At 45.1% G+C, this 144,179-nt stretch overlaps 2 protein-coding genes and 2 long non-coding RNA genes across 4 annotated transcripts; 3 read left to right on the plus strand and 1 right to left on the minus strand.

Moving 5' to 3' along the window:
• Positions 1–34,162: 34,162 nt before the first annotated feature.
• Positions 34,163–64,558, minus strand: Glrx3 (glutaredoxin 3). The gene is made up of 11 exons (XM_005064265.4): positions 64,407–64,558; positions 56,617–56,725; positions 48,728–48,802; positions 47,933–48,134; positions 43,533–43,705; positions 43,293–43,354; positions 41,373–41,430; positions 39,466–39,518; positions 38,324–38,363; positions 38,142–38,234; positions 34,163–34,420 (listed from the first exon to the last, which is right to left on the minus strand). The coding sequence occupies exons 1-11, from the start codon at positions 64,502–64,504 to the stop codon at positions 34,370–34,372; spliced, it is 1,014 nt and encodes a 337-aa protein (XP_005064322.1). The 5' UTR covers positions 64,505–64,558; the 3' UTR covers positions 34,163–34,369.
• LOC110341188 lies at positions 63,793–70,530 on the plus strand. Its single transcript, XR_002383051.2, has 3 exons — positions 63,793–63,898; positions 65,477–65,556; positions 70,290–70,530. It is a non-coding gene; the product is annotated as an uncharacterized LOC110341188 (long non-coding RNA).
• Positions 70,531–71,610: 1,080 nt separating this feature from the next.
• Positions 71,611–78,067, plus strand: LOC110341775. The gene is made up of 3 exons (XR_002383770.2): positions 71,611–71,719; positions 72,031–72,143; positions 76,133–78,067. It is a non-coding gene; the product is annotated as an uncharacterized LOC110341775 (long non-coding RNA).
• Positions 78,068–84,597: 6,530 nt separating this feature from the next.
• Positions 84,598–111,365, plus strand: CUNH10orf143 (chromosome unknown C10orf143 homolog). The gene is made up of 4 exons (XM_040752411.1): positions 84,598–84,871; positions 104,123–104,284; positions 104,394–104,456; positions 110,802–111,365. The coding sequence occupies exons 1-4, from the start codon at positions 84,803–84,805 to the stop codon at positions 110,829–110,831; spliced, it is 324 nt and encodes a 107-aa protein (XP_040608345.1). The 5' UTR covers positions 84,598–84,802; the 3' UTR covers positions 110,832–111,365.
• The last annotated feature ends 32,814 nt before the right edge of the window (positions 111,366–144,179 follow it).

The raw sequence follows: 144,179 nt of genomic DNA on the forward strand, positions 1-144,179 counted from the left end.
GATGGTCTTGCAGCTGCCCCCTGGTTTGCATTATTAATGAGTGTCAGAAGCCTGCAGAGCTCTGAGCATCTCTTCAGCTATAGGATGCAGGACTAGAAGCCTGGCAGGACCCAGAAGGCAACTGTCTCCTGCAGCAGTGATCACTTCAAGGCCTGAGTCAGTGCCAGGCAGCAGAAGGACTGAAAGCACTTGGTACTATGCTGCCCACACTAGAAAGGTGACCTGTGGTCCTTGTATGTGCCCCAGAAAGTAGGTTTGTACAAGAGGAAAACACAGGGTAGTCCTGCAATGTACATGAGTGTCACCTCCTGATATCAGTTTTCTGACCTCACATTTCATGGGGTCCCATCACAGGACCTCTGGGGGCCAAGAGTTTCTGTCTCTGACAGTCCTAAAATGAACTAAATAGCCTGAGCTGGGGTCCATGTCCTGACTGCTGTCATTCCTACAGTGGGAATGCTCAACTGTCACTTAATGTATTTTTAATCTAGCTGGATAAAGCAGGGCAAAAGTCTTTAAAACTGTGGAGGTCAAATAATACCAAGATTGTTAACTTGTACATATTCCAGACCTTTCTCACCACTCTTAAAACACGGGGGGGGGTGACAGAGTTTAGAAATGAACATTAAAAACTCTTCAAGCTGAGCAGTGGTACTGCATGCCTTCAATTCCAGCACTTGGGAGGCAGAGACAGGCAGATCTCTAAGTTCAAAGCTAGCCTGGTCTATATGTAGAGGGAATTCCAGAAAAAACAGGTCAGTGACACACACACACACACACACACACACACACACACATACACACACACACACACCTCTTTAAGGTGACATGTTGGGAGTGTCTGGAGGAGTGGGATGGGAAAGTTATATTGGTTACATGTATGAAATTATCAAAGAATAAATAAAAGAAAGTCTTTTAAAAAGATAAAATTCTTCAGATGCATAGTGTCATACACTGGCAATGCAGCACAGAGAGTGTAGAGGCAGGAGGATCAAGCCAGTCTTTGTAGGTAGAGATCTCACGCACCTGCAGCAGTGACCACGCACATTTGAGTTTTTCACAGAGAACAAGGAATTTCCTAACAACAATCTTCAAAAACTTCTGAAAGAAAATGGGGCACCACTTCATCGACTCCACCTAATCCGACTTGAAGCACCTGAACTGACAATTACCATCCTGAAACCGGTTTGGGACTACATCGTTCTACACAACTCCAGACTAATTAACTGATATGGTGCACCTCCTACAGTCTGGCCAGAGCCTTAGATAAGAGCTTTGATCAACATTAGAATTTCATTCAAGAACTTCAATCAAGCATCTCCCATCAAACAGAGACTGAGTACAAATGTTGTAGCTAGTCCACTTGAGACTTTGACTACACTAACATTTTCTTCCTACAGGATCCCATAACGGTATCGTCGTTCCATTTCAGCAGGAAGTAATTTTGAGAATACTACATCCCCTTTCCCTACTGTTGATATTGCAGGATAATTTACACCTGCTAGGGTTAGTTTTCAATTATTTAGGGTTGGGATTGGAAGCAGGTGTACAGACTTGGGCATCTCTTTCAGATAAGTTTAGGGTTTAGATGGAATAGATATGCTTAGGGTAGGATATAGGTAGATTGTAATTTGTTTATCACCTTCTATGTATATATGCTTTATATATGTTTGAGACAATTTAGCTTGTTTCAAATCTAAATCTTTTCTTTAGACTAAAAGGGGAATGGTAGGTAGAGATTTCACGTACTCACAGCACTGACCACACCCGCTTGGGCGTAGTCACAAGTACAAGGGGAGAAGCGGGGTTAAAGGTCAAGGAAGGAGGGGTCAGGCTCTCTCTTGGGGCTGTGATTGAGGTGGGAGACCAGCAGAGTGCTGACCCCAGTTCTCGGCTTCTCATGTAAGTGACTTCTCTCTCTCTAATAAGTATCACATGACATCCCTTCCTAGAATACTTAGTGTTGCTCATTCTCCATCTTCAAGTTTGGCTATATAATGAGTTCAAGACCATATCAGGCTATGTAAGACCATGTTTCAACCAACCAATAATCAATCAATCAACCAGCTGACAAGATGGTTCAGCAGGAAAGGCGCTTGTCATCAAGCATAACAACCTGAGTTTTACCCTCAGTGGCATTGGGTGGAAAAAGAGCACAGACTTCCACATACTCACCATGGCATACATGCACCTGCACACACCACACATGTGCACACACACAAACACACACACCACATACACACACACATACATACCATATACACACTACACACACACACCATGCACACACACCACATAACACACACTACACACACACCACATACACACAAATTAATTAATCTAGTAATTTATGAAAACAAGAAAGCTCTTTTGGAGATGCTGAGACTCATCCAAACAGGGACAGAGGATGTGGCAAGTGGGATTCAAAGGCCTTAGTCCCCAGTGTGTCTCAGTTGTTTCCTGTTGAAGTCTCACCTGCTGCTCACTGCAGCCCAGCACTCACTGGGACCCACCATCAGTCACTGTGTCACTAAACAGCTCTGAGAACAGACCCGTTGTCTCTGAAGCCCCAGTGGGCTGCAGTCAAGTGCCTGTCCTATAGGAGCAGCTCCTTCCACGCCCACTGTCACCTCACTCCTGAAGCTGTGCCAGCCCCGTCTTCCTCAAACCCCTGGAACCAGGCTGCAGAACGTGGGAGACACTGCCAGGGCCTCTCCAGACTGTCCTGAGGGTGCCTCTCTGGATTTGCCTTCCTCACCAACACAGTAAAGCCAAGGGAAGACTCTACCCACAAGAAACCGGGACGTTCTTGAGGTACAGATGTCACTGGAAAGACCAGAAATGAGTTTAATCAACATCGCAGAGCCTGAAAAGGACCTTCCCCATGGGCAAAAGAGAATAAGTCCTGAAAATGCACGGCTGTGACCAGAGCAGACATGGATAAAGAGATCCTCAAGGTTTGGTTTTGCTACTATTAGAACTCACTCTCGTGGGACTCGCTCCCATTGGAGTCGGTTTGCAATGCCCCTGGGAAACAAGGGTTTACAGACAGGAAGACTCAAAAGCCACTGTAAGCTCACCTGGGGCTCTGGGCAGCAGTGCAGACCCCACGGGTACGAGGCTTGCTTATTAAGGTCTGCAGACTGTGGAGGTGACTTCCCCCACATCTCTCCTGCATCCTGCTTGCTAAGGAAGTGTTAGTGAGAGAGACCACCATGATAATGACAGGCCCTACTTAGTTTTCTCATTGTTGTGACAGAACGCCTGACAAACAGCTAAAGAAAAGATTTATTATCTCATGGCTTCAGAGGTTTCTATCCATCATGGTGAGGTGAGGCTACTCCTATCATGTGGACAGGAAGTGGCCACAGAGATCGCCACACTAACTGGCTTTCTTCCTCTCCCCCTTTTTATTCCACACACTCTCCAGTCTGTAGGGTAGTGCCGCCCACATTCAGACTGGGTCTAGCCCGCTTGGCTAATCATCTCTGGGAATGTGCACACCACTGTGGATGGAAAGGAGAGAGGATGCCTGTGGTCGTGTGTGGGCTCTCTTCCCTCACCCTCTGATTCCATCATTCAGGGCAAGTCGTCCAGTGTTTTCTCCTTCCTATAACAAAAACTCCTGACAAAAAGCAGCTTGCAGAAGGATGAGTCTATTCTAGCTCAGCACTTGAGGGGTTAGAGGCTACTGTGGTTCTCTGAGTGTCACTGCTGGTCACCCTGCCTCGGAGCCAGGAAGCAGGGAGAGATGAACGCTGGCGTTTAGCCTGCTTTCTCCTAACGCAGTCTGAGATCCCAGCTCACAGAATGCCGCTGCCCACATTCAGAGTGGGTCTTCCTTCTCCTATTGAGCTCTTCTGGAAACAGTCACATGGACACACCCACATGTTTATTTCCATGGTGATGCTAAGCCAGCAAAGTTGACAGTGAAAATTCCCATCACACACCCTCAGTTCATCATCCCTGGAAGCAACCTCCCAGTACTGATCTAGGTGTTTCTTTGTCCAGTGAAGTTGGTACTCAAGATGAATCATCACAACACGAGTTCACAAGAAAATAACTTGGCTCTCGCTGCTATTTAACAGTCGAAACCCTTGGCAGCCTCCCCTCTGCTGAATTCATTAGGGTGTCATAGAATAGGGTTTTGTCTCCAACATGATCTGCCTGTGACAAGCCAGGTGGTGGATCCTCAGTGAAGTTTCAGCTCCTTCTCTCCTCTTCCCCCCTTTCCAGCCGACCCAAATCTCACAAACTTTCCCACAAGCACTCACCACCCCCCACCCCCCATAGCCTCAAAGTATCTTAGGCCAGGATAAAGATGCCCATGAAGGTGAAGCTTCCTCCCACTTTGTGGGCCACATTCTGACAGAAATAGCTGCACCAGATGTCCCAGCAGGCTCGCTCCTATCAATCTATTACTGAATATTTACTGTAAGTTCTTAAGCGTGAGTCCTTAATTTTACCAATTAAGCTCCCAACTGCTATGCTAATAGGCAGTGTAAAATTCCTCCAGTAATAAAAGTCATCAGATTTAGAGCTGTGGAAGCCCCAGACCAAGAAGCTGAAGCACCAGGGTCAGGAGTCACCAATTTTTCAATGCTTGGGCTGGCAACCTCAATGTCCAGCCTGTGCCAGGCACTGCAGGAGGTGCTGTGTCCCACAGGAACATCTCAGTCACCCTCCACGTGATGAGAAACCTCTGTGTCCTGTTTGTCTTTACCAACACGTACATAAAATATAATTTTTAGTTGTTTTCATGAAGAAAGGCCCAATTTCCTGGGGAACAACCAAAAACAGGAAATGGTGCCCTTAAACAGCACGAACTTCATATCATAGAGATGTTCCTCAGAGGAGGGGTGGCCTCCCTAATAGGGAGTACAGCATGAGAGGACATGAGGCCACCAGGGTCTGAAGGGCTGGAGGAAGGGACAGTGGGGAGCAGCTCTGGAAGGAGGGTGTGTGGCTGATTCTGAGCCTGAGAGGTGGACCCACTCCAGAACTCCACCCTCAGCAGACATTGCAGAAATCCGATGCATCTACGCAAAGCCAGGCTCTGCTGCCACCACGCCTCTCATGGCAGCACCCGTGGACTTTAGGCGGATCCTCCAGACCCCATATTGGCTCAGAAGCCATGGGGGAAAGGCGGCTTTCTCCACGAGCCAACATCCCTGCAGAGAAAGCCTTACCCAACCCAGCTCAGCCTCCACAAGTCAGAGGCTGAAGTAAACAGAATAGAAACACTCCCACGGGGACCTTTGAGGGGGTCACCTAAAGTCAAATTGGCCCCACTATGGGGAAAGGTCCTATGGGAGAAGTCTCCCAGTCCTATCAGGGACCCCACCCTGTCAGTAATGCCAGCCACCTTCTTTCACACTGCAGGAATTGCATGCCTTGAGCCCTAGGCTTCCTTCAGCCTGTCGAGTTATGTGGTCAAATCTGACTAACGGGGAAGGGTGCAGATGTGTCACAGCCTCAGGAGCATGGGCCTCTGATTCCACCTCCAATGCCCCTTCCGTTGCTCTCACTCTACAAAGCATCCTCCTCCTGTCTGGCTGTAGCTTTTGCTTGCTCAGCCACAGTGATCTTCCGCCTAAGTAAAGCTGTCCTCCTTTAACCATTAATAGCCACGGTTCCCAACTAGGAATATTCTCCAGCACCTACAATGTTACAGGCATCTTGCTGGATGCTAGCAATTCCCTGCCAAGGCACCAGGGAAAGAAGGAAGTGTGGGTAGGAGAAGAGAGTTCAAGAAGTTGAGGTCTCTGTGGGGAAGATTCCCAGCCTCCCATTAATAAAGTTCACCTGCTCCTGTAAACAAACCCTCACCCGTGCCCCTATATTTATGAAATATATATGAAAAAGAAAGAAAAGAAACAAAAAACTAATTAAACTCACTAGGATTTTAAAAAATACCAATCCATGAATGGTAACACACGCCTTTAATCACAACACTTGGGAGTCAGAGGCAGGTAGATCTCTGTAAGTCTGAGGCCAGTCTAGTCTGAAAGTGAGTTCCAGAATAGCCAGGGCTGCTACACAGAGAAACCTTGTCTCAAAAGCAGAGAGAAAGAGAGAGAGAGACAGACAGACAGACACACAGACACACAGACAGACAGACACACAGACACACAGGCAGGCAGAGACAGAGAGACACAGACACACAGACAGACAGACAGACAGACACAGAGAGAGAGGGGATAGGGGAAGAGAAAGAGAGGGGAAGAGAGAGGGAGAGAAAAGTGGAAGGGAATTCTTTGGGAAGAGGAAGGGAAATAGCACGAGTGGGCTGGCGACAGGAAAGGGTAATGGGCAAGGGTGAATATGAGCAAACTACATTATGTACTCGTATGAAAATGTCATAATGAGACACATTATTATGTATAGCTGATGCATAATAATAAAAAGCATTTTACAAATTCTGTCATCTCCTTCTGCAGCCCAACACTGGGCCTTCAGAATTGCTTGTCCCAATAAGGACTTTCATATCATTGTGACGGTGTTCTTATTACACAAGAAGACCCGCAGCACAAGAAGCAAGTTAAAACACACTGACCTGGGGATCGAGTGGGGGGAAAGGAGGAAGAAAGTGCTGAGAGAAAGGACTGGAATGCGGGGGGGGGGGGCATTTCAAGGATGGAGTAGAAATCCAGTGCAATGGAAACTCCATGAAATCTATGTGAGTAACCCCAGAAAAGACTCCTAGTAATGGGGAACACAGAGTTTGAACTGGCCATTTTCTCTAACCAGTGGAGGCATTGAGACACCAACCAAGCCACAAAACCCTTGACCTACAGTTTGTCCTGCCTGCAGAGTGGTCTGTGGCTGGAGCCTAGTAGAATTGTCATCAAAGAGGCCGGAGAGACTTCATCCAGTAACTGATGGGAGTAGATGCAGAGTCCCACGATCAAACGTTAGACAGAGCTCAAGGAGTCCTGTGAGAAGAAGGAAGGATCTGAGGAACCTGAGGGGACAGGGACACTAAGAGAATACAACCCACAGAATCAACTACCTGGAACTTGTGAGACCCTGCAGAGATCAGGTAGTCTGTAGGGGTCTGATCTCGGCCCTCTGCATATGTGTTATGGCTGAAGAGCTTGGTGTTCTTGTGGATTCCTAACAGTGGACGCCGGGGCTTTGCAGGGACCCTTTTCCTCCTCCTGGGTCACCTCATCCATCCATGATATGATGGTATGTGCCTGATACTATTGTAGTATATTATGCCGTGTTTGGTTGATGTCCCTTGGAGGCCTGATCTTTTCTGAAGGGGTAGGGTGGGGGTAGATCTGGGGGAAGGGGGAGGTGGAGGGAAAGACTGGGAGAGGGAAGGTAAGGGGAGGGGAGGAGAAATTGTGGTTGGGATGTAATATATGTGAGAAGAATAAAATAATTTTTAAGGCCATGCTGGTCTGGTCTCAGATTCCAGAAAAAGAGCCTGGATTCAGTATTTGCCAGCTCCAACTGTGTCTGAGAGCTGCTCTTGGGTGGCCTCTAAGGCCTACAGGTACACACAGCCAGCCCTCTGTGGGAAATGCACAGGGGAAACCTGTTGGTTTCACACTGTGTTGCTTTTGGGTTCCCCCCTCCCCAGCAACATATTTCTTTTTTCTAGTGTGAATAATTCCCAGCAAAGCAGTGATGAAATATACATGAACAAGGCCATGCGCTTTTAGCTGAAAAAAATATCATCATAGTCAGAAGAGCTGTTTCCGAGGCTGTGTTGCTGGCAGCCATTTGATTAGACTACAATACAAGAGAAACAACATTCACAGAAAACACAAATCCAATAACCACACAGAGCGGGAAACAACATTGTATTAATCAACAGGGCACAAGGCAGCTGGGCCCTCGGCACCTAACAGGGACCACAGCAGTGTCCACACAAGGAGAATCAGCATCACTGTGTGAAAACCATGAGCTCCAAGCCTGGCTGGAGGAGTCAGCTGTTCTGCCCAGGAGCACGTATGTCCCCTGCCTCCCTAGGGATGAAGAAAAGTCAGACGAGCTTGGACCCATCTGGAAAATAGGGGCTGGCCCCTTTAAGAAGGGCTGCTCCTTGATTTCAGGGTTATCTCCAACTCTAACACACACACACACACACACACACACACACACACACACACACACACACACACACACACACCACATACTCTGAGCCAGAAAAGGAATAGCCCCAGGCTGGGGTGGACTTCCACTCCTGGGGCCCTTCCCATAATCCTTCCCAGAATCCAGTTAATTCTTCCTTTGTCCTCTGCATCTGCAGCCCTCTGCCCTCTTCTCAATTTGTCATCTCACATTCCCAGTAGAGGCTGCTCCTGCATCCTGCACCCTCCCATCAGCAGAGGCTGCTCCTGCATCCTCCCATCAGCAGAGGCTGCTCCTGCACCCTCCCATCAGTGATGTACCTCTCTTCTCCTCACTTTAGCTTTTACTTCATGAGTCTTCTTCCCAGTACATGCAATTATTTGTCAGTCCCACAGAATAAACTCCAGCAGTACCCTAGATGATCACCCCCTCATCAAGACCCGTAACAGGGACCACTCTGAACTCCTCACAGGCTCACCCATAATCCTCATTGCAGGTAATATCCATTACCTCCTCCCTGTCCCTAACTACTCTGGCGTCTCATGGGTCATCAGGAAAGATACGGGCTCAGGGATTGACTCAGGTGATGGGGAAAAAGTCCTGAGTATGTGTCAATAAAGCACTGTTGGCCAATAGGGAAGCAAAATAGGTGGGACTAGGAGTCCAGGAGGACTCTGGGTAGGAGAAACACAGGGAGTCCGCCAGAGAAGTAAGATGTCTGTCCGGTAAGAGAAATACTTAGATGGGTTAAATACTTAAGTCAGAGATAGCCAGTAAGAAACAAGCAAGGCCAACAGCTTCATAATTAATACAGCGTCTTGTGTGTTATTTGGGGACTACAATGTGGCAGAACCCAGGCGACTGGTGGGGAAAAACCAAAGCGGCTGACAAGGAAACGGCTTCTCTCTACACTCAGGGTATGTTCCCTATACTCACCCAGGCCTGAGGCCCTGTTCCCATCTCAGGAATCCTGTACCCACCAAGGCTTTTAATAAAGAAGCCCCAAAGTTGAAGTTGCTCCCATACATGGTATCATCTGCCAAGGTGTGCAGTCTCCTGGTGACTTCCCAGGACTCAGATTCTCTTCTGGGGAATTGCTGTTTTTGCTTGAAGCTGTGTGGACATTGTTCTCCCCATCACAGACCTGACTTTGAAATGTCCTCAGCCTGCCCAGGAAGCCTGGGTGATAAGCACTGATCTCCCTGGGTAGCAGACAGGGCTCCAAAGCCAGGCCATCTGGTCCCAACACCTTGCATTCATTGCTTAGTCCCATGGGCTTCACGATACCCTGACCTGAATTTTGCCTCTTGTTTGAACAGGGCTGCTTCTTCTACATTTTAAAGTGACTTCCTCACAGAAGCCAATGTTGAATTCTCCCCCATCCACTTCCCAAGCTTAGAGTTCATCACAAACTTCACCAGGCCATGCTTCAGGTTTCAAAGTCAACCCACATCTGTAGCCAAAGACTGGCTTACTTATACTCATATTTGTATGCTTTATGTAGGGAGATATTAAGAATTCTACTCAGCCCAGATAGAGCATGAATAAAGGACCAAAAAGACCATTCTACCAAAGTCCAATATAATGAGTCAGTGAGTTTATTGAGGCTTCTTACAGGAATATGGGTGAGGGGCTACTTACAAGAGCAGGGACAACTCAAAAATAGTTGCCGCCTCAAAAAGTCCATCCAGCATGGGTGACAGCTCAGGAAAGCTGCAACCCCAGAACTCTCTGAGGGACTTACAGGTAGTTTGACAGGTCAGAGAGTCTGCTTTCTCACTGGCAGTCCTTACTGCTTATATAATCTTGGAGATGGAGGAGCCCTGTGAATCCTCTAAGTTTCAGGGACTTCCTTAGACTTGTGAAATGCCTATATCCTGAGTCTTAAAGAGCTTCTCTAGGATAGACTGTTCAAAGTTAGATATTTCTGAGTCTTTCTTTTTAAGAATTTTATGCTTAAGTGCTATATTTTCATCATTTCCACTCGTTTCCTCTCCTCTTCTAACTCCACTCACTTCAGGTGTCAAATAGAGTCATTGATCTCTTTTAATTAGTATTGTCTTACACACACACATAATCTGCTAAGTCCATTTAGTGTTGCTCATATGTCAGGGCTGACCACTGCGCTTGAGTAACCTGTCAGGTGACTGACTCATCCACAGAGAACACTGATTCTCCCTCTCTCGGTAGCTATTGATTGCCTGCAACACTTCGTCTAGGGTTGGGACCTTGTAAAACTTCCCCATCCATGTTAGCATGCTAATGGGTGCTGTCATCACTTATGTCTTGTCTAGGTAACCTTATTGTCGAGATTTCATGAGTGTTTCTGGGCAAAGGTGGTGTATGCCTTTAGTCACAGCACTCAGGAGGCAGAGGCAGGCAGATCTCTGTGAGTTCAAGGCCAGCCTGGTCTACAGAGTGATTTCCAGGACAGGCTCCAAGCTACAGAGAAACCCTGACTCAAAAAAACAAAAAAGAAAAAGAGAAAGACAGAGAGATTTCATGGATGCAGATTCCCTGTCATAAATGGAAGACAGTCTCACAGCAGACATCCTGGTCTTCTGGCTCTTACAATCTTTCTGTCCCTCCTGATGTTCTCTGAGCCTTAGCTGCAATGGTTATTTTGTAGATATACCTATTGCGATCAAGCACCTCATAGCCTGGCACTTTCTGAATCTTAACAAGTCTTCCTCCAGGGTGGGCACATTCCAGTTCAGAAGATGTTACTACACAACAGCCCATTTGTCTCACCTCTGCCCTCCAAATTCAATGAGGGAAACTTCCAGGCTCCTCCTCATGGAGGCTTCCTTCCTGTGATGACAGATGGCCATGCAGCAGCAGACTGTATATGTTGCTTTCCCTCAAGGTGATTCAAGGACTACCTCAGTCTGGACATCTTCCCCTAAATGCATATCTACCACAATTTATAGTTAATTCTCTTAGTACAGTCTTTATATGAGACTTCTGACTCATTACTGAAATAGTTTGTGCACGCACACACACACAAAAAAAAACTGGACCCTTTCCGCCCAGCCAGGCCCTCTATAATTCTTTAGGGGTGGCCCCCTAGCCTACTGGAATATCCCAGAGATGGAAAACACTGATAACCAGACACCTCTTAGACCCCTAGGCAGATATCAAATGAATTATGTTTTTCCAAACCAGACCCAAATTGACAATGAGTAATCAAGTGTGTCTACTCCATCTTCCTTGCAGCTGAAAAGTAGGGGTAGGAGAGAGGTGTAAGGAAGACATGTAGATATCCATGAATCAGAGAATGGGTGAATAAACCCGGGTACAATATGCTATGGGAATGATAATTGGGGAAAAGCTGACAGTGTACTTCCAATTACATGCCATGTGTATGGGAGGAAGGGGGTTGGCAGCATGAGGAGCAGTGAGCTACCTGAACACTTTTAAAACAAGCTGGAAAAAGAAAGCCTATGCACCTGTCTACCTGAAAACCCACAGATACCTAGAAAAACCTGGAGGCCACCCTGGTTTCCCTCTGAGGAGATGGAGAAAGGCAAGGAAGAGCATGAAGCAAGCTTTTGGTCTAGTTTATACATGATTGTTTCTATATGACTTGGGCAGTGAGTTCATGTGATGTTTTTAAGGACAAAAGCAGCTCTGTATATTAGGCTGAGGGAGATGACCCAGTGACTATCTAACAAGCACAAATTGGTAGGTTCAATCCCCACTACTAGGAAGGGGAAAAAAAGATAAGAAAATACACGCATTGGTTACTTTTCCCACAGCTGTAACTAGATAACTTCTAAGAATCAGCTGAGGGAAAGAACTTATTTTAGCTCATTTACCACAGCCAGGAAGATATGGATGGCATGGGCATAGCTCTTAGCTGTGGTAGCAGCAGGGTGTAAGGCTGCTTGCTCACATCTGGGTGGATCCATCTGGGTGGATCAGGAAGTAGAAAGAGAATAGGAAGCCCACCTTCCTCCAGGCAGAACCCACCTCCTAAAGGTTCCACAGCTTCCCAACCTCCATCTACACATGGGCCCATGGGGACATCCACATTTAAACCAAGGCATCATGCTCTCCTAGCTCTATACAGGCTAATGAGAGTTCTGAGGACCCAGTACCTATGCTGTGTGCACACTGGGCTATCAGCATTTACTGAACCTTCCAGAAGTTTCTGCATTAGGACTGCCACCATACCTCTCCACTCAGGAAGGCAGAAGTTCAGAGAGGCCAAGCAGTTCACCCAAGCCACACACAGGAAAAGGCTGGCATCCAAGAGCTCTGGTAGGGCCCAACCTCTGCTCTACACATCCCAAGAATTCCTGCCTACTGATGACCCCTTCAGCCTGAATTCAGGTAGCTTACCACTGAGAACAAGAGACTATCGGAGATCCAGCCAGCTACCTTGCAATGAGGTCAATTCAGCCATGCTCCCATGTGCGCTCTGACTGTGGAGGAACACTCCATGCGTGTGCCTGCTCACGGAACCCAGCACAGTGCCTGCTGGCAGAGAACTTACAATAGACTCATGTCCCAGGATGTCCCATACTGGAACAACGAGTTCAGTTGGAGTTAGTGATTCCTAGTGCTCTCCAACTAGGACTTATGATTCCTATGTCTTTGATCAAGACTCTAATAACCGTGCTGTGTTTTCTGTTGGACTGTACATGGCTGATTACCCCTCAAAAGACTGTCCTGAAGTCTGACTCCCAGAAGACAGGCTACTGGTCACAAAGAAAGACCCAGAATGCCAGAATCTACATATCTAACCTGAAGGCTTATTGTTATTGTTGCAATGGCACCAAGGGCCAGAGAAAACATTGAGTGGTGACAGGATGCACCGTCATTTAGAGATAGATACAAATCTGTAGGCACTTTCCCAGAGCAGCACCATGGGACACAGTATGTATTGCACTTCTGCACCTAACAAACCAGCAGAACTCCGGGCCAAGAGACATTCCTTCTAGAACCTTCTTCCTGTAATTAAACTTGTTTCCAAATGGACTTCAGCCTGGGTAAAGATGTTCCAGTGGGAAGACAGGGGAACCCTAACCTCATCCTAGTGGAAAGGAGGGCTGAGGGGATGAGAACCCTGACTCTGCTCTGATGGGGAAGTCCTGTGTATGTGTCAATAAAGCACTGTTGGCCAATAGGGAAGCAAGATAGGTGGGACTAGGAGTCCAGGAGGACTCTGGGAAGGAGAAACACAGGGAGTCATCATGTAGCTGCCATAGGGGTAAGAAGTCCGGGCCCTATTCTCCGGTAAGAGAAATACTTAGATTAACAATTATGGAGTAAATACTTAAGTCAGAGCTAGCCAGTAAGAAACAAGCAAGGCCAACAGCTTCATAATTAATACAGCATCTTGTGTGTTATTTGGGGACTACAATGTGGCAGAGCCCAGGCGACTGGTGGGGAAAAACCAAAGCGGCTGGCAAGGAAAAGGCTTCACTCTACACTTGTCCTTCCTCACTGTTCCTCCTACACATCCCAGCCAAGGTAACTTCTTAGGTAGATGGGAGCACCCTGAACAGAACACTCCCACATCTTTATAAATGCCACATCTGCCTTGATGAGTTAATTAACACAATGGAAATGGTTAAAAATAAATAAAATGAGCTAATGCCCCTCACCATAGCAGTGGCAAGAGGAAAATAAAGCCATTCCAAATTCTGAGAAAGACAAGAAAGTGTGAACTCATTTATTGGTGTCTAATTAAATACCCCCATTTCTTCATAAAATAAATTTCCATAATTCTTCCCTCAGTTTGACCAATAAACTGCTGCTTACATGTTTTAATCTTAAAAGTTTTCCTAATTCCTCACTCTCAGTTCTGGAAACCAAATGCTCCCACTGAGCAGTGTGTGGAGGTAGATAGACAGGCCATCAGTACCATCTGCCCATCTGTCTTCCGTCCCTTCCTGTTCTCCCCATCTGTCCTAGCCCTTGTCTCTCCTCCACTGGCACAGGGGTGAGTCTGCCTGCAACTTGAAGTTCTAGGCAGCCTACTCGAAAAAGGCCTGAATGCCAGTCACTGTCCCTCCATTGACCCGCTGGTGTCAAGAGAGACTACAGAATCTGAGTCCCTGTAGTGAAACAGGACAGTGTGCCCTAGGCTTCTGAGATGACCCAGGGAGATATAATGAAAAATATCCCAAGAATATTTTGAAACCCACAAATATGTCTTACAAGCACCCAAATTGTTCTTGGATCAGACACTCCAGAGCTTCTGCCTCCCATCACCACCCGGTGCTGGGATGTCTGAGCTCTAAGGGAAAACAGTTAACGCTTTGGCTCAGATCCCTTTTAAGCACCACACAACCACGCTCAACTCTCAGCACCATCCCTTCCCATCTCCCTCAGTCCAGCTGCAAGGCCAACACGTACATCTATTGCCGGCTTGACACCTGGATCGCTCAAGCCTGAAGCAGCCCTGTGACCACCTCTATACCTTGGAATACACCAGTTTGCATGCTCCAGTCTCACAGAGGGGCAAAGCCAGGAGGCAGACTGGCCTCCTGAAGCCTCCCAACCTCAGCCACCAGCTGAGGAAGACCTAGGAGCCCATATTGATGAGGAGCCTTTAATTGCCAACTTTGATGCATCTTTCCAATATTCTAAAACCCTAATGAAGATGTGTGCAAGATTAACAGAAGCAATTAGGAAGAAAGGCCTTTTGTTTCATTCTGTGCAAACTTTGCTTCTTATTGCGCTTATTTATAATACCTTCACATTCTCAAAGTCAGGGAACACAGAGATGGAACACAGCACACCCAAGCACATCCCAAGTAATTATCTTTGCCAGAAAATGAGGACAAAAGTGCAGGATAAATCTCAGTACCCATGAATGATGGGAAGCCACAGAAAAATGCCTCTGGGCTTGTCTTCTCAGCCACCATCCTTTGTGCTGGCTTCATGAACCCTTTGTGACCCTCAAGAAGAGTTTGTCACCTGACCAGCATTCCTGACATGAAATTTGTTTGTGAACACATACCAGATTCTCAGCATGTTTCCACTGTCTTGCTGTTCAGGTCAGAAGATAGGACAGCACAGAATCTTACCACTGAGTACCTGCATCTACAAGGAGGACGGGTAAGGGTTCTCTGTGATCTCTTCCAGAGATTACATGTAGCCCATAATGGGCTTGGGTGCTGACCAGCCACAGGAGTAACTGCTATGACTCCCCCTAGGCAGACTCTCAGGAATGGTCAACAAACTTTGTCCATTGAAATTGTTCTGCCTTGTGGAAGAGGTTTTTGCCCCATCTGCTGCCCACTGTGGACAGAGCACTGGGGACCTTAAGCATGGGTGAGGCAACAGTCTAAAGACTCACAGGAAGACAAACAACTCCAGACTTCAGGCTCCTGAAAGTTGGTTGGGATTCTGTTAGATAACTACGTTCCTGACAAACATAAGGGTACAGAATTCAGCCTTATCCCTGCCAAGGAGGACATTCCAGTACTAAGGGTCACTGGCTAAACACAGTGCCGACCCTGGCCTATGATGAGCATGGAAGAAGACAACAGGGCACCTACTATCCAATGTACATATCACAGGCCGGAGTTAGTGGTCCTCTGCTATTCAGAACATTTAGAATGAGACAGAAGCATACTGGCAAATGCTGCTATGTTATCAGCCTGCATCCTACAAGGCCTGAGCCACCAGAGAGGGAGAACCTGGATGAACAGAGGAAGGAGAGACAGAAAGAGGAAAGGGGGAACAGAGGGAGAGAAGGAAGGATGGGTTGCAGGAGAGAGAAAACGAGGGGGAGGCAAGAGGTGGGAGAGAGGGAAAAAAAGATCCAGAAACAGAATGAAGGAAGGAAAGAAGGAATGGAAGAAGAGAGAGAGGGAGGGAGGGAGGAAGGGAGGAAGGGAGGAAGGAAGGAAAGAAGGAATGGAAGAAGAGAGAGAGGGAGGGAGGAAGGGAGGGAGGAAGGGAGGGAAGGGAGGGAGGGAGGGAGGGAGGAAGGGAGGGAGGAAGGGAGGGAAGGGAGGGAGGGAGGGAGAAAGGACAGTATGAAGCCGAGGATCTCTGCACAGACTAAAGGGCAGCCCTTAGAAAATCCTGACAGGCTCAGCTGCTCCCCAAGTCTGCCCAGGAAGACAAACCAAAGGGTCTTCCATGTCTCCAAAGAGAGTAGGCTACCCTACCCAGGGGCCCAGGGATCATCCTGGCTAAAAGCTCATTGTAACCTTTGGGGGTGGGTGTTGTCAACCAGAGGCTCATAAAGACCCTGGATTTCTCCCAGACTCTCTCTATTGCAGGACAGTGGCTTCTGGATTCCTGCCCCTCCACCCAGCAACTCTAGTCCTCCAGTTCCTCATTTGGGAAACAGAAAGACAGAAAGACAAGTTGGCCTAAGTTCTGTGACATAGAACAAGACAGCACAGAAAATGCCTGACTAAACAGTCAGGGTGGTGTAAGCCTTGTGCAGTCTTGGAGCTGAAAACAAATGAGCCAACTCTGGAGGCCAAATCTTCCAGAAAAATCTTTCAATAGGATGCCCAGGAAATTCAAAGCAGGATATGCAAATAATCTTTAATAAAGATAAAATCTTTAAATATGAATCTTTGAATCTGAGCTCAGAAGAAATATGCAGGGTCAAAAACAGGAAGCTCCCACATCTGGAACAGGTACTAATTAGTGTCCTTGCTCCAAATCTCTGCGGGAATTAGTGAGCTATTACAAAATCAGTGCACTTAAAGCCACCTCAGCAGAGGAAGTGCAGTTAGAAACCCTACAGGTGAGAAAAGCTTCCAACCTAGGCTTCAGACAAGGAAGTACTTGCCTCCCACCCCCACCCCCCAACCCCCTACCCTGCAAAAACAGAACTCTGGCTCTGTAGCAAGTCTGGGACTTAAACGAACACTCTGTGGAGTCTGGGAAAGCTCACATTAAAAGTTTATTAGAGTTGCCCCCATGTAGAGGCAAGCCTCCCTGCCAGCCCCAGCTTCCAATCTAAAACTCCCAAAAAACAAAGCTGCCAAAATTCACAAGGAAACAAGACATAGTGAACGAAGGTTCAAACTATAGAATCTGTCTCCCAGAAATGAGAACCGTGAAACTATGAACTACAGATGTAAAATCCCTACAGGAAAGATCTTTAAACCAGTAAGAGATGTGTGTTGGAGGAGGGGCTTGGGCATCAGGCCAGCTGGCACTGGGGGGGGATGGGAACGCTGGAGAGCAGATGGTTTATATCCCCTTGTCCCATACTCAGAGGCTCATCCTCATGGGATCAGAATGGGTGTGCTCCTCTGCTCTCCTGCTCTCCTGCTCTACTGGTTATCAGGTCTGGGGACAGCAGTGTAGCCCCCTGCAGACCACACGGAAATAAATTTCAAACCTACTCTTTCGAATCCATTTACCCTGTTTTGAGGGTGTCCAGATAAAGTAACTCTGGAGATTACAGGAAAACAAGGACATTCAAATAGTGGGTATTCAAAGGACTATTTGAAAAGTGGGTATTTTTGTGTAAATCATGTAACAAGAACATTGAACAGAACCTGAGGGAACTCTTTAGACTTTCAAGAATCCCTCTTAAAAGGCTACTGAATGAGAACTTCCTCACAGGAGGTTAACAGTAAGAGCTTCTCATACATTAAAAACCGATTCAGAATTGGGAATGAATGGTGAGTCTTAGTTCTCAATTACAAAGAGGTTAATTGGGGAATTGGGAGAAGGTCAGACTAGTTTTTTGTTACGATCCTTGGCATGTCAAAGGGCACTAGTATGCTGCTAGTCACAAGAAATAGGGATTGCATAGAGCGCTTGAAGGGGCTCACAAGACAAAACAGTATGAACACTATGAACATTATGTAATGCTAAAGTTAGTGAAGACAGTGAATTTCATAATATATGTATTTTATAAAATATTAAATATCTATTTTTAAAATATCCAGGTATCAGCAGTAATCAAAAGGAGCTTCCTAGCTGCTACCTACCAGCATTTTCTCAGATCCAGCCTCCTCTCCTCAGATCAGCTTCTCTCCTCACATTTCTTTCTCCCTCAGATTGGCCTCCTTCCTCAGATTCACCTACCCTCCTCAGATCAACCAACTTCCTCAGATCAACCTCCCTCCTCAGGTCAATTTTCTCTCCTCAAACCCATTCTCTCTCCTCGGATCCCCTCTCTCTCCTCAAATCTACCTTTTCTCCTCAGATCCATCCTCTTCTCCTTAGATAGGTTCCTACTTCAGACCCATTCTCCCTGCTCAGATCTGCCCCTTTCTCCTCAGTTGATTCTCTCCTCCTCAAATCCACCATTCCAGCTTAGATACATCCTCCCTCCCTCAGATACACCATCCCTCCCTCGGGTCCACTCTCCCTCCTTTAGATCTACCCTCCCCTCTCCCTCAGATCTACCCTGACCCCCTCCCTCAGATCTACCCTCCTATTCTCAAATTCACACTCTTCAAATCTGTCCCTACTTCATCGTATTTGCTTCCTTCCCTCACCCATAGTTTGCCATTTGTCCTAGCTTATTCATGACTCTCCTGTTGTAGAATATTCCTTTACACTGTGTGAAGATGTGTCACTGTGATAGGTTTAATAAACAGCTGAATGACAAATAGCTAGGCGGGAGGTATAGCAAGGACCTTCTGGCCAGAGAGACCTATCATGTTAGGTATCTTTTCAAGGACATACAGAGATATATATTTAGATAGGTAGGTGGTCTTCAAACACTTCAGAGACCTATAGAATATGGCATTTAAAATGTTATAATAACATAGGCTTTTCATGACAGTCAGACATGTCTTCTCCTGACAGTACCAACTTCAAAAGAAAATGATGGGCATTGAAGAACCTCCATATGGAGTTTGCTTTCCTTGTAGCAAAAGCTAGTCACTGGGCAAAGAAACTGCTCTTGCCTCGACTGCTGAGAGCATGCTATTCAAATTGGACAGGCAGGACACAAAAGAATGTTACAACATAACTTGGCCAAGAAAAAGTAGAACAGTCCTTCAAAATTCCTGCTTCACAGAAAAGTCTGTTAGATATTCTAGGTCTGTAGGCTGAAGATGGATGCCCCAAGATTGCCCAGGAACCTCGGGGTGACTGTCCAGGAAGCCAGATGTCTCTGTCATGTCTTAGTTTTGGAAGTTATTTACTTTGCACTTCCTGCTTACTCAAGTAATATTATATCCTTCTCGGTTCTTTGGTGGGGTTAAAGACTAGATAATTATAGCTTTACAGCTTTCCTTGTTACCAAATTCAGAAAAGAAACTTATGAAAGAGATGTAAATTTATAAGCTTGAGAGACATAAAAGCTTACATTGTTTATCTAAAAAAATATTTTGAGGTCTAAAAAGATAGGTTTAATATGATAATACTAGTTATGATAGAAAATTATTTAGGTATAAAACTTTGAACTCATCAAGAGAGGATAGATAATGGAATATTTTCTCTAAATTTGTAAAATACAAATGGACTGGGCATTATAGATGTAGTTCTTACTTGATAATTATTCTTACTGTATATAGTTTTACTGTGATAGAGTTAAAATCTTTCTTTTTATTTAGACAAAAAGGGGGAAGTGTTATGGAATATTCCTTTATACTGTGTGAAAATGTGTCACTGTGACTGGTTTAATAAAAAGCTAAATGGCCAAAGCTAGGCAGGTGATATAGCAGGGACTTCTGAACAGAGAGAGCTCTGGAAAGAAGAGAGGCAGAGTCACCAGCCAGATGCAGAGAGAGAGAAACACATACAGGAGGAGAGGTAAAGGCCATGAGTTACATGGCAACACACAGATGAACAGAAATGGGTTAAGTTTTAAGAGCTAGTGGGACATACTTAAGCTATAGGGCAATTTTCATAATTAATAAGTCTCATGTTGTTTTTGTGAGCTGGTGGTCCAAAGAAATATCCATCTACACTCTCCTATTACTAACCCCCCCAGGAACTCCCCTAGTCCCCAGAAAATGACACAAAGTAGGTCCCCTCTTTCAAAAACTGGGCCTCTTTCTTCAAAATAACCCATCATCAGTTCCCAATTCCCATCAAATCCCCTACCATACATCCCCAAGTCCCCAAGGCATTCATTTCCTGATGTAGTCCATATCTTAGTCACTGCCCATGTGTTCAAGTTTGGGTTCTGTGACAGTTAGTTTCAATTGTCAACTTAACAAAACTAGAGTCTCTGTGAGGGGCTGTCTAGATTAGGCTGACCTGCAAGCATTTTTGTGGAGGATCATCTTGATTACATTAATCAAGATAGGAAGATATGCCCACTCTGTGGGGCACCATTTTCTAGGAAAAGGATTCTGAGTTGGGTAAGAATGGAGAAGGCAAACAGAGTGCTAGCACGCCTGCATTAATTATTGCTCTATGTTCTTGACCTTGGATGTATAGTGATTAGCAGCTTCAAGTTTCTCCTGCCTTGGCTTTCTTGAAATAATGGACTATAACCTAGCAATATGGTTCAAAAAACCCTTTCTCCCTTAGGTAGCTTTTATCAAGGTATTTTATCACAGCATTGAAAAGAGCAGGCAAAAGTGCCTTGGCCTGAGGACTGCCATTTTGACATCAGACTTCATTTTACCTGTAGAAATGAAGCTCTGTTTCCAAGTCCTAGGGGATCTGAGAACTTTCCAATGGCTGACCAACCTCCTCCCTAAACCACAGAAATCGTCCTTATGCCCTTAGCTCCCTAAGACATTATGGCTGTTCCTAACAACAGAAAAAACAAATGAATCTGATTGGCTGGACTGAAAGGCTAGCACTGTATGTCGGTTGATAATGATGGAACACACAAGGAAAGTTCCTAATCTTTGAATCCTGATTGGTGAAAATTGTAACTGTAACTTGGCAACAAATGTTTGTGATTTTTGTGCTTATAAACCCTGCTTCTTCCCCTGCTCAGGCTGTCAGGAGAAACAAGGATCTGGGGTCCTTGTTCTGCAGCCCTGATTGATCAGTGATGATTCATTAAAATCCTTGGAATCCATAAGTGTTGTCTTTCTCCTTCCTTGTGGCACAAAATGGGCTGTGTGTAACAGCAACAGAAAATGAAACTAAGGCGTCCTTTGAGTGCAGTAATAATGGCTTTACCCTCTCAAGCCTTGATGCTCCCAGCTAAAAAGAAGGGTAACATGTCCTCCCTTCTCCAAGACTCTGGGTGTGCTCCTCAGTGACAAAGCCAGCTCACGGGGCAGTGGACCTCCCTTAACCTCCATGGAATACTTTGCAAATACACCAGCTCAACAAGGAAGCTCCCCAAGACTGCATCTAAGACCAGGCAGGCCCCTTTTCTACTGTGAGTCCAGTAAGATACAGGCTTGGGGGACATCACTCCCATTTTCCAGCAAACAAAAGCTGATCTTGTTCAAGGACCACTAGGGTGGCCTGAGAGAGAGCAGTATTTGCCTGAGCTGAGAACTCTATACACAGCCACATTTGACAGGAAGAAATGGAGAAGCAGCTTCTAGTCCCAGCCAGTGGACATAAGGCAATTTCTCAGCACACAGCCTGGGGGATCAACACATCACTGCCAAATAGCACCATGGTCTCTGAGACATGGCTGTTTTGAGGTGTCCCTCTCACATGAAGTCAGGTTTGGGGAGGAAAGAGGCCCTTGGCATCAGTCCCACTGCAAGCCTTCCCTACCCTACACAATAGAAGCCCTTATGGCTAGTGCCCAGCAGCTGTGGCCTCCCTCTACCCACAGAAATGGCCTCCCTTTTGGATCCTTCCTTAATCTGTGAGGATCTCACTGGGAAGGAAGTTACTTGGGTTCTTCTCTCCATTCTTCTTCCCCAGTGCCATCTACCCTCCCAAGGGCCCTGACCCTAAAGAGCATGACAGAGTGGCCCTCCTGGACCAAGACATTCCTGGGAAATGGTGAAAGTTAGATACCTGTTGGGCACGTTAAGAGCAACACAGGGAAAGCAGAAACCACAGAACTGATAGTGATATGACAGTATTTTATAACCTGTCATGGCTCTCAGTAGAAGGAGCTAAAAACACAAAGTGTCCCGACTTTGAACTTCACCTCCAGTGGCTCCTGTGAGACCCTCCTACATATGTGTTTCTTATAAAGCTCAGTAGTCTCCCTTCCGAGTGACATCCAGGCTGAGGATGATGCCTCAAACACATGACAGTTGAAGAAATGAAGCCGATGTGAGCTCGCTCCTGGCACAGCCCTGTAGGAGCTAAGGATATCAGCAGACAAAGAAAAAGATAGGTCTTCGTGAGAAAAGTTGCGGCATAAGGAGTCAGGAACAGAAGAGGACAGTGGAGGAAGGGGTGGGTTACACAGAAGCAGGCCAGGGTGCAGGGGCAGAGTGCCAGCACAAGTCAGGAGCCACATCCACCACTAACATCCTCTGGATGGAGACTGGGAGGCGGAGGGAGGGTGGGGTCGCACGTGGCCTGATGAGGTTAGAGGAGAGACTTCGGTGCCAAGGACCAGAGCAGGGAGCCTCGTGGAAGCAGGCTGCTGCGCAATTGACTAAGAAAGCAGGTGCATGAGCTACACGTGGTCCACACATGCAGAACTGAGCATGACGCATGACAAATGATGACACACAGAACTGGCAAGGTTGAGTGAGGTTTGAAAGTCACATCTAAATGGGCGATAAGCCCATTAATTGGAAGGGCTAGGAATAAAATCCAGGCCCTTTGCATTGCTAAGCGAATGCTCTACCACTGAGCTCTACCTTCAGTTTGGCAAGATGCTCCTCTTGGGGGAAACCGGCTGAAAGTCACCATTTCTTTCTGGTCTCTAGGGACCAGCAATCATCTCAGAAAGCCCCTAGGCCGGTAAGAGTGTAACTCAGCGGTAGAGGCTTGTCTAGCACAGAAGGTTTAATTCCCAGCATTGGAGGATTGGGTCAAAAATTTCCAGAGTCCCCTTGGCTAGCACATGGAGTGTACATGCTTTTCTCTTGCTGTGATAAACACCATGACCCGCAGCAGCCTGGGAAGGGAAGGGCTTATTTCATTTCACAGGTTACAGCCTTCATCGTGGAAAACCAGGCAAGGAGCTCAAGGCAGCAAGTGAACCCAGAGGAAGACTGTAAACTTGCTTGCTCACCCTACCTTACTCAGCCTGCTTTCTTACACGGGGCAGGCCCACCTACCCAGAGACAGCATTGACCACAGTGGGCTGGGCACCTCTCTGTCAATTAGCAACCATGAATATACCCCCCAGGCATAATTCACAAGCCAGTCTGGTGGAGGCATTCCTCTGTTGAGATGCCCTATTCCCAGATGTGGGTTTGTGTCAAATTAACAAAAACTAACCTGCACATGCAGAAGACACAAGGCAGCTAAGAGCAGCCATGCTGAGGCTGGACCAGGGTGAACAGGAGGACATGTGCCTTCAGAAGGGGCAAAACAAGCTCAGGAGCTATTGGTGACCTAGGGTGAGAGTGACTTCCTAGAGTAGAGATGAGCTTAGCTTTGGGTGATTCCATGGGGGAAGAGAGGAATGAGGAGAGCTCTCCCCAGGGTTCTTGGTCATGGGCCTCTGCCTCCTGCAGACTCCAGGGTGAATTTCCCCAAATAGTGAGGCTTGTGTAGAAATTAACCAAACTTATAACCTTGACAAGTCGCTTGAGTTTAGGAACAAAGCTAGTTTGCCAAAATGACTCTTTCCTCTTTAATTAAAATCCTTTGTTAACTGCCAAGCTAATGCCTTCCTCCAAGACAGACAAGATTAGCTTGCATCCATCACCCCAGGCAGATCCAAAGAGGCTAGGGTGTGCCCCCCAAGAGATCAGAGCCAGCTCTCAACAAATGATGTTCACTGGCACTGTAGGCACGGCCCCAAGCACCTGGCAGATCAGATGGGAAGGTCTCTAGAGGGCACCCAGCAGCCCCTGTCTGTGTCAGCATGCCTGGGGGCCAGTGAAAGCATCTGAGGAAGTGTCCAGTGGGGAACTCTCTTGAGAAGGCAGAGATCTGGTTAGCTGAACAAGGACACTGGCTGGGGCTGATAGAGGATGCCAACAGGAACCATACCTGCGTCCCAGAAACTTTGATATGACCACAGCCATTAGAACAGACAGAGAGCAGGGCCAGGCCTAGGGACAGATAAAGCCAGAGCAAACATGCCATCCAGGCCCAGCCCTTCCTATCACAGTGGCTGAGCTATGGTGAGTGACCATCCCCAGCTTGTTTTGAACACAGTGTTTATCCTAAGTCAAACTTGGTTTTACTTCATTGCATTTGAAACAGACAAGAACTGGGATACAGACAGACAGAGAGAGAGGGAGAGGGAGGGAGAGAGAGAGAGAGAGAGAGAGAGAGAGAGAGAGAGAGAGAGAGAGAGATGCCCCTGTGCCTACCACCAGCCACCCCTCCCACACTCCTATGACCATGCCCCTCCTTCCCTTGAGCAATGTTGCCAAACTTTTCCCAGGGAGATGTCACATTCCAGACAGGGCACCATCAACAGACCAAAGAAACGATGTCACCAAAGCTCCACTAATTATTAAGTTTAATTGGAGTTTTTACAGGAACACGGGCAATTTACAGGCAGCTAGACCTCTGAAGAAAAGAACCCCGTAACTGTTGGTCAGTTACACCCTGCTCACAAGCACAGCTAGACCTCTGAAGAAAAGTAGCAGTGGCCATGCATGCCCGGAGAACAGAACTCCACAGAGGGTATAAAATACCTATAAGCACACCCTGATGTGAAGAAATGGCTGGAAGAATGGATAAGCTGGGGGGAAAGGCAAATACCCAAAAATTTCTGAACTGAAGCCCAGATACATTTTGTACCTCCCGCTAAAGATGCCCCTCAGGTGTGGGCCATCTCTATGACTTCAAACAGTACAGCGTGGAAAGAAGAGGGTCACGTCACCGCGGAGACATCTGACAAGGCCGTGACGATCATGTGGACCGTAGGCCAGGCCTCATGATGCAGTGAAAGTGTGTCACCTTACTCTATGGTACGTCCTCCGGGAAGTGGAGCCGGGAAGTGGGGGTAGGGTGTTCAATGCACACACCTGAAAGCCTAGGCTAGACTGATGGCTACCTAGAAGGTAGACTTCGCTCCACAGGGCTGATGCTGTCACCTGAGGGGTGCACCGTCAGCAGCGCCATCTAAGGAGGCTTTCAATGGCCAGGGCATGGAGGTCATAGGGTTCAGCTGTAATATTCTAACAGGTAACAGGGCGGGCAACAAGCGATAGACACACAATTCTGTGAACTCTAAAGCCCCAGAAAATCACCCGCAATCTTTCACATGCTTGATCTGTAAAAAGAAAAAGGGTAGAGTTGCAGAACAAGCGGCCTGAACACACGCGTACGGGGGGGGGGTGGAGAATGCCAGTGCTGCGGTCTCCTCAGTCCTAGCACACCTCCTGGTGTCCAAGGGCCGCCCCTGCAGGCGGCACGGCTGATCAACCCGCGGTGTGCAGCGCCCTCGTGTGGACACACACGGTCACCACCTGCAGCCTCTCCAAGTCAGGAGCTGATTTTGATATTCAGAGTCCAGTGGAGGCCAGATACAGAGGACACCAGGCTAGTTCCTGCAAAGTCACAGGCGGCCTCAGCTGGAGGCAGAGAACCTGAATTAACACAGAAACCCCAGCATCGCCCACCATTACCCATCTTGGTGTTGGTGAGTGACCCACACAAGCCATGACTGAACACAAGGACAGGCCGGGGTCCAACCTTATCCTGACACTGACATCTCCAAGCTAGGCTAGAACTGGGACTGTGCAATCCCTGGGCAGCCACAGAGAGCAAGTCTGGGCCATCAAGGTCCCTGCAGTCTGGGGATGACCCTGGCAGAGGGCAGAGGCGTTAAAGGGGCCTGCACTCTTCTCCACAGACCTCCAAAGCTGCAGTCAGTGCTGGTTTCTGCAGGCTGTTTATCCACCTCTGTGTGCACCGCAGCCCTTGAGGAGAAAGGCCAGAACAAAGTGCCGGGGGGGGCGGGGGTGGACAGCACTCAAAGGCTCTGGGCACCCTAACTCACTTGGTAGCTGTTTGTCAGGGTGACTGGACAAAGAACATATGCTTTGTCCCTGTGTTTGGGAACTCTTTAGCCTGTTCCTCTGGAAGCCACAAGTGTGCACTCCACCCTCTGTAATCACCTCATCTCCGGCTTCTTTACTCCAAGGACGAGGACCCAGGCCCTCTCATCCCCTACCTAGCTTTGGCCTGATCCTTGGGGATTGCAACTGCTCTCCCTCCCACACCACACAATTGAACTGTAACTCCACATCCTGTGGGGATAAGAGGACAATTAGAGGAATGACCTAGGGTCAACTCCCAGGTACACCTAATACTATGACCTTGAGCAATTTGCTTAACCTGTTTCCCCCTCTAAAGTGGGATTGAAAAGGCCGTGACTTCTGCTGAATCCAGTGCTCGGGTGGCTGCCTGATGCTGTGTGTATGTTGGCTGTTATATGGCAGCCATAGTGGGTAATGTGCTCTGGTAGTAATGGTTCCTGAACAGGGCTCATGACAAGTGACACTGACAGTCAAGTGCAGACTCCTCCATGAGTCCCTTAACCAACCTTAGGGAGAGGACTGCAGGGACGTCCAGTTAGGAGAGCCCAGCAGGTTGGACCCTCAGGCTGGACACATGACGGAGAACTAGTAGTGCCTCTTTGCCTTTGGCCTGGACAGACAGCCTCAAGCGTGCACTCGGAGGACTCTGCTACCATCATCTCCAACCTCCTGTCTTATCTCTAGACTTAGCAGAGGACTATGACCTCCTATGGTGCAGTGGCAAGCTCGTGAGAACTTCCTTGACAGCAGTGGGCACATGCCCCAAAGCAGAATCCTAGTGGACCATGGTACATAGAAGCTCAAACCCAAAGTAAAACCCAGCAAGGTTACATAGCACATGGTGTCGCTGGGGTTTGACCATGGGTCCGCCGACTCCAGATGCCATTTCCCCACCCCCAGGATGCGAGGAGTCAACCGTCCACTTGTGTGGCTTGCAAGAGGACAGATGGTAGTCAGGGGATGTGAGGGGACAGCATGCCACACCTGGACCAAGTGTCAGCCCAGCAACCACATCCCCCTGTCGAGGCAGAATGATATTGCAGAGCAAGAACCTGAGCTTGGCAGCCCAGGAGTCTAGCACGTAAGTGAGATACGTACCCTGTCTGAACAACCCAACCCTTTCACACAGCACCCGGGTGAAGAAGACAAGCCCCAGGTGAAAAGCCACCATTCCCACAGAGGCTGAGCTAGACCAATGTGAACATACAAGGTAAACATTCTCGTGCTCGTCTTTAACTCACCGTGCACTCCAGAGGGTGAGAAAACACCCATGCTCTCGATTCTAGTCCTTATTCACGACTACAGCAAACCACAATCAAAGCGATGAGGGTGCCAGAAGAAAACTTCATTTCCACACCGCCTTTAGAGACAGTTCCTTCCTGTTTTCTGAACAAGAGGCCCACAGTTCACACGGCAGGAGCTGTGTGCAGCCCCACTGGAGTCAGGGTCCTTCCCAGGGAGTGGACAAGAACAGCTCTGAAGAGGAACTCCCGGGAACTCGCGGGAAGTCCAGGCTCTAGATCTCGACTGCAGGTATCAGGACAAGACCACCATCACTTCCCAGAGCAGCCTCTTCTTCGTGTGCACACTTATGTCCAAGCGCATTTCCTCTGTGCCGTGAAGTGCACACTGGGACAGAGCACTGGTGCAAGGCTGCCCTGGAAACCGTGGCCACCACCTGCACGCTCAGGCTTTTACCCAGGATCAGCCTGGACCCCACAGTCCTTGGCTGCATGGTGTAGAGCATGGGTACCAGGAGCTCTTGATTTGTGGACAAAAAAAAAAAAAAACCCTTCTGACATGACTAGCAGGCATAGTTACAGAGGGTGACATGCCTCAATAAAAGCAGAAAAAGAAAATTTTTAAATGGGGAGGGAGTAGGAGAAAGAGACAGACAGTGGGGTTCTGAGGGTATCCAAATTCCTTCTAGCTTTTCAGCAGGCTATGGCTGTTGCTTTGGGAGACAAACTGGGCCTGATAGCACAAAAACTATCTTAATGCCCACAATTAACAATCCTCACCTCATCTCAGATAAGATCTCCCATGCACAGGTCCAGAGCTAGGGTTTACAGGAAGAATGCTAAGATCTGCCATGGCTCCATGGTCATCAGTCAGGCAAGCTCCCCCTCTAGTGTTCATGTGGGGAAACTGCAACTTCCTCAAAAAAAGTGTGCCGCTTTAAGGAACTATTAAGTGTGCTTAATAATTAACCACTGGAAGACATTTAGATGAAAGTGGGGCAGCATTGAAGAGGACGTTTAGAGTCAGAATACAACAGGTCATAGAGCTGTTAAAAAGCTTCCCTACTCCTAACACAAGGTTACACACACACACACACACACACACACACACACACACACACACACACACACACACCTCAGCAGCATCAGAAACCAGAGGCTTTTACATCTCCACTAAATGGCACAGCTCTCCTATAGCATGCAGAGCTTCAGGCAAGGGCCAGGGCTGGACATCAGGTGTCTGGTTTGAATGGCAGCTCCTACCAGACCTGATGACATACACAGGAGGCAAAGGCAGAAAGAACCACCAGTAAGGCTATCCAGGCCCAGCCTGGGCTCCCTATATTAAACACATAGTAAGGGGGGTGCTGGAGAGGAGGTTCAGCAATTAAAAACACTTGCTCTTGCACCCAAATGATGTTCACAAGCAATCCCTACCTCCAGTTCCAGGGGATCTGACACCCTTTTCTGACCTCCACAGGCACCAAGCACACACTTGGTACCAAGATATATATACATGCAGACAAAACACGTGTGCACATACAATAAATAAAAAAAATCACAGCTGCTCACCCTGGGCCCTTTTTGAAGAACTTACAATATTACTCCTACAGGGAACCAGGCTTGGGACAAGGGCTCCAAGCAGCCCTTTAAAGTCCCTAAAACTAGCTTATCTGAAGCCCTTCAAACCTGAACGTCTGTGACTAAGATTACTCTTAAAGCCACACACTGTGGAAGATGCACCACTCAAGCGGGTCGCTTCAGCTGAGGCCACTGCTGCAACCTAACACTAGCTATGTGCATTAAAGGGGGGGGCTACAAAAAAACTACGTCATTTCCATCCAGAAATGGTCTAACTTGGTAACAAGTCCCAGTTGTCAATTTTCAAGAAAAATGATTTTAAAACTTAATCAGTAATAAAATCTTGTTTCATGTGAAATCTTATTTTGGGGGTGCATTTTTTTAGAATTTTTTCCTGTGTGTGTGCGCGCGCGTGCGCGTTTGTATATAGTTAGGCACAGCTGCCCGTTGGAGGACACAGATGCACCTGACGTGGGTACTGGGAATCACACTAGGGGTTCTGTAAGAGATGTCTGTGCTCTTAAGTCCTATGCCATCCCTCAAGTCGTTGTTTATTGTCCTTTGAGACAAGGATGCATGCATCTAGGGCCTCCATCCACCTGCTAATCCTTCTGCCTACACTGCCGAGTGTCCAGATTGCAAGTGTGTCACGAAGCCCAGCAAATGTGAAGCTTTGAGCTTCAATTGTCAGGATGGATGATGAATGTGCGCCTCTGCAAAAACCACTACTTCCAAGATGAGTTCTCTTGAGAATTACCATTTGACGGTTGACAATATTGTTCTTGTGTACAAGTCACACCCTCATCCACTCCTCCTGACCCTTCTTCCCATCTAGCCCCACCTCCTACCCTCTTGACTGCAGTGTCTTTCAGTTCCTAGAACTTCCGATCCCTCTTCTGGAATGTTCCCTGGGTCTTGAAAGAGGTGGCACGGATGCCCCATTTGGGGCCAAGCACTGAGCAGTCACTTAAATAATTTAGTTATTAAATGACCAACTTAAAAAAATATGCTTGTTATTAAATCAATCTCAACTTCAAATTCCTCAGTAGGATATAACTAAGCACTTTTGTAAAGACTGAAAATACCAGTAAGTCTTACCTCTTGAGAAGTCAAGGCCACGGGACTTGACAATGAAGACAGTGGATGGTGAGGGGCTGTCACCCTGGAGCTCAGGGAGCACTGTACCACACACCTCAGAAACTCCAGGTTGGCACACCTGGTTATTTCAACAGTGGGCCCTAGGGAGTTTATCTTGTCAACTTGACTTAATTTAGAATTACCTAAGAAATACAACTCTGAGTGTATCTGTAAAAGTGTTTCCAGAAGGTTTAACCCTGAATATGGGATATAGCATACTGTGGGCTGAGCTCTCAAACTGGTTAAAAAGAAAACACCAGGCAGTGATGGCACATGCCTTTATTCCCTGGTGGAGCTCTGTGAGTTCAAGGCCAGCCTGGTCTATAAAGTGAGTTCCAGGACAGCCAGGGCTGTTACACAGAGAAACCCTGTATTGAAAAGGGGGGAGGGGAGGGGAGAGGAAGGTAGGAGGGAGACAGGTGAGTACCAGCATGCATGTATCTCTCCCTGACTTCCTGACCGCAGGTGCCTGCCTTCCCCATGATGGAAGTGCTTCTGTCAGGTGCTCACAGCAACCAGGACAGTAGCTGAGGACAGGACAGGTCACAGTCAGAACAGCACAGTAACTGAGTGTGTACAGGGCGGGTCCACACATTCAGTACAGGCAGAACAAGATCAAGCCAACATAACCTTAGGAGGTCACCAGCAGTCCTAAGAGTCACTTGGCTGAGTGGGACAAATGTCTCTAAAGGGACAAGGGCAAGAGCTTTGGAATGGCCACAAGTACCGTAGCACACACCTTTACCAGAGTATGCAAGTTTGTAAGTCACACCTACGTGTAAAGTTGAGTCCTCCCGCATGGCTGCACACCCCAGCAGGTAGTGTCCCCAACTAAAGGAAAGCCTCACTACCCAGGTATGCTTTCACTGTCTTGACCCTTCCTACCCCACAGTTCCACTCCCCACTTATTACAAAATGCCAAGTTTGAGGGGAAAGTCTGTACAGGCTTTTTCTTTTAACCAGCTCCCAAATCATAACACGGAAACTTACTAGATATGAATGCTGGGCCTAGCTGAGGCTCATTTCTAGCTAGCTCTTTTAACTTCAATTAGCCTGTTTCTCTTCATCTATGTTTTGCCTCGAGGCTTTTTACCTTTCTTTCCTTCTGTGTATCTTACTTTCACTGTTTCTCCTATCTGGGTAAGCTGCCTGGATTCTGGCCCCAGATGTGTCCCTCTGTGTCCCTCTCTTTCTCCCTCCTCCTCTCCTCCTCCTCTATTGAGCCTAGATTTCTCCCCCTACTTAATTCCCTCTGCCCTCCTACCCCACCTATCCCTCTCTTCCTAGCTATTGGTCATTCAGCGTATTAGACCAATCAGATGCCTTAGGTAGGAAAGGTGAAACAGTTACACACCTCTTCAAAGTTAAACAAATGCAGCATAAACAAATACATCACACCTTTAACATAAAGTACTATTTCACAGCATAAACAAATGTAACTCATCTTTACATAATTATTTCACAAAAAGTCCATTCCTACAGGGTTATCTCCCAAAGCAGACACAAATTCCTAAGAAACTTCCTCTATCAAGGAAGTTATTTCCAAACATAAGCACATTAACTGGCCAGTAGTTAGTGTGTGGCTGGCCCTGTAATCCCTACTTAGTCAGCACCTTCGAGGAGACTCCTGCTTATGGGAGAACTGGTTTCCCTGGTGACAGCCATAGTGACACGAGTCTCTGTTGAGAGCCACTCCAGGGCTGACTGTCCGCAGTGCCTCCAGACTTCACTCTCAGCCCCATACATGATGAATCCCACCTCACATCCTGGAGGCTGCAGAAGTCAGCTATACCAGATCCACCTAGGACCACTCCCTAGGGACACTGGTGTCCCAAGACATGTCCAAACCTGTTCAGCTCAACACAGTACACACTTGGGAGTCTCCCCCAACAGGCACCCAATAAAACATCCAAACAAAACTGCAGCCTTTCCCCCAGGAAGTGAATGGATGTCGCAGATGCTAGAAACAAAACTGCCTCTAGAATATAAGTGGGCTTCAACTTTGACAAAAGGTTTCTACAAAAGCAGCTGTCTTCAGCCCATTTACAAACTCTCTTCTGTTAGGAAGTCTGACAACAGAAGTTCAACTGGAACCCAAACTCTTTACTTCCAGATTATATCTTAAAAATTGCACTAGGAACAGCCACCAATCAGTCAAGCTCTCTTCATCACCCCAATGCCTCCTCGCCTCATTGTTATCCCCAATTGCCCTGGGGTCAAAAGAACAATTTAAGAGACTAAAAGAACTAGGGTAAAATGGTAAGGGAGGGAGGGAGGGAAAGAATGAGGGGGGAGAAGAGAGAATGAATAAGATGTGAAGAAGGGAGTGGGAAGGATGGCTAGTCCTGGGAGGAGTTGGGGAGAAGAGTAGAGGGCAAACATAATCAAAACCCATTCTATGAAATTTTCAAATAAAAATAAATTTAAACTGGTTTGGTTACTTACATTACCCAAATACATTTTACTTCAATGTAGGGGACACTACGCTACCAATCTATAGTGGCAAAGGTATGTGTCAGGATTTCCCAAGTCAGGTTGGCCTGTGAGCATGTGTGTGAGGACTACCTTTAGCTGAGGTGGGAAGATGTGCCCACCGTGAACTGACCTACTTTGTGAACTGGGCCCTCAACTGTGTAAAAGCCACAAGGAATGCATGCATTTTCACCCTGTTCCTGCTGCTTGCTTTGAGCTCCTGTCCTGACTTTCCTACAATGATGGGCTGTGACCTGGTACTGGAAGCCTAATAAACCATTTACTTTTGTCAGGGTGATCCACCACAGCAACAGAGATGAAATCAGGACTTAGGATAAGGTGAGGATAAACATTGTATTGGAATAGGACGGGGGCATTTGTGCAAAAAAAAAAAAAAATCATAAAAGCCATGTACAAATAAGCTCAGTTTGGGACCCTAAGAAAACCAGTCTTCCTGCAGATGGTGTGAATAAGAAATGCTCCCCACTGTCTCCAACTTCAGCACTTCATCCCCAGTAGATGGTGCTCTTTGGGAGGGTTAGGTGGCCTTGTTTGAGGAAGCATGTCATGGGGGACAGGCTTTGGGAGTTTAAGGGTTGCACCATTTAAGTCTTCTCTCTCTGCTTCATGCTTAAGGTTCAAGGTGTTTTGTTTTCTGCTTCTGCTCCAGACACCATGCCTATGGCTTACTAACCTATCTCCCTGCCCAAACAAATCCTTCTATAAGACGCCTTGGTAACAAGTGTTTAACTAAGCCATAGAAAAGTTACTAAATTTGGCCATACCTCCAAAAGGCACACAGGAAGCCACACCCTAGTAAGAACAACAGATATTTACATTTACCTGCATTAAGTTTTACTTACACAATAATTTTCATTTAAGTGGAAATAAAGAGCCTTGTTTTCCTAACCCTAGGAAGCCAGGCCCATTCACCTTTAGAACTTGTGCTATTTTGGTCCCTCCACCTTACACATCACAAGGCAGAGGTTAGAAGTAGCAGCTTGAGAGCTCTGGGGAAGCTGGGTCTGTACTCCCTCCCTGGCTTTGCTTGTCCCAATTACTGGACACACCCCTTTCCTTCCTACACACAGTGCTCACACAGCCCAGGTCAACAGGCTAAGATCATTTAAGAACATCCCATAGGCAGCAAATGCCCAGATCCCATAGCTGTGAATTCAGAAATCCTAAGTAAGGCTTGTGCCAGCAAAGCATAATGGGACAAGTGTCTCTCATGTATGTAAAGTCAGGGTGGAAAGCAATACATTGAAATTTCTCATGGCTCTTGGAATATGCTCTAGCTATTGGTAGGCACAATTAGTATATTCATTGCAATGATCAAAATAACTAGTAATCCTCTAAGACTGAAGGCTGCTTCCATACTCTAGATCACTATTGCTCCCTCTAATCGACGCTGGGACAGAGGTGTACTGGCTTTCTGAAAGTGGTCTGGATAAACATCACTGTCAGCAGGATAAATAAGCCTTTTGGTTGCATTTTCCAAGGCTGTGAAAAGCTCTCTGGCCAGTGAGGGGAGCCATTGGACTGGCACAGTTCTCTAAGCCCTAGTGCACACTACCTGTGAGAGCCTTCATTTCCTGATGGAAAGTTGCTACAAGGAGCTCATGTTAAGAAAGAGATTTAAAGGAATTAGTGACAGCGACTGTATGTTACAAAGACACATTCTACACATAATTATTTTTAGCTGAATGTGAAGTTTATTGCCTTCTATGTTTCAGGGAAAATGTAACATACGTTTCTTCAGCACAACTGTGTGAAACACACAGCGCATAGCTGGGCGATGCATTTCTACTCCTACTCCACTTCTCAGGACCAAATCAACAACGGTTCCACTGTAATTAAATACTTCTTGTAGTCCTTGGACACCATGCTTAACATGAACTAATTTTCTCCTTTCAATATAGGCAGCAATTCACCGTTGTCTTTCAGTTCCTAAAAATTAAAAAAGCAGGTATGCGTGAGTGTACAGTCATGCCAAAAGAATATATATGATCAACAAACTTTTACCGTATCTGACTAAACCTGCAAGCTTTCAACATGCCAACATTCTTATACCATAAAACAAAATACAAGGGGCAGCAGTAGAGCACTGGCCTAACAAACCAAGGCCCAGGGTTCAAGTCTCCCTCTTGTCTCTCCTCTCCTCTTGCTCTGCACAAATGAAACTGAACATAAACTATATGTGTGGATTTATTTTAAAGCTAAATACAGTCATCTTTTTCGTATTCATGGAGACTGACTAGGGGTTTACTACAGACCAAGGACAATCCTTACAGAAGATTGTGTACAAGATATAACACACACACATGCTGAACTTGTTCTCCAAGTTACAATGTAAGTGTTACTCTGTATTGCTTGGGAAATAACAACAAGGAAAACACTAGTAGACTGTCAAGAGCACAAAGGTCCTTATACCCACAGATCTCCAAGGAAACTAGGAATGTTATGCATGCCGGATTCTCTTTTCCATGTAAGAGATGTAAAATCTGTTCTTCCATCTGGAAAGCTGGGAATCAGAGGTGATTAGCAGCCTAGTGATCGGTGTTATCTGTTGAGCCAGGCCATATCAAGCTCCCACAACCAGGACCAGAGGTTGCTAATAGCCCAAATGACCTCTAAGATAGCTGTATGACCAAGACTAGGCCAGATCCTTCCTTAGGCTCTTAAGCTAGTACAAGGTAGCCTATCTCTAGAACCCATCTTTTTGGAAGAAATGACATGTACTTGAGTTTCAATGTATTTATGCTTTCTTGTGCACTGGGGGTTGTATTTCTTTTTTTTTTTTTTTTTTTTTTTTTTGGTTTTTATGAGACAGGGTTTCTCTGTATTGTTTTGGAGGCTATCGGTCCAGCCCGGCCTCGAACTCACAGAGATCCGCCTGCCTCTGCCTCCCGAGTGCTGGGATTAAAGGCGTGTGCCACCAACGCCCGGCGGGGGTTGTATTTCATAAGGAAATTTTTTCCAAATAATACTGGATTTAAATATGTTGGCAATAAACCACCCAGCATCAGACTCCCTGAAGTATGATCCGGGTTGACAAGTCAATCTGAACGAGTTTTCATTCTCCCTCTTCTCAGTTTGCTTCCTTGCCTGACAAGACACTTGCAAGAACCTCCTCAGTACATATTCACAACAGACTAAAAAATTTTTGAGTGAGTGTGTGTGTGTGTGTATGTGTTATGTTCAGTGGTTAAATCTTCACATCTAAAACCCACAGATGGGAGAACTGGCAAACAATCTCAGGTTACAAAGTTAAAAGGGTGTTCCAAACCAACAGATTAGTAAGCACAAAACCACTGAGCCAAGCTAGTCATAGTTCAGGCATGTAACAGATCAGGTGGCCTTCAGCAGCATCTAGTCTTCGGAGAGTTTCTCTTCCCTACACACAAGCTAACATCCTGCTGCACCACAGTCCATTTTTCTGATCTCCAGGTTTATACCTAAGCTATGGTGAGAAGCAGATGAACTCTACATGGTAAGAATCTTTCCCTCTGAGCCTTCACTGAAGAAATTCTTTCTTCTCTGAAAGCAAACAGTTCAGACATCTTTACTAGGCATTTTTTTTTAATATTTTATTTATTTATTGTGTATACAGTCTTCTGCCTGGATGCCAGCAGAGGGCACCAGATCTCATTCAAGGTGGTTGTGAGCCACCATGTGGTTGCCAGGAATTGAACTCAGGACCTCTGGAAGAACAGTCAATGCTCTTAACCTCTGAGCCATCTCTCCAACCCCCTTTGCTAGGCATTTTAAAATCACTCAACCAAGATTCTTAATGCAAGCACTCCTCAGTTCATCTATTGTCTTGACATAGCAGTCTTTTTCAGGACATCAGACTGAACAAGGCACTGAATTACTGACTCAGTCAACATAAAAGTAACAAAGCTCTAACATAGGCCAATCAGAATTAACACATGGATTGTAGACTAATAAACAGACAAAAAACTACACTCTGTAGGAAACACAAAGTGACAGCTCCACAAACCTTTAAGAAAAAAACAGGAGCACTAACATCAACTTGCAAAGTACATGTTCTGAGCAAAGATCATAAAGTCATACAGTACCCCAAAAGTTTAAAACTATTTTCTGGTCTCCCAAGACCCTATGGCTAAGGCACGGCCTAAAAGCATCTGTGATCTAAAGACAGGTTGTATCTTACTAAGACATCTACCTATGTTTGATGTGTATGCACCTAGATATTAAAGCGACAAATGCACACTTACCTTGTTGCTTCAAAGCTACTCAAAAGCTATAGTGTTTTCCTCCAGGAATGAGACCATTTATTAGGAAAGCTTCATCTCTGCCTTCTTTTCTTTCTTTTTTCCTCCTGCTACCTTATTTTCAAAGTGCCATCAAACTCTGCATTTGGCAGAAAACAAAGCAGCCCTGAACCAGTAAGGCAGAGCAGACCTGCGGCTGCCTGGGATCCTGATTCCACAGACATGTTGCCTGGTACAGATATTGAGTTTCTTCACATTGTGAAAGCCTGTTTTAAAGACTTTATTTTGTAATGTATAAGTATTATAAACAATTATTTTCCACTTGAAATTTAGAGAAACTTTCCCCCAAACAATCAGAAGGCCTAAGGGCAGTCTCCAACCCTTCAGGAGAAGCTGCCACAAACTGGGAGCTGAGTCATCCATATCCCCTCCTTAACACACTAACCAAGGCAGTAGGGGGAGGTGGGGCTACCAAAGCTGCTTCTTTCCTTTACATGTTTAAATTAGCCAACGCCGCTAAAACATACAGTTACTAGATAAGGCCACCTACTAGCACAAGAAATAGGAAGTCCATTTAAAAAACAAGAGAAACAAATTTTTTAACTGTCTAGCAACCTAATACAAACAGAGCATCAGGAAGGATTGAACGAGATACAAGGTCAGCTGTGGTGACTCACACCTATAACCCAAGCACTAGGAAAACAGACAGAAAGACTACCCAAAGCCAGCCTAGTCTAGAGAAGGAGCTCAAAGACAACCTGGATTGGAGAATGAGACCTTACCTCAACAGAAAAATAAGAAGCATGCAACATGCAGTACTTGTTTTAAACAGAATTATACTCCAACAGCTAAAAGAGTCCTGTCAATTGGCAGAGGTGACCTGCAGTCACTATGGCATGGGGGCCAAGAGACTCTTGCCTCCGTCTCCTAGTCCTCATCCTTATCCTTGTACCTGAAGTAGGTTAAGGGAAAAGGAAAAATGGCCCAGAGAAACAATTACAATAACAAAAACTGAAGGAGCATAAGAATTTTGGGACGAGAGATGTTTCTGGCAGAAAGAATGTACACATTTACAAGGAAGATGAACCCTGAAGGATGGAGGAAAAAAAGATTTAAATATGGATGATGCAAGAAAATCTAAAGTTGGAGGAATCGGATAAAGATGGTTGATAGAGAAGGAAGCTGTGCTGCAGTTAGCACAGCAGGGTCCTGAATTCATCTGAACATTTAGCTACACAGTTTAGCTCTCACTGGCAGCTGGCAGCATTCGGTGGATTTGAAGACAACTCAGAGCAGGAGTAAGCAAGAGACACTAAGACATATACACAGAGGATGCTGAATGTGAGGCTGGAGAAAACAGGAGCCAGGCAACACTAAAGTTAGATACTTAAACAAATTTCTCAGTTCTTGGGAAGAGCAATGAAAAGTCTTACCTTAACAATATCCAATCCTCCTACAAGCTCCCCTCTCACATACAGCTGAGGGTAGGTTGGCCAGTTCGAGAATGTTTTTAATCCCTGCCGCACCTAAAAAAACAACAGGAACCCTGAAGTCTTTCCACCAGACCCTGTGACTAAAGCTAAAACATGGATGAAACAGAAAACCCAGAACTTACTTCTTCATCCTCCAGTATATCGAAAGTTTCATATTCAACCCTGAAAGGGAGAAATTTTTTTAACAGGTGTTCATTTTAAACAAAAAACATAAAACCCACCTAGTGTTTTTAATATGGTCAAGAAAAGCATTCCTTGCTAACAAAACTTACTAGAGAAAGCCTACTATAAAGCAATGGGAATGACTTTATCATCGGGCTTGCCATTCTAAGACAAAATTACTAGTCTTTGATGGACAAAACTAGCTTCAGCAAAATTCTCTTATGTACTTATCGGGACAACAAAAGGCCAAGACATTTGTGTGGACATCAGGGGACAACTTGCAGGAGCCAGTTCTCTCCCTCTACTATTTGGGTCCCAGGGTTAAGGCTCAGGTCATCAGGCTTGGGGACAAGCGCCTTTTACCCTCTAAGCCATCTTACTTGCCCCAGTGTTTCTTAAGAAAGCCATTTTGTAAAGGTTATATATATTCATACTGTGCTGCTTAAGTGTCTTTAATCCTGCTGCGGATCTGCAACTTCAGAGAATACTTTCTATTCAAAGTAAGATCAGAATGCATACTACAATTTGAAAAGAAGCAATCACAGAATGGGAAATAGACAAAACATTTGAAAATCCAAAAGAATATGTGCTAAACATGTTCTCCACATAGGTGGGTTGGTTTCAACCACAAAAATCAACTGGGGAATCCCCACCTAGTGCCTTCCCAGCAGCTCACCACAGGAGCAGAGACTTAACAGCTTACCCTATTCCAGGCAAATGAGGCCAGGGGCCTCACCCTACCCACAGGACCTGAGTTGTAGGCAGCTGTGAGATGCCTGGTGTGGGTGCTGAGAACCCAACTCTAATCTTCTGCAAGAGCAGTACACACATAATCACTGAGCCAGCCATCTCTCTAGCCCTGAAAACACAGGCTTCTAAATAACATTTAAAACATATGAGCATCTCCCTGTGTATGGTGAGAACAAGGGCCAAAAAATTTTGGTCTAAGTTTAAGCATAAAAAAAACTATAAAAAATAAACAATATGTCAATAAATAAATACTATCCAAATAGGCTTTGATATTTAAACTGTAAAGTATCAATGGCAAAACTGACAAGCTAGAATTTTTTATATATACCATTTGAAAACAAAATTTACATACCCAGTACTATTCAGTATTTCCAGAATTTGTTTGCTGAATCCACATTTTGCTTCCTAAATTATATATATTAAAAAAAAAGTACACTGTTCATTTTTTTCACAGACCCAGTAAGTGTGGCTGCAGCAAATGCTCCAGTCAGCACCCCAGCCACTGTTTACCCAGCTCCCATGCTTCTTCCACTCCCTCTGAAGTACTCATTCAGGCTGACATCATCCCCAGCAATCACAGACCTCCTAAGATAAGGAACGTGTAGCAGCTCAAAATCCTTATGATCACAAGCTTCCCTAAGTGAAACCCATTCATCTACACAGACTCACCCGACTCTTTCCTTGCTTTATGCAAAGGGACAGGACATAGTCAAACCAGTGGCAATAACTAAAATAACTGTTTTCACATTCCCGCAAACCTTTAGTCACAACTTTTTTTGTTTTTTAATTTTTTTTTCAAGACAGGGTTTCTCTGTAGCTTTGGAGACTATCCTGGAACGAGCTCTTGTAGACCAGGCTGGCCTCGAACTCACAGAGATCCGCCTACCTCTGCCTCCCTAGTGCTGGGATTAAAGGTGTGCGCCACCATCAGCCAACTAGTCAAAGGCCAGCTAGTCACGCCTTTTAAACTTATCTTTGCATTGCAGCATCAGCTCATTTGAAGTGATTGAAATCCTATGCTTTATTTCAGGTCACAGATTCCCCAAGCCCCAGCTATCTTGGGAAAGAAATGTGACAATACATAACATTTTAAAAGCTCTCAGGACATCATTTCCAAGAAATGCAAATTCTTCCAGGACAGCCACAAGAAGTGTAGAGAATCAAAGTCTGCTTTTAAAATAATGGAGCAAAAGAGTGCTGCTTCATCATTACTACAAGTTATTAACATAATGTTCATTTTTAATAAGCACATTGTCCCTGTCAGTGTCTATGTCCTCACACAGTGGTACCAACAGGCTAAAATTATATTGTCTTCCTTATTACTTTTACCACACTAGTTACTTGTTTTAACTAGTTATTTGTTTTAACTAATTAGGCGTCACTCTGTTGATACCACAGCAACCCTTACAGAAACCTGATGCTAAAAACGGTCTAATGGCATCATTAGGTCTGTTCACAAAAAGACAAAGGGATGCAAAGGCCTCTGTGGCATCACTGGCCCAAAGTGGCTTGTCCAGAACTTGGGTAGCTTCCTTGCTCCACCTCACACTCTTCTTTATCCCGAGAAAAGCAAACTGCATAGCTTTGCCTGCCTAGAGCTGAACAGTCGAAACTCAACTGTTAAAACTGTAAAATGCAAGAGAAATGACAGGGCTAGCTTTTTGAAATTACCAACCTAATCCCAATCCAGAAAAGAATCAGTTTTTTCGCCCATTAATGAGTGCAAGGGGACCTATCAAACTAATGAAAATTCAGTATGTACTTTCATCAAAGTACAAGAACCACCCATCATATTACAAATGAGAATTGTAGTAGTTTTACTCACTCATCAACCAGGACCACAGAGCATAAGGGCCACTGTCAGTGTTTATTTCCCACTCCAAGCACCTGAAGACCTAAGACCAAGAATCTCAGGACGACCAGGGAAGTACATTTGCCCATAGTCCACACTCTCAAACAAAGGGTACTGGGACAGCAACTGAGAGAATCAGCTAAGTGCTCGCTCACAGTGTTGACCACTTCAGCTGACAAAGTTTGGCAGCAGAAAGCAATGTACCCTGCTGAGATGCTGATGATAAAGTCAGGCAAAATGGAGATTACTTTGTTTGATCTCCATAAGCACCAATTAAGGCCAGGATAACTTCCTGATACCACTACAGCTTCATTAGCTAAACTAGAAAAAAAAGACTTAACTGTCCCCTTGCTGCAGATGTTAACATCAAAAGAAATTACAAATAAAACCATTTTTGAGTTCCTTACCTGTTTGTTTCCTTTCATAAAGAGCATCACAGAAGCTTTATTGGTCAGCACTTTGAGCCTGAAGAGAGAAAATTGATATAAAATGGCGCAGCTCAATTATTAAACACCACTTCTGCTCTGCTTCCTGAGTAGCAGGCATATTTGAGGGATAGCAGGATGACAGCTCGCAGCTTTGAGTGGTATTAAACAAGCAAAAGCACTGACACTTTCCTTTATTTCATTCTCTCCCTGAGCCACTGTAAAACATAATATGGCTTTTTCAAGGCAACGAATGTTCCTTCCAGTTGCAATTTAAGCCCATCAACTTGTAGTACTAAAAAAATAATAATATCCAATTCAGTAAGGTATTATTCAATGGGGGGGGGGCTATATATTGAGTCATCTACATGTTCCCAAGACGTTATCAGTGAGCATTTTCCCATCATGATGCTGCATAATGCTCCTCACCCCAGAGCAGGGTTGCTGGCTGCAAAGGTAAGAAGGCAAATCTTAGCCCTCCAACCATCATTTTAACTTGATATTTCATATTTTATACGCCTCGCTCTAACTTGCTATCAAGAATGTTAATCACCCAAATTTGAAACAAAGTTTATTCACAAATCTTTAGGAGAAAATCAATACAGGGACAATGGGTCACATCACTTTTTCTTCATTCTTCTCATGTTGTGGAAGCACTATGGGTCTAAATTTCCTTGTAGAATAAAACTGATGCCGGTCTAGTGAACAGATCACACAGGCCACGACACTTACACTTCCAGACCTAGCCCAACCCACTCAGCAAATGATCTAACCACCTACGTTCATGCACCACAGGTCACTCTACTGTCAGAATACATGTCAATTTGCTAGATAGGAGCCCTTTCAAATTACTCCCCTAAATATACCAAACACTGCTTTCTCTACAGCTCCAGCCAGTATCAGTGCACGCCTGAAGCACAGGAGAGCTAGAAGCAGCACTTCAGGAAAGAAGATCTGATGAAGACAAGGCAACAGCAGCAACAACAGGCCAGCGAGGAAAGCACAGTGCCCAGCCAATCCAGGGACAGGAAATGCAGAGCCACTGTGGAAACACCACAGCCTCAGAGGGCAAGGACATGGGCCATGATAAAGACTGAAAAGGTGGACCATGCGGTGTCCGCAAACACCACCACCTTCTCATCACAAGGAAAGGGTATAGACCGCTGGCACTGGGCTAGTATGACATACATGGAATCCTGTTCCTAAGGAGTACTTGAATTAAGTACAGATTTTTTTTTTATTAAATACTTGTTCAAATTTTCAAAATGTGAAATAGCGAGTAAATTACAAACACAAGCTCCAACAAAGAGTTGATGGGCTAATGCATTTAAAGATAATTCCTTTTAATTATTAATATGAAAATGTGAATTAATAATAAACTCATATTCATCGCAACAGTCCCTTTCAAAAGTTCACATCAAAATACAACACTTCCACAAGACTTCTGAAGCAGACTGTGATTCCCTCATGAAAAGAAGGATGGCTTCACAGCTCCAGAGTATGCCTAAGTTTTGTTACTGTGGCTTAAAGAAGCCAACTCAAAACCTGAGTTTTTTCCATTCAACTCTTACCACACTCAAGGATAGAACACAGCACTTCAGCTGCACACAAAAACACAGGGGTGCTATGCTCACGTGAAAAAGCAGGACCCTAATAGGGCCTTGGGCCCACTAAAAGTGATATTTCTGCAACAGCAAGTATACCCACCATAGTCACTAAACTAACTGAGCTAAAACACTTCAGTCCAAATCAGAGCTTTCCAAGTTTCCAAGACTAGGTGCTGAGGAACCAACAAGTTATGACCCCAACAGGCAAACACCAAATGTTTGGTGTCTACTTACAAAGAACAATGCAGTAACAGGACTTATAGACTGTTAAGATACTCAGGTTCCCAGTACTTACCTCTCCTCTAACTTGGGAGCTTTGGGACAAATTGTATCTAGCTCTTCTGATGCTTCCAGCTCCTGAAAGAAGGACATTATTACAACATAAACCGCCTTAACCACCCCCAATGTGGAATACTGACAAATGACTATCAGAAATACTGTGTAAAACCTTAGGTGCAATAATGTATGGTTTCAATTTATTACAACACGTTAGAAATGTATGCTTTAAACAAAATGTCTTCACAAAGAATCTAACCTTAACTATGTCAAGTCCTCCTATGAGCTCTCCAGAAACATAGAGCTGAGGATAGGTGGGCCAATTAGAGTATGTTTTGAGTCCCTGTCGAACTTCCTCATCTGAGAAGATATCAAAACTGCTGAACTGAATATTGTGTTTGTGAAGGATTTCCACCATCTGCTTGCTGAAACCTGCAACAGAACAAGGAAATAAGAGAATTCAGCATCTCTCACATACCACACGGTATCCAGGGGACAGAAATGCCCACCTCGCCCGCAGTGATTGAATCAGCATAACTACATAGTATAAAAGAACAAACGCTAAACCCCTCATTTGACCTAGAGCCTCACACAGCAAGAATTTAACATATATGTTAACACTGAGTAGGGTAAGTATTTATCAAAGCTGCTCTTTAACTAGAGACAGCACTGGTCTAAGAGCAGGCAAGGCCCCACCCTGACAAGGAACAAAGCCCTCTATGGCTGCCTCCCTCTCCATCAAGGGACTAACCAGGACACCTAGGACAGTTATTTTAACCACTGCTTGACCAAAGTGAGACCCAAGTGTAGTCCTTACTACCACTCTGGTACCCATACACACACTTCTGCAGGTGCTTCTCATCTTCACCTCTGAGTAGGATGAATGGGAATCAGAAGTGCTCTCTTTGGGTCTAAGTGAGCACAGTACAGTAAATGCTGAAGTCAACTTCATTGTTACAAATGAACTACCTATAGACTGACACCATTCCTTCTCAGCTTATGCTATAACCTGATAGATGCTTTCCTAAAGTTCCACATTCCCTACAGTGTGTAGCATGATGATTTTTTTTCTATGCTATAGTGACAAATTCATGTTCCAGGAGTTTATTAGACTTTGGTGAAGTGTTCACAATGAAGGGAACATAACCTATTCTCCCAATTAAAAATTCCTTTAGAATCAGCAATTATTTTCAAATAAAACCAAATCATAAAATCCGGCATAAGATTAACTGCAATGGTTTTACCTTGACGTTACCCAAAAGTGAATTTACTATTAAAAACATGGATCTACAGCTGAGCCCCAGACACTTCCTGGCTCTGCCGTTTGTTGAGATGAAGCACGAGGGTGAGCGTGCAGCATATAAGCTGCATTTCCTACAACTCAAGTGTGGTGTTCAAACACAGCCCGAAGTCAAACACTGTTTCTGAATGTTTTCACTCATCTGGGAGTTCATTAGTAAACAGCTAACGGCTGACTGCTGATGGTTATTCTGCTCCCAATATATTAGCTCGTTTCTACTGTAACTGGCTGAGAAAAGGCTTTATTTTGGCTTTAGGCAATTACATGCAGACTAGAAAGATTGATTGGTAGGGTTTCATTTTTAAGGGTTAAAATGGCAGATTGGAAATGTTATGCTTAAGGATAAAGTAGTAATAAGGCTTTATTCTAATAACAAAATATTTATACACTCCTGAAGAAAAATGAATGCATGCAATAGAAACACTTAAAAGTTTAAAAAAAAAATCTCATTTACCACAAAATCACCATTTCTATCTGCAGTCATTTCCACTCATGACATGAGTAATAAGCCTAACTGGCACACTTAATAACTACCTAAAACAGACCCTTAAGAGTATTTCTGCACTTGTGCCTTGTATCTGACTCTCACTATTGAAGCTCCCACAACCAAACACCAACCACTAAAGGACCTCAGTGCTTCACTTCAGGAAACCTCCCCAAAGGCAAGTGAGCTCTCTTCCTATCTCATGAGAAGCCAGAAAAGAGGAAACTCACGTCTGTGGCCTAAGATTCTCTCTATACCACCTTATAAGTCACCATAAACTCTGCAGATGGAGCCTAAGTAAAGCAGAAGGAGGAGCTGTGGCCTTTCCCTCTTTCCTAGATATACAGTGTAAATGCTAATCAAGTTTTTCTGGGTAGCACAAAGCAAGGTCAGGGCCACCAATTCAAATGCAAGTGTAGCTCTCTGTACTCTAGGACAGATGCTGAACCAGGAGCAAAGCAGTGTTAATGGCAGAATGCTCTAAAAAAACAACTCTGCTACCTGAGAGGAACCTCTTGGGCTCACAGAGACTATGTTTTCATGAATGGAATAGCTTACATTCTTCACTGAACTGTCAATATGGAGCACTAACAGTTCTCCACTAAGCAGGCTCAGAAAGCGAGACACAGAAAGAAAGGTGGAGAGAGTGAACAGCACCGGCACAAACACCAGAGGAGGTGGCCGTCCGTCCCCACACAAAGGCTGTCCAGCTGACCTAACAAGAACACTTTATTATGTACCCATCAATAATCTGTTTGCTCTATGTGCTAAGAAAGAGGGCACATAACAATAAACCAAAATATCAAGAAAGAGGAAGCTAGTAGAACTTTTGGAAAAATTACAAAGATGGCATCCAAACAGAAGGAACTGCAGTTAAAGCCTATGCATCTAACAATCTCTTTACCTTTTTTCTTTATCTAAAAGTCCATAAAATCTTGTTTTTGGATTGTTCTAGAATGGTTAAATTTTCCTTTTATTCTATTTGTAGTCTGCATATCACAACATAAAAAACTCAAGAATATGTCAGAAATTCAGTTTAGTGAAATAAAAGACTATTTCTAGATAAGGCAAATTCAGAAAGACAAGTAACACATTTCCTCTTGTGTACGGAAACTAGATTTAAATTTTTATGTGTGCATTTGTGTATTTATACATATGGGGGGGAGAGGGAGAGAGAGGGAAGTGAGAGAGAAACCTGGCTTGAAAAAAAGAAAGAAAGAAAGAAAGAACAGGGTATTGGATTGACTCTGGGTTGTGCGTACAGCCTGCCATACAGGTTTGACTAGACTACATTAAACACCAGAGAGGGCAACAGTTCCAACCTCCACTAAAAATAAGGTAACAAGAGAGCACTCTGAAGGCTGCCTGTTTCATGTCATTGCTTAGCAGGGAAATCTTTCAGGCAAACTGAGAAGAGAAAGGAATCACTTCTTCATCTTTTAACAGAACTTAGCAGGATGCTTCACTGCTAGAAGTAAACTGCCTCCTGACCACAGAGAAAGAGTTTAACTTGAACACACTTAGATGGCAGCATGGCTCTTTCCGATCATGCTGGACCCTCCGTAATCCTATCAACAGCATACCAACTTTACTGTCGCCTATGTTAATAAATCCCCTCCAGTGCAGTTGAAACAAATATCCTTAGAGTCTCAACAGAATCATCAAAAGGCATTAAAAACTCGATTATGCAGCATAATAATGTTGTAGTAGGCACAGTAAAAAGTAAACAACATAAGCTCAATACCAGAGGGGGCAAATAATTACAAAACTTATTTAAGGGTAAAATTACAAGCACCCTCATGTACAGAAAGTACATGTGACTATAAGCCAGGAATCGGTGATCTTTAGTCTACTAACAGCTATCAACCAGAAGTGACAGCAGTGGGTGAAAAATGCCATCATTCAAGCACAAGAGGTCAAAGGCAAGAAGACACAGGGCAGGTCCAGGCCCCAATGAAATTACTACATCTAACCAAAAAGATAGTCTCCTTGGTAGGAGACTACCAAGGAAGAAAAGTATTCAGAGCAAAACTGCACAGGCCAGAGATGCTCAGGAGCTCAGAGCGCTTGCTGCACAGTCATCAGGACTGGAAGTGTGTCCCAGCATGTATATAACAAGCCAAGTGTCCAGTAAACAGTTGTGACTCCAGCTCCCAGAGGATGGAGACAGGACTGTGACTGGGCTTGACAGTCCAGCAGGTTCCAGACACTTTGCCATAAAGGAACAGGTAGAAAGTGACAAAGAATACCAATGCCCTCCTCTAGCATGCACATACATACATTCACACAGACAGAACAACAGACAAATAATTATCTTAAAAGGGCTGGGAGGGGGTGACCCAGAGGTTAAGAGTGTTTGCTGTCCTTTACAGGACCTGAGTTTCATTCTCAGCACCCACCTCTACTTGGAGCTCTAGAGAATCCAACACTTTTGGCCTACACACTCTCACTCTCTCTCTCTCTCTCTCTCTCTCTCTCTCTCTCTCTCTCTCTCTCTCTCTCCCTCCCTCCCTCCCTCCCTCCCTCCCTCCCTCCCTCCCTCTCTCTCTCTCTCTCTCTCTCTCTCTCACACACACACACCTTTTAAAAAAAAACCTTACACAGGCTAAAGACCCATTAACAGAGATAGCAATATGGCATCTGAAACCTAATCCCTCGCAGCTCTGCCACCAGGTGAGCAAGTTACAACAGAGAAAGCCTGAATTTGGTAACTTCCAGAAAAGATCCCCCTCCAGCTCCCATGTCCTCCAAGTATATAGTACACACTGACTTGTATGATGACTCCCAGAAATGTAACCTGCCTAACTCCACATGCATCCACAGCACCCACTCAGATAAGGACCTTCTGTTCCTAACATCAGGATCAGATTCTTACCACAGCGTGGTTCTTGAGGTGTTCCCTTCATAAACAGCATGCAGGGGGCAGCGTGAGTCAACTTTTTCAGGCGAAGGTTGAGATCTTCTTTAACATGCTCATTAGCACTAGGAGTAAAGGATCCACTAGACACGTGTCGCTGGACTTTTTTGGTCAACTCTGGGGCATGTGCACCATCTAACCGGTCGACTCTCTGAGAATTCTGAAGTTTGAAACATCATTTAGAATAAGGTGGCATTCCTTCACCATTATCTATATTTTAGACTACAAGGTTATAGTAAATACATAGCTCGAGCCAGTTTTTAAAGGCATCCCTGTTGTTCCCGAAGTGAAAGCATCTGATTAGCAATTGCTTGTGCTGCTTCTCACCTAGAGACACTCATTTTGGAGCATGAACACAAATGAAGTTTTGGAGAGCTGAGGTACCCTTTGGTGCCCCGAAGCAAAGATTTGCACTTGCTTCCCAAGGAGTCATTAATCAACTAGAACCAACCAGACGTCGCCTCACATCCAAGCACATGCTCTCAATAACCCACTTCAAACCTGCATCAGGGAGTACTAAGCCTGCAGGAGAAGTCTGGATTCTGGTCAGGAGGCTCCAGTTCTAGCTGTGGGCTGCCCATTGCCCATGGCAAGCAAGAAGCACGGTCCTCATCAGTGCAAAAAGAGAGTACCAGAAAAAGGTACAAGGCCAGGAGCAACCAAGAAGATCAGGAAAGGATAGAAGAATCAAAATATACAGTCCCTGGAGCCACTTGGATGGACCATCATCTCTGGTGACTCTTGCATCCTTACCTTGAAGAACAGGAAGGTGGGGACAGAACTAATTTCATATTTTTCAGATACTTCAGGAACGGCTTCAGCTTCCAGCTTTAAAATAAAAGAACCCAAGCTTCATTATTACTGGTCCTTTCTCTACTTTGCTATGTAAATCAGTTTCACATGCACCGTCCCTTTAAGTCCATAGTATTTCAAGACTATAGGACAAAAGTTTATGACACATTTACATTTAAATGAGACTCACTGGGCTGGCATGTCATCCACGGAGTCTGCAGTGTCAAAACAGGTTCAGAGGTTTTTATTTTGTTGCACATTTCAAAAGATGCCTGGAGGCTGTGAATAAAATTTTTGGTGCACTAGTGACCTAGTAAATTTTCAATCATATGCAGCTACTACTATATTGAAATCCATAAATCACTGACCCCAGTTATGTCATGATTACAGTGCTTATTTTCTGCCCACAGCAATTCTTGCTGTTTGCTCTATTGACTAATTTCAAGAGGCAGTACATCATGACTGACAGTTGCAGCTTTCTGCAAATTATGAAGCAAAAAGGAGTATTTCTTCAATAAACTATTGATGTCTGATAAATTTTACTTTTAACCCCTGCATTGCTGCTGGACACTAGCAAACAGCCTGCTTGGTTGCTTGCTCTCCAGTCTATTCAAACAAGTAAACTCATTTTGACTAAGATGACTATATTTGGTCTGATCATTTCCTTGGGGCTCCTCATCAAACAAGGTATGATGTGGTATCTGGCACATGGGTTTCAAAAAGATTTACAAACACAATTTCTAGATAATTAGAACACAATTACTATATGCTATTTACCTAGGTCTTTATAAATATACTTTGAGGAAAAACCAAGATATATTATATTTTTCTCTCATAGGACTGTCAATTTAATATAAACTTTCTGAAACCAATAAAAACGTATATTCACATTATACCTATAGGAAATAAAATTTATTGATAAATTATATTTTTAAATGTGTTTAAAATATATATACTGAATTTTTCCAAGAGTGAAAGATTTCCACTGGGCTTGAAATGTTATTTTTACCTCTGTTGTACCCAGTCAGGCTACCTGTGCTGGAATGATGCCTGGCCTGCAGAGGCCCTATCCAGTCTGCATGGTCACATGTGCCTCACTAACTCACCTTTTCACAGTCTTTATAAGGATACTTTTAGCATCTTCTGTAATAATGTTTTTAATTGTTTCCAGTTTTCAAATGTCATAAGGTTTTAAATCTTCAATTAGCAACAGCTGTCCTCTCAAGTGATAAAAGGGCAAAAAGAGCAGCCTAACACAAACATTTAGAACAGACTGCAATTAGAAACCTGTGTGCTATTGTCTTTCTTAGGCACAGTTCCGTACTCAGACCAATGGTGCCAGTGAAAGCTGGGCTTTCAAAACCAAGCCCACAATGTCATCCAGCAGCTCACTTTTTTACTTTCTGAAGAGCTGAGTGTCACTCAGAAAGAGACCTTACCTCTAGTCCACCTGAGCAACATTAAGAGGACACATGTTTTTGGACCAGAACAGACAGCACCCTAACAGACAACCTACATGTGTTAGTTAACTAGATCCCTGCTGCCATTCCTGCCTGAGGATCACTATAAGTGCCTCCCCTCAGACTGATTTCTAAAAGACTAGCTCTTAAGACTTAGCTCGGGGCTGGAGAGATGGCTCAGAGGTTAAGAGTACTGACTGCTCTGCCAGAGATCCTGAGTTCAATTCCCTGCAACCACATGGTGGCTCACAACCATCTTTAATGAGGCCTGGTGCCTTCTTCTGGCCAGCAGGCATACATGTAGGCAGAACACTGTATACATAATAAACAAACAAAAAATAAATCTTAAAAAAAAAAAGACTTAGCTCTTCCTCACAGAGGTCATGGGAACAGACAAACACAAAAGAGGGGGCAGGATTTCCACTGCAGCCACAACACTTCTCCAAAACATTAGCACCACCTAATAGCCTAACGCCTTTGTAGAGCTGGGGTAAAGGCTTCCAGGATTTGTCTAGCAAGCAGATAGCCCTGGTTTAGTAAAATCCCCAGAAACACAGAATGAAATCTTTGCAGTAATCAAAATTCTTTGAAAATATGGTTCTAATCCAGTATAATGGTCTTAGTAATGAAAATAGAAAATATTTTTAAATGACCTGCATGTCCAAGACCTCAAAGCTACTTTTCATGAACAGCCAGTTCCATACCATGAGCCCTTCCTACAAACTAGATGAATAGACCTGATAACCAGTAAACCATCTTTGTGTGCATGCCTATAAAGGGGTTTCACCTGAGAGACAGGCTGAGTAAGGAAGACTCACCTGCCCTCAAAATGCCAGAGTACCACACAAAGGGGTAAGGCCCCAACAAAACAAAAGCAACAACGGAAAGGTGAGTCCACACTCTCTGCTTAGGCCGGAATACCCATCTCGCCCCCCTAGAATAAGAACCCCATGTTGTTGGGCCTTTGTGCTCCCGCCCTGGAGCTCAAGCTTTATACTCTCAGTTCCTTGGTTCTCATGCCTCTGGCACAGACTGCACAGCACAACCTGCCGGGACCCATAAAAATGGCTTCGATTCATCTTGGCTTAAGGTCACAGGGTTCAAAATGACCCTTACTTTTCCAAGGTTGAAGTCATAAGACCTAAAGGTCTAAGGCGTGGCCACTGTAGGATGTTTGTTCTTGGTCGTGGATGTTTTAGCTAAATAACAAGAGACCTGGTCTGAGGTGTGGTTACTCTTAACCCTCAAAGTCAGATAGTGAGAGATTTAGTCTAAGGCATTGTTTCCAAACGTTTGAAGAATTAAGGAAGAAAGTCTGTTTCTTGTATCATGATATAGAAATCTGTTGCCATTTTGGTTGGGGTATTTAAGAATGTTCAAGAATAAACCTGACACATTCAGTATTCACTCGATTGTCCTCCTGATTCTATCCTGTGTCTGCTCTGTCTTCAGCATCTTTACCTGCCGTTTCTCAATCCACACTCCCCCTCCCAGGTATGAACCAGGCAAGGCGGCTGAATCCGACTGAAGCCCCACTTAGACAGGTTACTACTGACTGGAGCCAAATGTGGGGCTACTACAAATGGAATAATACAACTACCCCTGCTTCTCCAACTTAAAAGGCTTATAAAGCTCTGTAGTGAGGTGAGCAATTCCTATAACAAATCTTCTTACTTATCTATATCTCCAGGTCTCATTGGCTGGTTCTCTGGACAAACCTGGCTAAAACTTATACTCAGATATAGAAATGGTACAGCTCAAAAATAAAGTTGAACTATAAAATCTATGCTTCTATCATTATGCCACATGTAGCTTTCCACTACTACAGTCACAAGAAAGACTGAACTTTAGGGATTGGATTTACCCACGCTCTATCTCCACAATGATGCCTCCGATGGGAATCACTTGTTCCCTACTCCTGAGAAGGAAGAAGGGGTGAGGATTAAAAAGATGGAGGATCCTCATTCTTTCGGGAGGAAGAGTATGAGACAGGGGTTCCTTATGTAGTCTTGGCTGGCCTATAGCTTGTTATGTAGAACAGGATGGACTCAAACTCAGAGGTCCATCCACCTGCCTCTGCTTGAATGCTTGAATTAAAGGTGTGTGCCACCATACCCCGCGGGGTCCTTACTCTTCTACTTTAGTTTAGCAGGAATGGTTCACAGCTGAGTTACTCTAAGCTAGATAATGCCTGGTGTTTTGTGCACTAACTCATTTACTCCTGGCAATAACCAGCACTTTTATCTCAATCATTTTATACAGAGCATTTGTACAGGCATCTGGAAACTAAGCAGAATGAACTCAGTCTTTAAGACACTTGCCTATTTCAGAGCAGGAATAAATCAGCTATTAAGGAACCTGTTGCTTCTTTTAAATTTTTATCATATGTGTATGAGTTATTTTCCTGCATATATATGAGCAACATATGCATGCCTGGTGCCCACAGGTTAGAGAAGGGGGTCACATGCCCTGGAACTAGAATTACAGGCAGTTATGAGACACCACATGGTGCTAGGAACTGAAATCAGGTCCCTGACAAGTGCTCTTAATCCAGTGCTCTTAATTGCTGAGCCACCTCTCCATCCATGAAGGTTCCGACAGCCTCAATGTAACTTAGTAGTATAACACTTGTCTAACATAAATGTGAGGTACTAATTATAGTCCACAGCACTAATAGGGATGGTGCAGGTGCTACAAAACACAGCAATTTAACTTTATAACTCTTCTATACCCTTGACTCTTAAACACAGCAGCCACTATACCAGTGGTTCTAAACCTTCCTAATGCTGGGACTCTATTTTTGTTGCTACTTCATAACTCTAATTTTGCTATGAATCATAATGTAAATATCTGTGTTTTCTAATGGTCTTAGATAACCCCTGTGAAAGGGTCAGGTCGTTCAACCCCCAAAGGGGGTTGCAACCCACAGGTTGAGAACACTATACTATACAATGAAACAATACTGACTACAGCAACATCATAAAATTCTAGCTGACTCTCTCTAATCTTTAAGAGAGTTTATAGTGAAATGGAATGGCTAGTAATGGTCAGTTTTAATTAACTCTCAACTTGACAAAAGTTTGAAACACCTCAAAGACTGGCCTCTGGGTATGACTGTGAGGGAACTGTCCAACTTAACTCAATGTAGGTGGCACCATTCCATAGCAGGGGATCCACTATGTAAGTGGACAGGTGAACCAAGCATGAGCATGAATTCTTCCTGTTCTATTTCTGATTATGAAGCTTCTACAGCTCACTTCCCTGCTATGATGGACCTAGCACTATGACCAAATAAACATTTCTCTCAAGTTGTTTTTGTCGGTGTATTTGGTCACAGCATTAGGAAAGCAACTATGCAAGTAAGAAGCAGAAGAAAGGGAGGACATATTTCCTACAAACTGGATCTGATTCTTCCCAAAGCATTCAATCTATTCATCACTGGCAAAGCCATAGACTCTCCTCCTCCTCCCTACTTTCTCTCCCTTCCAAATATCATATTCTGAAAGATTCTACAAAATATTTGACAGATACGTATTCTTGCTAAAACCCAGGAGGCTGAGGCAGATATCATGAATTCATCTGCCCACCCACCAATCCCCATCATATACACAGACTAATAAAGCATACTTCCAATTTTAGGTAGAAAACTACTATGCATTTTGAAAAGAAAAAGCACTTAATATTTTAATTAGCTATTTCACTCTATGTTGAATAAGCTTTAATTTTTTTGTAAGGCATTTGGCAGTGGAAGTAACTCATGTATTTCCTCAAAGTTCTTAAGAGATGTGAGAGCCTACAGAAGGACCCAAGTTTCAGAATCCAACTGGATATGGCAGCAAGTGAGACAGGAAACACCTTACTCAAGATCACCTCCTAGGCTAGGGGGAGAGGCATGCAGGGAGCCCTGGTTTGACTCCCAGCACCATATAACCAAGGCATTATGGCACCCACTACAATCCCATCACTCAGGAGACAGAAGCAGGAGGACCAAAATCTTAGTCATCCATACCACACAATAAGTTCCAAGCCAGCCTAGAATACATAAGGCCCTGCTTCAAAATAATAATAATAATTCATTTATTTTGTATGCCAACCAAAAAATTGATTTAAAAAAATCACTTATTTAAATGACTTTGTGAATCTGTCACCAACGAATAGAACAATCACTTCATTTCAAAAGTCAAAAATGCCAAACTAATCTCTTTTTTTAAAAAAGCAAATAAAAGGAAAGTAGGTATAGCAGGACATCCTTGCAGTACCAGCTACAAGAGGCTGATGTAGAAGGCTGACTTGAGGACAAGAGTTTGAGACCAGCCTAGGCAACATAGTGAGACTCCCAACTCAAAAAGAAAAGATGGCTGGGCAGTGGTGGCACAACACACCTTTATTCCCAACAGATCTCTGAGTTCAAGGCCAGCCTGGTCTATAGAGTGAGCTCTACAACAGCCAGGGCTACACAGAAAAACCCTGTCTCAAAAAACAAAAACAAACATACACACACACTCAAAGAAAAGATAAAAAAGACACTGATGAGGTAGAACATTATTAGCCTTACTCCAAAATTTTCCAGAAGTCCTAATTAACAAAAATACTGCTGCCATCCCCTTAAACAGCAAGTGCATTCAGGTTCAGGTATCCCTGACAATCCAGCAGTACCACACAGCTCCAACTCTTGGCTTGCTGTGACACTTAAGCACTTGAACAACTTAAAATCTCACTGCCAAGTCTGGTACCAATGTGAGAAGCAATTCTATAGTTACTTTAAATAAATCATTCAGCTGGCAGCTGAGAACAGTGTGTTACCTAAACCAGTAACATGATATGTATGAAAGCAGACATGGAACAATTACCATCGTCCTCACTAATTCTATGATTGAAGTGTTTAATCATTCATTTCACTTGTAGTCATTATCTTTTATCACTGACCAAACATGCAATTTTAATGTTCCCTTCTATTATTTATATTGGACATTTTAGGGTTACCTTCTAAGGTTACATTATGCATTTCATCAGAATTTTAAATAAGTTCTTAAATTTTAAAAAGCTAACTATTACATCCATATTTGCTCTATCTGCATAAAGAAACACTGAGAGATTTCATACAAAATTAACACAGCTGGTTACTTATGAGGAAGGACAAAGGGTTGGCAGGGAAGACATGGAGTGAGCCTTCTCAATGTCCACCTTGCTTTATTTACTGCTTGACATTTTTTTTGTTTTGTTTTGGTTTGGTTTTTGGTTTTTCAAGACAGGGTTTCTTCTCTGTGGCTTTGGAGGCTGTCCTGGAACTAGCTCTTGTAAACCAGGCTGGTCTTGAACTCAGAGATCCTCCTACCTCTGCCTCCCAAGTGCTGGGATTAAAGGCATGGGCCACCACTGCCTGGCACTGCTTGGCATTTTAAGCCATCAAAATACAATACCAATTCAAAGCACACAAGTGTTGTCTATACATATGCTGTCAGAAAATGTAATCACCTACTATAAGTAGGAATTACAGAATTAGATACCAAATTCTGACCTACAGACACCAGCACTTCATATGGTTTCAAATTTCACATATGGGTATATTTACCAACATACATTTTTGAACTCACAATTTATAGTTATAAAAACAAAGTTTTAGGTTTTTGTTTTAAATCCTATGATTCAGCATTGGAGCACAGAGGCACAAGCTGCTGATTCCAGAAGTAGGAGACAAGAAAACTACGATCTTAAGGCACGTCTATGCTATGAGACTCTACCTCAAAGTAAATAAATAAACTCTTAAGAATAAAGACTTGTGAATACAGAGTATACCTCGTTTCCCAATAATCCATTATTCTCAATATATACTTCACATTTTTCTTAAACCTAAACCAGTATTACTCCTGAATGACTAAGAACACATGTGTAAAAGCAAGTCTGCTGACCTCCATCATAGTCATCAACTTGCTAGAGTTCACCTTCTCAAAAGACAACAGGAATGTAGGAACCAAGACTTGAATAAAACAAGGGGCTCAGTATAGAGGGAGGGGCAGAGATAGCAGCAATTTCCTACTGACCGCCCCCAGCCACCTGTTCATACATATACTTCCTAGGACCATTTTCCACATCATAGATATTTTCTCAATAAAGTCTTAATTAACTACTATGAAGCCACAATTATCCAGTAAATTATCTGGTCTGCTTTTGCTGTCAAAGATTTCTATCCTTTGCCCACTCTGTAGGGATCTTTATACTAAGTGAGAAATGCAACATTAAACAATCTGTCAGAATAATAGTGCAAATATAGCAGAATGCAGTACAAAGTTCAAGTATTTGGAATTTCACAACTTCTTCCTTTATACTATAAAATCTAGTCTACCTCATAAATCAAGAATAAAAAAACAAAACACTGGATATATATAGTACCTTCACAAATGAAACATGAGGGTGTTCTTTAGCTAACTCTGCCATGACATCGTTCATCTGTACACACTGCGGAGCCCATGGTGCCCAGAAATGAACCACGAGGAGCGACCTGTAAATCAGTAAAATACATTTTTTAAAATCGTAATGGAAGGAAACACTACTGTATATTAAGTTCTTCATCCTAGGAAACTAAGAATCCAGCTGTATTGCACAGAATCACTGCCAGTTTTCTACTCTTAGATGAATATTCAGGTTAATGGCATTTCTTTTTTTTTTCTTTTTTACTTGATTTTGCACTCCTCTATTTCCATACTGATCTAGTTCAGGACTTCCTGTCTAGGGAATAATGCAACCCACAGTGGACTAGGTAGTCACACAACAGTATTAATTAAGTTAATTAAGACAGACCCTTACAGACATTCATACAGGCCCACTCAATGTGAAAATGGTATTCAATGCAAGCCCAAAAGAAAATGGAAAATTAACCTGCAGCACTGGCTCTATTTAAAAGGCATAGCCTAGGCTCCATGGCATTTCTTGAGTGAAGATTTTAGCCCCAGTAAATGGTTCTAAATGTCCATCCATCTCAACTAACAGACATGTCAATTATGTCTTCAGACTCTTGATGAAAGTGGAAACACAACTTCTGTACAAGAAAGCTACTGCTGAGAAATGGCTGTGGGCACATTATTACTATTAATCTCACATAGTACTGAGACAAAGGGGTACAACTGTAACCACAGAAGAGCAAAAAAGTCCTAACAGTTAGGCAAGCCAAAAGAAAGCAGTGGTCTCAGCCCTGCTTAAAAAAAGTGAGAAGTGGGACCCTACCCACAACAGAGGTGGCATGAGGAAAGCCACAACCAGAAGGGGCAGCAAAGGGTGACAGACCACAATTTAAGGCTGACTACATCTACTGGAGTATTAGTACCAGGGCTCAAGCTCAACCAAGGTTCTCTACAAATCTGGCAATCAAAAAATACAGAGCCAACCATGTCACTGAGGGGGCAGAAGAGACTAGAGGTCAGTGTCTCTTGGTCTCATCAACATCAAGTCAGGCCACATGGAGGAAAAGGAGTTTTAAGGAATTAAGTCCAGATCTTGCAGAAGTCAAGAGAAGAGTGACAAGGAAAAAGCAAAAACCACTAAAGGTAGCACAGTGAATGGTACTAACTGCTAAAAGAAGCAGGATCCTCATGCATCACAGCAAGCTGTCTGGAAGTGGCCACCAGAGAAATCTACCTCAAGAAATCTGGTCTGCACAGAGGGCCCAGCTTGACTTCAGTGAAGAGGGGAAAAAAAAAAAAAAAAAATCAACCCCTAGATGCTTGTATGATATAGGGACAATGCCAGTGCAGAGAGCTGAAAATCTGAGGCTGTAGGTGCAAGGTTTCCAAGGAGTTGGGAGAGGTCAGAGCAAAGAGAACAGTGTCTTCTAGGGCAGAGCCAAGGAATTAAGAATGGATTAAAGGACATGTAAGAAGTAGGGATGGGCCAGGTAGTGGTGGCGCATGCCTTTAATCCCAGCACTCGGGAGGCAGAGGCAGGTGAATCTCTGTGAGTTTGAGACCAACCTGGTCTACAAAAGCTAGTTCCAGGACAGCTTCCCAAGCTACAGAGAAACCCTATCTTGAAACACCAAAAAAAAAAAAAAAAAAAAAGAAAGAAAGAAAGAAAGAAAGAAATGGAAGTCTACTATGTAAGCCCAGCACTGAGGCTGAGGCACACGAATGATCACGGCTAGGCTGGGCCAGTCAAACCACCTCAAAAATGGGCAGGGGATGGAGGAACAACGACACAGGACCACAGCGACTAGTTAGCCTCCTAAGGGGATACAAAGGCAAATAGGATGCTCTACCTAAGGCAAAAAAGGACACACTGTTCATTTCCTAAATCTGAAAGATCTTACAAGAGTGAGTTCTTAGGCCTCAGCTAATAGCAGACTGCTCTATCAAGCAATGTTACCTCTCCCTCCGGCATTCATTTTTTTTTTTTAATTCTCCTTTAAGTTGTCTAGGGACTGGAACTAAATTTTAGCCTACAGAACACTGAAATCCTCCCTCACAAGCCTGTGCAGGCTCTGGCCACACCTCCCAAGCCAGTAGAGCATCTAAGGGAGGTTCCAAGGCCTAACTGTGACAAGAGGAAAAGCAGGTGCACAAGGCCTCATCAAAGAATGCCCAAGCACCATGAAATATAATCTAGTCCAATGTTCACAGATAGAACGAAGCACCCTACACACCAGCAATGAAACACAACTCAACTGTTTAAAAATGGGGGGGGAGGAGGCCTCTCTAGAGATACACACGACCACACAGACAAATCTGGCAAAGTCGAAGATGCTAGACTAAAGGAATATCATAATACCCAAGATAATGGTGAGGGCAGCACAAGAGGAAAAGCTTGGCTATACTCATTTAGTGCTATCATGCAATTTTCATTCTGACATGATTAAATCAAGATAGCCATGTTTTAAAAGGAGGCTTTTATCTTGAGAACATGTCTGAAGCTGAAGGCACTGAACTACCTCACACGTCTGCACTCTTCCTGAGCATGACAAACTACAACAAATACAACCTAATTCATTTGTTTAGAGAATGTGACAGAAACTGGCATGGTCATGACCATCTGAAGAGTGACCTGAGGTAAACTGCCTGAAAAGGATAAGATTCAAAGACTGGCATCACTGCAATCAGACTCAAACAAAGAAAAGCTGCAGCAGGGCCCCCTTGAGGTAAATCCTGACTTGGCTTCTGAGGAACTAAGGTGATCTTGATGGGCAGTGGGAGGAATCACAGCACAGATAAAATCCTCACAAGGAAAGGGGAAGATGTATTAGCAACTAGTCCAGGTGTAGCAGTGGCAGACCACCTGACAACTTAAAGGGCTTATTCTGAGGAAAAAATGGGAGGGAGAGGGGAGGGAGCACTTAGCTGACATGGTAATACACACTTGGGAGGCAGAGCAGATGTAGAGTACCATACACATTCAGAATGGGTTTTGCCACCTCGGGTAATCTAATCTAGAAATGCCCATGGACAAGTCTCCTGGTGACTGTAGCTCCTGCCGTGGTAAAATCAGTACTAGCCACCACAGGAGGAAAAGAGGACCAAGAAAGGAATGGAAGCAGGCTAGAAGTGTGTAAATCTATATACATAAAGTGCAAGCACAAGGCTAGCCGGAGTGACAGATCAGTGGTTGGAGGGGCTCCAGGACTTCAAGACGGCTACAACCACTGCACTGCATTGCTACACAAGAGCAAAACCACACTTTTCAAAGGTGGGATGCACTTTCCATTTAGGAATTCTAAAAAGAAGTGAAAGAAGCCTGTTCTTACCCTACTGGTAGAAAGTAATACCCATAAGGTATTTATTCTAAGAATTAAAAATACAAAGATTTATGAAGGCAGTTATCTTTCTACTACTACAAAAAAATGACGACAACAACAAAAAAAAAACAAAAGCTATGATCTAACAATAGCTTTTAAGTGGCCAAAACACTTTTAAATATTTAAAACCCATTAAAAATCAAATTTGTAAACAATTTTAATGACATATGCAAGTGATAACAATATTGGATTGCTTTTTAAAATTACAGTAGGTGGATAAATATGTAGCTCAGTGGCAGTCTGGTATACTTGAGGCCCAGAACTCAATACAACAAAATGAAAAATAAAACAGGTGTGTAGGAGGAAGTCTGTATGCCGCCATTAAACATGTGACTTACTAGAGGCGCATACAGATGAGGTAATAAAAGGGCGGTTTACCACACCGCTAACCACACCCACTTTAGGCAGGACTAAAGATGTATACGTACGTAGGCGGTGAACTACGTCACTAGCCAGGCCCACTTTTGGGCATGGCTAGGGGGCGTTACGGGGGAAGGTATAAAAGACAGCACACAGGAAGTCTCGGTCTCTTTTCCCGGAGTTCGGCTTCCGGTTCGGCAGCAGGAAAACTGCTTGGCTCATCTGGGTTACTTGTTTGGTATCTTGTGAGTAATTTCTACAATAAATACTTAGTTTTACTTTCAGTAATTGTGTGTCGCTTATCGTTACAGCGTCAATTGGAGCTACACAGGTGACCAGGGTCAGGAGCTCAAAGTCATCCTAAGCCACATCTTGAGTTCCAGGCCAGCCTCCACCACACAAGTCCCTGCTTCAAAAAAGAAGATGGGGGAGAAGGAAGAACAAAGCATGCACACAGAGCCTAGTTTTGCTCCACTGGCATCAGCAAGACTGAATTGTTTGAACTCCGATGCCTATAAACATAACTTACATCCTGGGATGCTAGAAAGATAAAAAAATGTGCTTTCATAACATCATGCATGTGCTTAATGTGAAGTCATTTTTATTGCCCAAGATATTCTTATATACACATGCCTAGCTCTTATTTTCCATTTAGGCATGGCATGCCAAATATAAGCACATATATATAATATATATATGATACAGAGATGATGCCACCCTCTTGCTGTATATATAACCAGTCTCTCCCTCATAATAGGCCATACTGTTTGAGGACATTTATGGAAAGATCAAGTTGAAAATCTCACTAACACGACTCCCTTACCTCCTGCACTAGTGTTCAAACCTACAGCCTTGAATGTGCACCCTGCAATTGAGCTGCACTGCACCCCAAAATATTTGAATATTTTAGCAGACTGAGTCTCAGTTCCCTATCAGTGAAACACTTATAGCTCAGTAACCATGTGTTGTTCTATTATAATATTCCTCTACTCCAACTATTCATCTACTACTACTTACTAAACACTACCATATTCTGGACTCCTAAGTGGTTTATGAATGAACCAAACCTCTAAATTGCTCAAAAATGGTACCAGTACCCACCTCCCACCCCCACTGTATAGACAATGAACTGAGATTTCAGTAACTTAACACATACATCAAATTAGATGACTTTAATATAAAAAGTAAATTTCTGAGTCAGGCAGTGGTGGCACACACCTTTAATCCCAAAACTCATGGCAAAAGCAGTCGAATCCTTGTGAGTTCAAGATCAGCCTGGTCCACAGAGTGAGTTCCAGGACAGCCAATGCTACACAGAGAAACCCTGCTTTAAAAAACAAAAAAGGAAAAAAAAGGAAATTTCTGGGCTGGAAAGATGACTCAGTGATTAATTGCTCTTCAAAAGACCTGGGTTCAATTCCCAGGATCCACACAGGGGTTCACAACAGCCTGCAACTACAGTTCCAAAGGATCCGTTGCCCTCTTCTGGCCTCTGAAGGCACTGCATGATACACAAACATGCAGGCAAAGCGGCCATATACACAAAATAAGAAAAATTAATAAAAGATTTCAGTAGATATGGGTCAGGGGAGTGTCAGCCTACAATCCCACTGCCAGTGAGTCTGGGAAACAGGGAGGTTCCCAAGAGAGATGCATGATATTCCAGAGAAGTGGAATAAGACAAGATCTCCTGAGCCGATCTGGAACATCAGGGGAAGGGAGAGGGAACCAGGAAAAAGAGAGGGGGATAAGAGGAGGGGAGAAGAAGGCATGGGGGAGCAGGAAGGTTGAGTCGAGGTAAGAACAGAGGAGAGCAGGATGAGAAACACCATAATAGAGGGAGTCATTATAGGCTTGAGGAGAGAACTGACATTAGTGAGATCTCCAGAGATCTTACAAGGATAACACCAACTGGCAAACTAAGCAATAGTGGAGAGACTACATTAATAGCCCCTCCTTGATGATAAGGTTGATGACTACCCTATATGCCATCCTAGAACCTTCATCCAGTGACTGATGGAAGCAGAGACAGATACCCACAGCTAAACACTGAACTGAACCCATGGAACCTAGTGACAGAGATGGAGGAGTGATGAGCAAAGGGGTCAAGACCATGATGGTGAAACCCACAAAGACAGCTCTTGAATCCCAGACTGATGGCTGAGAAGCCAACATGAGACTGATCCAGACTCCATAAATGTAGTCTCAGGGAGGAGGCCACAGAAATCACTGGGGCCTTGGGTAGTAGGTCAGTGTTTACCATGGTTTATGAATGATCTTTGGGAGACCATTCCAAATAGAGGGATGCTCTCTCAGCCTGGGCACATGGGGAAGGGCCTAGGTTCTGCCCTGGATGAAATGACAGACTTTGGAGATCCCCAGCAGGAGGGCCTCACCCTCCCTGGGGAATGATGTGGGGATGGGGTGAGGGGCTGGGGAGGCTCGTGGAGGGACAAGGGAAGAGGGGTGGGAGAGGGAGCTGGGATTGACATGTGAAGTATTCATGTTTCTAATTTAAATAAAAACATATACTGAGAAAAAAAAAGTAGATTTCAGCCCACATCAAATTTTAAAACTGAGAAGCACCCCCAAGCACTATTCAGTACTCTTAATGGCTTCCACAGCCACACAAAGCAGCTCCCTCCCAGGTGTCACACAGCACTTCCCATGAGTCCCATTCAGATGAGTCACTGCAGACTGGAACGCTGCCTCTTGAGTCTTCTCAGGCATACGCCAGTGTCAAGAATAAATGATTTGGGCTTTTGTTGCTGTTCTTGCTTGGGTTTTTTTCCCCTCTTGGGAGGAGTGGGTGTTTGTTTCCTGGTTTTTTGAAAACAGGGTCTGCCTGTATACCTCTGGCTACCCTGAAATCCATTATGAAGACCACGCTGACCTTGAACTTGCAGAACAAATGGCATATAAACTTTTACCCACTAAAACCTATTTAAAACATGAAACAAACACAAGATAAGCACGTGAAACACACGCATAATAGAATCTTCTCAAATGATGCAAGTTAGAAGTGTAAAGGGCATGTCGACACAAGCCCTCATCATTCCATGAGGCCACCTCAGCGTCCTCTGAAATACCTCTGCCTGAAGAATGGCAGATAATGTTGGATCAATCAGAACCCAGCTTTTACCAACCAGTAAATGCCATTCTTCTTTTTTCCTTTTCTTTGCAAGAAAAAAAAAAAGATACCGCGTAAACCTGAAACTCGAAAGAACTGGAAGGCTTTTGTTTTCTGAGCTAGAGCTTGAACTAGGGCCTTCTTGTGTATTCCGCACTGGGTGCACCCCAGTCTCTGAATGAGCTATTATAATTCTCCCCCATGCACAAGTCAGCCAGTCACTGTCCCACCTGCCCACTCGGCTGGGAAGATACGGAAGGCCCCACATTAGTGGAGACAAGCTTCCGGTACGCCAACCACTGCAGCACTTTAACAGAACCATCACAACCCTGGGGACACCCGCGCATTCACCCAGGAGGAAGCTGAGGGTGTGGTTAGGAAACCTGTCCCGAGGTAACTGGCTGGTAAGTGGCTGAGGAAAGGTTGGGGGGATCCCAAGCAGTCGTCTGTAACCTCCCCCAACAAACACACTACACTGCAGCCCAAGGCTGGCCAGCATCACTGGGAGGGGGGGAGGCACGTGCACGCCTTCTCCGAGGTACGCGTTTCCTATGCATCCTGGGGACTGGTCTCAGGAAGTCTTGCCCAAAGGCGAGATGCACGTGCACCCGGACGCAGCAGACCCTCCCTAGGCCAGCTGGCGATTCAGGAAAGCCCCAGGCGCTAGCTGGGCCTGTCCTTCAGGAGGCGCCACATGCGGGTCTCCGGGAGACAGGTCCACCGCACACGGGGGCCGCCGCGCTGCGCTGCCCTCGCCTGCCCGGAACGGGTCCCGCCGAGGCCCGGCCAGGGAAGGCCGCCGTTGGGCCGCGAGCTCAGCTCAGGACGTGCCGCACTAGCGGGCCGCCCCCGGGCCCAGAGGCCCCGGACCGCCGCCCGCCGGTCCCCCGGCCCTCTCGCCGCCCCGCGTACTTGGCTTTGAGGCGCAGTAGCTCCTCAAATTGCCGAGCCGAGCCAACCTCCGCCACTGCCGCGGCCGCCTCAGCTGCTTCTACTGCCCCCGCCGCCATGCTGCCGCCGCCAGACGCCAGCAGTCGAGCGCCGGAGACTCGATAGGGCGGGACGGACGCGCGAGGAGGCTGCGCAGGGAAGCCACGCCCCCTGCGGCCAGGGCACACCCCTGATGCTCTATGTCACACCCTCCGGCACTGTTCCGCCCGCCCTCTGGCCGGGAGAACGGGGAAGCCCGGAGGCACTGGCCATGATTGAGTAGGGCTAGTGGGGCCTCCCTGCTTTGTGTTTGTGTGCTAACTATCTCGATGTCTTGGTCCCTGGCTGGTTTTGATCAGAACCTTCCCTGGAGCTCATAAATCTACGATAGCAAGGGGTACAAGTGTGTGTATTGTTAAATCCCAGTGAAGTTAGATTAGAACATTTGCAACCTGAAATTTCAGGTAAAACTGCATGAAGATGCACTGGGAAGTAGAATAAGAGGCAGAAGTGTCTGAAGCACAACCCTGATAGCCCTTGTACCTCAGTCCTGGAGGAATCTCGAAAACCTTTGGAGGTGCTCTCTGAACCCCAGTATCAACCCTTGGGTACAGTCCTGTGACACCTGTTACCCAGTGCAGCCTAGACACAGCAAGGCCTGCAGGATCCTAGCCTCTAAGTACCATTAGGCTCCTTTTCAGAGTTCCTGCACCTTCCCACCCTGGCCCAGCATCCATGCCTCTCTTACTTGAAGCCTTCCCAGGCTGCCCTTACAAAATCTCCTCCCTTTCCTGAGCAGTGACTCTCTGGGATCTTCTCCAGACCTTTTCCCATGATAACCCAGGAAGAAGCCATAAGTTTGAGTCCAGCCTGAGCTACACAGTGAGTTCTAGGTCAGCCTGAGTAACAGTAGCAGATTACATATATGAAATAATATTTTATTTTGGATATATTGGAAATTAAAGTTACCTCTTTTTACCTTTACTTACTCGTCATTTTAAATTAAACAGAAGAGTTCCTTATGGTGACTCATTCCTGTTCTCTATTGGCAGCCCTGCTTCCATGATTACAAACAGCCCTAGGAGCCATGTCATATACATGCCCTACCTTGAGAAATACAACTACTGAAAATGTAAGTCACAAGACACCAAATTCAATGGGACAAACTGTTTTGCTTCTTTGCTGGGGTAGTAGAAATCCAAACCTAAGACTATAAAGAAATAAACATAAACAGCATGGTGGTGGCCCACACCTTCAATCCCAGCACTCAGGAGACAGAGGCAGGCAGCTCTCTGTGAGTTTGAAACCGGCCTGGTGTACAGAGCGAGTTCCAGGACAGGGGAGGCTACACAAAGAAACCCTGTCTCGAGTATCAAGAAAGCCACAGAAACCTCAGAAAGACAGCTTGCCACACACAGACATTAGCATCCTGGTTATGATATTGTATAACAGGGTTACAAGGTTTTACCACTGGGAGACAGTACACACAGTATCTCTGTATCCTGCCCCCCCACCCCGTATTTATTCTGAAGCAAGTTCTCACATAGCCCATGATGGCCTAGAGCTCACTGTGTAGCCAACGCTGGCCTTGAACTCATGATCCTCTTGCTTCTGCCTCCCAAATGTTGGGATTATTTTTATGTGCCACCCGATCTAGTTGATCATAAATTTATTCTATCATCACTGAAATATGCTCTCAAGTAGCCCAGGATGGCCTCCAGTTTGCTGTGTAGCCAATGTTTGCTATGCTGCTATCACATGATCCTCCTGCCTCTACCTCAGAAGGACTGGGATCCCACATGTGTGCCCCCAGACCCAGCATTTTCGTTTTCCTAGTAAATGCGTATGAATATACATTTTTAAACGAAAGGTTAGTTGACTGAAAACAGAGACCTTAGAGAACTCTTGGGAGGTAAAATACATGGAAAGGAGAAAACCATGTTGCAGAAACAGGATAGAAGGAGGGGTGACAATCCCAGCTCTCTGGAGGCTAAGGCAGGAGGTTCAAGAGTTTGAGGTGAGTTTGGACTACATAGTAAGTTCCAGAGAGCCTTAATAAAAAAATAAAATAAAATAAAGACAAGATGCCTGCTGTGATTGCTACTTTTAAGTATATAACTCTAAAGCTGAACATGGCATGGGAAAGAGTCTCCCAAAAGTCTTCCGAAGTGTGACAGCATGCTAGCAAAGAATGAGAGCTAGGGTGCTAACAGGAGGCCCTTCATCATCTATCCAGTGGTTCTTCGCCTGTGGGTCGTGACCCCTTTGGAGTCGAATATCATATACCCTTCGTATCGGGTAATAAGATCTACAACGGTAGAAAAATTACAGTTATGAAGTAGCAAGAACATAATTTTACGAGTAGAGGTCATCACAACATGGGAAACTGTTATTAAAGAGTCATCGCATTAGGAAGGTTGAGAACCACTGTATCATCATGCCTGCTTCTGCTTGTCTTCAAAGAGCACACACTGCCTCTGTCACATGAAGTTAGTAAAATCATAACTCAGGGAGGAGATGTGTTATAGAGTTCTTTTTTGTTTGTTTGTTTGTTTGTTTTTGTTTAGAAGTCACCCCACCTCTCATATAGCAGTTTTACAAATTCTGATTTTCCCTCTAAGTGGAATTTGCTGATCATGGATGGCATATACCAGCTACAGACAGAGCTCACCACTTTGGGATAAAGAGCAGGAAATGACCTGGAGAACTCTCCAGCTGCCCTTTCTGCAGTTACCACTGCTAATATTGATAAACCTAGGGGGCAGCAAGTGTCTTCATGCCTAGAAAATGCTGACTTCAGTATCTAAGCTTGAGATGGGCCAAGCTGCATCTTGGGAAACCAGTGAACCCAAGTTACAGTTGTGTATGGATCCATGTTTTCTGCCTCCCAAAGCAGTTACATGGGGTACATGTTTCTCAGGATCCCCAAACTGACAGTATAAACTATCACTGCTCCTCTCCCATTTATTACTAAAGAAGCTGCCCCGACACAGCAGTGAGGACAATGCCAGGATCCCCCTTTTAACCACTGCAAGCTCTCCTCATCTCACTGCTCTGGGAAGTCATCACTTTCCTCCTGACAACCTTAGGCAAACGCTGGCCATTTCTAGATTCACTGGCTTGGGCTTGTTCAGAACACCCCACACTTAGTGTGCTGGCTAGTGTTATATCAACTTGGCACATGCTAAAAGCATTTGTGAGAAGGGAAAGCTCAACTAGGAAAATGCCTCCAAAAGACTGAGCTGCAGACAAACCTGTAAGTCATTTTCTTAATTAGTGATTGATGGGAAGGGTACAGCCCAATAGATGGTGCCATCCCAGGATTAAGGGTCCTGGGTTCTGTAAGAAAGCAGGCTGAGCAAACCATGATGAGCAAGCCAGTAAGCACTCCTCCATGGCCTCTGCATCAGCTCCTGCCTCCAGGTTCCTGCCTGCTTGAGTTCCTGACCTGACTCTTCCAGTGATGAAAAGTGATGTCTAACTGTAAAGTAAATAAACCAGTTCTCCCCCCAAGTTGCTTTGTTTTTTTTGGTCCAGGTGTTTTATCACAGCAATAGTACAATAGTAACTTTAACAAAGACACTTGACTTTCCTCTAAGCAGGTGAATGCTCCAAATCAAAAGCAAAAAAAAAAAAAAAAAAAAAAAAAAGGAAAGCAAGAGATTGAGGCTTATTTGAACCCACATCCCTGTAGGGTCACTCTGGGCACTGACTTCGCCTGACCTGATGTATAAACATCACTCACTAATATCTGCTGCCTTTTTAAGAACTGGGATTCCCACCTGAGACCTCCAATGCCCTCTGGTGAGATAATATCCTGGGTTGTTGGGTATGCCCCTTCCCAACACAGCAGCTGCGTCTAAAACTTCTAAAGACACTACAATGATGCTGCCCCTGGGGCACCATGAAGTACTTCTGGGGCATAGGAACGGGACCTGGGATTCTGGCAGGGAGCCGAAGTCATGGCCTGGGAGGGAGAAAACTTCAATGAGGGGCAGCCAAGAAACCCCATCGCAAGTCTGCAAGTCAACTATGGGATATGTGCCAGTGTGCACAGTCATGTAGAGGCCAGGGGACAACCTTGTATGTAGTCCCTCAGGAGCTGTCCACCTTGTTTCTTGAGACAAAGTCTCAATGACCTGCAACTCTCCAAGTAGGCTATGCTGGCAGGTCAATGAGCTCCAGGGATCTAGATGTGTGTCTCCCCATCCTGATCCCTGGCATTGGGATTACAAGCCAGCTTTTTTCAAGTGGGTTCTGGGCATGGAGCAAAGGTCCTCCTGTTTTTTTCCTGGCTGAGCTACCTCACAGCCCTCAACTGTGCTGTAAACTTGTGGGGGTGGGGGCATATTTTTCTGGGCTGGACAAGAACAGCTGATATATTTACTCCTCCAAAACAGCCAGGGTAATATTTTAACCACAGGCTTGTAATGATTTGTCATGCATTCCTATGGCCAAACTTACTCAGCATGCACAGGGCCAGGACTGTGAGGTCACAAGCAAGCCATTCTGCAGAGGACCATACCTGGCCAGCAGAAATGAAGCCTGAAAATCCTGTTCCCTCCCACGGGTAGAAATCTGCAAACCCTACTAAGAGAAGGGAGAGACAGAAAGAGATGTTGGAGGGAGCTGGAAGAGGGGAAAGCACTGAAAAGGGCTGCCACTCAAGTAAAATGGCCGAGGTTTCCCTTCTTTTAAGAGAGACTCTTAAATTCCAATTACTCTGCCCCCAAAGACCAGTTGAGAATAACCCCAACTGGAGGGAATTAATTTCCTTAGGAATTTCACTGGTGAGAGATTAATGGAGACCCCCGCAGAGCAGCGGTAAAGCTGTTAGGACAGGATTTGCACCTGAAGGATACATATTTTAATTTCAGTTCTCAAGCTGCGATAACATCTTCTGAGCTACCATAAAAGCATAAATGAGCCCCAGTGAGCCCTGCAAGTCTGCTGAGGACTGGCAACTTGCAGCTCCCCAGGAGGAGTGTGGAGCCCACTTGGCCCCCGCTCCCCATCCCCCACACTGCTCACACAGTTTGGGCACAGCCAGAGCAGCCTGTGATCTTAGCTGGAAAGAGCCCCGAACAAGCCTCCCTCTCACAGTCTTGGAAAGGTGAGGACCAGGTTGACCCTGCCCTGAGCAGAATCCTGAGGCCGGAGTCTCCTAAAGAGGCCATCCTTGTTCATGCACAGGTACAGCCACCACCCCTTGTGTGACAGTTGGCCTGAACTAGCAATGAGGGTGCCCAAGGGCTGTGGTCCTCCCAAGGTCCCTCCAGAAAGTCCTGTAGGGAATTTTACCCCACAGTGGACCTTGGGAGGCAGTTTTCACCAAACACTGGTCCAACCACGAGGCCAGACTCCTCCTCCTTAATCCATGGCCACTGTGGCAGTCAGACTGTTTGCCTGCCACTCTGATAGCCATTTCTGTAGCACAGAAGTGGAAAGTGGCTGTGCGCATCCTCTGGACCCTCAGGAGGAGGAGCTCCATCTAGGGACAAGACAGCCAATTTCCTCAGTCCCTTCTTAGCAGAGGTGCTTTTATTGGAGCGCTCGATGTATAGGCTTGCTATAAAGGTTGTTTATGCTGTCATAGCTAGATGTTTATTGGTTATATTTCTGCTGCACTTGCTTGAAAAATAATTATTTCCAAAGAAAAGAAGAATTACATATCCAGTAAACTAAATAAGACTCAGTGTTTATTAGGGACCTCTGACAGCTCCTCAAACGCAAACAAACAAACAAACAAAAAGGCTTCTGAGCAGCAGCGAATGGACAATTTATGAGCGAGTTTATTTGTAAAACAGATTTCAAGACATACTTCATCTTGGCTGTGCCAATAAAATGTGTTCCATTTCTTTTCAGGAGCGAGTGCTGTCTGACGGCTCCACATAATCTAGTTTCCCCTACGAAGGGTTGGATGAGCAGAAGTATCCTCCACCCGGAGTGTGGGTTGAACGCTGGGGCTGTTACGGTGAGGGCTGAATGATCAGGCCCCAAAAGGCCAGCTCAGAAAGAATCCATCAGTAAGAATGCAGCTCAGCAGTCTTAACTCAGCTGCTTCAGTGTCCACAAATTCTTCAGTTAAAACCATTTGAAACTTGTTTTTAATGTGTGTACAGTCCTTTCATCCCCAGCCTGAATCCGCATCTCCTCTCACTACCCAGGCCAGGAGGAGCTGGGTGGGGTAGAGACAGTTTCCAAGCTGCAGGTGATAGCAGCCTTCTCTTCAGACTGGAGAATGCCTTTTTTTGAATGGATTCTCTAAATCAGCTAAGAGAGTCCAGGAAGAATTAACACAAAGTGCTCCAGGGCTCTGTTGATTCTTGCTGTATACCCTGCTTTCGCTGGCCCTTCTCATTACAACCAGCTAGGTACTTGAGATTTTATAAATGTCACCAGATCTGGACTGTGCATTTGAAAACATTGCCAGCACAGGGATGGGAGGGGTGTGTATGAAAAGGAAGAACTCTTTGCACAATCACTGACACACACATTTCCACACACATAAATGCCTTCCAGGGGTCCATGTCCAAGGGACCATGCCAGACACATGTGTAACATGAAAAATAAAAGACCCAGAGACAACCTGAAGACCAGGGAAACAAAGCAGCCGGCCACTAGCTCTCACCTCTAGCTCAGGCTGAAAGGGCTGATCCACACATGAGCTCTTCGCCAAGTCGCAGACTGCTGCCTCTCCTCAGTGTGGCTGGAGAATAAATGCCCCATACTGAATTTGTTCCTGTCTTCTATACCTCCCTAATCCTGGAATTAAAGGTGTGAGTTCTGTTACTCTTTTAGACTGATTCAATCTCTTGTATCTCTGGGTGGTCTAGAACTCCTAATCCTGTGTTTTAGGATTAAAGGTGTGTTCAATCACCTCCTAGCTGCTGGGATTAAAGGTGTGTATCACCACTGCCTGATCTCTATAGCTTGAGGCTGACTTTGCTTTTCTAAATCCTCAGTCAAGCTTCAATAAGTCATAAATAATATAACACACCTGGTTCTGGACGATGTATTGGCCTGAGCATGCAGAATCACCAAGTGTTTATATGCAGCTGTGGATCCTGTCTTTTCTGAGTCAAAAGGTTTAACATATAAACAGTGCATAGTGTATTCTCTGAGTCTTTTGAGAGTTAATGTTCTGTTCTTCTTTGAAAGTTTTGTTTGTTTCTTTTTTTAAACAGAATCTCACTATATAGCCCTGACTGTCTTGGAACTCACTATGCAGACTAGGCTGACTGCAAATTCAAAGAGGTCTGCCTGCCACTGTCTCCCAAATTCTGGAATCAAAGGTGTGTGCTAACTATAAGCTTGTTTCATATCTATGAAACTAAAGACACAGGTACATCTGCCTGTGTGACAGGCAATAGCTTGTATTATGGCTTGAGTCAGGAGTTTTCCAAAAGCTAAGTTCTTGAACACTTGTTTGGTTGCCTATTCATGGGCTTTGGGAATTGTTTGGAATAATTCCTTCATAGATTTCAAATATGGTGCATTATTGAGAGGTAGAGCCTAGAAGGGGCAATGTTTAGTGGGGACATGCTCTGGAAAGACATACCTTATTCCTGGTCCTTTTTTGCCATGATACACTCCCTCCCCACAGATCTCACAGCAATGACAGGCCTCACAGTGATGACCCCAGTGGACCACAAAGTTCAACCTGTGAAACCACGAACCAAAAGAAATCTTTCCTGCTTGGATTTTTTTTCCACTCAGGTATTTATCATAACAGCAAAACACAAACTAACACAGCCTGTGGAGCTAGAAGTAATTCCTTACAAGGCTAAAAATCTCTAGCCAGCCAAACTCAGGCTAGAAGGCTCAGAGTTCACATCCAGACATAGGGTCCTATCCAGCTACCTTAGCACACAGGCTCTCTGTCCAGAACTCTCACTTGGTGTGTGGGCTCAGAGATGCCATCTCCCAGAGTGATCTCTGGAGTAGCCAGAGAAGCCCAGGAGTGCTTGAATACACACACACACACACACACACACACACACACACATACACACACACACACACACACTTGCCATCATGCTACATGGTTCTCTATATAGCAGACACTTCCCTAGCCTAGAAATCAGATCCACTGAGATTGAATTAAGTCCATGACCTCAGTCATCACTGCCACATTCCTCAAAAATCCACTATACCCACAAGGACTTCCTCCCTAATACACAGGAGACATTTTGGGTACAAGAAGAGAAACAATGACTTTTTTTTCAATCCTAGGGCTGGAATTTGGGGCTTTGGAATCCTAGGCAAACACTCCATCACTGAGCTACAAATCTAGCCACCTTACCCTGAGAGATGGGTCTTACCTAGTTGTCCAGGATGGCACTGAACACTCAATCCTCCTACCTCTGCCTTCTAGGTACTTAGCATTTCAGACTTGTGCCACCAGGATCAAGGAATACTGATAATTTGCTACTTTTAATCATTGTCATCCAAACTCCCATTCATTCTGAGTTCCTGAGGAGTATGGTGGGCCGAGTGCACAGGAATGTATGATCCTTAGCCCTCCTCATGCAACTCCATGGCCTCTGCAACAGGACAGCATTGACTGAAGTGTGGAAGCTCAGGGAGGCATTGTCATCAGATGACCTGGGCAAGCATCCCATCAGATGACCTGGGAGTCATTTGGACATGCTTCATCACCAAAACATTCCCATGGGAAGCTCTCCAGACTGGAGCCCCACCCTGGATTTAAACAGCCAGGATGTTTTCTGTGGTTTTGTTCTGGAAAAACACTACTGACGAAGTTCCTTCTTCCAGAACACACACACACACACACACACACACACACACACACACACACACACACACACCCCAAAACAAAAACAAAAAACAAAAAAAACAAGTACCAGGTAAGATAGCCCAGGCCTGTGATCCCAGCTGTCAGGTGGAGGCTCAAGGATCAGCAGTTTGAGGCCAGGCAAGGTAACATGAGGCCCTTTCTGGAAAAAATTCAAAATGGATAAGGGCTGAAAAGATGTATGGGTGGTGAGGAACTCCTGTGGCTCTTTTAAGAGACCTGCATTCACTTCCCAGCTCTTACACCTCCACTTATAACTGCCTGTACTCAAACACATAAAAATACAAATCATTTTCCTTTTAAATGATCAGAAAAGGCTCATTAAACCCTTAAAATCCCACTCAAAAGGAAGAGGCAGGAGTTAAAGGCCAACCCCCATCGCATAGTGAGTTTGAAGCTAGCCTAAGAAACAAAAAATGGGGGAACCCCATAAAGCCCCGCAAGAGAAGAAGGAAGGAGATGGGAATTTTAGGAATGTGCAGTCTCTAATAGCCCTGGAGTATGTCTAAATAAATGAACTGCTATGTAATATTCTCACATTCTCAAGATGAAGGTGCTTATTTCCTAAGCTACACACTCAGAGAGAGCTCTGAGGTAAACTTGAGTGGGAGACAATATTCATTATAAATTAAAACTATATATATAGGTTTTTGTTTAGCTCAAGAAATGTTTCACTCAAACACAGGCTGTCACTATTACCAATAGTTACCTTTCTAGGCTTTGAGACAGATGGGTAGTGCCCCTAGATGGGTGGTCTTTTCCTTCATGAGGCTGAGGGAAAGAGCCATGCCCGGCCCTCCACTGTGTCTATACAGGGCCAGGACAGTGGCTGTTCCTCTGCTCATCTCGTCCATCTGCTTTGAGAATGCAGCATTTGCCCTAGCAGTGAATAGCAAGAGGCCCAGAGCTGTCCTGCTGCCTTGAGGGGCTTCCAGTATCTGCTACTCAATTTTTTTTCTTCCACACCAGAGTCACAGCTGGCCCCATCTTCTAAGACAATTTTGTTTTGTTTTACTTTTTTTCAAGACAGGGTTTTTCTGTGTAGCTTTGTAGACCAGGCTGGCCTTGAACTCAGAGATCTGCCTGCCTCTCTGCCTCCAGAGTGCTGAGATTAAAGGTGTGCACCACTACCACCCAGCTTGTTCTAATTTTTTATATAATGCTGGGATTTAAAACCAGGGCCTTTTACATGCAAAGGCAAGTACTCTACCACTAAGCTATACTTCCAACCCTATAAGTTTCTATAAGTTGAATAGTAAGTATGGCTTTGTGTTTTTATGTATGGGTGTTTTTCTTGCATGTGTTGCCTGTGCACCAGCTGCCTGCCTGGTACCCTCAGAAGATAGTCAGCTTTTCTCGGATTGGAGATGCAGAGGATTGTGAGCCTCCATGGGAGTGCTGGGGATCAAAACTAGATCCTCCCGAAGAGCAGTCAGTGCTCTTAGCCACTGAGCCAACTCTCCAGCCTAGTTTTTTTAATTAATTATGTGTATATGTGGGGTATGTGCACATGAGTGTAGTGGCCTCAGAAGCCAGAGACATCAGATTCCCTGGAGCCGGAGTTACAGCCAGTTGCCAGTCCTGACTGTCCTGGAACTCGATTTGTAGACCAGGCTGGCCTCAAACTCACTGAGCTCCACCTGCCTCTGCCTCCCAAGTACTGGGATTAAAGGTGTGTGCCACCATTGTCCAGCACAGTACAGGTTCTTAACATCGAGCCATCTCTCCAGTCCCCTAGTTTTATTTCTTTGTCCCAATTTCTCTGACCATCTTCCTAGACTAGTGGAGACCAAAAGAAATTTCACCAACTCGATGGAAATCTTTATTTTCTGATTTCTCTACACTGTAAATCACTGCACCAGAGTGATACTACAAATGACCAGACCCCCTGTTGGGTAGTGAGTCACAGATGTATCCCTCGTCACCCAGTTTTCGCTCCTTGAGAATTGAGTTATTATATCGTCATTCCTTATCCAGAGCCGTTATTATTGGGCATAACTGTATTTATCCTACAGAAATATGTCCTTTTACGATGGGATATAAATATTAACTAACAATGTCTGGCATACTTGGTCACCAGTACAGCTGGGAGAGGTGGGAGTCTCAGAGAATCTTGAGGCCTAGCCTTAGCCTTAAATGAAATGTTCTGTTTTCTGAGATGCTTGTAATCTTTAACAGTGTTTAGCAGTCTCTTCAGGAAAGGTTCATTTCTTAGTTACCTGAGATGTGGAATGTGGCTTTGCATGTCTTTGATTTTGTTTTATAATTTCAAACAGTCAGGAAATATTGCATTCTCTGGCAATCAATTTATTTTGATTGATAAAAAGGGGTTAATAAAAACTCCCTTAGAAATAAAAGGAAGGCGAATAGCAATATATCTTTCATTGTGCCTTCTCTCGGCTGTGCATAAAGAGAGCAAGCTCTTTACTGTTCCTCAATAAGTCTTCTCCCCTTATTTTCTATACCTAGTGAGTCATTTATAATCCTTATTATTTCCAACCCACACACGAACACAACATCAGTCATATTTCCACATGCTAGAGCTTTCCCTTTCCTATGCTGAGAGAGCCGAAAGGCAAAAACACCCCATAATTTATATGAAAATGCATGCCCAAAATGCATTATCCAACATAACTAATGTGACTTCAGATCCTTGCAAGTGAAAAAATTTAGGACAAAATATAAAACCTTGTACTAAAGTCCCCATCTATTCCTGAAACCAAGTAGGACCCAGAAAGTGCATGGGCATATGGCATTTGACAAATGTCACCAGTGATTAAAGACAAGGCCATGTTAAAATGAGATATAATTAATGCAATGCACTCAAATATGAAGCTATCGATTTTTGAGGGCACATTTGTGACTGATTGATATTCTTATTTTTTGACAGCACCTGTGAAGAAAATGCAAAATGACAGGCTGTAGAAGACTTGGCTTCTGTGTGTAGCAGTGCCTACTGTGTGTAGTAGTGCCTACTGTGATTCTGTGGACTGGAATGACACACACCTAACACACCTTATGCGCTCCTATGCATGTCCAGTTTGCACAGACCATACAGTTTCCCAGATGTCAAATCTGAACTGTTTGGGGTCACCATGCTAAGCATATTTACAATGTCAAAAAATGTTTTAGGGAATTAGCTAATTCACAAAGGTCTTCAGGAGCACTGAACACCACGGGCTGTTTGTTATTCTGAGGTTTGCTGTAATGAAATGTTCCTGGTCATGAGGAGTGCACTTAAACAACCGTGTATGGAGTCTTGCCAGGAGTGAAAATAGCTTAAAAGCAGTGTTGGTTAGTGTTCTGTCAACTTGACAAGAGCTAGAGTCATCTGGGAAGGGAGAACCTCAGCTGAGGAATCGCCTCCATCAGATTGGTCCGTAGGCAAGTGTGTGCGTGGGGGGTGTTTTCTTCATTGAAGATTGATATTGGGGGGACCCAGTCCACTGTGAGCAGTGCCACCATTGGGCAGATGGTCCTGATTTGTACCACAAAGCAGCTTGAGGAAGCCATGGGGAGCAAGCCAGTAAGCAGTGTTCCTCCACAGTCTCTTCTTCAGTTCCTGCCTCTAGTGTTTTGCCTTGAGAACCTACTCTGGCTTCCTGGGAGGTGGGAGCGTAAGCTGAAATAAACCCTATCCTCCCCTAAGTTGATTTTGGGCATGTCGTTTTATCACAGCAATGGGAAGGCAAAGGAGAATAAAAGCCACGGCAGAAGGCTCATAACTAGAGGTCTAACACTTGAGAGGCTGAGGCAGGAGAATTACCATAAATTCAAGCCAGGCTGCAGAGTGAGACACTGTCTGGGGGGTGAAAAAAGCTAATCTAAAATGGCATAGGAAGAAAGCCATGTCCTTCCTTAGCACGAGCATAGAAGGGCATCTTCAGATCTAACCCTCTCGGATGGAATGACTGCTGCGCTCAGAGTACGGAGCCAAAGACTAAGCTAGAGGTGAGCACATAGTGTGAGGCCACCAGAGTGCATCCCAACCAGTTTCCATTTAGCAACTTTTGCCTGAATGTGTGCATTTAAGATGCGGTGATATAGACCAGCTCAGGCGTGCCATGTCTTCCCATTTAATAGTCTAGCAGTATCTGAGCCACGTGGATGCGTATGGTACAACGAGCAGGCCACACTGCTAAGGCCAACGCGGTGAAGTGGAGCCTGGCACGGAAAGGGCTCCTGGTCCCTGAAGCCCTGGCCAGCCCCAGGCTGCTGAGGGAGGAACAGGGTGCAAGGCAGCAGTGACCCACCCGACCCAGAGGTGAAAGCGCGTAAGAAAGAAGCCATTTTGCCCTGAGCTGAGCTGAGCTCCTGGGGCAAACGAGGGAAATAGGGCTGCTTTACATTTTCTCCAGCCTACTTGTTTTCAAAATGACCTGCAGCTCAGTAAAAAGGCTCACATTGGATTGAAAGCCCACAGCACAGCAGAAAGTAGGGAAGGGTGTAGTTTACAATCCTGTGTGTTACTTGATCCTTTTGCAGGCCGGGGCCTCAGCTCCTTCCTTTTCTCCTGCCCACCTCTTCTTCCTTTCTTATAGAGACACAGCCTCATGTTTCCCAGCAGGCTGGTCTCAGACTCACCATGTAGCAGAGTATAACCCTGGATTGTTGATCCCCCGCCTCTACTTCTAGTGCTGGAATTACAGGTGTGGCCACCATGCCCGGTTTGGATCGATGTTGTTTGTTTAAATCTAATAGTCCTGAAGTGTCATGTGTGAATATAGTGATGTTAAAGATGCCAAAATGAATAAAAAAGTGTGCCTATTGTATACATAGCCCTGGCCAATGGGAAACAATCAATCTGTGAAGTAGAAATGGGATTAAGGACACAGGGCCATCAATTAACAAATAAAAAAACTGTGGCACAATAAGCAGTATCAGAGGGAAGATGGTGCCCCCATCAGATCTCAGAAAACTGAGCTCCGAAAATAAAAGAATGTTATACTAAACACCCAAAGAAGAGCTGAAATAAGAGAGCAAGAACATTATCAAATGTCCAGTGCAAGCCAGACTCCATGTTAGTAGACAATGAACATGTGATCTTTTGCCTCTCAGTAGGAAGGGTCAAAGTGGCAGCTCTTTTCCAAAAATGCCACTGGAGTTTGGGGTGGGGAAATGGAAGCAATGACTTTACAAGAGAGCTGTGTTCAAGTTTTCACACACACACACACACACACACACACACACACACACACACACACACACACACCAGCAAGATGGCTCAGTGGGTAAAAGTAGTTGCTGTCCAAGTCTGATGACCTGATGTATCTCCAGAACCCATGGTAGATGTACAGAATACTCAGACTACCTCCACACATATATGGGGAGACTTATTCACCTGAATTCATATGCACATCATATATATATAATAATGATAAATATATAAACGTCCAAACAAAAATTTAAATGAGAAACAAAGACCTTCGATAGATTATTTTTTTCAAAGAAGATATACAGATGGCTAATAAGCACATGAGATGATCAGTTTCATTATTTAATAGGGAATAGAAACCAATTTGAATAGAAATCATTTTGACATAGCTTTACATTCATTAGGGTAGCTGTCCACAAGAGTACCAAGTGTCAGGTGACAAATGAAGAAATAAATGGAAACTTTTGAGCTTTGTTGGTAGGAATGGAAAACAACCAAAAATTGTGTTTCAAAAAGAAAGAAAGATCAGTTACCCACTAGCCAGTAATTCTTTTTCTAGAAATATACATCAGACAACTGAAGCAGAGGGCACCCATGTTTCTAGCGGCATTTTCCCACAAAGTGGGAAAAAAGAGAAGTCAAGGCACCCAGTGATGGATGAACACAAGCACATCGTGTAATTGACCCACAGAATGAATGTGGCTCTGCCTCAGGAAGGAGGAAATGTTGGCGCATGCTGCAGCGCTGACGAGCTTGAAGGCATTGGTACTCAGCACAGCTGCTACAAAGACCCAGATGCGCTTACTCCACTTATGTCAGGCATCACGTCTGGTCAGATGTACAGACAGCCTGGCAGGGTGACATACAACTGTAATTTCTACACTTAAAGAGTTGAGGCAAGAGGACCACTCTGAGTCTGAGGCCAGTCAGGGCTGCACAGTGAGGCCCTGTTCCAAACCAAGCAGGCAAGCAAGCACAAACAAAGATAATAGAAAGGTGGGTAGCAATAGGGGGCAGTTTTTTTTCTTTTTCTTTTTTTTTTTTTTTTTTTTTTTTGGTTTTTCCAGATAGGGTTTCTCTGTGGCTTGGAGGTTGTCCTGGAACTTGCTCTTGTAGACCAGGCTGGTCCCGAACTCGAAGAGATCTGCCTGCCTCTGCCTCCCAAGTGCTGGGATTAAAGGCATGCACCACCACCGCCTTGCAGGAGGCGGGTTTTTTTTTGTTGTTGTTGTTGTTTTGTTTTTCCAGACAGGGTTTCTCTGTATTGTTTTGGAGGCTATCCTGGAACTAGCTCTGTAGACCAGGCTGGTCTCCAACTCACAGAGATCTGCCTGCCTCTGTCTTTCAAGTGCTGGGATTAAAGGCATGCACCACCACCGCCCTGCAGGAGGCAGTTTTTATGAGACCATTTTCAGCTGGGGGAGATGAGTTATTTTGGAGATTTGGAAGGGTTATATTTGTCTCACATGTATTTAGCTACTGTGTACCTCCAAGTGACTAAGATGAACTGCCAGGGTCCAGCTCAGCTGGGGTTCAGGTCCTGAGATGGGAAGGGGGAAGGAGGAAGGAAAACCTCTGACTACCAAGTGGATTACACTCAAATGGCCCCGAATAGCTCAAGCAGTCTTTTCTTTATACTTTATCTTACCACGATTACTTGAACAGCATTATTATTGGCTTCTCTTTTTGACTTTAGGAAATACATCACAATTTAAGGAATACATTGTGATCATTATGAAAGCCCCCATTATTCCCATTTATACGTCCTCAGTACATCTTCCCACCCCCTGCACAATCTTATTCTAGACATGAGTTCAGCAGTTTTGTAGGCCCTAACTAAATATCGAGCCAGACACACCTTGCTCTCACAGCACTTACATCAGCTGGCAGCTACTTGCAGTCACAAAGTTAAAAGCAATAGACATGGGCACAACGCTTTAAGGATGACAATGTTCGAACCCAGACAATTATTTCATGTCTTCAATATATATTTTATACAGTTCCTTTTTCTACAAGAGGGTCCCATGTCTCAATCTCTTAGCAAAAGGCAGATCTTAACAATCACTCTTTTCCAATCTCACTATACCATACTTCTCCCACCAATATAAGCTCCGATGACAAAGATGGATCTATCCATCCCATATTTTACATTGTATTATTCCCATCAAAATATACTAGATATTATCAATGATTCTGTATGATTGGTGCCCAGGGAACTTACTCTCAACAGTTGACACTATGTGTATTTTTGAAGCCTTTTCCCTATTCTGTGGATGCATGTCTTACTCTCTTTTCCAGAACTTTGAGACATGGTTAATGTTCCAAGTGTTGTTTCTTCATATGTACCTAATTATCACTATTGAGTCAAAAAAAGTTCCAAGGATTAGGAATTGTGGTTAGTAATTCCAGATAAGAGATTTAAGAAACATTAGCTCCCAGATGAATCTTAGGGGAAAATATTTGAAACGGAACAGAATTTCCAGGGAAAATTATAGCTATTGCATGCATTACTGACAAAGTAAAACTAAAAACTGCCCAAAGAGTCACCAATATTATGAGAGGGAAAAGAACCTGCTAGCTGTATAACTTTTGCAGAATCCTACGCTGTCCTGTGGATTACTGGTGCTTGCCAAGTAAGAGTCCATTTTCACAGGTGCCTTGTCCCATGGAAATCCACTGGTCAGGTGGTCATATGTTACTTTGAGACTAGGCTGCATAGTTCCCAACAATGAACCAAGTTTAACAATAACCCCAACATTAGGAGGTGGAGGCAGGAGGATCTCTGTGATTTTGAGGCCAGCCTAGTCTACACAGAGTGTTCCAGGCTAGCTAGAGCTCTAGAGTGAGACCCTGTCTCAAACAATAACAACAAAACTTTTAGATAGAGTTTAAATAAATAATAGGAGAAGTCTAATATACATCTTTCATCATTCAGTTCTGAAATGACTAGTGTTTGGTAAATCATCTAAGCTCAAGTCTGCCTTCTTTTCTTTTTTACAGCACTGGGGCTCAAACCTGGGCTATCACGGAGCTACATCTCCAACCCATACTGCACCTTTCTACATATAACCACTCTTGTACCTAGCTCATGGGCTAAGGATGTGGGGAAATGGTACTGGAGTTGGCCCAAGCATCTTTTAAAGAAAAGAGACCAGGCTCAAAATGGAGCTGCTCCTGAAAGATCCAGGATTCCAGTCACTTTGGTCACTTGTCTGTAAGACCTGACCCTCTGAGGGCTCAGCAGAGAGCCAAACTGCACTGAGCTGATAAGATTTCACTTATACTTCTATAAGAAAGAGATCTTGAGTCTTGAGGCAGCATGGGTTAGGGAGAGATCCCCCTCCCCCACCACCGCATCAATGCCTGTGGCAGATGGGAGAGCTAGCCCTAAGGTTGTTAGAGTAGGAGAGCTGTCCTTGCCCCCACCAGCTGTAACACTTGGGAGAGCAGGCCCTGCACCTCACCTGGGCAGTACAATACAGCTAACTCTATTGGTGGAGGTGTGGGTGAGCCAGGCCTGAAACTGTGAGCACGGGAGAGTTGTCCTCATTACTCATTTGTCTTGTGTAGGGAAAAAGAGCCGCCCACCCCATCAGCACCTGAGGCAGGTAGAAGAGCTAGCCCTGAGGTAATAAGAGTGTGAGAACTAGCCCTGCCCCTCATCAGCGGCAGCATTCAGGACAGTGGTCCCTACACCTTGCCTGGGCAACACAGTAGAGCTGGCCCCGAATAGATGTAGAAGAACTGACTCTGAGCATGTGAAAACCAGAGAACAGGCCCTGTGCCTTGCTCATTGCTGCAAGGGGTAACCTAGCCAGGGCAATCCTGGAGACCCTACCCTGGTGGTAAGGACAAGAGAGACCTGGTGGGCTGACTAACCCTACATTACCCAGACCCAGAAGTAGGATTATATGCTGGCCCACCCCAACATCTATCCCATCTCTGACCTGCTGGAGCTTGGGGGTGGGGAGTGGGAGTGGGGTCAGTCCTGTGGACCCAGGGCTGCAGGATCTCCACAACACAGGACAGCAGTGGAATGTCCAGAAAGAGAACCGTTGAGGGCCCGGTGACAATGGTGCTGCACAGACCAGACCAATGATTCTTTTTGATAAATTCTGGCATGTAAAAAATATATGGACAAAGGGGTTTACTGTGACTCACTGTGTCACACTGCAGCTTCCACGACAAGATTTCCCCCTTCTTCATTTTTTCCTTTTCCTCTTAAATTTTATTTTGTTTTATTTTGGGGAGATGGGTGGGATCGTGAGGCACAATGTGAAAGATACAAATAATAAATAAAAAAGTTTAAAAGAGGAGAAAGGGATCTTGAACAATTTGGTATTCTCTTATCGTTGCTGCTTTCACCCTTTTTTAATTTAACAGTTTATTTTTATTGCTCTTAACTCTACATGTTTTGAGGGGGTGTGTGAGTGCTGGCCCAAGATGTTGGATCCTCAGGAGCTATAGTTATAGGCAGTTGTGAGTCAGATGACATAGGTGCTAGGAACTGAACTCATTTACTCTGTAAGAGCCACAGATATCTTTTAACCAATAAGCCATCTCATCTGCACATGCTTTTTGTTTTGTTTTCTGAAACAGTGTTTTTCTATGTAATCCTGGCCAGCTGGAACTCCCTATGAAGACCAAGCTGTCCTGGAACTCACAGAGATCTGCCTGCCTCTGCATCCCAAATGCTGGGGTTAGAGGTGTACACCAACAAGCCCTGTCCTGTGCTCTGTCTTTGAGACAGTTTCTGGTAGTCCAGACTAACCTTCAACTCATGGTGATGACCTTTGGAACCCTGATATTCCTTCCTTCACCTACCTTGCTCCCTTGTAACTATTCTGTTCCTCTAGAGAATGCTGATTAATACACTAGACAAGAACTCCAACACCCGAGACATACTGCCCAGCCTCTTTAAAACATTCCAAAGATTCTGAATTCCAAAAACACACCTGGTGGGAAGGGTGTATGACACAAGAGTGTGGATAACCAGTGTCAGTGTCAGTCCAGGAATAGTGACATTCCATCTATTGAGGACTTGGCTTAAAAAAGAGGCATGCCAAGTACATTATGATTATCATCATCATCATCATCAATTTTTTTGAAGTAGGGTCTCTCTATGCAGCCCTGACTGTCCTGGAACTATAAGTAGACCAGACTGGCCTCGACCTCACAGAGATTCACCTGCCTCTGCCGCCCTAGTGCTGGGATTAAAGGTATAAACCACCATGCCTAGCCTGCAAAATTCGTTTAAATAGATTAAGTATCTCCCAGTTCCCTATCAGGAGCTAATGTTATCTCTTACAGGGGTAAGAGAGCCAGCCACCTGGAGATCCTACAGCAGCAACCTAAGGACAGACAGCTTCAGGCACTCATAATGGTTTCCTGTGGTAAATTCAGAGTGCCTCTCTAGAGAAGTGTGAGTGTAGCTAGCTGCTACGTAGCTCAGAAGAACGCGTTGTTAAAACCCACTTTTCAAAAGCGTTGCTACCAGCGGTCCTCCTGATGTGAATGAAGGCTGTCACCACTCCAGGAAGTTAACACTGCACAAGAACTGGAAAGAGGCATCTCTCGACATATCTTCTAGAGCTCTAGCAACCTTCTCTACTTCTCACTGGTTCAAACCATCTCACGTGCTCACTGCTAGCCAATCACTGCCAAAGGACTGGCCCTATTTTAATTCGTCAATAAAGTATAGGAGTCTGGGAGCTTCAGTACGGAACAGTTCAGAGCTTTGCGGTGGGGCCCGGAGGGAGGAAGAGGCTGGATAAGTTGCCGCAGGAACCCTGGCCTAGTCTTTGAGAAGTTGGTGTGCAGCCCTCGGCAAAGCCGAGGCCTGGAGCCGCACCCCACCCCCATGCCGTCCTGTCCCCGGTGGTGGTCCCCGATGGTGCTCCCCAGGCCTGCTCACGACCAGCTAGCAAAAAACAGTAGGGCGCTGCTCCCCAGGCCGAGCTCACAACACCAAGCAAAGCCAGCAGCTGTCAGACCCAACGCCCGGGGCACCGCCCAGTGCAGCTTTACCCATGCCGATTGGTCTGCGGTTCTATCTATCAGATTCAATAACCAATCATAAGGGAGAAGAGGAGGGCGCGCCTCCCGCGGACCAAGGGTTGCAGAAGCGTGGCAAATACTAAACAAACGACCTTTGGGACTGACTTTGTGAACCGACAATCAACAAGTCAGTCACAGCTTGCGAGGCGTCTACCTGTGGCGGGTGAACGAATCCCCGCACCTCGGGCCGTAGGAGACTCGGGTTTCTGCTACTCCTGCCTTGCAGCCCTCGGTGGGGTACAGTCTCGGTCCTTAAGGCCACGCCCCAAGCCTCCTCATTGGCCCTTGAAGGCACGTGGTCTGTTGGTCCCGCCTTCGGGTGGCCTGAGAGGCGGCACGGAAAGCCGCATGGACAGCTTGGCCCCAGGCCGATGGAGACGACGCAGGACCGAGGAGCTCTCGGCTGCAGGAGACGCGGTAAGCTTCGGGCGGGGCTCGAGAAGAGGGAGGCAGCACCGTAACTGGCGTGCGGGCGGCTAAGGCGTGGCTCTTCCAGACGGCGGGCGCCTGGGCGGTGGAAGCCTATTGCCGAGGCGGGGCCGGGGGCGGGGCCGGGCAGAGGACAGTCCCGCCCCCCAGCTGCGCTTGCGCATAGCTGCAGAGCCTTGTGTTCCTTGACCAAACCGTAATATCGTGTTAGGAGATTTATGGAACACAACCTGTGCTGTAAGTCCGATCTGGTCACCCATCCTCAGTAAGAAAATTGAAAGAGCAAAGCTAAGAGTAGAAAACAGAAAAAGATTTATTTAATGCAGTCACCGTGAAAGAGGGACAAAGGAATCCAGACAACCACTCCAAGTCTGACTTTGGAACCCTGAAGTCAGAGTGAAAGTGAAATAGAGAGCCAAGATATCTAAGCAGTCCGTTTCAAAGGCGTGGCCCGGACAATATTAGCCCATCATTGTCTTGTGAGGTGGTCTGGCAGGTTAGAACTGTGTGAAATCTCTATTCCCGAGACGCCTTATCCCTTTGCTGGAACTTTTTCCTTCTCCCACCATGAAATTCTTGGGGGAAATTCCCGTTTCTTTGGGGTTCGTTGTTTGAATACTCTGGTAGTCAGATTAACAGTCACATTTCTTTAGAATATTTCCATTTCTGCCAAGCCAGTGTGAGAGCTCAGGCGCTCAGAGTCAGCCTATTGCAGGCACCTAACCGCCTGTCCCAAACCTTGGGAGAAGGCAAGTGGAAAGTTAGCTGCTAAGGGTAGGCGAAGGCTTTTTGTGTCCCGTGCTTCCCAAGGAGCTGAGCCTGCTGGGCATCTGTTGTTGCATCAAGTTCTACCTAGAGAGAGTTCTAACTAGGGACCTGCACAATTAAGTTACAACAATATTGCCAAAAAAAAAAAAAACCCAAACCCAAAACAACAACAAAAAACAAAACAACAGAACACCACAAAATAAAAAACAACTCAATGTGATAAGTAAGTTTATGGTTTTGGGTTGAAACTTGTGGAACTGAAGTTTGAAGTAGGCAGCCTCTTAGTGGAACTGTGCTTGCCCCTGCTTCTTGCACACCGATTCTTAGCTCTCACCTTCATTCACTGCCTCTTTCGTAGAGGGGATTTGTTTGTTTGTTTTTGCTTTAGTAGTGTTTTGAGACAGTCTTCTACAGTTCAAGATAGCCTCAAGTTATGTTATTATGTTAGACAACCCCAAATGACCTTCACTTCTGATCCTACTGCCTCCTTCCTGCCAGAGCTGGGGCTACAGGTATGCACCCTTAAACCCGCCTCCAACATTTTATTTTCCTTGCTGCTCCAGTGCAGTAGGCTTGCCATGTGCTGATATGTCTTTCCAGTTAGCACAGCAATGTTCGACTTGCTGCTCCAGTGCAGTAGGCTTGCCATGTGCTGATATGTCTTTCCAGTTAGCACAGCAATGTTCGACTTGAGGTTTTGTTTTGAGGCAAAGCCTTTCTATGTATTCCACAGTGGCCTGGAGTTTTCTTTGTAGCCCAGGCTGGTTTTGTACTCTCAGTGCTTCTCACTAAATCTCCCCTTATAGACATGGCCACAAACCATTTCCAGCAGCAGGCAACTTTGTTGTTTGTTTGTTTTCCCGAGACAGGGTTTCCCTGCAGCTTTGGAGGCTGTCCTAGAACTTGCTCTTTAGACCAGGCTGGCCTCAAACTCACAGAGATCAGCCCATCTCTGCCTCCTGAGTGCTGGAATTAAAGGCATAAACCTTCTCCCAGCCTTTTTTTTAAACTACAGTAAAGCAAGAATGATTAGATAGGGGTGGCTGAGTGATAAAGCAAGTACTTAGTATGCACAAGGAACTGGGGTCAGAAAAAGGTGGGGCTGGGGAGATCCTTAGCCAGTGAAGTTCTTCTAGTGAAAGTGTCAACCTGAGTTCAATCCCCAGAGGTCGAATAAAAAAGCCACATTTGTCATCATGGTGCTAGGGAGGTGGAGACTGGCAGATCCCTGGGGCTAGCTGGCCAGCCAGCCTATTTTACTTGGCAAGCTCCAGACCAGAGAGAGACTGTCTCAAAAAATGAAGTGGAGAGTGCCTGAGAAATGAAACCCAAGTAGTTCCCTGGCTTCTACATGCACACGTGTGGATATGTACCTGCACACAGACACACAAGATAAAGCATCTTAAAGAACTTAAAAAGAAAGAGTAACTAGGATAGTAACTATGTCCTGGACCGAGTGTCCTCCCCACCCTAGCCTGTGCTCACGGCCAATGTTGTAGGTTTTAACTTAAATAGAATGACTAGGTCAGACATGTGGCACACGCCTTTAATCTCGGCACTCTGAAGGCAGAGGCAGGCAGGTCTCTTGAGTTCAAGATTCGCCTGGTGTATAGAGCCAGTTTCAGAACAGCCAGGACTACACAAAGAAACCCTGTCTCAAAAAAACAAACAGTCCTGGACCTTGTGTACCTCATGTCCTGTCCTTATAGCCAGTGTTGCTAGCTCTATATTGCATCATCTCCAGGCACCACTTGGCTTCTGTAATGGAACTGTATTCATGTTAGTTCAGGCAAGTCTAATCCAGTCAGTTGGACTCTCCTGCTTCTCCCACACATAACAGTGTGGAGGTGAACAGTCTTGTTGGGTATGATTACGAGCCCTTATACAGGAATAGAGGGTAGTGCCCAGATGGAGGGTTAGCCAGGGCCCTAGAGGCCCTATAGTCTCCTTCAATTCTATCCTTCGTGTTCTCTTCTGAACTGTCAAAGCTGGTGTACCAGTGTGATACAGGTATTCCAGACAGTGGGAGAGCATTCGAGAACTGACTGTGGCTGTCCTATGGGACATGAAAGGCTGTGGTCAGTGTAGGTGGGGAGGCATACTGACCACTCTCACTCCCATCTCCCTACTATTCCTGTACCTCTCCTTTCTCCCCATACTTCTCTCTCACTGTTCATGTCTACTGGTTTTGTTTTGTGACCCACTGAGATCAACTGTGGCCATCTATATGACATAAGGTTTGGAGGTATCTGTTAGAGCCTGGTGAGATCAGCAGAGAGTGCACACCTAAAAACAGTGCAAACATCAGTTTCTAGAGCGTGCCTTCATCTTGGGCTGTACAGCGTCCTATGTGGGGCCATGTAGCTAAAGCACAAGGTTTCACCATGACATCCTACATACGTCATCATAGCGATGGAAGTATGGACTGAGGCTGCCAGCTGCGGGACTCAGGTCAGCCCGAGTTCTGCTGTGCTGAGGACGGACCCCAGAGCCTGGGAATGCTAGGTGGTTGTGTTCTATCACTGAGTGAACCCTAGGCCATTCTCCCCTACACTCTTGTGTAAAATTTTAGTTTGACACAGTTGGCTTTGAATTTGTGGTTCCAATTTAATTCCACTCTGGTTTGAAATGTACTTAGTATGACTTGGATCCTTTCAAGTTTATGACACAATCATTGTCAGGCTACAGTAAACCACTTCATGGTGAAGGAGCTGCCTTGTCTTTCCTCTCAACCCTGTTCTCCTCTACTGTAGTCCTCAATTTACTTTGACCTCCACTGATAATGAATGAGAAAATTGCTCAAAGGTACTTATAGAAAAATGTAAAAGTTGCCAGAGACACTTTGTGTATGGAGACACAAACGTAGGGGGCTGTGATTTCACGCTGGAAATGGACCTAACAGAATTTCATCAATGACAGACAAAAATCCTATCCATTTAGAATTCTATAACCAGTGAAAATTATCTTTTGTGTTCAGTTTCTGATAACTTCTTGTTTTTAAGCTGAGTAACCTTTTCTTCCAAAGTATCTAATTTGCCACTAATTGCATATAGTACAGTTTTCACCTCAGGAATTGTAACCTTTAACTTGGATCATACATACACATATATCACATGTCTAACATTTTGAGCATATGCCTTTATAGGAACCCTTTGAGTGCTGTCTTCTAATTCTTCATTTTCAAACTTGAAGAGTTTGTTTTGGCCCAGTACTGTGAGCCTGTGAACAAGTAGAATATTTCGCAGTGCTGTGGACAGAGAAAGAGGAAAGGGGGGTGGATAGAGAGGACAAGATGTATGCTTTAAAGACACATCCCATGACTCTCTGTCAGGCCATGCCTCTTGCTAGCCATGAGGGTATGATTCCATTAGTGAGGCTAACATCCTAACTGCCAATCTGTCAGAACAGGATACAAGAATGGAGTCGTGTGAGGAGAATTCCGAGTAACTGTGAGATAACAAAACGAGAATCTTTTATGTACATTGGTGTTTTGTCCGAGTGTATGTCTGTGTAAAGGTGTGGAATCCCTGGAACAGGACTTACAGACATGTGAGCTGCCATGTGAGTGCTAGGAATTAAACCCGTGGCCTCTGGAAGAGCAGCCAGTGCTCTTAACTGCTGAGCTATCTCTGCAGCCTGTGACTTCAGTTTCTCTAAAACATGGAATTCTTCCAGATAGGAGTTAGTTTACTTCAGATTACTCATTATTGCTTGCTGCTGTTATCCTTTATGTGGTTCTTAGAGAAATATGCTTTTGCCATGTGTGGCTTGTCTTTGTGATTTTATACAGCGTGAGCACATGAGACCTTTACTCATGTGACTCTTCTTAACCTTCTGAGTATAAATTGTCTGATACTATGAGTAAAGTTGCCTATTGCATGAGACTTTAGTTTGCCTCATTTATGGGCTCCATTCTCCCAGGTCCCACTGCTGCTACAGTGGTCAACATCCATTTCTTCTGGGACCCCATCTTGGAATACTGCCTCATTGGGATCAAGCCTTCAGTTCATGAGACTCTGGGGGACACACTTTCTATACAAACCATTTTACCTAGTAATTTTTTATTAGTCAGACATTGTCAGTTAGGGGTGTGGTGGTTTGAATAAGAATGGCCCCCATAGGCTCGTGTATCTGAACCAGGGAGTGGTGCTATTTGAATGGATTAGAAGGATTAGGAGGTCTCATTAGGAGGAAGTGTGTCACTGGGGGTGGGCTTTGAGGTTTCAAAAGCCCATGCCAAGCCCAGTATCTATCTGTCTCTCAACCTGGGGATCAGGATGTAGCTCTTAGCTACTGTACTAACTCTCTGGAACTGTAAGCCAGTCCCCAGTTAAATGCTTTCTTTTCTAAGAGTTGCCTTGGTCATGGTGTCTCTTCACAGCAACAGAACAGTGACTATGACAAGAAGCATGAGTGGCATCACATCAGAAAAAGCTCACCCCAGCATGGTGGTGACTCACGGAAGCTGCATCCCTGGAGCTCCCTGAACAGTAAGCAGGCAGTCAACAGAGTCCCCTGTCCCCAGCAATTGCTTGCTGCTTATATAAACTCAGGGAGGGACCCTGTGCATCTTGTAACTTTCTGAGCTTACCAGGTCTTATAAAATTGAGCTTCCTGTTTTCTTTTTCTTTTTAAATTTAAATTTAAATTAGAAACAAGGTTGCTTCACATGTCAATTCCAGGTCCCTCTCCCTTTCCCTCCCCTCCTCCCACCCCCTCCCACCAACCCCTCCAATATCCTCTCATTTCCCCAGGGAGGGTGAGGCCCTCCATGGGGGTGTCCATAGTCTGTCATTTCATCCAGGGCAGGGCCTAGACCCTCCCCCAAGAGTCCAGGGTGAGAGTGCATCTCTCATTGTTGGATGGGAGTCCAAAGTCCATTTGTATACCCAGGATGAATACTGATCTATTACCCAAGGCTCAATAGATTACCTAGGCCTCCTCACTGACACCCACATTCAGGGGGTCTTGATCAGTCCCATGCTGGATTCCCAGCCATCAGTCTGGGATTCAAGAGCTAACCCTTGTCAGGTTAGATGTTTCTGGGGGGTTAAACCCTGTTGTGGGTTGTCAGGCTACATGCTGCTGTCAACAGTTCATCTGGAACTTCTGTCACCATCTATCACCAAGACCACCACTGAGACATCTGCCTTTTCCTAACCAGAACAGTCCCAGCCCACCGTTGCCCTTAGTCTGTAGCATTCTGACTGGCTGTGTTCTCAGGGGTAAACAAATGTAATGTAGATATAAGAAGTTACCTCTTGCTAAAAGCACAAAAGGTTTAAGACTATCAGTCTTAAGTGTTTTCTACCCTGTTTTCACTGGGAATGATTTAAAGATGGTCTTAGAAAAAAAAGTTCAGCAGCAGCTAATTCACAGCCAGCCAAAAGCACCAGGAACCTGACTTGGCTCCCCAGTCTAGCCAAGTCAGCCTTAGTGACCCTTTACCCTTGCTGTGGCCTCCCCTCTGTGAATCCTTCTGTGGGCAAGCGCAGCAGTGTGGTATGTTGCGTCCTAGCCAAGTAGTCATTCCTTTCATGGACACCCTCAGGCAAGCTAGGCTCTCGGTCCAGAGAAAACAGACTCAAGGATGTTGAGAACACAAGTAATTTTTAGTTCTAACCTGGAGTATTTTTGATGCAGGCTCACAGACTTTGGTGTGAATGAACCAGAAAGCCTCAATCTGCCCAGATTACCAATTCTTACTGTTATGAATTGGTTTAAAAACTGGGGGATAGGGGGTGGGATAGGTGTGTGAGAGTGAGGAACTGTTTTTTATCCCTCTGTTCTAACTGTGGGTAACTTCAAGACCTACCTTTGCTAACACTTGGGAAATTATCCAATAAAGCCAGTAGTCCTTGTCAGCAAAACCACTTAAATGTATTGATGGCTTTAACAGCATCCCAGAAACCCTAAGGGGTCTAACTTAAAAGTACAAAGATGGAGAGCTGAATCTGCCCGTTTCACTCCATCGGATGCAGATTTGATAGCTCGTCTGCTGAGTGCGGTCCCCAGTGGAACCCTAATGAGCACCCGCTGATGAGGCAGGGCCCTCCAACAAAACCCTTCACTTTGCCCTTTGGTGGTTATTAAGGTTTTCTTCCTCAGTCATTATAGCCCACTCCTCAAGAAACAAGCTACTGAGCCATCACCCCCACTTTTTCTCTTAGAATCTGCTGAGCTGAGTTCTGTACCTGACTTGGTTTAGTTATGTTTGCCCATGCTCCTCTGTGGTAAAAGAAACAGGCCAGTAGTTCATCTTTGGTTGTGACCCTGACCTAAGTGTTCTCCTACAGCTACACCAAGTATTGGTCCTTTCTATCTGGGGTTGGATTTTATTATAGATGCACAGAAACATGGAGAGGGAGTAGGGCCCACAAGAAGACAACTTTCCCCTGCTAGGGGATGACCTCCTGCATGGCTGCTGTATTCAGCAGCCACCCTGGAAGGACTGTGGGTTGGTGTCTTTGGCTATCAGGTGCTCAGCACCAAGAGAGGTGTTCTGGAAGCACCACCTTGTCTGTCTGACCTGGAGGGCACACGTGTTTAACTGAAAAGAAATGAAGGAAGCCTAGATGAATGTGTCAAATTGCTGATATTTCTAAAACCTCATTTACTTAGGAAAAACTAGAATTCAGTTGTGTCATAATGAAGTTCAGGATTCTTGTACAACTAATGCACACAAATGACAAAAAAAGCAACCTGTGATTCCAGCAGTTGGGAGCCTGAGGCAGAAGGATCCCTATGAGTTCAAGACCAGCCTGTGCTCCATAGTGAGTCCAGGTCAACCTGGGCTGCAGAATAATACTGTATCTGAAAAAACTAACCCAAACCCAAACAAAAAACTATGATTGTTGTGTAATCTGCCTTCCTTATCTGGACGGTACCTTGCTTCTTTTGAGTTCTCTTAGGGTTCTCAAGACAATTTTGTTAGATGAATGTGGAGTCAGTTTTCTTTTAGGGTACAGCCCTTGGTAACCCAACTCTTACACCTCCAGAAGCCATCAGGTATCCTCCAGTGGGGCTAGGGATTCATGAAGCCCTTTGTATTCCATGTTAAAGTGGTGACTGGCTGGGTCATGTGCTGAGTTTGTGAGTGCAGCGATCCTGACATGTCCAAAAGACACTACTTCACTCTGGTCCTCCTGGACCTTTGGCTCTGATAATCTTTCTGCCCTTTTCCCACAGTGTCCCTTCAGCCTTGGTGGGAGGGCGTGTCCCATCTGTGGCTGAGCTTTGACCAGCTGCAAGTTTCCATGTTATCCAGCATGCACCACACTGACATTTCTCTGCTGAGATCTGGGAGCTGCACTGATCTAAGAGTGTAAGAATAAGAATTTAGAAAGATTTGATGTTGTATCTTCAGATCTCTTTAAAAAACACACACACACACAAAAAACCCAGCCTATTTAAGTCTTTTGTCTATTTAAAAAAGCTTAGTTTACATACCATAAAATTAACTTTAAAAAGATTTATTTTTATTTTATATTTAGGAGTGTTTTACCTGTATGCATACCTGTATACCCTGTGCATGCCTGGTATCTGCTGAGGTCTGAAGAGGGCATTGGATCCCCTGGAACTGCAGTTACAGATGGTTGTGAGCCTCCATGTCAGTGCTGGGAATCAAACCCAGTGTCAGTGTTATATTGCTATGGAGAGACACCATGACCACAACAACTCTTTTTCTTTTTTGAATTTTTATTAAAATTAGAAACAAGGTTGGATGTCCCAGCTCCCTCTCCCTCCCCTCCTCCCAAGTCCCCCCACCAATCCCCTTAGCCCCCCACCCAATCCCCACTCCCTTCCCCAGGGAGGGTGAGGCCCTCCATGGGAGATATCCAGAGTCTGTCATTTCGTTCAGGGCAGATCCTAGGCCCTCCCCCACCACAACTCTTATAAAGGAAAACTTTTAACTGGGACTGGCTTACAGTTTCAGAGGTTTAGTTCATTATCATCATGGTGGGAAGCGTGGTAACACGGAGGAAGGCATGGTGCTGGGGAGGTAGCTGAGAGTTCTACATCCTGATCATCAGGCAGCAGGGAGAGAGAGCAACTGGGCCTGGCTTGAGCCCTTGAAACCTTAAAGCTAACCCCAAGTGACACACTTCCTCCAGTAAGGCTACACTTATACCAACAAGGACACACCTAATAGTGCTACCCCCTGATGACTCAGCCTTCAAATATATGAGCCAATGGGGGATGGAAGGGTGGCACATAATTCTTACATAAACTACCACATCCCAGTATTCAAGAGCAGCAAGTACTCTTAGTCTCTGAGCCATCTCTGAAGTCCCAAGTCCCATTGTTGTTTGTTTGTTTGATTGATATTGTAGTACTAGCCTCCCCGTTTTAGCCAGCCATGACAGGCTACCATGTGCTTGCATGACCTGGTCTCTAGGAGGTCAGATGCCCTCCTCGTGGCAAGGAGCCAGTCAAAAGTTAACTGGCGGGGCTGTGCTTTACGGCTCTGGGTGTGCTTTACGGACAAGTGCACAACAGTGACATGCAGACATGCAGAGTATAGCAACCGCCCTGGGAGGGCCTATGGGCTGTAACAACCAGTTGACCAATCAACACAGGCAGGTCGTCCAAACTTAGAAGCACACCAATCCTGAGACTGTTTCATACCCCTAGTAACTCTCCTTACACTGCCCTTTGGGGTCTTTCTCCAGCCATCCACCATGGTGGTGGGGTGAAGAGCCCGAGTTAATGGGGTTAGCTCATTAAATAACTTTAATAAAAGACTGTTTGCTTTTGCATCAAAATGGGCCTCTTGGTGATTTTGGGGTTCAGAATTTGGGGCACATCAATATAAAGTCTTTTGATGTATCCCAAGCTATCCTCGAACTCAGGGTCTTCCTGCTTCAACCTCCAAGGGTTACCAGTGCTTGCCACACATCTGGCTTTACTACTCATTCTTATATGCAATGTCTGATCTGTATGGGGTTGATTTCTGTATGTGCCAAGTAGCAGGTCCTCAGTCTACCTTTTTCACACTTGAAAGTGAATCCTCTTAGCATCCTTTTCTCCTAAAGACTGTCTCCCTTGTTGGATTTTCTTTTTTGTTGTTGTTGTTGTTGTTGTATTTTCTTGACATTGTAGGGACACTACCTAGCCTACTAAAGCATGTGGCTCTGGCAGGCCTTGCCTTTCTCCCACATTCCCTCTGCTAAAAACTGGTAGTTTACATTCTTTTTTTTTTTTTTTTTTGGTTTTACGAGACAGGGTTTCTCTGTATTGTTTTGGAGGCTATCGGTCCAGCCTGGCCTCGAACTCACAGAGATCCGCCTGCCTCTGCCTCCCAAGTGCTGGGATTAAAGGCGTGCGCCACCACCGCCCAGCTGGTAGTTGACATTCTTAAAGTTAGTCACCAAGGTCTAGTCCCTTATTTGGCCACTTCCTTTCCCTAAGGCTGACTACCAGGGTCCAGCTATCAAACAAAGTATTAAAGTCCAGCAATCAAGAACCGCCATTGGTTCACCTAGTTAACATGCCTGATTAAAATTAAATACCTCATCCTAACACAGGGTTCCCTTTACCTTTGTTAACAGCCTTTTGCTTATGTGTCAAGTATGTCTCCTCTCTCCAGAGGCCGTCCTTTATCCCTCCAGGAATACCCCTGCCTCCTTTTCCTTGTCCTTTTTTCCTTCTCCCTAGTCCTCTATCTCTTTTACTACCACATCCTAGCCCATTCTAACACAGACTTCCCCTTTTTCTCTTCTGGAAAATAACACCTGTAAGGTCATTTGCTGCTATTTTTCTGCCTGAGTCAGAAAGCTGCCACTTTAACTTTCCTTTCCTGATTAATAAAGAATCTCTCTGTGAAAACAGGTGTTTGGGTGTGGTGTGTACTTAATCCAGGGTCCAAGAGGGAGTCCCCACTGTTTGTGGAGGGGCGTGGTCTCCTTCAGAATGTAATGTAATAAACATAGTGACTTATTTCTCAGATTTCAGTATCCTTCCCTCAATCTCTATGTTTACCCTTCTACCATAGTGTACTCTCTTGACAAGGATAATTGTATGCTAAGGTGCTATTAGGCTTGCCATCTCTTCTATAAATTGTTTCCTTTTTAGAGTTCCATCAGTTGAATTCTGTAGTTCTGTCTCCATGTAGTTTGAAAACACAGTGAAAGCCTAGGTCTGTCAATCACACGTGTCAGGCAAATCAGCCAAGGCCGTTGTGCTTCATTTTTCTTGTTCTAAGACTCCAGTTAAGTCCTTACCTTCCACTGTGATGTGGGGAAGAAATGAAATGTCATTTTATTTGCATATCGGGTGTTTATGGGATTCTGCTTGCTGTCAGTAGATGTGCATAATTGCTTTCTTTAAGACTTTTAGAGTTGGGGCTAGAGATGTGTGTACTTTGGCGATAGAGTGTTTGTTCCATCCCTAACATTGTGGAAAAAGTATCTTTAATGTTATAATCCAAATGTGGCTTGGGCTTCTGTGTCCTGGGTAAACTCACAGAAGCCTAAATCTAATAATTAGCAAGTCCATTGAGTACATTTGTCTGCCCTACTCCCACCCCCGAGTTCAGTGTCTATTGGACATGTGACAGGAGAGATCTGAGCTACACCTCACTCCTCAGACCCTTCATTTGTTTCTGATCTCCTTTCAGCTGGGGCAGCAGTGGCAAAGCTGCAAATTCTCCCTCCAGTGCTGCACAGCTGTTGGGCCAGGCCTCTAGGCCCTGACTGCAGGCCAAACTCTCAGTGTCCACAGTGGCCCAATTCTTTGCCAGCAGGGCAGGCCCATTGGGTCCAAGTTTATAACAGCACTTTAATAAGGACTCCTGTGTTGTTCTTGGAGATGGTCACCTCATTACCCATGCAAATAAAGACAGAATAGTTCAGTCAAGCTTGGAGATGGTGTGATATGGTTGCCAAGCATGTTTCTGGTCACTGCATGAAAGGAGGGCCTTACCACAATATAATCGCAGACCCTGCCAGGTTGGAACACCTTGGCAGCTAAGGAAGACCTGTGTCCTTCTTTTCTGTTTTTTAGTATTTTGAGTCAATGACTCCCTGGGTAGCCCAGACTAGCCTCAAACTTGTGGTGATCATCCTTCTTCTACCTACCCCCTTTTTTGAAAAAACTAGATTTACGTTTATTTTTAATTATGTGTAGTTGTGTGTCTACATGTGGGTATATGCAGTTGCCTGCAGAGACCAGAGGTTTTGGATCCCTTGGAGCTACAGTTGTGAGTGGCTGACACAGGTCCTCAGAACAGCAAGTGTTCTTAATTGCTGAGCCATCTCTCCAGTCCCCTCCTCACATCATTTTATTAGAAGTGAAGGAATGAATTTCCCTTTACTCTTCTCCTGTGCTGCCTCAAGGTGACCATCTACCCTAGAATCAGTTGGCCTGTTATTTTGCCCTTGGCTTGCTGATATTGTAACTCACAATCTCTTTACCAAGTGAGCTTGGCTGGGAAATATTGGAAGACCTTGCCTACTCAGTTGAGAGTCTTTAGAGGTTACAGCATCAAGATGTCACGGTCTATCTGGTGAGAGCTCTTTACATGCTTGTAAGGTAGAGACCAAGAGAATGAGAGTAAGAGTCCTAACTTCCAGCCCCTTTCTGCTTGGCATATAGCCAGATTTTATTGTGCTGTAGGAAGCAAATCTCCCAAGGGTGCAAGGTCATTTTCCAAATGAAAATGTCATCAGGAAGGAGTCTTTGCTTGATGGAAACCATGCTTTCACTCTAAATGGCAGTCTGTGGGGCCTTATTAATCTCGATTCGTGGAAGTCCCACTCCCCGTGCAGACTGATGGTCATCCAACTGCAGCACAAGGAAACGTCTTTATTATACCAGATAGAGTGGAGTGAAGCTCAGGAAACCATCCGATACACTTCCTGTAGCAGGACGTGACCAGTGGTGTACATGAAGAGTGCTTATCAACTCCAGGATAAGGCTGATAATAAAGTTTCTCAGAATACTTTCAAAGTGAAGGGTTAGATCATTATTGCTATTATTATCATTATTATTTTGAGGACATGTCACTGTGTGGCCCAGGCTGGTCTCAGACTTGTTGTCTTCCTGCCTTCCCTTCCCTAATACTGGGATACATGTGTACATGTATGAAGTTATTTCTTTTATGTTCATTTTTAGATAAAATATGTTTTCTTGTGGACTTGGCATCAGTGTATTACTGGTTTATAATGACTCTTCCTGATTTTCTGATTTTTTTGTTTGTTTGTTTTTTGTTTTTTTGAGACAGGTTTTAGAGACTGTTCTGGAACTTGCTCAGTAGACCAGGCTGGTCTCGAACTCACAGAGATCCGCCTGCCTGTGCCTCCTGAGTGCTGGGATTAAAGGCGCACGCCACCAACACCCGGCTGATTTTCTGATTTTTTTAATTTTAATTTTAATGCTTTTTTTTCCTGACAGTGCTTTACTATGTAGACCAAGAAGTCTACCTGCCTCTACCTCTGAGGTGCCAGGATTCAAGACGTGCACCATCATGCTTGGCTTGGTTTTCTGATTTACACTATGCAGATGCCACTCATGCTAAGTCACGTTAACACATGCAGTATAAGTGCTTCACCCGGGTGTTTGATATTCAAGAGTGTGCTGTCTCCTTTTCCTGCTGACTACGGAGACTATGCTGTGCTTTCTGGTTGGAAAGTTCAAAGGGCAGCTCTCACTTTCCATGCAGTCTACTCTTCTAGAGTGGACTTTGGAAGGTGCTCTGTAACCCAGAGCCATACCCACAAAGGAGCTGCCGTGTGGGCTCCTAGATCCTCAGTCCCTTTTGCATTTCCAGGAGTACCAGTGTCACATCCCATCTGGTTTCTGAAAAGGCTCATCTTGTCAGCACAGAAACCATGCTTTTGAATCTCATTTCTGGCAAATTGCTAAGTCTTAACCCCCTCTCCCTCTGGACTCTTCATTCATTAAGGTCATTTGGACCCATCACTTCCAATAAAGGAAGTATCCACATCAACAAAGAAGTGACCCCCTTCCTCCTCAGGGAGGGCATATGGATGTTCTGAGGCCTGTCCCAACTTTGTCCCATCACTGACTTTTGTTTTAATCCATGCCTTGTCTGCAGAGGTGCCTGCTCAGCTCAGCCCCTGATTCAGCTGTGCTCGATGAGGCTGCTGTTCACTTGATCTGCTTCAATTACTGTTAAGTAATGGGGTCTTCGTGTCTAGTTGGGATTTTAATTTTGTTTATATAGTGAAGTGTCTTTTTAGTTTGGTGTTAAATCTTCATCTGCCTTCACAAAAGCTGACAGATCTCTCTGGAAGGGAGCAGGGAGAATGAAGCGGTCAGCACAAGCAGTCCTGGCATTAGAGCCCCTGCAGCAGTCTGTGTCCTTGCTACCCGGACCATTGGCCGCATGTGCCTGTAGGTCAGCTGTTCATAAGCAGCAGAAATGAGAGTCATTTAATCCACTCTGATGGCTGAGGGTCACCACATACATCATGGCCTCATGCTCCAGAGGGTACCCGCCTACCATAGTATCAGAGTAGGCCTTTCCTCTTCTCCTGCATCACAAAAAAGGACCAGGACCACCACCTGTGAGGTGGTGGCACACGCCTTTAATCCCAGCTAACACTCATCTGTGCCTCCATGCCATGCTGTATACATGCACACTCATCTTTATGTCTCATTATCTCCATGCCATACCTATGAGAAGCTAGGAGTGGGCAACAGTAGTTCCAATGCTAGAGATGTGTCTTGGGTAGATGGCTAGAGATAGAATTGCTGGGTTCTCATTACTTCACCATCTTTTCTTATCTCTTTTTTTCCCAACATCTTAGGAGATGCTTGCTTCTACGGGGCTGTGTCACGTTTGAAAAGCTGTGCCAGGCTGATGGATGACAGATGATACCTTTTTTTTTGGTGTTGTTTTTCGAGACAGGGTTTCTCTGTACTTTGGAGCCTGTCTTGGAGCTAGCTCTTGTAGACCAGGCTGGCCTCGAACTCACAGAGATCTGCCTGCCTCTGCCTCCCAAGTGCAAAACCTTGTTTTTAAGACAAAAGGGGTAGCTTGAGAGATGGCTCAGTGGTTAAGGCACTTGTTCTTGCAGAAGACCTGGATTCAATTCCTGTCACTCACTGGGCAGCTCAAAGCCATCATAACTTTAGTTCCAGGGGGCCTGAAGCCCTCTGTGAACTGTCCAGGCACTAGGGACACAAATGGTGCACATACATACAAACAAAACATTCGTATGCATAAAAGAAATGAATTTTAAAGGCCCATTTGTTGCCCAGTGATTTGAGTGACAACTTTCCATCTAATTTGGAGATTTTTCTGGACTTTGAGCTCTCTCTAATTGGTTTGCTTGCTTTTTTTTTTTTTTTGAAATGCACATATAGTTGCTGATTTATTTTTTCTTTTTGGGGGCATCAGTGAAGACAGAGGCAGATAATTATTTAGAAAGAAAACAAATTTTCCTCCAGGAAAAAAAGCAGAGAACAACAGCAACAAAAATGACATAAGACTTTCTGACACATAGATTAGAATTTGGGGATAGAGAAACATGGCTTTATTCTCAAAGTCTGCAGAAAGTAAGAACTAGTGTGCTTTCCTAGTGTCTTAGTGAGGGGTTGCATGCTAGAGGGAGAAGGGCTGGAGAGCCCTTGGGAGGGACCACATCATTGTGGGTCACCTATGTTCTGCAGGCCAGGTCAGTGTGGACTCAGGGTTGAAAGTCAACTCTGAGCCATAACTAATCAGTTTAATGAAATTGTGGGGATTACACAGCTTGCTTCAAGGGATAAGTTTAGAAAGGCCAGCTCTTCTAGGTTAAGGGTCCTGTCAGGACACAGACTGGAAACAGATTTTACATAAGTCAGCCTACATTTGTTTCTTGTGCTGTGTGTTGTACAACTACGTGATTAAGAAGGGTTGTCATATTGAGAAAATTATGACTACTTATAAAACATTTTTCATAATTTAGGATATTTCAAATCCAGAAACATGACCAAAGGTTATGCTAGGCCATTTTAAATATTCAGTAAATACCCTCTTTAGCCAGGTAGCTAGCTAAGTTTACAGTACCAGGCACGAATTCTCTCCTATTGAGTGGGCCTTAAGTCCAACTAAGCAACTGTTAGTTACCCCAAGATGGTAGTGCCCCTATTGCACTTTTGGTGATTTCTTGCCTATTTTTGTACAAGTCCCCACCCAATATCATTATACAGTCATGGTGTTTTTTAATGTCCAGAGTATTTGTTTTCCTTTCCTAGGGAGCTTCTGGCTGTTTTTTTCCATGTGCCCTTTTGTATCTGTTCATGTTACTCATGAAATATTAATAGCTTGTTAGTATTTTTGCTGCGATTAAGTAGAATTTTCAAATTGACTTGGGGAAAACTCTCATCTTTGTAGTCGCAAGTCATCCTATCTAAGAATAGGAAACTTTCAAAATGAGTCCTTATATATTTTGTGCCCTGAAGAGTGTTCTAAGCTGGCATGGGGCACTTACCTGTATTCTCTGCACTGCTGAGGCAAAGGCAGGAAGATCAGTTCAAAGTCATCCTACAAAGCAAGTTCAAGTAAGACTTCATTTAAAAAATAAACAACTTTCTCCCACTCCAGAAGAGAATGTTAGATTCTCCGAGCCAAGACTGTGCATGCCTATAATTTCACCTCTCAGCAGCTCCCAGTTACCTGGGTTCCTGCCTTCAGGAGATCTAGCACCTCTCACATGGGACACACAAGACCTCACACAGGCACACAGACACATACATAAAGCATCAATTAAAATGAAAGGAAAAACCCAAAGCATTTGGTTTGTTTAGTTTTTGTTTGTTTGTTTGTTTTTTATTTGCTATAAATGCCATTTACACTTCAAATGATCTCTGGAGCTAATTGTGTCATTGTTTTCCTCATGAGAACTAACATATGAATGGTGTTCACAGATTTCCTAGTGTTGAGCCTGTCTTTCATTTCTAGAAGTTCTTCCTGGTCTTAGTGTGATTTCCTTAATGTGATGGGAGAGGTCATGTCTCTTCCTAGCTTTACTTTTTCCTTGGTATTTGTGATGGTTAGTGTTGATTGTCAATTTGACAGGACAGGGAATCAGACAAGCCTCAAGGCACCCCTGTGAGATATTATTTGGATTAGGTTAGCTTCTGGGAATTCCTGTAGTAAATCTGGAACTCAATTCCATGTACCCATGGTAAAATGTCTCCTCCTTGAGTAAACCTGTTGTATTTCTAAAAACCCAATGGGACTATTGGCAGTTAATGGTGGCTGTAGGAGCTGGGGGAGGGGTGTCATTTTTGTTAGTGGTGTAGCCATTGAAAAGTAGTCTGTGCACCAGTAAATAATTTCCTACCTATGCTCATGCAAGCAACCATGACTAAATCAAATTAAAATGTGGGAACACACATACACCGTCAAAGACCTGAAAATTGGAGGGAGACTTCATGGAAGGAGGGATGGTTTCAGTGGGAGAAGTGGTGGGAGGGTGAGAGAGGTCAAAGCCCTTTAACATCGGGTATGAACTACAGCATTTGGAGTTTGCCCTGCCGGGCTTCCATCTTGCTTTTGTTCAGGAGGTCCTCACTAGCTCCATAGTCTTCCCTTTGAGAATGGTAATGCATATTCCATGCCATTGTGTGCTGGAAGTTTGTAATTTGCTTTTTAATTTTATAGTTTAGAGCTTGTTCTTTCCTCTCAGAAGAGACATTGGACTTTTAAGCAGTGTTGAGGCTTGAAGGCTATGGGGACTTTTGAAGTTGCATTTTACATTATAGTATGACCATCTGCCTATGGGGCCAAGAAGTGGAATGTGGTAGTTTGTATGAGAAATGTTCCCCATAGGTTCGTAAGTTTGAATACTTGATCCCTCCCTCCCCTGCCCCCCAGCTGGTAGAACTCTTTGGGAAGGATTGAAAAGTGTGGTGTGTCACTGGGGTCAGGCTTTGAGAATTTAAAGACTCACACCTTTCAGGGTTTATGCTTGTGGTAACAGTGTGGAAGCTGGGCAGTGGTGGCGTACACCTTCAGTCTTAGCACTTGGGAGACAGAGGCAGGTGGATTTCTGTGAGTTTGAGACTATACCCTCTCTTCAAAAAAAGAAAAAGAACGTGTACTCTAGCTTCCTGTTCCCACCACCATCCTGTTGGCCTCTAGCCCCCTGGAATTGTAAGCCCAAATAAACTCTTCTGAGTTGCCTTGGTTATGGTGTTTTATCACAGCAACAGTAAAATAATAAACATGGTAATGATTAAAATTTGAAACTATATATTTGAGACTTTCAATGAATAAATTTTAAGAGCCAATTAGGAATTATTAAATAAATGATATAATAGATAATAAACACAGTTGAGAAAACTCAGACTTGGCAAAGACAGTGATTTACAAGTGAGTGTAGAAGTTGGAGCCATGCAGTGAATCATACCAGCAAATGTTTTCTGACTTAGGAAGTGTTCAGAAGCAGGCCTTTCTGGGTGGCCACCAGAGGGATATGCTGGCCTGTGGAGGGCCCCAAATAAGGATAGCATAATAGAAGACATCTTAATATTCATACTGTATTCTTAGAGACTAACACTTAGATAAGTTTCTATTTCTCTGTACCCGCTTATCTTCCTGTACAGCACATTTTCAAGGCCTGCAGTCCAAGCTCTCACACCCTTCTGCCACCTGGCCTGCATTTCAGATTCCCCCAGCTGCAGACTTGTGTCCTTGGAACATACCCTGCCAAGGAAAACTTCTGCTCCCCCACCCTTCTGCTACCTGTCTTACTTAAGCATAGTTGGTACTTTCAATAAACGAGACTTGATCAGAATACTGTCTTGTCTCTGTCTCTTGCATCTCTTAGGGTCCCCGTTGACCGACCCCGTGGACCGGGGAACTGGCCCTGGGTGAGTGTTTACAGAGGTCCTCCTGACACTCTTGCCCAGAACAAAATGGCTCTGGGAATGTATCTTGGGGCATTAGGACGTACTTTCTTCTGAAGTGTTGAAGGACTGTCTTAGTAATTAACCTTCTTTAGTTCTTGTGGATGTAGAAACCAAATGTTAACTTTCTCCCACATTACCTGGTTATGGGCTGTGTGTGCAGACTCTGAGATCAATAAAAGTAATTTGTTCTTCCATGCCGGTAAGAGAATTATTCACAAGTGAGCCATGCGTACTGTGTTAAGAAAGAATGCAACTCGATGCTAAGGAAGATGTGTTGAAGCATATAAGTAGTTCCTTGAACAAAATTTATAGGTTTGGTACATTTTCAATAAACCAGTCACAATAGTTTATTACAGGAATTTCAGCCAAAATTGTTTAAAATGACTATTTTAAATCTATCAAGCAGAGTAACTACAGACAGTGCTTGAACTAACAAGGTTAAGGTAAGTGATGGCTGTGAGTCCTGAAAGTCATCTCCACACATGTTCTAGGAAGCTTCCCAGCTCTACAGGGGTGGGTCTATGTTGGGAGCAGAAGTTTTCTGAAAATAAATTCAGAGTGTTATATGTTGCCTGAGGTCATCAGAAGTAAAATCTTGTGTTTCAGAAACGTGCATGCAGAAGATCAGAGGCTGGTGGGCTTGAGTACAATAGCCACATGGTAAGCACCTGTACCCTGCTGTCCTGGAGTACAGAGGACCAGGAGCCATGGCCACGAGGCCAGCCTGCACCACAACCAGAGTGTAGCCAGGAGAGGCCGAGCTCAGTGGTATGTGCTTCCTCTTGCCACCACACCCACTAGGAGCCCATAGAATTCATTTAACGAAACCGTGGCTACCCCTGTGCTGATGCATGCATGTCTGTGGTTCATTTAATAGGTTCTGCAGAACGGCGGAAGGAATTCAACCCAGCCTTGCCTGAGATGTATTGCAGGGGAATCTGTAAGTGTGATTTCACTGAGACATAAATGGTAGAGTTCTGCAACATCAGATCTGGAAAAGTTAATAAAATCTGCAATCACATACATAATTAAAACTGAAGGTTGATTTGAGCTTTTTTCTTTTTTCTTTTTCTTTTTTTAGCATTCTGTTGAGGTAAAAAAATGTTCCAGCTTCATATTTGTAACTAGAAATTATAAATAAATTTAAAATTCTTACTAAGAACAGTATTTGTATATGTGTACATGTGTGAAGATGCAGGTGACGAGAATGCAACCTTGAGGAAAAGAAGTTGACCCTCTGCTTGTCTAAAATACAGAGCTTGAAGCTCATCTTGGAGAAGAGACATGACCTTATTTAAATTATCTCAACAGGAGTCAGCATTGGGCTTTCCTCATCTGGTTAAACTTTTCTAGTATGTTTCCATAAACTTTACAAAAATTGTAGATTTCTGAAGGAAACATAGTGTTCACACCATCAGTTCAAAATAAAGGGAGGTCAAAAACCGCCAGTCAATTTTCAGCCTCCGCTGTAGGTCGGAATATCATACAGTATATATTAGCATAATAATGCCTTTGTTATTAATTTTGAACTTACTCTAAGAACAAGTTAATATGTTTTTGATAACCTCTATAATTCTTGGGTTTTTTATTTTAAATTTGAAATCTTATTATTGTAATAAAATTGAACTGTATTTAAATTCCACATAGAAACCAGGAGAGTGAGCATGTGTCTGAGTATGAGTGTAGGAGATTGCCCCCTAAAGATCTTCAGAGAAGTGAATTGCTGTTCCTGATGAACATAAGATTGAGTCTGTAACTTACAGGCATCTTCAGCTGACACAGGACTGGCTGCCAGGTTCTATAATGCCAGGCACTGACTCTGTCCTAGACAGGCCTGATGCCCTGGTAGCTGCCACCCCCATGAACTTGGGTAGCAGGTCATTCAGTTGTGCTTCCTCCAGGAAGGAGTGCTTTGCTTCTTTCTGTTCTCTGTCTGCAGAGCATCATGCCGCATATGTGATATATTTCTCAACAGTAGTCAAATTCACAATGCAGTCATTTGAGTTTAGTATATTTAGGTTGATTCCCATGGCTGCCAAATATACCCTAGGATACAGATAAGTCATACTTTGCTTGAGAATTGTGGCCCCACTGTGGTCAAATAACCTCTGTGGTTGTGACTGGCTGGTTCTCTTTCTTGCCCTGAGCCCCATATCCGTAGACTATAGCTTTCAACTCCTCCTGTCTGTCAGAGGCACTTTTGGAAGTATTGTGAATTCTTAACACTCAGAGAGGTTGTGTTCTGGCATGCATGGCTTAAGGGGGAAAAAAAGAATTAGCTCAAGCGCCTGATTGGATCATTTTGGCTAATATTCTGTTTGAACAACAGTACCTGTTTGCTTAGGGTTTTCCCTTCCTTTGTAATTCCCCAAGCTTGCCTCCTTTAGTTTCATAGGAAATGAATCTATGAGCAGAAAACCTACATTGATATGTAAATATCGGTTTTTTTTTTTGGTTAATGCTCAATATTCTTTTCATCTAAATTTCAGAAACTGACTTTAAAAAATCAGTTTCCTTTTATTTGTAGTTATTCTCAATAAAATTTTACCCAGGCTTGGGCGGTTTAATATTTACACCCACTATTTCTAAAAGTCTTATGTAAATAAAGATTGAAATGTGAATTTGAAAAGTCACACCTCTTGATATTTGAACAGACTATGCTGCATATATCTTCTTCTTCTAATAATATGGCTAGTTTCTCTCCTAAGCTTTTAAAATAATAAGACACTATTTTTATATTCTAAAACATCGAAAGGTTCAGTGTTAAATAAAAAGCAAATAATATTTTTAGAGATGCAGGATCCCAGGGAGCACTACTTAGCAGCAAATCACTGGTGGGCAGCAACTGCAAACTTCAGAGGACTTTATTAAACTCAGGCTCATTCATAGCTGCTTGCCCGCATGCACAGGAGTGCTTCCTTGCCCTCTCACCACTCCCAGCCTGACTCCAATGGCTCCCCTGCCTCTGAGGGAGGCAGGTGCTATGTCAGTTTGGTTCATGTGGAAGTCTGTAACAGCAGCCCCAGGTGTGCCTCTCAGCTTGTTTGGTGGCTTTTCTCCAAAGCTGCTGCGTGACCTAAGCCTCTTGTATGTTTCTGATTATAGTTTGTTGATCCAGCTGATATTTTTTGCTCTGAATCCTAGGCAGAACTGTCCCTGTGGGACCTGAGCTCCTTGCTCTTCAGCTTTTACTTGTTTATTTGAATGTGCATTTATTTATTTATTATGGGTTTTTTGTTTTGTTTTTGTTTTTGAGACAGGGTTTCTCTGTGTTGCTTTGGAGCATGCCCTGGAACTCTGTAGACCAGGCTGACCTCGAACTCAGAGACCTGTCTGCCTCTGCCTCCTAAGTGCTAGGATTAAAGGCATGTGCCACCACTGCCCAGCATGTATGTATTCATATGTGTGTTGTGTACTTGCATACATATGAGCACACATATGTGTTTGGATATGCACGTGTGCGTGTATGTATGTATGTATGTATGTATGTATGTATGTATGTATGTATGTGTAAGCCCAAACTTGACACTGTTTTCCTTGATCATTTTCAAATCACTTCTTTACTGAGACAAGGTCTCCCCCTGAAACTGGAGCTCACTAATTCTGGCTAGTCTAGCTAGCCGGCTTGCACCAAGGATCCCCTATCTCTGCCTCCCAAGTGCTAGGATTTCCAGCAGGCTACCATGACTGCTCATCTTTTCCATGGATTCCTAGGACTGGAACTGAAGTCCTCATGTGTGCATGCTAGTGCTTTGTCAAGCCATCTCCTCGTTCTCTGTCATGGTTTTTAATCACTGAGTTGTTTCTCATGAATGCATGGACCTTTTCTCAATATGTTCTCAGTTCCACTCTGTATATTTTCACTTCAGTCCTTCCATCTGATCCATCCTAGTTCATTCTTACAGTGGTTTCTAGCTCAGTCATTGCTGACATGGGTTCTTTCTTTTGTTTGTTTGCTTGCTTGACAGTCTCAGTATATATTTTGTGCTTGTCCCAGTAGCACTTATAACTTAACCTGTTTCTCTTCATCTACATTTTGCCCTGGGGGCTCTTTACCTTTCTTTCCTTCTGTATGAACTGCTTTCACTGCTTCTTCCCTGTGTGGCTGGCCGGTGGCTGCCTGGCTGCCTAGCCGTGGACATCTCCTTCTCTTTCTCCCTCATTCTTTCTCGAGCCTAGATTGCTTCTCTTACCTATTCTTTCTGCCCAACAGTCCTGTCTATCTCTCTACTGCCTAGCTATTGGCTGTTCAGCTTTTTATTAGATCAATCAGGTACCTTAGGCAGGCAAAGCAACACATCTTTACATAGTTAAAGGAATATTCCACAACAACAGGCTTTCTGTTTGTCTGTGGTAAGATGTACTGCCAAGACGCAACAAGCCCTGCTCTTTGCCTTTGATTTCACCAAAGCTTAGACCCAAGGAGCAGACCATCCCCATAAGACATGTTTCTGGTGTTAGGTGTATGTAATCTATGAGTTCCAGAATCTCAGGGCTTTAGCCCCTCCCCATCCCAGACTGTCCCTGTGTGCATTAGACTACTCTTTGGGTATGACTGTGGCCCATGTGACCTGAAAGACTCTGACAAACTGGGACAAATGTGGAAAACTCAGGAGGCAAAACTGGACATGGTAACACCTGCCTGTAATTGTAGTACTTGGAGTATGGAGGCAGAAAGGCCAGGAGTTCAAGGCCAGCCTTGGCTATATGTGGCATTCAAGGCCAGAATGTTTTACATGAAACCCTGTTTCATTAAACAAAAATAGGGGCTGGAGAAATGGCTCTGAGGTTAAGAGCACTGACTGCTCTTCTGAACTGATTTCAATTCCCAGTAACCACATGGTGACCTACAACCATCTGTAATGAGATCTGGTGCCCTCTTCTGGTCTGCAGGCAGTACATGCAGACAGAACACTGTATACTAAATAAATAAATTTAAATAAAAAAATAAATAAAACCTTTAAATGAGGGAAAGAAATCAGGAGTGAGTTGGTAAGTGGGGGCTAGAGATGTCATGAGGGAAGTCTAAATGGGGACAGCTCTGAAGACTGCAGGTCACTGCTCATGTTGATAACCTCTTGGTTCCTGAGTCTATATGTTCTGCCTGGAGCCTATCTTCCAAGTGTAAGTGTGCAGAAGTGTGATGTCTCTGTAAATACCTTTTAGTTAAAAAATTGTTTTTCACGCTTTGTGGTAGTGATGGCATGATTAGAATGGGGTTCATTAAAAAGTGCTCATCTAGTCCACCCCCAGATCCTGGACTTTTCTCTAGGGGAGGCCACACCACTCCAGTGATTTCCCCAAGCTCCCCTGACCTAATCCCATAGCACACAAGAGCCTTAAAGGAGTCTTGTGAGGATTTGGGGACATGCTGTATTCTCTTTCTAGAGAACAGCTGTTCTGGGCCATGAAAGACCTTGGGCACCCCAGGAAGGACCTTGTTTCTAAAAGGATACCTGTCCTGCTTGTAATTCTTCCAGGACTGTGGGAACGCAGCTGTGTGTCTTATAATCTTTTTGTGTGTGTGTGTGTGTGTCCTATAATCTTTTATGTTCTCATATGATGATCTTTTATGATCCAGGATGTTCTTAAAGGATATTCTTTTATGGTCTTATATGTGTTTGTATGATCTTATATGACATCCTTTGATGTTCTATGATTTCATATTTGTATATGTTCTTATATACTAATATATGATCATGTATGTTCTTGTATGTGCTTATATGATGATCTTGTATATTCTTATATGATGTTCTTTTGTGATCATATGAGTTTTTCTATGATCTTACATATTCTGTGCTAGTTTTGTTTGCTTTTTGTTATCCTGTATATTCTATGATGTTCTCTAGATGTTTTTCTATGATCTTGTATGTGCTTATCTTCTATGATGATGTATATTCTTATATTCTTCAATGATCTTGTGTGTTCTTTATATTTGTTTATATGATCTTCTATGATCTTGCATGTTCTTATGATGGTCTTAGATGCTCTTCTATGATCTCACATGTTGTATGTTCTTAAATGGTGATTTCTATGATCTTGTATGTTATATGTTTGTATATATTCTTTATATCATGTTCTCATATGTTCCCACACATGCTTTTACATGTTCTTGAGTCAACTGTCCACCTTTCTCCATCATGATATATAGTGTCCTCATGACCTCAATGAGGTTGGCCTTCTGGAAAGATAATCCAATCTTGCCTGTGTACTGCATGAACACCAGGCTCCTGTTCCTGGTTCTAGAACATTCTGACCTCAACATTGTTCTCATTGCCTGGGATATCTTCTACATCAAAAGGTAGACACGTGTCTGTCCTAGCTTTCATAGTACTTTGTTCTCATGGCCCAGGTGAGTCATGAGCCATTGGTATAAAATGGGTACATAGCTACATGCCAGTCTTCTGCAGGCAGTGTCTGAGTCTTTCCCATTGGCAGCATTTGCTTTCTGGAGAAGGAATGAAACCCTTGACTGGACTGTCATCTCCTCATTTCCTGAGCACTCAAACATACGTGGACCTCAGCCCCTTCAGGGAATCCATTAGTGTATTCATATGCCCACCCTTCCTTAGCCTGTGGCCAGAGGTACACTGCTGCGTTCCAGAGTACATAGCCAAGTGTGACAGTGACTCTTGGATGTCAATGGGACCTCTTTCTGCACAGCAGTGTGGCACCTGGACACTGTCATCCTTAGTCATCTCATTCTCCCATCTACTTTGTGGGGACATGAGAGGCCTGCTCCAAGAGTGTGGGTGAGTGCCCTAGTGAGGACCATTATGGTCCTGAGCTATTTCCAGATGTCACATGAAGATCAAGCTGACAAGTGCATTTTAAAATTTTATTTTATGACTAGCTGAGTGATGTTTTATTCTTTTTCTCCAAGTAATAAAGGATGTAATGTTTGCTGAGAATATTCTATGTACTAGGTGGCATTAAGAATACTTAAACTTCCTTAGTTACAGTGTAATGCACATTAATGCATTTGTAAGTTATGCCTTAGAAGTCATTATTTACAAGGCCTGGTGTCCCACTCCTATAATCCCAGTACTTGAGAGCTAGCCTAGTGTGTATGTTTCTCTCCCTCTTCCCCTCTCCTGTTATTATATTATTATCTTATTTTTGAGACAGGGTCTCACTTTGAAGCCCTAGCCTGCCTGGAACCATCATACCCATCTTAGTCAACTTACTATAAATGGTGTCCTCTGGGTTGATGATTATGTAGTTGAAGCCTGTTACTGAGTGTGGGACAAATTAATATTCACAATATGTTCTCTCACCATTGCAGGGCCATTTTAACCATACCGGGAATCATTAGAAGATGCAAGCGGGAAGAAGGAAGTTTCCAGTTGGGTTTGAATCCCTGTGTGATGGCCAGTCCAAATCCCTTACAGCTGACCTGGGTGCCCACCTGTTCATTGACAGCCAGGGCTCCCTGCAGGGCTTGTTTGCCTCTCAGCTAATCCCACTTCCTCTGCAGAAGGCCAGAGACATCCAGAGTGTGGTGGCTCATTGCAGCCTCCTTTCTAGTGTGTTCTGCTGGAGAGGAAATTAGCTAGAAGTCAACAAATTCCATATCAAACTGCCTAGAGCTTTTGGAACCTTGTAACTCATGTAATCATAAGGCACAGCTGGAGATCTCCCTGCCTTTGGACTTTGGGGTTTTTTCTAGACATAACCGGGGCTATTCACATGTTCTTTTTTAATTAAAAGACTTATTTTTATATTTAAAGTGCTCTATAATCTTGAAGTGAATTTTACTAAATGTTAATGTTCAATCAAGCTGTGTAATTCTCCAACTGTTGTTATGAGGGACAGAACCTCATTGATATTAAAATGGAAATTTTGGGCAGCTGTTGGGTTTCAGTGTGTTGTGTAACTCTGGAAACTGACCTTGTTTCCCCACATCAGGAGCTGTCCTGTTTGCTGAAGTCCTAAAGAACTGACTGGGTTAGAGAGCTGATTTCACATTCCTTAACTGGAAGCTGAGGTGGGACTCCAGCCTTTCTGCCATGGGTCCATCATGTTCTTTACAGAGCTTGTGTTTCCTGCCAGGAACACATGGAAGAGCCCAGTCCGTGCTAACCCTGGTGTATGGTCATGGTAAGGCCCACGCTGCAGAACTAGAGAAGGGGAAAGCAGGCTGCTGGACCCAGTGTGGTGCCATTTGTGAAGGAGATGCTCCAACATGGCAGGACATGGCTGCTACCCAGGGAAGATACCAGCACTGCTTATCGATGGGCTTAGAGATGGTGGGCTTAGGTTGTAGTGTGTGGCCTTAAAATGTGGAGTTTGTTTGTTTTTGAGGAGTAATAGTTTTGTTTTCCTCAAAAATGACATTAATTTTTATGAACAAATGCAAACCTCATCCGTTCCCACTTTCCTTTTACCTGTAAACTCTGCCCCAGACTCACGGAAAGGGATGTCATGCTTTTGTGCCAGGCGCTCTGGTGCTTGCAGAAGCACACAGTTTACTGAAGTGTCTCTGTGAACCCAGCAGTCCCTCTGACCACCATCCACCCCATGAGAAACATCCCTACTCCATGTTAGAATCCAGAGGACGCTGATTCTGTCTATTGCCTACTGAAAATGTCATGAGTGGCCTTAAAGAACAACCTTAAGTTTTTAAAAATTACATTTAGTATATTTTTATTTAGTGGATGTGGTATGTGTGTGTGAGGAGGTGTATAGTGTGGTGTGTAGTGTGTGTGTGTGGTGTGTGATGTGTGTATGTGGTGTGTTATGTGGTAGGAGGTGGTATGTAGTATAGATGGTATGTGTGTGTGGGTGTGGAGTGTGATGAGTGAAGAGTGTGATGTGTGCATGTGGTATGTGTGATATATGTGTATGGTGTATGTGTGGTGTGTGGGTGTGTAGTATGGTGTCTATTTATGTTTTATGTGTTTGGTGCATGGTGTGTGGTGTGTGTAGGACCAGTTTTCTCCTTCTCCCTTGTGGGACCTGGAGATCAAACTCAGGTGAAGCTTGGCAGCAAGCACCTTTACCCATGGAGCCATCTCTCCAGCCCAAGACATTCTCCTTTGAGCCTCTTTCTCCCCATCTGTGCTGGATGGTGGTGGCACATGAGATTTCCTGTCAGCATTGAAGACAGCACAGTGTGAGGGGCTGGGGAGTCTGCTGTCACAGCCCTTTCCCCTGCTACATGGCTATTCCAGGTCTAGAGCAGGCCTTCTCTTCTGAGAAGCCAGGGCTACGAAAACTTACAAAGGGAAAAGAGCCAGGGCTGAGGTGAGGCCGGCCAGCTTGTGGAAACAAGGATTTCACCTCAGATACCTGGACTTTTCAGACTGTTCAGAGCATGAACACTGAAGAGATGGAACTGGGCAGCACAAATGCTTTCTGGGCATCTTCCCTTTAAAGCAAGCAGAGCTCTGAAATCCCAGACTTGAAGCTTTCCACATTGCCAGCTTCCTGTCCCAGCAGGAATCCACCTGTGGCTGTGCTGTCCTTTGGAGAGTCCTATAACTTGGCTACGCAGCCTCCAGCTAACTCTGCCACTTTCTGCATCCTCCTCTTCACCTTGACCTCACTGGCTCAGCTCTGTAGTTCTCCCTCTTCATGACTATGACTGCTGGTCCTTGGACCCAACCTCTCTCCTGTGGACCACAGAGCTGTCAAGGTGTAGGGACAGGGAGCATTTGGGTAATGTCTTGTTTTAAATGGTCTTTGTATGATTATAAAAACAATACTTACTCATTGTAGAAGAATGGGATAAGAAGTCATTCATGAGGACCATTGCTGTCAGTGGCCTGAAGTAGCTCTTTTTGGTTCTAACAAAATGGCTACCCATTAAGTAGCCTTCACATTATTGGAGGTCATTAGTGTGTGTGTACATGTGTGTGAGCATGTGTGAATGTGTGTGTGTATGTATGTGTATGTGTGTAGGAAAAGGTAATTTTATACATGGGATGAAACAATATACATTCAAGACATACAGATAAGGGTTAGGTCTATCACACACCTTTAATCTCAACACTCAGGAGACAGAGGCATGTGGATCTCTGTGAGTTTGAAGCCAGCCTGGTCTACAAAGCGAGTTCCATGGTAGCCAGGGCAGTTACACAGAAAAACTCTGTCTCAAAAAACCAACCCCCCCCAAAAAAAACAACAAAAAAGTTATATGACTGAGTGGTGGTGGCACATGCCTTTAATTCCAGCATTTGGAAGGCAGAGTGCTCCTCTGAGGCTGTGGATCTTTCTGAGTTTGAGGCCAGGCTGGTTTATGTAGAGAGCAAGTAGGGACAGCCAGGGCTACACACAAAAAAAACCCTGTCTCAAAAGACAAAAAAAAAAAAAAAGTTTATATAAATATCCAGTCAAAACCAACAGGGTATCTCTCTTGAAATGTTAGATGACATGGCTGTGTACTTAATGTCTTAAAATGTCCCCAAATAGCTCTGTCATTGAACAGGAAAGACTAAGCACCCAGAGTCCTTTCTTTCAAATGAAGAGCGAAAGGCAGGAATGAGAGAAAATTTTCAAACTTGGTTCTCTGTTCTTGTGACTTGACCTTTGTTCTCCTCTTCTGGCACCTTGGAAGCCTCCCTGGCCTCTGCTACCAACCTGCCCTTCCTCCTCTGCCCCCACTGAAGCCACCTTCACCTGGGCTTGGCTCAGTCCAAGGCGACCATGTTTCCATCAATTTCACCATCTTCTAGGGTTTCCTTGACAACTTTGGTTCTTCCTCACTATTGAAGTCTATAAAACCAAACCCTTTGGAAGACCCAGTCTCCTGACCAGTGACTATTTTTGCAAGAATAGAGCCCTCAAGTGATTCTTTTAAGGTCTCTTCAATGATTTCCTCCAACAGATCTCTGACAGAGTTGTGGATGGCTGACTTCTTGGATTTGGCAATCCCCTGGGTCCTTGTAATTCCAGCCTGGTTGTTTTGTCCTCAATCTCCATTTTCTTTCAGGAGTTTAAAGCTTTAACATCTTCAAATGAAGCAAATTCTATAAATGCATGCCCTTTAGATATGTCGTTTGGATTCAAGGGCACTTTGATAAAAGTTGTTTTCTCAAATACTTCCTGAAGAGATTCTTCTTTCGCACTGTAGGGAAGTTAAAACCAAAGACTTTGCTTCACTCCAAGTGCTTTTCTTCCAGCTCTCTCTTGCCTTTGTCCTTTCTCTGGTGCAGTAGAGTGAAGCAGATCTCTCTCTCATCAGGCTCTGTCCCCTGCTTTTCTTCAGATGTTTTCTCTGCATCAGCTTCTGCATTAATCTCATGAGCGATCCCTTTGCTTGTCCCATTCTCGCTGACCAATCTGATCTCCATGGCATCTTCAGACACTTCATCCTCAGTGGTGTTGAAAGATGGCTTTTTGGCTAAAGTATTCGTGCAGCTCAAGCTTTCTTAATGCCTCTTTCTGTTCTTTTTTTTTTTCTAGTTTAATTTTATTGCCAAACATTTTTTAAAACCATTGAGCTCCACGACCTTTTCTCAGTCTTCAGCAGACTCAAAATCCACATAACCAACTGTAATGTGTAGCCTTCTCACCAGCTGCTTGGGCCCTGCCAAGCTGTCTGAACCCCCAAATAACACACAGGACACTATATTATGAAGGTGTTGGCCATTTGCTATTGTTTCTCATTGGCTAACTCTGACTTAATTATTGACCTATAATCACCAATATATATTTTTATAAGGATTTATCTTTCTGAGAAATGCAGACTTGCATCGCTTCTTCCTGGGAATCACATGGTGGCAGCTTCTTCACTACATGTCCCAGAATCCTCCTAGACTCCTAGTTCCACCTATCTTGCTTCCCTATTGGCCAACTGTGCTTTATTGACATATACACAGGACTTTCCCATCAACCAACTTTCCTGTTTGTACTAGTTCTAACACCCACATCAGCAAGGTCAGTCTTAGGAAAAAGTTCGCTGGTGGCAACTTTTCACTCAGCAGCAAATTTGCTGGGATTAAGGTTCCAGTGAACAGGTTGAAATGTGTGGTTCTGAGCCTTCCACTTTCTGTTTCTTGGTTTCAGGAGCTTCTTTCTGTTTGGTCATTTCCTTTTTTTGTTTTCCAGCTGCTGCCTTAATAGGCTCCTGGTCTTTTTTCTCCTCCTCCTCCTCCTCTTCATCTTACTCCTCCTCCTCTTCATCTTCCTCCTCCTCATCATCATCTTCATCCTCCTCCTCACCTTCCTCCTCCTCCTCCTCATCTTCATCCTCCTCCTCTTCCTCCTCTTCCTCATCATCTTCCTCCTCCTCCTCATCTTCATCCTCCTCCTAGTCACACTCCTGGCTTTCACAGGAACAACTTTTACAAGCGCTTTCTCCCCTTGGCCAGTGTGATCTCCATAGCATCTTCTTCAGATTGATCTTTCTCCTCATCCTCCATCCTGAGGCAGGAACAACGGCTGCTTTCTCTGGTTTTACTGCTGTCACAACTGGCAGCTCAAGTTCATCCCCTTTATCATCCTCATCACCGTCATCTTCATCTTCCTTATCCTCTTTGCTTTTTGGCATCCTTACCATTCTTTGGATGGAGTGACCGGCACCTCTTTTTAACAGTTGCTACCGATGCTTTTGCTACCTTCTTTGTTAGACTTGTGGTAGCCTTCTTGCCTTTTTTTTCTGAGAGATGACAACCTCTTCTCCACTGCTCTCATCGTCATCATCTTCTCTATCTTCCACCTCCTTTGGGGGAGGAGCCATTTTCTTGGAGTCACTGTGAATTTTTTTCTTTTTTTTAACCAGCCTTTGTGAGTTTCATCATAATGGAACGTTATGACGACGGCGGCATGTGTGGCGAGAGAGCAGCGAAAAGAGACTAGGAAAACTCAAGCAATTCCTATGGCAAGCTTAGCTGAGGACATGAAGACACTGGAGCACATACAACTCAGTGTCAGATACAGCTAGCTTCTGAGGCAAAAGAAGTCAATGCCGCCCTAAAAGTCAGCAGGAAGTTCGGTTTACAACAGGCCTCCCTTGGTCAGCTCTATCCTGGGCAGCCTGGGGTGTGTCCTGATGTCTGTGGACATATGTGGGGCCAGCCCAAAGGTGTGCAGATCCTCCTTCAGCTCTGGACATCACTGGGGGGTGGGGCATGCAGCCTGCCGGGCGTGGCCAGGTCAGCTGTCCTCATGCACAGCTCTTCCCACCAAGCCATGTGTCAGCACGGCAGGTACTGAGCACAACCCATTAGCCCACAGGCCGAACCTGCACAGATTGCACTAAACTGGGTTTCTAGGCACCCCTGAGGAGCGTGAAATGGGATTATCCCTTCCCAGTGTTTCCTCATTGTTTCCCTGTCAAGAAGAGGAAAAAGACATTTCCTTCCACCCAAGGAAACACTGGGCATTTATGTGTGTGTGTCACTAGGTAAGTTCTTTTTTGTCTCTTTAATCTGTTGCTGTTAGGTTTTGCATTATGGGAAAAGTATCAAAGTATACAAACCTTTAAGCATCTTAAAGTAAATTGATGGCAGTTTCTAATCCAACAATTTGAAAAACACTCACTCCAGAAGCATGCTAAATCCTTAGCAGAGAAGGGCATGTTAACACCGTTCAAACTGCTTCACCCTCTAAAACAGCCTTTCCACTTCTTTTATGTGTATTTGTGTGTGCCTGCTTGCCTGTGGTGACTGGGGGTCAAGCTCAGGTATCATTCTTCAGGAGGCCACTGAACCTGGAGTTTGCTGTATTAGCTAGACTGGCTTGCCAGAGAGCCCCTGAGATCTGCCTGTCTTCACACCCTACATACTTAGATTATAGACGTGCTGCCATACCAGCTTTTACATGGAAGCTGGAGATAGGAACTCGGGTCTTCAGGCTTGCTCAACAAGCCCTTGGCATACTGAGCCATCTCCACAACTCAATAACATGATTATTTTTAAAAAATCGAGTTGATAATGTTGCTAATTGCTTGAATTTCCCAATATTCTTGACAAATCCTTCCGTAAGAAATTTGAATTAGCAGAAAGAATTTAATCTTAAGGGTTAGGAATGTCTTTTTCAATTCCCCAAAGTTAATGATGATCATTGATGACCCATGGTCAGCATTTAAAGACGTCTGGGGGAAGAGTTATTTAATCTTTTTAAGGTGTGTGTATGTGTGTGTGCATGCATGTGCACAGGCATGCTTGGGTGCATACGTGGCATGGCATGTGTGTGGAGCTCGGAGGACAGCTTTGTGAGGCCTTTTCTCTCACTTTTACATGGGCACCAGAGATTGAACTAAGGCCCTTAGGCTTGCTCAGCAAGAACTTTTACCCTCTGAACTACCTTGCTGGTCTTTGAGCCCAATTTTAGGCAGGCTGCTGTGTTCTTGGTATTAAGCTCTGTGGATTTCTCATGTATTCTGGGCAGTAAGCCTTCTTGCTTACACCATTTCTGCACCTGAGTGTCCCCTGCACTCCCCATTGCTGTCACTGGGAGCAGCGTTTCACTTGTCTGGTTTGCTCTTGTTGCCTATTCTTTGAGGCTTGATGTCTCTGGTGTCATTTCTGGGCAGAAAGTGGTTCAGGTCCCTTGTTTTAAGTCTTCAGTCCATCTCAGTTCTCCCTCTCTCGCGCTCTCTCTCTCTCTCTCTTGTTGGGGAAGTCCTGTGTATATGTCAATAAATTACTGCTGGCCAATAGGAATCTAGATAGGTGGGGCTAGGAGTCCAGGAGGATTCTGGGAAGGAGAAACACAAGAGTCAACATGTAACGCCATGAGGGTAGGAAGCCTGGAACTATTCTCCGGTAAGAAACATACTTAGATTAACAATTATGGGGTAATTACTTAAGTCAGAGCTAGCTAGTAAGAAACAAGCAAGGCCAGCAGCTTCATAATTAATATAGCCTCCTGTGTGTTTATTTGGGATTGATGCAGCACTAGAACCAGGCTGGCGGAAAAGCTTCTCTCAAAGAAAAAGCTTCTCTTAACACTCTCTCTCTCTCTCTCTCTCTCTCTCTCTCTCTCTCTCTCTCTCTCTCTCTCTCTCTCTCTCTCTCTCTCTCTGTGTGTGTGTGTGTGATAAAAGTCCAGTTTCTCCTTTTACATGTGCACATCCAGTTTTCTGGATTTCACTTGTTGACAAGGCTGGCCTTTCTACATTTTGTAGTTTGTTGTCTTTGTTGAAGTTCATCCTACTATTTCAACAACGTGGGGAAACCTGTGTAACATTATGCTAAATGAAGGAAGCCACTCATGCTCGCAGGCATATGTAGAATCTAAAAAGATTTAGTTTGGAGAGGCAGGGTGTCTATTAAGAGCTGCCAAGGGCTGGGATGGATTAAGGTTCAAAAGACAAGTTAGTTTTAATGTTCTGGTGTGCAGCATCACACACACACACCAAATTGTATCACACAGGGAGCGACCCGGGAAGAGGGTAGATGTCCAGGCTAGTGTTCTCACCATGGAGTAAGTAGTGCCTGGCAAGCATGAGAACCTTACTTCCATCCTGAACATGAAAAAGCAAGGGAGGGAGGAAGAGGGAGCTCTTGAGTTAAGTTCAACGAAGCATCCCCAGATGCAGGAGGCCTGACTTTCCAAGGGGCACCCTGGCCTGCAGCACACCAAGCTGGCCTCTCCTTGGATTGCAGGATTCTCCTGGCACTACCCTGCCTGGTAGATTTGTTCCAAGATGGGTAGGCAAGCTGCATTGCTTTCAGCAGGCCTCATGTGCTGGGCTACATCATCCATCTCCAACTGCTGTGTGCACTATTGCTGAAGCACCAGGGTCAGAGAGGGACTGCCACACAACCTTTGCTGCTACAAGTAACTGCCTAACTGCCTCTCTAGGCATCCTCAATGGATTATTTAACTGTGGGTTGGGACCAGATGTTTGGCATCCACTATGTAAGTCTAAGCACACCACATCTGACATTGCAAAGTGAAGCCACAGGCTGGGGTTCTATCTACCCTGGCCTTGCCCTCAGTGATACCCCTGGGATATCCATTGCTTGGAACCAGAAGTCTCAGAGGCCAGCTGTGGCCTTGCACATTCCTTATCAGAAATGAGGTAGGTTAACATGATGTCTTCAGAGATGTTTCTTCCACTCAGGAACTTTAAAACCAGACTGGGACTTTGGGACTAATGAATGGCCCTTGGAGACTGAAAATGACCAAGATGTCTGTGAGGTTTCTGCTCCCGTGGGCCCTCATGAGTCTGGATTTTGTCTAATTTAAGGGTTTGCACTGCTGCCTGGCAGCCCTGGCCAGAGCAACTGAGAGATACCATGTGTCCCAGATGGGAGAGCAAGTCATGGACCACGGTACTAACAGGGAGGTTAGGGTGGCCAAGGGTGCTGGATCTGGGGGAAAGGTCACTTGCTTCCATGCCCTTTGCCTACCCTGCCAGTGGAGGGGGTAGGCAGACAGGAGATGACGAGGCACACTGAAGGTGGAGACAACTAGAACAGGACCCAAGCTGACAGACTGAGCACTCCATTGGTCTCTGGGCCGCTTTGACAGAGCCACCCTGCTAGCTCTGGTTTACAGAAAGGAAGCATACTCCTGTTCTCTGGAAGTACCCTGTGACTTCCCTAGTACTGAGTTGGGGATGCTTACAACAGATGGGGGGACGTGTCATCCTAGGCTCGAGCGTGTTAACAGAAAGTGTATGAACGACTGTCTCAGAGCTGGGCAGCATTCATCTTGCTCAGTTCCATGCCAGGGTCCAGTGCCTTCCCATCAAGTATTCAGCCTTCCTCATAGACCCTCCAGTGCCCCACTGAGATGCCAAGATGAGAGAGTGAAGGCTCGGACCACTTTCCTTCTTCTTTCCTTCCTTTCTTTCTTTCTTTCTTTCTTTCTTTCTTTCTTTCTTTCTTTCTTTCTTTCTTTCTTTCTTTCTTCCTTCCTTCCTTCCTTCCTTCCTTCCTTTCTTTCTTTCTTTTTTGTTTGTTATTTTGAGGCAGGGTTTCTCTGTGTAGCCCTGGCTGTCCTGAAACTCGCTTTATAGACCAGGCTGGCCTCAAACTCACAGAGATACACCTGCCTCTGCCTCCCAAAGTACTGGAATTAAAGGCGTGCGCCACCACCTCATTCTTAGCAGCAACATGAACTAAAGAGCACATGCTAACACTTGACACCAGTGTACTTCCACAGTCTTTCCCCCATGGGTGATCTTTCTCCTCACCACAGTGCCACAGGGAGTTCTGCCAGTCCAAACCCCAATTCATGATGACAGCAGGAAGCTCTGAGAAGCTGCAGGATGCACACCTTGCCATCTAAAATCACATGTATAGTATTGATGGCAGCTCCTAGGATCCACATGAGCACCAGAAGTAGACTAGGTGAACCTCAGAGCCATGGTGTGACAGCCAGGTGACATGGTGAACAGGAGACATCAGTTCTGTGCCGGCACCTGGATAAAATGTGCATGTCTTTCCTTGCAATGATTAGAACATACAGTATCACAAAGTGACTGTCCGAGGGCACACACATCTGAGAGGGGGACTCAGACATCCCCCTGGCTGGTAGGGTAAGATGTCCCACCTGGGTCGCGTAGTAGGAATTTCCCGGGTAGGCTGCTCTGCACTGTTGCATTGATCTGTGTGAAACAGGTGAGAGAATGCAGCAGGTGCAGCCTAGGGTAAGGGTGTCATTCTTGAGAAACTCTAAGCCCAGCTGCAGTGGGGGGGGTGTCTGGTGGAGGCGTCATCACCCTCGTGACTCACAGGGAGATGGTTGCTTTACATATTTAAGAGGAGCATGGCCGGTTTCTTATCTGAAGTATACTTCCCTGGAGAGACCACCACCATTTGATCTATTTTTGATTAAAATGTAAAAATTAAAAATTAAATCAAATGGTGGTATAACTCCTTGGGGAGAACACACTTGAGTTATGAAGTATTCCCCACAGCAACCTTGGGACTCTTACGGCAGCATCGTCTCATCTGTAGGTGGTCTTTTTATGTCACACGTAATTAAAATGAATTGCAATGAGATCCACCGATGTCTTCCTTCCATGTGACAACCTATGGCTGGTGTTTCCCAAGCAGCTCCCCCGGGGTGTAGCCTCAGAAGTGAGCTTTGTGGAAGTGGCAGGGAATCCAAGGGTGCCAGGCCTGAGGGAGGAAAAAACCATCTCCAGCACACCCCAGCACCTTCTCTTGTGACTGGTTCTGCCGCAGAGATGGTGTGGTCAGACCTAGGAAATGTGCTGTCAGAATGGAGTTTGTAGCTCTCTGTGTCTGAACACTGGCTGTCTCAGTATAGGAGAAGGGTGAGTGACAGGACTGGGGACAGGAGCAGCTCCACCCCAGTACAGCATTTGCATTGGATTCACGCCCAGTGGACCAGGCCTAGCTGTGGTTTCTGAGCCATACATCCAGTTGTGTGACTGGTCATGCTGTGGTCACCTGACACCCTCTTGACTGCGTTTGTGTTATGAAATCTGCTTTGAATGAGCTGCTAGAGAAGCAGACACTTGTGGAATACAGAATACCCTCTCTCTCTCTCTCTCTCTCTCTCTCTCTCTCTGTGTGTGTGTGTGTCTCTCTCTCTCTGTCTCTCTGTCTCTCTCTGTGTGTCTCTCTGTCTCTCTCTCTCTGTGTCTCTCTCTCTGTGTGTCTCTCTCTTTGTGTCTCTCTCTGTCTCTCTGTCTCTCTCTCTGTGTCTCTGTATGTGTGTGTCTCTCTGTCTCTGTGTGTATCTCTCTGTGTATCTCTCTCTGTCTCTCTGTGTTTCTCTCTCTGTGTGTCTCTCTGTGTGTCTCTCTGTGTGTGTCTCTCTCTCTGTGTCTCTGTCTGTCTCTGTCTTTCTGTCTCTCTGTCTCTCTCTCTGTCTGTCTGTCTGTCTCTCTCTCTCTCTCTCTCTCTCTCTCTCTCTCTCTCTGTGTGTGATACATCTGTGCATGGATGTGTGTGTGCCACACACAGCATATGTTGAGGTCAGAGGACAGCTTTGTGAGTTGGTTCTCTCCTCTCACATACATGGGATCTGGGGACTGAACTCGAGTCATGAGGCTTCTGCAGCCAGCACTTTAACCACTGAATCCTCTTACAAGTGACTGCCAAGGCATTTCTGTAGGCAGCATTGGCCTCAACCTTTGTATGTAGATGCCCTCCCTGGAAGCCAAGACACACCTCCAGAAGAGCCTGTGATTTTTTGAGGCAGCCAGTGGTTGGAAGGGCCAGATCAGACCCAGCTATCTGCTTTAGGACCCTGTGGTCTATCTGGCAGCAAGGATGTCCTTCATTCACAGCCAAGTTGGATTTTAGGAGCCAAAGAATTCATTTCCCTGCATTTGTGACTTGCAGCTGGGTACAATTTGAAGCCCTGAGCAAGGCATTGCCCAGACTTAGCAGGAATCCAGCATGCAGCTGAGCCCAGGGAAGCCCCTCCCTTCCCCTAGGCTAAGCTCCATCTTCAGGACCTGGCCCATCTACCTGGCAGGTGGAAATGAAAGGGAGGGAAGAGGAGAGGAGGAGGCAGTGGGGATCACTCAGCATCAGATGGGGGTGTCATTGTGGGTTTCAGCCCTCTTTCCAGTCCTGGAAATCACTGTACCCTTCCTGTAGTCCCTGTGGCCGTCTTGTTGCCCTCCTGGAGTGGGTAGCTTGATTCTGAGCCCAGGACAGCTCAGTCACTCCACCTGGGACAGCCCACCTGCTCTCTCAGCCTCCTCTCTACCAAGTGTCCTCCTGCTGTGACCCTGTGGTTACTTCTCAGCCATGTCCTCCTTCGAGGTGCCATGTAAGTCAGATGTCAGCTGTGTCCCAGACTGGAGTTCTCTCTCTCTCTCTCTCTCTGCTTTTTCTCTCTTCCTGCCTCCCTCAGTGCCACAGATTGCCCAGACCTGTGGATTCTGTCAGGGTCACATAGAAATTAGAAAGCCACCCAGCTCTACTCTAGGTTAAACAGAGACCCTTGTTTTTCAAAGAGTAGTTAGTTGTAAACACCTCAAGGATGTATGTGTGGAGACATGGAAACTTCTGGAAGACCAAGCCATGTCAAGAATGGGTTTGGGGCTTCAGGGGGCTGCCTGAGTCAGGCCATGGCATGGTGTGGGAGTGCTATTGTGGGTGCATTTCATTCTTTTACTGATCTAGGCATATTCTAGATTTGGGGTAAAAGGGGATCCATAAGTCGACAGGACTCTATGGAAAGGTTTTCTGGTTCCTGTCTTAGTGTAGCACTCACTGAGGAGCACTCAGAGCGAAGTGATGCAGGTGGTAGGGTGCCCACCGCCTCATAGGAGGCATCCCAGTCTTAGTAATGCAGGTTTTAGAAGGTTCTCAATTTTGGTTGCTTGTGGATTGCCTTGGGGAGGAGTTTTAGTGTTGATATTTTTGTATCTAATAATTCCTCCAATTAGCTTTAAGATTTTAACAATTAGGATTTCTAAAACTATCAATGTCTTACAAGTGTTGATAATCTATTTTAAATATGTCGACTCCTGAACATCCCAATTTTGAAAAAATTATTCACAACCAGTAGCTGCTTTGAAAATCCAAACACACTCAAAATCAGGGGCCAGAGAAGATGGCTCAGCAAGTAAAGGTGCTTGCAGCAAACGCTGGGGAGCTGAGTTTTATTCTGAGGACCCACATGGTGGAAGGAGAAAACCAGCTCCTGCAAGTCGTCCTCTGACCTCCTCATGCCCACTGTAGCATGGATGCACCCACTGTCATCACCCTTCATCCCCCCATAAATAAACAACAAGGAAATGAATAATATATGTTGAACAACTAGGAAAGCGAGCTGTGGCTGCCTTGCCCAACCTCATGTGAGCCTTTTGCTGGCCTGTTTCCTCTCCCTCCTAGATTCTCCCCTGGATTGTGTAAAGACAGTCCACACTATTGTTTTGGTCCTTTCTTAAAAACTTCATTATGTGTCTTCAACGGATTAGGATATTTGACATAACTTACTCATTATCAAATGTAACAACAATGAAATCATTAGCGCCTTAGCATAAGCCCATACTCAGTTCATTTCTATTCACAAGCCATATCACCCAGTCCCTCCAGGAGTTGCTCTCCTACTCCTGTTTGCATCAGGTGGACTTTCAGAAGTATTGGGGGCATGATGAAGACAGCAGGTGGCTTTGAGCAGCTATGGTCTCAGAATGAGGAATGGACACCCAGAGCAACAAGGCTGAGATTTCTACTGTAAAGAGCTGCTTCAGAAGGAAGGCTGGCAAAGAGGGCTTGGGGCTGGGCTTGAGACCTGAGTGGCACAGAGGGCTTCCAGGGTTCTGCTCAAATGTCACCTGGATGTCAAGGACAAAGAGTATTTTAGAAAACTTCTAATATGTGCATGTGTGTACACACATGTATACATGCATATATCTGTCTTTATAGGCATTATTTGTATGTGTACCCATTTATGAGTATGTGCATCTGGTTTCATGCGTGGTATGTGTCTGTGATTGTGCACATGCATGTGTGTACATCCATGAATGTAGAAGTGACTGCCTGGATGTGTGCACACAACCTGTTAAAATTATAAACAACATCCTGCATTGTTTCCCCCTTCTGCCCTAAAAATAGTTGGTTACCGTGTACCATGTATTATTACGTGGAACAGATACATTGTAGTCCATGTGAGATACTTGTGTTGCTCTTAGTTTTTTGTTTTGTTTTGTTTTTTGGGTTTGGTTTTTCTGTTTAGTTTTTTTCTAAATCAAAAGTTGTTAAACCGCTTGGGCTAAAATTCAAATCAAATTTACAAGATTTGAACATCTTTCTGTTAAGGTGGCAAAGTTTCGAAGAGTGTAGTACTAACTGATGGTGAAGATGTTAGGAGATTCTCTGCTGCTATTCATTGACACAAAACAGAATGGCAAAATCCCCATTATTTTTTCCCATTTTCTTTTTTTGAGGCAGGTCTCACTGTGTAGCCCTGGCAGGCCTACAAGTTGTTATATAGACCAGGGTGGCCTTAAACTCACAGGACTCTGCCCTGCAGGTACTGGAATTCAAGGTGTGTGCTACCACGCCTGGCAAAATCCCTGCCCTTGAAACTTCCTATTGTCTGCTCCATCTGCTGCCCTATTCTGAGCTCAGGCTTAAGCTCAAAGCTGCCTCCTGAGACTTCTTTTCCAGACCTACCTAAGGGACCACTGGCTTCTCTTTTGGGGACACATTGGTTGTAACTATCAGTATCCTTGAAATTGGTATTTGCAGGAGGTTCCTGATTCAGGGTCAGAGGGTCAGAAGTGAGGTGCTTGCTACTTTGCAGTTCATTTTTGGCATGAAGTCAGCCTGGCCTCTATAAAAGCAAAGCTAATCTCATGGAGTCTTGGGTGGAAAAAGAATGATCACATGCTATACCCCATCAAGGTGTTCAGGGGTGCAGGACAGCGTGAGGGCCTCAACAAGAACCAAGATTCCCTTTGCAGGTTAGCTCATGCCCCAGGGCTGCCAAGAAGGCCAACACAATTTCCTGAACCCATCCATGGCCATTGTCAACCCTCTCAACTGGACCTGTGGACCACCTATCTGCATATTTCATTCTAGTTTGCCATCCAGTGACAGGCAGGTGTCATAGTTACTTTTCTATTGCTGTGCTAAAACACAAGGACCAAAACAACTTATGAAAGAAAGTTCAATTGTGCTTACAGTTCCAGAGGGCTAGAGTCCATGATGGCAGAGTGAGGGCATGATGGCAGGCAGTTGGAGCAGCATCTGGGGGCTCACGTCTCAATCTGTGAACAGGAGGCAAAGAGAGCTAAATCAAAATCATAAGAGTCTCTTGAAAGCTCAAAGCCTGTCCCCAGTGACACACCTCCAACAAGGCCACACCTCCTAATCCTTCCCAAACAGTTCTACCAACTGGAGACAAGTATTCAAGTATATGAGCCCATGGAGAGCATTCTCATTCAAACCATCACACAGGGTGTGGTAGAATGGAGGACAGCCACTGGATACTTACTCTGCCTGAAGTAAGGGATTAATGCTGAAACCCAAATGGCCCACTTCCTAGGCTTTTCTGCAAGAGGAACCTTGCTATGACCTTTCCCTTAGATCTAAATAGCACCAGCCCCTTCCCCCCATCTTTCTACGCAAGGCTGGGAAATGGGGCTGTTCTGTTTTTGTATAGAGATTAGCAGGTTCTAAAGCACAATGCCAGGGCTCTTTCTGGACAGTTTGTCTTCAGGCTCCTGAGGACAGTGTATTTCAGGCCAATAGGGATTGAGGATGGGAGCCACAAGCCTCGGGCTTCGTGATGTCATGCTTTCTTAAGGAGATAACAGCATCAAGCTCAACTTGCCTGGTCCAGCTCCTGGTGTCCTTCTTGTGCTTACTCCACGAGAAGGAACAGCCAGGGGACAAGGACCCTAACCTGGGTCCTCACAGACTAAAAAGCAAGAGTCTGCAGCTTTCCAGGCCAGCCAGTTTCTTACCCCCAACCTTGTGCTATGCTGTACAGTTCACTACGTCTCCAAATGTAGCAACAGGACATCACGGATCACCCACCATGCTTTCTTTAGAGGCCTCCAAAGTCTCGTGAGGAGGACAAAGGTTTACAGGAGTAGGGGTCCATTGCTTCATCTGTGGCATACAGAAGTGAAGACAGAGCCAGGGACCAAGATGACTCATGATGGTGAACTCTCTGTCAACTAGATTGGTCTAAAGGCTGTCCAGGTACCTTGGGAAATGTTATTTGTGTGTATGTGTCGGAGGTGGTGGTAGAAATATTTCTTGAGGAGATATTTGAATCAGTAGTCTAGTTGGATCCACCTTTCAGTGAAGAGAGGTATCATCCAGTTTACAAAGGCCCTGATTAGAACAGAATGGTGGAGGAAGGGAAACTTTGCTCTCTGCTGGGATGTCCTTTTCTCTAGGCTCACTCACTGATGCTCCTGTTCTTTCCACTTTTTGATTCAGACTGAGACCTCTCTATTGGCTCCCTGAGTCTTACAATTTGAGCAAGATTGACCTTATACTTGTGCTAGGGCCCCTAGCTCAGAGACCTGGGTGGCTTCTTAGCCTTCATAATCCCAGATCAAAACTCCTTGTGATATGTCTCTTGCTTGAGGTCCGTACATATCCTCTTAACTCAGTTTCTTTAGGCCAAGAGCATCATGATGCCAGGTCTATGGCAACTTTTGACTGCTATAGAGATCACCTGTCCCAGTTTGTCTGAAATGGAGAGTTTCTTGGGATGTGGGAAGTTGAACTGGTCATATAACACAGCATCTCTGGGACTCTGTTTCCCTGCTGCCAGGACCCTACCCAGAGCCCCATGCCCCTGCTCCAGGTTCAGAGCCCACCACTTCTTTATTCATGGATAGTTACCCTTTCTGTTTCATCTCCTTCTAGAATAGCAAGGAAGAGTGCACACGGTCGTCACTTAATATGTGTGTCATATATTACATTGAAGTGATTGTAGATGAGGTCCACAGATAACAATCAGGAAGGCTGTTTACTCCTGAATTCATTTGCTGCACAGTCCAAGGCCTAAGCTGATAGTGGACATCCCTTGGCCAGGATGGTGGTCAAGAGGACTTGGGCACAACTTGGGCACTCTCCAGGCAGCCCTGCCCACACATCTCCATATGTCCAGCTGGTGCCTTTACAACCCATCATTTAAAATGAACAAATGCCAATTAAGAAAATAATCTCCAAAACCATTCCCTCCACAGCAGGGCTGTGAGCTGGCATCCAGAAGCAAGGCCTGGAGTAAATGACAGCACAAGCTTATAAAGCCCACAGCGTGACGTCACAGCCCCCCTGGCCCAGGCAATACCTCACAGAGACAGGATGACCACTGATAAAGATAGGCCTGAATCAAATGGGGCAGGTAAGTGGCCACAACAGGGACCAGGCAGGAAAAGGACTTTCTGGAGAAGAGAGCTGAGCCTCAGTTACCCTGTTTCTCTCCCAGGAGACAAGTGTGGCCTTGGGAGCAAGTGGAAAGTTCTGAATGGAAACTTGTACACCCACCTGCTGCCCTCTGGCCCAGCCACAGTGGGAACCACAGTGTTCTGAGCACCTGATCCTGCTGGAAGCAGCCCACACACATTTCTCCCTATCGTGAAAGAATCAAAGACAGCATCTTGGGTAGGAAGCAATCGTGGAGGGTGGAAGTTTCTGGTCAGGCAAATAAATTGGATTTAAGTATATTACAGTCATAATCTTTCCTGCCCCTCTCCAGACGGTCTCTGTACATGGAAAATTGAGAATATATTCGCAGACAAAGCTTGACCTGAGGGAGAAGCCTGCCGGAATCTGGATTTCCAATAACATAAGACAATAAAGCTTAGACTTCTAACCTGCCTCAATATAGTAAAAGTATATAAAGAGCTTAGCTGCTAATAAAAGGGAAGGGTCTCCCCTCGTATTTGAAGATCCAGACCCCCCAGAAGGACACTTCATAAAGATCATGACGGGTTAGCTGGGATCATGCAGACACGAGGCCCCTTGTTGACCGATTGTCTGACAGTTGTCACCTATGGGTCCTATATTAATAAGTCCCGTGTTGATTTCCTTGGGGTATTTTTGTCCCTGTAATTGCACATCTTCCTGTTGTGACTGGACCCTTTGCTACATGCTGAACTACAGTTACCTGATGCCATGAAGCACATGTGTCCCTCTATTCTTCCAGGAGGGTGCACACCTATAAACGGCACCTCTCTCTGTGAGGTGGCAAGACCAAGAATCAGGCATTTCTCCCAAGAGCTGAAGCCCAATCCCCTCGCAACATGGGGGTGCAGAGAGAGTTGGAGTGGTAAGGTGAGCCATGGCTTATACAGCTGGGGGAGGAAGGCCACTTAGCATGTAATTGCCACCAAATCACCTCTCACATTGGGGAATTTGAATGTCATTAATCCTCTGTGCTCACCCACCTGCCCCTGTGCAGAGGTCATCACTCTGACCACACAGCCTCACCTCTGGGTCTGGTGATAACAGGGGCTCTCTTTGAGTACCATCTGAACACTAACAAGGGAGCCAAACTTTCTAGAAAGTTCCAATTTGGCCTCTTGCAGACGTCACCCCATTCCTGTGTCTGCACTTCAAAAGATCCAGTCCTGTTCCACATGGAACACAGCTCTGTAGAGGATTTTCTTTCATCCTGGAAGGAGAAGTCATGAGTCAGAGACACTGCAGACCCAGGCAAGGCCAATCCATGGTCTACTGACCCTGCTAAAGAGAAAGAAGCCCAGGGCATGAGCTCAGCTGTGGGCTGCCTGTCCTGCTCACAGGGGGACACTTTGTACAGGAAGCTGCCACAGAGTCACTTGGGCTTCTCCCTCAATCTCAGGACTCTCAGAAGTGATGCAGCTCTTCAGCAGTCAATGAGAGGTGATTTTTCTCAGAGTGCCTGCAAATGGCCAGGCCCTGGGTCGCTGAGAGACCTGAAAAAGAGCTGCTTCTGTGTCTGGCGGTTGGCAGTGGCGGGAGCTAACACTAAACCTGTGGTGGATCACGGAACCCCTGAGCACTACAGGGGCTGTCCTGACGTGTGTATCAGTGTCTTGTGGTGGGAGGCACTGAGCGTGTGAGTAGCTTAGAAGACCAGGGCTCAAGATCCCCAACCAGACTTCTGGCAACACAGCCCCAAGATAGGAAGAGGCAAGTAGCCATTCCTTTCTCTAGCTCAGGCCTGTATCTTCCTGAGCCCCAGGTTCCTCATTGCAATGTAAGAGAAACACAGGACCTACAATAATTAAACAGCATCACCCATATTGGAGCCTTAGATCCCAGAGGAACCATGTTTGGAGGTGGGGCCTAGCAGGAGATAGCTGAGGTCAGCTGAGGTTTTTAGGGTGCCCTTGACTTGGCAAGGAGAGATGTCATTATAAGGTGTGTCATTAGAAGCTCATTTGCTGCCTCTCCACCATCTAGTATCAAGAAGGCAACAACTGCAGGCCAGAAGGGCGACCCTCACCAGAACTTGTATATGAGGCACCTGGTTCTATGGGAAAAGGTGCTGCTGTTGTTTATTTTTTTAAGATTTATTTACTTATATATACATTGTTTTGTCTGCATGTATGTCTGCACACCAAAAGAAGGCACCAGGTCTCACTATAAATGGTTGTGAGCCACTATGTGGTTGCTGGGAAACGAACTCAGGACTTCCGGAAGAGCAGCCAGTGCTCTTAACCTCTGGGAAATCTCTCCAGCCCTATGTTTCTGTTGTTTAAAGCATCATTTATGGAGACTTGAACTACAGCATGAACTGTTGTGCCTGTCAGCAGAATCCACCTGGAGCAAAAGCAAAGTTGATCCTAGTGCCAGCCAGATGGATCAGTAAGTAAAGGTGCTTGCCACTAAGCCTGAGGACCTGAGTTCTAAACATGGAACCCACATGGTAGAAGGACAGAACCGGCTCCTACAAGTTGTCCTCTGCCCTCTCCAGTACATGCCTTAGCATGCATGCATACATACATGCACACGCATAATAAATAACTAAATGTAATTTTTAAAAAATCTAAAAATGTTAACTCTGAGCTACCAAATATCGGACATTGTGGAGGAAACACTCAGCATTAAAGGTCCAGTCATTTACTAGCTGAGTGATTTAATACTAATTCCATATAGGCAAAACAGAAGCCACATGAGCTGCAACATGGATTGTGGGAGGACAAAGTGATATAGTGATAGTTAGCCAGTGACCGACCAAGTCTGAGGAGCTGCCACCTGACTTCCACAACACACAACACAAATCATGGGGCGGCTCTTCTCTCTAGAGCCCATGGCAGAATTGTGGGACTGAACTATGTCTCCCTAGATTTCCTGTGGAAGTCCCAAATTAATCAGGTAATGTTCATTTTGAGATGAGGTCTTTGAAGGCAATAAAGGCTAAATGAGATCAGTGGAGGGGACCTCAAGTTTTAGAATTTAGTATTATTTTTGAAAAGGTGTTACAACAGAGAATAAAAGCTGGGGATGACATTGTGAGGACACAGCAGGAAAATGTCCACCAGCAAACCAAATGGGAAACCTCTACATGGACCCTGACAGATGTCCCACCTTTAGAGCACTGTGAGATAGTTCATCTCTCAACCTCCTCCAAAGTTTTCCTCTTATAGTCTATATTCCTACTCAAAGTCCTCCCAGCTCTGTGACAGGTGAGAAGATATCTTGGTATCAGAGGCAAGCATGTGGACACAGTCAGATCAACTCCCACTGCAAATGAGAGTTACAAACCCTGGACCAAACTCTACCCAAGGTCCAGCTGATCTTCAACTACACACCCCTCACTTTAGCCAAGGAAAAGCCATCTGAACCATGATGCAGGTTGGCGCTTGAGATATTTGCCAGGAAGGGTGGGAAGTCTTTAAACACCCAGAGAAAACAGAAACATTCCACATGGCTGAAAACAGCAGTGACTACAGATTTCTCAGTCAAGACTGTGGAAGTCATGAGGCAGTGGGACCATGTCCTTAAAATCCTGAAAGAACACCTGCTTATTTCAAAGCCTAGAGTCCAGAATAGCACCCTTCTGGGATGAAGGCAAGCTTGAGATGAGAAAGTGCTTAGCCAATGTTGCCACTTATAAAAAAATACCAAGGGAAGTCCCAGGGAGGGAAGTTTTTTCTGTTGGAATTTACAAGTTAAAAAAGCAATGAATGCTGTCAGGTCTGGGAAGATGTATGAAAATGAGAGAGCTTTTAATGTCTCTGTTTCTTTGAACTATAAAAGACTGTTTATGTCAGAAATATACCATGCTATCTTATGAAGTCTATTATAGGACCTCATAAGGAGGACTATGTGGACTATGGCATGGAGGACAGGCAAGGCACAGTCAGGTATAAAATGGCACAACATTAACTGATATGAAATATATGTTGTGTATATTTTAACTAGTAAGCAGCCACCAATACAGTGTCATAGAAATAGGAATGGCTAAAGTACAATAGACTAGTAAGATGGAAAAATTACAAGTATAGAAATATTTCAAAATATGGCAGACTGTGAAGAACACAAGGAATGAAGGAAATAATAAATTAGCATAGCCTGTTCAACTGTATCGATAATCATGTTAAATGTTAGTGGGCAAATCCCAGTAATTCAAAGGCATAGGTTAACAAAATGGTTTAGGAGAAAGGCCAATAATAAAATCCATTTTTATAATTAATATGTGCTAATAAAAAGAGAGCATGTGGTAGTTTGAATAACAATGGCTCCAGTAAGCTCATATACTTAAATTATTGATCCCCAAATGGTGGAGCTGTTTGGGAAGGATTGAGATGTGTAGCATTGTTGGAGGAGATGTGTCACTAGGGGCAGGCTTTGAGGTTTCAAAAGACTCATGCCAGTCCCAGTGTCATCTTTCTCTCTGCGTCCTGCTTGTGTATCAAGATATGAATTCTAAGATATTCCTGCCACCCCACCTTTACTCCACCACCTTGGACTCTAACCTTCTGGAACCATAAACCCAATTAAATATTTTATAAGATGCCTTGGTCATAGTGTTTTATCACAGCAATAGAAAAGAAACAGATGGCCAGGGCAAGAACTATGTCTCACAACCATTAAAATGGCTATTGGAAAAGAAGGGAGATTGGGAGAGGCAAAGGAAGGAGGCATGGAGAAGAAGGCTTGGGTAAGGACTTCAAGACATTGGGAACCTTAGACACTACCAGTAAAAAATGTATAGCCTCTATGGAACATAGCATGGTAGTTCATTAAAAATTAAACATAGAGTTAGCATACAATCAGCAACTCTGGGTATTTCTCCAAGAGAACTGAAAACAAAGCGTCAAAGCAGCCTTACTCACAGTGGCTGAGCTGTGGAGGGGCCCACATGCCTGATGACAGCTGAGCAGGTGAACTGACAGACGAGGGGGCGAGCAGGACGAGCCAGCGGGCAAGCAGAGCGAGCAGAGCGAGCAGGAGGTACAGTGCCGCATTAGTTACTTTTCTGTCGATGTGAGTAAAAGCCAAGACCACAGCCCCTTACATCAGAAAGAGTTTACTTTGGTTTATGGTTTCAGAGGCATAAGAGTCCATCATGGTAGGGAGGCATAGAGCAAGAGCAAGCGTGGTGGCAGGGACAGGAAGCTGAGAGCTCGCACCTTAAACCACACGCACGGAGCAGAGACAGCAAACTGGAAGCAGTTTGAGGATTTAAAGCCCTTCCCTGATGACCTACTTCCTCCGGCAAGAGCAAACCCCCTAAGTCTCCCCCAAACAGCGCCACCAACTGAGGACCAAATATGCAAATACCAGAGCTCATGGAGGGGGGCATTTCTCTTCGAAACCAACACAAATGGAGCAGTGTTCAGCCCTTGTAAAGAAGGAGATCCTGACACATGATACAAGGCGGGTGAAGCTGGAGGCTGTTACACAGAGTGGGATAAGCCAGTCACAGAAGGACAGGTGCCAAATGATACCACTTTCCCAAAGGCAGCTGCCGCAGTCAGACTGCTGCAGACTATAGAATCCTGGCTGCCAGGGCTGGAGAAGGGAGAAATACGGTGTTGTTTTATTCCGTGTATTTTCTGAGACAGAGCTTTGCTATGCAGCCCCGCCTGACTTGGAACTGGCAACAGTCCTCCCACCTCTGCCTTCTGAGTGCTGGGACTGTCACACCCAGCTCAGGGGTTGCTTTCTAGCGTGTGTAGAATCTCGGCTCTGTAAGATGAAGACATTCTCGAGCAGTGTAAACGGAGCTGAAACTGCCGGACTGTGCGTTTAACATGGCAAAGCAAGGGTGGTGCACACCTGCAATTCTATCACTTGGGAGGTGAGGCAGGAGGGTCAGGAGCTCCAGCCAGCCTTGGCTACAGAGTGAATTCAGGACCAACCTGGGCAAAACAAGAACCTGCCCCAACCCAGCCCCTATCCCCTAAATGGTGAAGGAAGTAAATTCGGTTTCATATGCGTTTCCCCTCAAGTAGGAGTAAAAACCTGGAAGTTGGAGACCTGGCTGTGGCTATGACTCAAAGTCTGATGCAGACTGAGATCAATGGAACAGAAACAGTTGATGCAGATATCTGGAGTGGCTCCGTGAATATCAGACAGCACACCCACCCCGGCATTAAAAGAGATAAGAAGGACACCTCATAGAGAAAAGATGGTCCATTTATCAAGAAGGTGTAATAATAAATATGAACTACGATAAAAGAAAAAACAGAGAGTCCTGCCAGCTCAGAGATCTTAAAAACATTCCGGTGACATGATGTGCACAGGGGATGTGACACCCCATCACTGGGACCTAGCTGGTACTTACCCTGTGTGGTGCATGTTCCCTCCAAGGGTGTGGAGGGAGCTCTTTAGAGGTGCAGCCACACAGAGAATGGTAATGAATGTACGGGGCTGGGATAATGCACAAGGTGTAGTCTAATAAAAGTGGAATTAAGTTAGAGATCAATAACAATATGATAGCCAGGAAAACCCTGGCGGTAGACAGAATGAGCCCTCCCCCCCAAGTTAGCCACATCCTAATCCCTGGGCCCGTATGTTATCTTAAATGGCAAAGGGACTTAAGATTGTAGACAGAATTAAAGCTGCTAACCATCTGACTTTAGGATGCCGTGTCATCTTGGATTATTGGGGGTGCGGTGATGTCTTCAATGACAACTGTTAAAGTGAAAGAAAGAGGAGATATGGTGGCCAGAGGACTGTAACATGAAGGGGTTTCCACTAGCCATCACTAGCCTGCGGGACAGGGGCAGTGGCCATAAACCAAGGAGGACAGGCAGCCAAAGAGGCAAAGGGTAGGATTCTAGGAAATATAGCCTTGCTTATGCTTTAAGGTGTACTTGGTAAGACCTAGCTTGGAATGCTGACCTACAGGACTGTAAAATAATACATTTATTTTCCACACAATGGAAAAATTTTCTCCAATTTCAATTCACAAGGTTTGTTACAATAGATATAACTAAAAGTTAATACCAGGGACCTGGGGGAGCCAGCTTATTTGGTAATGTACTTGCTGTGTGAGCAAGAAGATCTGAATTTAACACCCAGAACCAGTGTGTGGCAACTAGTGCTTGTAATTCCCAGCACCAGGAAGGCAGAGACAGGCAGGTCTCTGGGGTTCAGTGAGTTCTATGTCAGTGAAAGATGCTGTCTCAAACAAACAAGCAAAGACATGTGCATACATAGGTATACATAAACACACATACAAAGTCAACGTCAGGCATGGCGGTACATGCCTATAATCCCAGCACTGGAGATGAGAGACAGAGATAGCAAGGCCACTGAATTCAAGGCTGGCCTGGGGTACATGGCACTGAAGGCTGTGAGATCTGTACCTGTGGTGGCAGCCAGTACCACTGGAGCTGAGGACTTCACGGCAGAGCTTACACCTTCCCTACATCTGGCCCCAGACATGGACCCTTATCCTGCACACTGGGTTACCCATCCAGAGCACTGTCCCTGCCTTGTCGACTATGGTCTTTTCCCAGGCCAGGTAGAGCTACCTGAGGCAGGCCCTGCCATCCTCAGCTCCATTCTCACCAGTAGGCAGGGATGCTGGGAACAGCTTCTCAGCTTGTCCAGGAAATGCACTTGGAGGGTGGAAGGTGATTCTGTGAACCTGCTGACCAACCTTGGCCAAGGAAGGCCAGCTGTGACACTGTCTCTGGGAGACGAATGAAGTCTATAACTAAAGGAAAAGTCCCCGTCTGTATCCTAGGTCTTCAAGTGGACAGTGCCTGGCATATGTCACCTATGAAAGATACAGTTGTCCCTGTCCTAGTTTAGTTGCTTTTATATTGCCTATTACTGTGATAAAACAACAGGACTAAGGCAACTTATAGAAGAAATAATTTATTTGGGCTTATGATTTCAGAGGTTTAGAGTACACAGTGACAGAGTGGAGGCAGCAGGCATCCAAAGCAGGAAGCTGAGACCTCACACCTTAAACAGCAAGCAGGAAGCTGAGACCTCACACCTTAAACAGCAAGCAGGAAGCAGAGAGTGGACTAAGCTCTTTAAATTATCAAAGCTCACGCCCAGTGATATACTTCCTCCAGGAAGTCCATACTTCCTAACCCTCTCCCACAGCACCATCAACTAGGGACCAGACATTCAAATGCCCAAGATGATGGAGGCTATTTCATTAAAAACATCATATCCCCTAAGATTCAGTCATCCTGGAGGAAACCTCCTTTCTCAGGACAGACAGCTGGAGAAGACCATGTTGAGGAGCTCCCATGCCAGGACCTCCTACCGAGGCATCTGAAAGTTAATGTGCAGGACTCTCACTATCTGGGCAAATGTCCCTGAGAGATGCATAGTAATGGAAGCTTTTGTACAATGTTCCGGTGACTTTATACAAGTTAAAAAAAAACAATCACACAGGTTAGGGCTGCTGTGGCCAGGATAGACATGGTCCCTGCCTGTGCCAGGATCCAGAACATCCTCAGAGAAGGACCATTCTGTAGTACAAATATTAAAAGCCCAGAGACAGATATTGAGCAAAACAGTCAGCCACTATTTCTTACCTCTACCAAGGCTGGGATGATCCTGTCCTCAGTGTGTCTGGAGACTGAATGTCAAAGACTGAATACTGAATAACTGAATGAGAATCTGAGCACCTATCTTATATACCTCTTTAGTGTTGGGATTAAAGGTGAACACTGCCACCACCCAGCCTCTATGGCTAACTAGTGTGGATGCTGGGATTAAAGGTTTGTACCACCACTGCCTGGCCTCTATGGCTATGGCTAGCTTTGCATTCTGATCTTCAGGCAATCTTTATAAGATCATAAACAATTTATCAATCACACCATCCCAAGATTCAAAGTTAAACCTAATGTCTTTAATTATGACCTCAACTTGGTTTTTAATATTTATTTTATGTGTATGAGTATTTCACCTGAATGCATGTTTGGACACCATGTGTGGGCCTGTTGTCAAAGGAGGCCAGAAGAATGCACTAGATCCTTGTGGGTACTGGGAATTGAGCCCAGGTCCTCAAAGAGCAGACTGCTCTTAACCACTGAGTCATCTCTCCAGCCCCCACCCCAATAACTCAAATGTTGACCCTATCTCAAGCCCTGTCTGTTGTTCCAGCCAATCCTAAATTTATCCCTCGAAGAGCAGGCTATGGGTGGGAAAGCAGTGTGCCCTGCTCATCTCAATGTCAAGACCTGTACATGTGGCCCTATTACCAGCTGGCGAGGGCATACAGATACATGATGGGGGTTCTACATGATATTAGGTGCCAGGTCTTCCACTGCAACTGTGGGTTCTACTATTTAGTTTGGCCTCCCTGAAATGGAACTGCAGAGTGGACAGGAGCAGAGAGGCATGATAACAAAAGCCCAACAGCAGGCCAGGTGGTGGGCTGCTGCCTGGGGAGACACCTGCTCCCTCTCTCCAACTTGGACACAGTGAATGTACTGGACAATAGACCAGTGGAGATTTCTCATTATTCAGACCTCCCTAAATTACCCTCCATGGATTATGCTCCCCAGAGCACTTCAGATATCATGCTCTGCTAATGAGAAATGTAACTCTGGGACACATAGGACTTCCCAAATGACCAAAGGGCCACAAACTCACAGAAGTGCCCATATCTTCAATGCCAGGGAACTGGAAGGATAAGAAGCCTGATGGGCCTGACTGTAGGGTTACTCACTGCTCTAGGTCATTCCCCAGATCCATTGTACCTTCATTTCATCAACAGGCCTAGTTATCATTGAACTCACAAGAAAATGGTTACAGCCAGGTGATGGTGGCATATGCCTTTAATCCCAGCACTTGGGAGGCAGAGGCAAGTAGATCTCTGTGAGTTTGAGATCAGCCTGGTCTGCAAGAGCTAGCTCCAGGACAGGCTCCAAAACTACAAAGAGAAATCCTGTCTTGGAAATCAAAAAAAGAAAAAAGAAAAGAAAGAGAGAAAGAAAGGAAAATAAAGAAAGAAAGAAAAGAAAAAAGGAAAGAAAGCAAAAGAAAATGGTTTCATGCTGCAAGCCCCCATCCCCTGTTCCTTCATACATTTTATGCAGAGGTTCTTATGGTCCTGGTAGAATGTCCAAATTACCTATTCCACTTCTCCTGACACCTCAGAGAATTTTGACTGAAAACTGAATGAATATTAATACTCCATGTACAAAGCCTGGGGGCTGACTGCTAGGGGAAACATCTCCACCTAAAGAATGTTCTAGAGACTCGGAGCACTTGCGGTTCCAAGTCACCAAGGCAGCCATTTTTAAATGCATTTCAGAGAGGAAAAAAGTCACTCCCTGAGAACCTCCCTTTAATGGTGTCAGAGAATACAGGCACAGGGCTGTGTCCCAGCTATGGGAAAAAGCACCCAAGGTGCTTTGACATGATAGATAGGCTGGTTCTATATCCCACAAGCAGAGTGAAGCCTAAAGAAACACAAGAGGCTGCCTTCCAGGGCACAGGGGCATTTTCTAGGGAGGCAAAGAGCCAAACATGCTGCCCCACCATAAATTAAATGCCCCAGTGAGCAACCAACCAGAGGACAGCAGTCTCACAGGAAATCAGGTCCTCCTGGCATCCTGGACTGTCTTTCTCGTCTTGCCTCTACTCCATGAATGTACTCTTGCACACATACAAAATAAAAACAATCTTTAAAAAAAGAGTGGGGAAGTCTAGCTGAGCAGTGGCCCTGATGCACCAATTCATTGATCTCTACCCCTGAACGTGGCTGCAATCAGAGCAGAGCTTGAACTCTGCCGCCCTGGCTTCCCCACCACGATGGACTGTAACCCGCAGTTGTGAGCTAAAGTAAACTCTTCCCCCCACAGGTCGCTTTTTGTCAGAGTATTTTAGTGACAATAATGAAACTAGGACAAGTACATAGTTGAACACAGCAAAAGTGTGCTTAGGACAATTAGGGAATTTTGTCCTAATCCCAAGGCAAAATTAGTTCTAATGGTTTTAATATTTTCATGAAGCTCCAGTCAGTGAGTGAAACAGCACTTTTAAAAATTAAATATTCTAACACACAATTTGAAGGCAGTCTGACTCGATACCACATGCTGAAGAATGACAGGAAATGAACGACAAGAGTCCTTGTTTTCCGTGGTCAAACTTTTCCACTCTGTAACAGCAGAACACTTTGCATGGGCAGTGAAAATACAACAGTGCATGGGCGAGCACTGCCAGAAATACCTCAGATTCGTCCCATGCTTGGTTTTGAATTAGGTTTTGGCCATTGCCTGAAACCTTTGGCAACTTTCAAAGATTTGCAACCTCCACATTCAGTTATATGACCCTGTGTGGGTCATGACCCACAGTTTAAGAAGCTGGGTGCTAAAGTGACCCTTTGGCCAGGGAATTTGGAAGCCCTGAGCTAATGTCATTTGAGGCTGATTCCATTTAAAGGACTGGGCAGAGGCCTGGGCTGGAGCTCAGCCAGCACTGAAGCCAGTAGACTTACACCAGTTGGGTTTCAAGCACCCTGCTGCCGCTCCCACCTGAAACTGCCATGGGCCAGAGGGGATCCATGACCAGAGACAATGGCACAAAGCCTTTCTCTAGACCCAGGAAGTCATTTGCTCATAGGTCCTTTCCATCTTTTTGCCAGCTTGCCCTCAGCCATCTGGCAATTGTCCCCATGTCCTCACTAAGGGTTCCAAGTCCATGAGCAGACACTTTGGGTCCCTGTGGAAGGAAACCTCATGTCCCAATGTTGCTCAACAAACAATGCAGATAAGAAAAATAAAGGGAGAGGGAGGGTGGTGGAACCAGAAGTCAGAAAAAAGAGTGGAGGAAACTGCCTAGCACCCTAAGCCAGGGCTGGAGATCAAAACAGCGACTGTCCTAATGGGGGTTATGATCACAGCTGAAGCAAAAGCACAGGGAGGATTTATTGGCTTGAACTAGTCTTGAAGCACTGGTGACCTCAGACATGAAAAGACCCATGGGAGGGCCTGGCAGGTGCTAGCCCACTGTCCAGGTCTGGCCTGTCCCTGATGGGATATGACCATTAGTATTTAGTTAAGGTATCTGTCTGTCCTCTCCCCATATGGCAGGGCTGAGTAGTTGTTGCAAAGCCCTGTGCCCTATACACACAAAGTTTGCTGACCCCTGTCCTGGAGCATCTGTCTTAGCAGCTGTTCTATTGCTGTGAAAAGACACTACCACCAAAGCAACTCTTACAACAAAAAGCGTTTTAATTGGGGGTGGCTTACAGTTCAGAGGTAGAGTCTATTATCGTCATAGCAGGAAGCATGGTGGCATGCAGGCAGGCATGATATGATGCTGGAGAGGAGCTGGGACTTCTGCATCTGCATTGGCAGGCAGCAGGAAGCGTCACTAGGCCTAGCTTGAGTTTCTGAAACCTCAAAGCCCTCCCCATTGACACACTTTTTCCCATAAGGCCACAACTTCTAATTTTTTCAAATAATGCCACTCGCTGTGAGCCTATGGGGACCATTTTTATTCAAATTACCACAGACACCCAGCATTTAACTGGGGGCTTACTTACACAGGCTTAGTCAATTATCATCATGGTGGGGAGCTTGGCAGCAAAATAGCACTGGAACTACATCCTGATCCACAGGCAGAGAGGAAGAGAAACCTCAAAACCCGCCCCCCAATGACACACTTCCTCCAGCAACAAAACCGCACCTATTTCAACAAGGTCACACCTCCCATTCTTTATAATCCTTTCAAATAATTCCACTCCCTGGTGACTAAGCATTCAAATATATGAGCTTACGTGAACCATTCGTGCAAACCACCACAATGCTTGATGGACTTCTGTACATTATGGTGAATATGGTGCACCATGGGATACTATGGTGTGTGCTTATTATGGTTTATTTCATAAGTACATTCGTCTTAGGAACAATTTATTCAAATATTAATTCCCCTCCAAGGAAGTCTTCATCAGTACATCACTGTGGTGCATTCCTGTGCAGAACAGCAAGAGAATCAATAAAACAAAGACACGTGGCATGACTTGAATTAGTGAGTCTCCAAAAACACAAGTGATGTCTGCAGGCAGGCCCAACCCTTTTCTTCTGAGTTCCACCATGTCCCCGGATTTCTACCGGGAAGCCACTGGTGATGGTGGCAGTAGCCCACGAAGGCCGAAGCCCTGCTTTCCTGGTGTACCTCAGCTTCTTAGTGAGAGACCCCACACTGCTGAGCAGCCTTGTCTTGCCTGTAGGGTAGGACTGGAGGAGGAATCTGTAAATAACATAGAGATACAGTAGTCATCAGACAGCCGCCTTCTTGCATGGGTTGAGCTCACATGGTCTGACCACCCCCTGAGGCCCTGGGAGAACTTCCCAGGCTTTCATCTCTATGCCTCACTTTCCCCTTTTGTAAAGTGTGGATACCACCATGATTTGTTCTGGGATTAAGTGGGTTAATAGGAGAGAAATTGAGAGCAGTCTCTGGCATAGACAAGGTGCCTAGGGATGCTTCACTCCCAGTGCTGCTGCTGCTATGAGACCTTAGGTAGCTCATTTTCTTGCGTCGGGCTTCACAGACAGTTTTTTCCAGAAAAGGAGAGGTTAAATTATTATAAAAATTAAATCTACAGATGACTCCAAGCCAGGTATCCATCTCAGATGGAACTGGGGGGAGCTGCCTGTTCAAAGAGGAGTGCTCTTTGATCCAGCCACCTCCTAACTCTTGGGACTGCCCAAGCCTTGGGACCCAGCACACAGCCAAGCCAGAAGGCTTATCTGGATGATATGCGTCTAATCCCATTTGCCACATGACAGATAGTCACACAGTGTGGTCTAAAGGAGAGATTTAGAGGTATCTGGGGGAAATCAGTTAAAATTGGCGTATCTGTTAGGAGATTTTAAATTGGAAACATGCTCCCATGGACTATCTAGAGCCCCTCTTAGGTGATGCTAAATCAATATCTCACATGGTTGGGTGCATTATTCTGGTCTATGAAACTGCCCTGTTCCTAAATCTTTCCTGCTTTGCTCTGAAAACTCCCCTTAGGGCTCTCTTAAATGAATGTCTTAGATGTCAGTGTCCCCACCCCAAACCCTTCTACAATGATGATGGCAAGTCAGAGGGGAAGGGACTGAGGATGGGTTGCTTGCAATGAAAGTTCCTCTATCAACTGTGCTGCCCTACACTCCAGAGAAGGTTCTGTCAGGCCACAGTCTCCTTCTCTCCAAATTCCTAGATGGCTCTCATCAAGTTTGAGAGACTCCAAGAGGGCCTTCAAGGAAGAACAACTTACTCCCAAGGAGAGGAGTGAGGGCATTTAGCACTGACCAGCAGCCTTTCAGTGACCTTTTAGACACCTAGGAGTCTAAGGGCGAGCAGAGGCACCAAGGGCCAGAGGCACAGAGCAATGTTTGGACAAGGTAGGACACAGTAGCTCTCACCCCACACTTGGTACCTCCTCCTCCTCCTGCAGGCCATCTGTCCAGCCCCTTGGACTCAGGGTGGCTGGGATCATGACCGGAGCATGGGAGTTGAGCACAATTGAAGCCCCTTGAGGGTAAAACAGAGGTTGCCCACAAGATTTTTGCTTTTGAAGCAATACTTCCACTCTCATCTAAGAACATACCACATAATAGGAAAAAACCTGAAATTGAGTATAAAATAAGAGCCTTCTAGTGAACCACTTATTTTGATAAGTATAAAATAATTATCTTCCAGGAAACAGCTCAGGCTTGTGGCTGGTGGTGTGGCTTCTGCAATCCAACCCCCCAGTTGAGTTGGAGCCCTAGTGTGTTCTAGTCTGGTTTTAGAGATGGGGACAGCACTTCTCAGTATTATTGAGTGGGGAGCATTCTTATCATTATTGTTCTTGCTGGCCTACAGGTGGGGAAAGGAGCCCCTCTGGATGCTTGATGGCCTGATGCTTGTGGCATCTGACTGACAGGGCAGAAACACAAGTGTCTCTGGACCAGAACCTTCTCCCCTAATACTTCAGGTCAGACCACTGAGCATCACTGCTCTGGCTCTGTCTTGCCTGAAGGCCAAGAGAGTCCGCTGTTACCTTCTCCTCACTTTAGAAATTTGGGTGACTGTGCCTAGCTCTCCTGTGTTCCCAGGGTCTCCAACAGAGCAGCTACTCTTGGTAATGTGCCCAATCCCATCTTAGGAGGCCTGGTGGCTCATACCACCACCATACTTATTATCAGCCCTACTTGGCCCTATTGCTGAGACCTACTTCTTCCCTGCCTGGTGCTGCTCTGGGGGCCCCTCACTGATGTCCTTGGCCAGTCTGTACACCAGCCTGTGATTTCAGAGGTCCTTCAGAGGAGAACATGGGGGGAGTCCTACCTTTAACTTGGTCTAGATATGGTCCTAAATATACCAGGAAGGTGTTTTTCATCTCAAACCCAGATCAAGGGTAAAAGCAGTGTGGAGAAGCCCAGTTCCAGGCAGAGTATGTGCCGAGTGGCCTTAGGACAGCAGCTCTCTCCTCTCAACCACGAGGCTGTGTTCTCACTGCACTCTGCCCAGCTGCTGTCTTGTTTTTCTTGGAGCCCACTGTGTAGGAGACTGACAGAAACAATGCCGCAACCCTGGAAGGCTGATACCCATCCGAGCCCCACACGTTGGAACTCAAAGTGCTTGGCACAGGGCATACTGCTAATTTCCCACGATGCTCCCTTAGCTACTTTTCCATTGATGTGAGGAAGCACCATGACTAAAGCAACCCGAAGAAGAAAGCTTATAGGACTTACAGTTTCAAAGGGTGAGGGTAGTGTGGCAACAGGCAGGTAGTCATGGTGCTGGAGCAGTCGCTGGGAGCTCACGTCTGATCCACAAGCATGAGTGTGAGAGCTAACTGGCAATAGCACGGGCTTTTGAAACCTTAAAGCACCCCCAACCCGTGACACTCCTCTAGTGAGACCATATCTAATCCTTGCCAAAGAGTTCTACCAACTGGA

This window comes from Mesocricetus auratus, unplaced genomic scaffold (genome assembly GCF_017639785.1).
Source record: "Mesocricetus auratus isolate SY011 unplaced genomic scaffold, BCM_Maur_2.0 Super-Scaffold_4256, whole genome shotgun sequence".
Classification (NCBI taxonomy): Eukaryota; Metazoa; Chordata; class Mammalia; order Rodentia; family Cricetidae; genus Mesocricetus; species Mesocricetus auratus.

Excerpts from the sequence above, each read along its gene's own strand:
- CUNH10orf143 (XM_040752411.1), top strand. The coding sequence starts at position 84,803 with ATGGACAGCTTGGCCCCAGGCCGATGGAGACGACGCAGGACCGAGGAG. Across the intron at positions 104,285-104,393 it reads AGGAGAGGCCGAGCTCAGTG|GTTCTGCAGAACGGCGGAAG; the intron begins GTATGTGCTTCC and ends TTCATTTAATAG. Across the intron at positions 104,457-110,801 it reads GATGTATTGCAGGGGAATCT|GGCCATTTTAACCATACCGG; the intron begins GTAAGTGTGATT and ends TCACCATTGCAG.
- Glrx3 (XM_005064265.4), bottom strand. The coding sequence starts at position 64,504 with ATGGCGGCGGGGGCAGTAGAAGCAGCTGAGGCGGCCGCGGCAGTGGCG. Across the intron at positions 56,726-64,406 it reads CTACTGCGCCTCAAAGCCAA|GTCGCTCCTCGTGGTTCATT; the intron begins GTACGCGGGGCG and ends ACTGATTTACAG. Across the intron at positions 41,431-43,292 it reads GCTCCCAAGTTAGAGGAGAG|GCTCAAAGTGCTGACCAATA; the intron begins GTAAGTACTGGG and ends TTCTCTCTTCAG.